Source organism: Delphinus delphis, chromosome 2 (genome assembly GCF_949987515.2).
Source record: "Delphinus delphis chromosome 2, mDelDel1.2, whole genome shotgun sequence".
Lineage (NCBI taxonomy): Eukaryota > Metazoa > Chordata > Mammalia > Artiodactyla > Delphinidae > Delphinus > Delphinus delphis.
Genome location: NC_082684.1, coordinates 76,840,648 through 76,962,543, shown reverse-complemented (window position 1 = coordinate 76,962,543; position 121,896 = coordinate 76,840,648). Strand labels below are relative to the sequence as shown.

Sequence of the window (121,896 nt, the reverse complement as noted above, 5' to 3'; positions counted from 1 at the left end):
CAGTGACTATAATTGAACTCATCCAGGCACTGGGAGACACTGAAATTGTTTAACGATAAGAACTCAGAAAATATTTAACGTAAAACCTAAACTGATTTTCCCTTCAACTCCCTTGGGGACATATTTACTGTTACCTAGAACCTGTTGTTCACTCATAGCAATTATATCTCCAAGATAAGAAAGATCACACCCTTCAGGTGGACCTGGTAAACAGAGCTGAGTCTACTGAGCAAGGTATGCTTTACTTTCTCCAGCCCCACTCCTCCATCCTCAGCTGGGGTGCCTTTGTAGAATTTTTAGAGCATGGAAGACAGACATCTAGGGCTTCCTCCTTCCTTGGCCCATGCTTTCAGGGGAACGATTGAACCCAGTGACTTCCAGGATGATGCTGTACCATGGTTCTCTGTAGCGTTTCTGGGTAGTAGTATGAATCATAAGTTTCAAATTACCTTAACCTGGACTTCTAGTCACAAGGTTCATGTAGAGCAGGTAGTCTAGAAGGTATATTTAGAGCCCTGCATGAGGCATGGGATAAAAGACAGAAGCATGACCTACGATTAAAACTTATCAGCTGATGGCATTCCTTATGTCTTTATCCTCAGGCTGAGAGAGAATATGAGGCATTGGTAGAAATAAGATAAAGTCCTTCAGGTGATTTCTCCACATAAAATCTGGAATCAGGGCAAAGTAAGAATGAAACTGAGTACCCCTCAACTCCCTAAATCCAGAAAACTCTAGACCAGAGTGCAGTGATATGTCTCTGAGAGAACCCTACCAACCCAGGATAAAATCCTGTAATAGCTCTGGCTTATCATACACAAGTCCTTGACTTCTTAGACACCGAAGACCCTTAACCCTTCCTTAACCCTTAGAAAGAAAGGGCCTCAGGGAACTTCCTCTCCCATAAAACAGACTTATAGGAAAATAAGAGGGTCACAGTTTACTTAAGAGGGTCACAGTCCACAGCAAGTCCATGTGTAGGCATTGTTCCACCTTTCAACTCATTTTATCTTTATGAACTTCAATTTGAGAGAGACCCCCTTTTGTGATCTCCTCCAAGAATGCAAATTACTCTACTGACTAATGCTTCCAAGTCAAGTGGCTGCCGCTTGCCCTGTCAGAGGCTGTGAAAGCCAGAAGACATGTTCTGCTCTCAGAGCCCTGGCTTCTCACCTCTCACCTGGGCAGCTGGCTCTGAGTAGATGGGGCTGCTTCTGTGACAGGAACCTAGCGTTGTCCTGGTTCTATCCCAGTTCTTTCCAAATACCCTGAACCAGGGCCCAAGTGACTCATTCTTCCTTCTCTTCCTCTTCCTTGAACAAGTGAGAGGTCTTCAGATTTCTGTTCAAACTAAGTGCTGGTCAACATCACTTTCATTCCTCCTCCTGGTAGGAGTCATACCTTACGGTCCTGGGGCCAGAAAATGACACAAGAATTCTAAAGCATAATTTCAAAGAATACTAAAGATCTGGTTCACTTTCTTGCAGTTCTGGTAAGGATTAATGTTAAATCAGAAAAGAAACATAAGAACATTCATATTCTTCCCTTTTGGTCCAAATCCACATTAAGAACACAGGCAGGACTGCATGTGAGATTTTCCCACCTTTTATTTATATAATTGTATCAAGAACGTAGCCACTGGTGTCTTCAGGCTTTGCATCTCTGGCACAAGCGGTCTCTCTGCCCTGAGCAGTGATCTTCATTCCCAGGACAGAAAGTATACATTGCCCTGTGTGTCTCCCACTGCGAGCTGCAGGGCAGAGTTAGGACCCAGCCAAGGTTCCAGGCAGCTCACTGCCCCTTCACATCGGAACAGGCCCAGCTACAATGGGAACAAAAACGGGAGATGTGGGCTACAAGCCTAGGGCCTCCTTACTTATTTGTCTCACACCAATGACTTTTGTTTAGAAACAGGTTAGTTGCACATTACCGCAAGAAGGACAGAAGAACACAGTCTTGATCTTTTGCCCTTTCTTACCCCAAGTTTGCTCTATGACATCCCTTTAGCCCTCCTTACACACACACACACACACACACACACACACACACACTTACGAGCTGCATACTGGGTCTCTCCCACAGTTTAACATCTCTGTCCTTTGAAGCTGTCACCAGCAACTCAGGCAGCACGTGGAGGGCTGTGACAGAGCCCGTGTGAATCTTAGGGAGGGAGGGGAAGAGGTGTGGTGAGTTCTCAGTGGACCCTCCTCAGACAAGGAAGCAGAGAAGTCTGCTGGGTCAGACCTAGAGCCTCCTCCCCAACGTCTGTGACCTTTCCCTCAAACTCACCTTTCTACGTTGCCGTGTCTTTAGCTGTGGGACTGCTGGACAGGTATACGTGTCAGCACATACACACGTGTCTGTCTCTGGAGTTCGGGTTTCAGGCATTTCTACTTTTTCCTGCCAGATATTATCTGTGGTCCATTCTCCTTCAACGTTGCATCTAGCTAGGTTCCACAGCGTCCCATCAGAGCTGGCACACAAAAATGAGGACTCTGCCATTTCAAGGGCAGAGTTTGAGCCAGGTCTTAGACTTTGAAGGATGCACCATCCTCCCCTAGGCCACCTCTGGATTCCTTGGGCCCTCCCATCACCACTCACCAGATTCAGGTTTGGCCTGAGTTACCGATATGAGGGTCTTATTAGGATTCTCTAAGCTCAGATCAAATTCTGGGCACTCTGCAAACTCTCCTAATTCCTTTTGGCTCTGTGAAAGGATAGATCATTTTGATTAGCCTACTTGTATCACTTACTGCTGCCCAGACAAAGCAACTCTTTTCTGCTCTGGGCTGGTCAAGATTTTTCAAAATCGTATCCTAGATACAGGAAAGTACTGATACACAAATCTTAAATGGACACCTTGATAAAATTTTACACGTGTATACATCCATGTAATCCCTGCCCAGATCAAGATGTAGAACATTTCCATCACCCTGGAAAGTCGCCTTCACGCCCCTTCCCAGTCAATACCAGAGTATCACCACCCCCAGAGCTAACAATATTCCGACTTCTGTCACTATAAATTAGTTTTGCTTGTTCTTGAACTTCATTTAGGTGAAATCATGTAATATGTAGTTTTTTGTGTCTGGCTTCTTTCGCCCAACATAATATCTATGATATATATCTGTACTGTTCCAGACACTGCTAATACTCACAGTGTTTCTTCATATCAGATATGAAGAAAATGCAGATGAAAACAACTAGGTTTATAGTTTCCCACGATTCTTTTAAACACTAGAATCCTTTCTAGTATCAATGAAATCTTATAGGGAAACCCAATATAAAATGCTCTTAAGTAGAGCTATAGTTGAAGGAAGAGAAGGGGATTTGGAACCAACTGCTTTTCCCTTCCTTCCTCTTATCCTCCATCATGGCCCCAAAGCTTTAAAACATTGGTCCTGGACAAATGTTTGTTTTAACACACACCCAGACAGAACTTACTGAGAAAGAAAGAACTCTGAGGTTCATTGACTGCAGGACAAACACACCATAGTCCTGGTGGGTGGACAACATTATAGGATCTTCTGAATAGCTTCTCCTGGTTGATAAGAAAGAAAGAGGCTAAGCCCAGGAACACCTCTCCGTAAGACCCCAATGTTTGTTCTAGTTAGACCCAAACTCAGGGTAGCCACTAACCCACTTTTCCTCTTCTCTCCAGCCCAAGAGAAAACATTTTGGATCTTACCAGATTACAGAGGGCTCATCGCCTGGCTTCATGTGCAGTAATTGCAAATCTGCTTTGGCCAAGATGAGGGAGTGACCGTCAGGGACCAGACTTACACCTGTCAGGAACCCTAAGTCCTCCTGCAGAACTCGGTTCAGGTGAAGACTATAGCGCAAAAAAGGATACATGGACAGAGAAAGATTCTACTCTAGTCCACCTCTCTCAGCTCCCCATGAATTCCTCAGGAGTAAAGTATAAAACAAAATATATCACCATCCCTACAAATTGTGTTCCTCTTTCTGTTTTTGTTATATTAATTAGTATTCATCATACCATCATCACCTTATCTGCTCAAACCAGGAATCTCTAACATTCCTGTCCTTTCCTTCCCTCCTGACCTCCAATTGATTGATAAGCACTGTGGACTCTACTGGCAACACATGCCTAAGTCTTTATCTCTCCTTTTCATCCCCACTGCCCAGGTCAGGGCTCACGTGCTGTCTTCCCTGGACTAGAGCATCAGCTGTAAATGTGGTCGCCCTACGTTTAGTATCTATCTACTACTAACCATCCTCCGTGTGGCCACTAGAGTTCTCTTTCTAAAATTCAGATAATTATTCTGCTCAAAATTCTTAGCACTGTGCCCTCTACAGCCTGGCCCCAGTTCATTTTTTCAACGCAATTCCCCACCACCATTCGCACCGAGATCCCAAAGACTGAGCTATACTCAGAACACACCACGCACTCTCATGCCTCCATGCCTTTTGTTAATGCTACCTCCTCTTCCTAAAACACCATTCCCTTCCCTTACTGCTTCAGAAAACTCCTACTCATCCTCTAAGCCCAATCTCAAATAGCAACTCTTTTGTAAACAGTAAATGTCTTAAATTCTGCAGCCCCAGGAATTTTACATATATGTATATAAAATATATATATATAAAAATATATATATATCTTTATTATAGCAGTAATCACTCTGCATATTGTTGGCAGTTTACTTATCTGCACATCCCTGTACTGTGAGCTCCCTTAGTTAAAAATTAATTTCAATCTGGTTCACACTGCCTGGACCAGAGCTTAGCATAAAGTAGGCACTTGATAATTATTACTTAAATTGACATGATGAGCAGAAAACAATTTCCCAGTGACTTTTTCCTGCTTACTAACATCCTATTGACCTAGTTCAGAAGTAGAAGGGAGTGATTTGAGCAAAATCCCAGATGTAACTGTATTCATTAACCCAGCCGCCTCACTTCACCTGAAATTTCTGGGTGCTGAACCCTTCTGCAGTTCCACTTGCCACTCACTGACTTTTTCATCAGCACTGACAACAATCAAGGTGTGTGCTGAGTACCAGATCAGAGCACTGATGCGGCCTGGAGCCTAGTGAATACAAGTTTATTTCAGTATTTCTGAGGAACCAGGATTAAGCTTCTTCCCCATCCCAGGCGTCTACGCAACCTCTAACCCCGGCACATACCATCAGATACATAGCCAGGGCAGAATTCACATAAACAGAGAACTGAAGTTGACCCCATTCACCTGTGCTGTGGCCACAGCCTTTGCTTCCTGCCACAAGGTGAGTTCCCCAGCTTGATTCCCAGACACTGCTATAGAACCGTCTGGGGCCCAGGCCACAGCAGTGACGGCTGCATGACTCCTGGGTATATATGTGTCATCTGGAGAAGAAAGGAAGTGATTCATTAGGAGCTGGACCACTGTTGGGATACAAGAGGAGATAGCAGGCTACCCTTGACCTTCTTGGTCCGACAAACACACCCCCCTTTCACACCCTGAGTCTCTCCACACCTCACCTGCTTCTTCAGGTACCTGCCAGAGCTGTATGGAACCATCCTCTGAGGCAGTCAGCAGGAGGCCTGAGGTTTCTGAAACAGCAGCTGCACTGACTGGGCCACTGTGTCCCAGGAGGCTGTGTGTTTGAAACACCTAGGAGGAAAGGATGGAGCTGGTACAGTGGGGAGGTGACACGCAGGATGCTGTACCATCATACCCTCTCCACTGCCCCCACCCAAGGCCTTTCAGGGAACTCACCAAGAGTGGATTCCACAACCGTGTGGCCCCATCCAATCCCACAGTTACCACCAGAAGCTCTGACCCCAGCTGGCCAGCTGATAAGATAGAGAAACTGAGTCAGGAGAAGGGGAGAAGGGAACAGGCGGCGGGGACGGGAAGGTGGCTGACATTTCATTACCTGCACTGGGCTCCAGGGCAGCTGCACAGTGGCTGATGGGTCCTGGGTGAGCAGGGATGCTGGTCATCTCCACACCCTGATGGTCCCACACTTTCAAGGTCCCATCTCGGCCCACAGATACCACGTGCCCCTCCTGCCCCAGAGCACAGGATAAGAGAAGAGTCACACTGAGCGGGACGTGGGAATTACGACTCCCGCCACAGAGGTGTGGGCTCAGCATTAAGGGCCTAGAAGATGTCAAAGAATGAGGACACCCTGGATAGTGGGGCTGGGAGGCTCAGGACTTCCATCATGCCACGAGGTCATGATACTGAGATACTGTATTTTCATGCTCTCCCTCCCCTCACACCAACCCTCAGCCTCAATACCCTAATCCTGCTCTAATTCAGGCCCAAGCATCTCACTTTTTTTTAATTTTTTTTTTTTTATGCGGTACGCGGGCCTCTCACTGCTGCGGCCTCTCCCATTGCGGAGCGCAGGCTCCGGACGTGCAGGCTCAGCGGCCATGGCTCACAGGCCCAGCCGCTCCGCGGCATGTGGGATCTTCCCAGACCGGGGCACGAACCCCTGTCCCCTGCACCGGCAGGCGGACTCTCAACCACTGCGCCACCAGGGGAGCCCAAGCATCTCACTCTTTATACTCCTTTTGCCTTTGGGATTAGATACGCAATGCATCCAGTCTCCCAAAGCCCCCTTAACCTTCCCAGGGACCCCCAGTGAGCTCTCCACTGCCTTCTCACCACGGCCAGCACGGCGCTCACGGCACTCTGGTGACCCAGGAACTGACCAAGCTGCTGTCTCGACTCTGGGTCCCACAGCCCTACAGAGCCATCACTGGAGCAGGAGACCTGCAGAGTCAGAGGGCAGAGGAGTGGAATAATCAGCATCCCGCCAGCATTTCTCTATACTTATAACGTAGGGTGGAGGGCTGTAAGCCTTGTGATTAACAGCAAGGGCTGTCCTGGGTTCAAATCCTAGTTCCACCATTCATTGCTTGGTGACCTGGGGCCAGTTCATCTCTCTGGGCTTCTCATCTGTTCAACTAGGATCATGACAGTGTACCTACTGATATGGGGCTGAAGCATCTACGTAAAGGACTTAGCAGGATGCCTGGTACATAGTGAGCATTGAATAAATAGTAGCTATTGTCCTTGTTATTAACATAATGTCAGTCAACAACAACTTTCTCTCACCCGGACAAAGGTGAGAAGTCTGCAATGCCCAGGAGAGATCTGGCTGCCTAGAAGTCAGGGGTAGGACAGACAATGACAAGTCTATTCAATTGCTACTCATTTCTTTTTGAGAACAACAGGGACTGCGTTGGAAAACTAGGCTTTACCAACGCTGAGTGCATAATTTGAGACCCATTTTTCACTTAGGACCAAAGAAATCATAGCACTACCTTTACCTGCAGACACAGGGCATCCTAAGCCCTTGGGGAGACAGTTCTGTGTTCTTGTTAAGAGCACGGGCTTTCTTATCATAAAGTTTACTGGCTCAGCTTCTTCACTTACATGACCCTGGAAATGGTCTTTAATCTAGCTGAGCTCGATATCCTTGTCTATGAAATAGAGAGAATAGTAGTATCTTCTTCACAGGGTGTTGTAAAGACGAAATGAGGCCATATATGCCAAGGGCTTAGTCCAATGTCTGGCACATACTAAGTGCTCAATAAATGTGAGCTATTATATTGGGTGTTAGAAAATCACATACTGTATTATAAATGGGTATTAGGAACAGGATGAGGTGGGATGTGTTGTCCTCCCCCAGGAACCCTGCTGAGCTTTGTGCCACCCCCCACCCCTTCACTCACCAGGAGGTTGTCTTTGGTCCAGGCACAGCCAGTGACCCAGTCTCGGTGACAGGCAGAGAAGGAGCAAATCAGAACAGGGGCTTTGGGTGTCCTCACATCCCAGCAGAGCAGACTCTGGACAGGCCCCAAGAGAGGAAGCCATCAGGACCATAGGACACCAGGGCCATCTCAGGCAAAAGGTTTCAAGGAAAGAGGGAATATCAAAGGAGGACGGGTGGACAGATCCCGTACAGGCCATTGAGCAAAGCAAAAAGCTGGAGGAAGCAGTGGGAAGTGAGCTGCTCAAGAATCCAGGACCAGAGGGGCTGGGGGCCCACGGGGAGGAGGGCCCTGCAGCTCACCCGATCCCTGCCCCCGGTGGCCAGGCTGCATCCATCGGTGCTGAAGCTACAGCAGCTTACGGGGCCCTCGTGTCCCCGGAGCTCAGTGCCACAGGGAAAGTCTTCTGTCTTTTGTGGCAGTGCCAGCAACTGCCTTGGCCACAGACGCACTGTGAAGTCCTCTGCATTAGAAATGGGGAGAGAGGAAGATTTTCTGAAAGAGGAAGTGACACAGGCCTGGGAGGCCAAAGACAAAGGCAATCATGGGGGCTGAAGGTGATGTCTGAGGGCACAGCTCCAAGGGAGGGACGCCGTGAGTCCCACCCAGGCCCTGGACGAGGATCATTCACCACGTGAGGCACAGGGCAGGAATGCCAGGCACTCCCAGCTCCGGCTCTGCGGCCGTCCCCTTCTAACTCCCGACTGCACCTCCACACCCTCCTCTCCTAGAGTGCACAGTGTCACTTTGAACAAGCCTCTTACCTAGACAGGACTAAGGCCATTTTCACCTTAACGTCTCTCTTCTCCTAAGGGAGACCCATCCCTTTTACACAGCAAAATCTCCCACTAGGCAGAAACTCAAAGGGTGACACTTTGCAAGTTGTAAAAAAAAAAAGTTATATAGGTGTGTGTATTTTCACGCACACATATACACACAAATCGAAGAAAGGTGTTAGCACATTTGAAAGGAACAGTGATTCACGACCCTGCCCATGCCCTCTGCCCAGCCGTACCTGAGGCAGCAGCCACGAGTTCCTGGGACGTGGCCAGTGCCAGCACAGGCTTCCGGTGTCTGGACAAGAGCCAGAGGGACTGAAGGGAGCCTCCCTGGAGCATCCAGCCCTGCAGGGCCCCATCTTCAGCACCACTCACCAACACCTTAGGGCTGAGCCAGGCCAGTGCAGACACGGCCACATCTAGCGCTTGACACTGAGCCCCCTGGGAACCTAGAGAATGAGGGACAACAACCGAGTAAGACGCTCAGAAAGAGGGCCAGAGTTGGGGGAGAGGGCCCTTTCCAGGCTCGGACACTCCAACCCTTCTCCCTCCGGTACCTGAAGAGATGGTGTAGATCCGAATGCCATCTGCTCGGTACCCAACAGCCACCTGATCGCCATCTGGGCTGAGGGCCACGGAGAGGGCAGAAGAGAGAGAGGGGCAACCTAGGCGCCCACGGGGGCGACCCAGAGACCCGGACCACACCTGAACCTGAGGGCCAAGAAAGGGGCTTAAAGATAACCTACCCCCCCCATTAAAGTCCTCCTTCCAGAGACTCGTCCCCGAGAGCTACTGTGCACACACCGCACCCCCTCCCCGTAGCACAAGCTCCTCCAGACTCCTCGGCAAAGGCGCCACCCTCCCCCAAATAGTCCCACACCTTTGCAACCCCTCCTCATAGCCCACCGCCAGCCCTCTGTAACCTGACCTTGCCATCCTCTCCAGCCGTCAGTAACTGGCACCCAGCACGCAGGAAAAGGGCGGCAGTAACAAAGCCATGGTGCGCAGGAAAGGCAGCCAGCCGTGTCCCCTCCTGCCAGACCCAGAGCTCCACCATCCCGTCCAGCCGGCCCACAGCTACAGCCCGCCCAGACGCACTGAAGGCCAAGGCGCGGACAGAGGCTCCTGGGGCCCCCAGTTCCTGCATGGAGAGGTAGAAACTGGAACGTCAGGGCCCTGCTCTCAACCCAAACTAAGAGTGACCCAGGATGCAGGTGTCCGCCATTTCCCGCTCTCCACTCCCACCCTCCCGTGCTTCCTTCCCCAGGGCCACCCAGCTCCTCTCACCTTGGTGACTTGGAGCCCATCCACCTGGAAGAAGCTGAAACTGCCAGCCCAGCTGCCAATGGCTATCACCTGCCCCTCTGGGTGGAAAGCGATGCAGTTGAGGGGCTTGGGACAGGCGTGCTGGGAGGCCAGCTGCCCGCGGACCGTGTCCCACAGCTGGACGAGAGAGAAGGGGAGGAGGACTCAGGGTGCTGGACACAGATGCCTGAGCCGCTCAGTTCCAGAGCTCCAGGGGCCACCTTGTCCAGTCCCCTGCCCTCAGCAGGCCAAGCAGCTGGAGCCTCTGCCGCACTGAGGAGAACGATCTCACAGGGCTGACCCCGAGTTCAGGGCCGCTTGCACCACCACAGCCCCCTGGTCCTTACCTTCAAGCCTCCCCCCAGGCACACGGTGGCCAGAAGCCGGCCGTCTGGGCTCAGGCAGCAGCCGGTGATCCGGTACTGGTGAGCCTTGATCTGGAGCACCCTACCCCAGGGAGACAAGGTCAGGGGGCCCCCCTGGCCACAGACTCCCTCCTCGTCCCCCTCCCCCTGGGCTTCCAACAAACAGGGATGGCCCTCACGCTGAGACGTGAGGGGCCCCTTACCGACAGCCGTGCTGCAGGTCCCAGAGCTCCAGGAGCCCGTCAAAGCCAGTAAGAAAGAGGGCGTTGTCGGAGAGGAACGAACAAGAGGAGACCCCACCACAGCCGCTCACCACAGACCTCTCCTCCTGTGACAGTGAGCGGGGAAGCGCACTCAGGACACGCCCCTGACCAGTCCATGTCCAGCCACTCCAAGCCCCAACCAGGAAGGAGGCAATGGCTAGAAGGGCTGGAACCCTTAGCTCTCTACACTCCCTGCTACGTCTCAAACTCTGGCCCTCTGGTCCCACAGCAGGAGCCCCTGTGAAAAGTGCAAAGCTTTGGGCCCTACTCCAGACCTAGGCCAAGCTCGAACAGCTTCAAGTGGGACCTCCCGATCCAAGTGAGGTCACATCGTCCCCCTCACTTCGAACCCCGTACGTAACCCCGAGTCGCAGAAGGTTTGGTGCTTCTGAGGCGGGAATGACATCACACACACGCCTATGGGGGGCGGGGGGTACTGACATGGGTGGAAGAGGAGACGGCGGCTGTGGCTGCAGAGCCCGCCTCTCCCGCCTACTGTACTACCGCCCTCTCTCACACGCACTCTGCTGCCATTATTCTCAGCAACTTACAGGGAACATGCCCCCAGCGTCTTTGCCCGGGTTCCTCACTCAACCCGGAACGCCTCCCCGTCTCCACCCTACGTCCTCCAGTAACTGCACAACTCACTTAGCTCTTACCTATGCCACATGGCTATGTTTTGGTTCCTTTTTTACCTTGTATGCCTTGTTTTTCAAAAAACTGACCACCTGGTGGGCAAAGACAATGTCCTAAGCCCTGTGTTCCTTGCAGTGCTTAGTATAGTGCTGAATCAAACAGGGTGATAACTGGTGGGTTTGGCTTGCCTCAGGCTTCGGGGCAGGACGTGAGGCTCTTCTGAAGGTAAATCCCACCCCGCCTTGCGTGTCGTACCTGCCAGGTTCTCAGGTCCAACAGGTAAACCGTCCCACTGGCAGTGCCCACAGCTGCTCTTTGCCCATTGGGGGAGAAGGCCGCAGCTGTGGGGGGTGAGGAAACTGCCAGGGACAGGCTGGAGCTAGAGGAAGAACAGCAAGAAAGGGAGGAGATGAGGAATGAGGGGAAGGAAGAGGATGGGAATTCGTTTCTGCATTTCTGGGCCTGAACCCCCCTCTCCACGGTGACTGCGGTCTGTTCTTTACTCTCCAGTTTCAGAGAGGGCTGCAGCTTGCTCTCTGGCGGGTTTGCCAGCATCTGGGGTCAAGGGTTTTACCTTTGCTCGCCCCTCAGGGTCTGGGGTTTATTAAGCCAACGTAGCATGCGCTGGAGGTAACATCGCTGGGAGAGCTGGGGGGCCTGGCGGCAAAGGGGCGAGCACAGAGGCTGGTTGGCCGCCTGCTGGTGCAGGAGCAGTGGGTACTGGCTGAGGACTGAAGCCTGCTGCCTCAGGAAGGTGTGAAATACAGCAACATCAGCCTCAAGAAGCTTCTGTTCCTTGTCAGGGACTGAGGAAGCTATAGAAGAGATGTGGGGTGTCACTGGGGAGCCAGCCTGGACCCCCATTAACCCCAGCACCAAGTCAATCATATGATGTGTCTAAAATGCTAAGTCTCAAAGTGTGGCCCTCTGGTCCCACATCAGGAACATCTGTTAAAAGTACGAAGCTTTGGGTCCCACTCCAGACCTAGGAAACCAGAATCTGGGGACGCAGGGATCAGCAGTTTCAACAAGTTTCCCAAGTAATTGTATGCCCACTAAATAAAGTGTGAGAGCCTCTGGTTTAAGAGACCTAAGCAAAAGGTCTCCCAAGAATCACATGCTTACCCTCTTGCCTTTTCACCTTGGAACAGAAATTCAACTGTTCTTTCCATTACACCTCCCTCCGAGCAGGCCGCCCCCCATGAACACACCCAGGAGCCACTGCTTGGAGAAGACTCCACCCAGTAACTCATCTCACCATAGAGGGCATGGGCCTCCAGGAGCTGAGACATCAGACCCAGTTCCAGGTGTGCAGCCACCACGTGGAGACTGGTAAGGAACTTTGCAAGAAAGCCACGGTTCCCGCTCTGGAGCTGGGAAAGTCAGACTGGATTCATTAGGGATGTGATGAGGCTGGTGAGGAGGGACCGTCTAGTCTTGGACCCTGTCTGTGCAGCTAAGACCTAGACTTAGGAGCTGGGACAAAGGACCTGAAGGACGAGGGCAGGAAAACTGACAGGAGAAAGGTACACGGAGTTTGGGAAGGGGGTGGGGGTGATAACGGCAGTGGAGATGACGGTGGTGGTCATGGGGGAGAGGGGTCTCAGAAGAGCCAAAGAAGTTCCTTGGGAGAGGGTGCCTGTAGGATCCGGGGACTAACCAGGTGATAAGGCAGGTCTCCCAGAGCTTCAGGAGGGCAACTTCGGAAGGCACCTGAGGCATCAGGGTCACACGTCTTCCAGAGCTGAGCTGCAGGTGTGGGTCACAGGAACAGACACTGAGACGGGCTCGGCCCTGAAGCATCTCCAAAGATCACATCCCTCAGGCTACAGCAAGAGCCATCCACCCCCTGGGGTAGCAGGTGAGGGGGCCAGCCGATGTGGAGTACCAGGTCCCACAGTCAGCGCCCCGGGGGTTCACTGGGCTGCGGTCACCTGCGATGAGGATGTGTGCCGTCTTCTCCAGCTCTGGCCTCTTCCCATAGCAACATTTAGCGGCTGTTCTCAGGGGCCCATCACGGAGGCAAAGCCGGGCACCAGGGCGCTCCAGCGGTCCCTCCCCTAGCAAACTGATCCCGTGTGAGGGCGAGAAGGCAGGACAAGAGGGAGGAGGCCTGTACGTGAGCATCTGGCACAGCTGTGGGTTCCCATTCCCACCTCAAACAGTGGTAACTTGAGTGACAGCCATTCAGGGTCTGGGAGACAAGTGTCAGGGGCTATACGGAGGGAAGGGTAGGATGAAGGGAGGATCACATGGGGCCCTGGCTCAAAGACAGGGAGGTACAGAAGTCAGTGGGAGCTCAGCTGAGGGCACCTATACCTGCGCAGACTCTGGACGAGGTAGGCAAACGAACCCATGGGGTAGGGGTCCCCGCTGTTACCAGCAGCCACTGCTTCTTCCCAGGTCTTGGTCCCCCCGGGAAGTATCCGCCAGGCACTCAACACTCCATGCAACTGGTCCACGGTCAGACCTAAAAAACCAAGCTCTCTGAGGCCCTAAACCACGCAATGTACCCATCCCCATGACACCTAGTCCCTCCCTGCACCGCCTGCTGAGGCCCCAACTGAACTAAAGGTCATGCAACCCCCGAGCCCACTCCAAGTACTGACCGCTGCGGGTGACCTCAAGCGTGGCCAAGGCTTGGGGAAAGACATCAGGGCCATGCTCTTGTTCCAAGGTGCCCAGGATGTGCTGCAGCAGCAGAGGGACGGTAGCGGGCAGGGTCCGGAGTCTCTCAGACACCTGGGAGGGGACAGGGAGGGGCCTCAGTCAGTGAGGGGAGGGGGAGAAGCAGCTTTGGTTGTGGGTAGGGGAGGGGACATCAGAAAAAAAAATGCGAAGGGATGACAAGGAAAGAGCAACGCTGGTGGGAGAGAAGCAGGGCTTGGGGGTGTGGATGCGGAATGGGTGATCACAAGATGGCAAAGGATGAGGGTGGGAGAAAGAGGCTGAATGGAGACTGGGAAGTGGGATTAGGACTTCGAAGATGAAGAGTGAGCGTTCACGTCCTCCACTGACCTGCTCAAAGAGCGTGAAGAGCCTCAGGTGATCAGTGACCAAGCGCAGGTAGAACGGCAGGGCTGACCCCCGCTTCACCAGCAGCAGCTGCATCTGAAGACTCAGAGACTCAGCACAGGACCAGCGAGCCTGGCCACAGCCAGCCCTCCACCCCCTGCCCTCCGTCCTGGCACCAAGCCCAGTGCAGGGCAGCTTCTCCTCTCAGAGGCCCCACCATGGCATCACCTCAGGACACAGCCATCCCTGCCCCGCACTGCTCTAGCCAGCCAGCCCCGCTTTCAGAAACCCCCCCGCGGTTCAGCCTACCCCATTCGACAGCCACAGCTTTCTCCTCCCCTCGCCCGGACAGGCCCTGGAGAGGCCATTCACCAGGAGAAAAGGAATGGGTGACATTATAAGGAATCGCAGTTATCTTATTGACAACTTCCCTCGGCTGAGAAAATGAAGGAGCTGGTCTGTGTGGGGCGGCTGCTAGCTTCAGCATCCAGGGTTCTCCCAGCTCCCAGATTCACCCCACACACCCACCCGCCCTGGCCTACACCCAACCTGGTTGTTGAAAGGTGACTCTTCCAGCCGCTTCCCGTACAGAGCCAGCTCCTCTCGCACCAGCCGGGCCCGGGCAGATGGCTCCAGAGGCCCCAGGGCCACCACATGGGCACCTTGGCTCTGCTCGAGTGTCTCCCCCAGGCCGGAATCACTGGACACACCCAGCACCAGGTGCACCCACTGTGGGATTCGGGCAACAGGGTAAAAACGTTGAAGGAAGAGGAGGAGAACGCTGTTGGAGAGGTCCCTCTCCCTGCTGCATCCCACCCCACCTCCTTCTCACACTTACCCGGGGAAGGGTCTTAGGGATCCAGTCCGAGATCAGCCGTCCGCGCTTGTCCACCAACCTGTCAGCCCCATCGATGATCAGCACCAGAGGCTGGCCAGTTTTCAGGGACTGAGCAGACTTGGGGAGCAGCCTCTGCTGCAGCTCCCACACCAGGCCCCTGTGTATGCAGGAGGAAGACCAAGGTCGGCAGGGGTGGTGTCACGTGCTATCAACAAGGCTGGGCTGAGTGGGGGAGAAACACACCGGTATGTGCTGGGGAGGGCACTTGGCTCTTGCAGTTGGCTATGCAGATAGGCACAGAGGCGTCTGAGCAAGGTGAGGACGAGACCCTGGTCAGGGCGGGCCCCTGAAAAGTGGAAGAAGACTAAGGGGGCCACCGTGGCCCCATCAGGAGCTTGCAGGGCTGACACAAGGGATGCCTGCATGGGAAGAGACCAGAAAACATGGTCACATTTCACATGCACAAGCTTCCTGTTTCCCACCTCCTTAGCCCTCCTGAGCTCACGCAGCCCTCCCTCCTGTCCAGGCCTCTGAGACTCTGTACCAGGAAGGTGGTCATGCCCTGTCCCGACTGCCCGGTCACCAGGCTCAGCCTCCCCCGGTGGCGCCTCAGCTTCTGCACTGTGTCCTGAAGAAGGCGCGGTCGTGCAGGGCTCGGTGGGTTCTTCAGCTGCTGAAAGGCGGCCTGGACCAAATCATCATCCTGGATGGGCACTGGCTGTTCCGGCTGGGCCGCAGGCTGAGAACACATGGGGCAGTGACTACCTATGTTTCCATGCTCCTCAGGACCCCAGGCCTAAAACTCACTGTGCCCCCCCACCAAGTTACCTCCCACCCAGGACTACCCGGCCCAGCCTAGCCCCTCTCCACTCCCCTGGCCACCAGAGCTCCTGCTGACCTGTAGGTAAAGCTTCTGGATCATATTCCACACGTCCTGCAGAACCAGCTGCCCAAACGTCTCCAGCTCCCCAACATAGGGCCGGCCAGCTGCTACATCACCCCACTTACAGTGGTATCTGCAGGAAAAGCGAGCACAAGCAGGGTCACAGCGGGCCGGGGCCCCCTCACCACCTCGCTCCGTGCAGGTGTTCCCTACCTCTCCCAGCTCACCTGCGACAGGTGATCCCTTCCTGTCTGCTCAGGTAGCTCTTCAGTTCTGAGAGCCGATGGGCAGCCTCTTCCGACTCAGAAATAAAGTCAGACTTCCAGGCATCTGGCACAGAGCTGACCACCAAAGACACCCCAAGAGCGGGGCTGGATTCAGACCTCAGCCTCTCTCCGTCCCCGACCACCAGACCTGGCTGTGGTTCCCTGAAACCCCTCAGGGGGAGATCTCCTGCAAGGCTGCTTTGGTGCTGCAAGGCAAGCCCTCTGGTCCCTGTTTCTCCATTCTAGGTCCCCCTCTTGTGCTCTGAATGTTACGGACAGAAGACCCGTCCACTGAGCCTGTCTGGCCTTCTTTGGAGACTGAGGCCCGGAGGCAACAGAAGGTACCTGAGGAAGCTAGAATCCCGGAAGTAGATGAGAGGCTGGGCAGAGGGCTGCAGGCGGAGGCCCCGATTCAGGAACTGCATCACCTCCATCTCCGTCACAGAGCGACCTGAAGGGTACTGCTGGGCCTGCAGGGAGAGGCCAGAGAGCAGGCAGGTTCAGTCCTGGTCACACGATCCCCTCCTCTGAGACCTGCCAAGACCCCAGGGCCCCTTCATCTCAGTAACGTTCCTCTCTCCCTCCAGATACAAGCCAGTAAAATACAGCTAATAGCTAACGTTGATGGAACGCCTTTCACACGTGGAGCATTTTTAAAGTAGATTTCTAATTGTTAGAATAACCCTGCACTGTAGACATCACTGTTTCTCTTTAATATATGAAGAAGTTGAGGCTAGATTAAGATAAACCATTTTCCATAACGCTGCACAACGACAGAAGGGAGATCAGAACCCAGCTCTGTCTGACGGCAAAGCCTAATCAGCCCTACCACTTACCTCTCGCACCCCATGGCCAACCCAGAGGTATTTCCCAAAGGAATTCCCTCATCTAGGACTTGATCACTCACAGAACCTTCTACCTGTGTTTCACTTCAGGTCTCAAGGATCTGCCTGTGCAGAGTCCCAGGGTTCTAGACATACTGAGGCTTCTCGCATCCCTGCCCCAACCTTGTCTGCCTTACCCAGAGGAAGTGAGGATGGTCAGGGAGGCTGTAGTTGGGGGGAACATAGCCATAGCGGGAGCCCAGGATGCCCACAAACAGCTGCGAGTTCTCCACCTCCCCTAGGCACACTTCCAGCTGCCTGAAGGATGGTTATAGGGGCATCGTGTCAGGGAGACGGGGCTCTGGCTCACAACCGATAGCATCCAAAGAGCACCCCGTACCCTTGGCACTCAGCCACCCTGCAGCCCCAGCCCTGCCCAGGTCAGCTCCCCGACTCAAGCCCCTCATCGCCGATCCAGCCCCTCTTCTCTGTGGCCCCCATACCTGTTCCGACGGGTCTCCTCCTCGGTGACGCCCCAGCGCAAGTCGATGGCATGAAGGCTGATGCAGTGGGGGGCCGCTCGGGCCTGCAGTGCTGGCAGCACGGACCTCAGCAGCAGGTCCCGCTCCCCATGCATGTCCCGGAAAGTGGAGGAAATGAAAAGCCGGACGCTGCGCCATCTGCAGGAAAGCCAGGGATCAGCCCACGGCCCAGCTCCACACGCGGGGCTGTGACCTCCCGTCAGCACTGACAAGTCAGATACAGAAGACTGCAGGGTGGGAGTCCAGCAGGCCTCCAGAGAATAACCTGCTTGTAACCTCAACTGCAGAGCCTAGAAATTAAACCCCACCTGGGGACTGCCAGTGCAAGGGGCACAGGTTCAGAGAACTAAGATCCCACGTGGCACGCGGCACGGCCAAAAATAAATAAATAAATAAACCCACTTGCCATTTCTCGGGCACTCCTCCTGTGTCAGCAATAATTATTACGCACCTACACTCTGCCCGTGAAATGCTCATGACAGCACTGTGAGGTAAGCACAAGCATTACCTCCATTCTACTGATCAAGGAACTACAGCTTAAGACATCAAGCAACTAGCCCAAGTTTCAAGCTACTATGTGGCAAAGCCAGGATGGAAAAGCCAGAGCCTGCGCCCCTAAGCCCTCTGCCTGAGCCCTGGTGCCTGCCACGTGCCTCGCATCCTAACCCCTTTCCCTAGTAGAGAAATAGGCATGCTTACCATCTGTGTTAGAGACACCCCTACCTGGGAAAGAGGAAGCATTCCTCAGCGAATAGAACAAGCAGCATCTCTACAGTCAGAATTTCAGTCTCCTGACTTTCTCTAGGTTTCGACTGAAGCCCCTCCCAATTCACAAAGGCATAAAACACAGACTGACCCACGCTGGAAAATAGGAGCCAAGGGGCTTGGAGTATTCTCTTCCAGTGGCCGGAGAGACTGGACCTCTGTCTTCCCTGGGGGCGGTGGAATCTTGAATATTTTGTCCATTTGGCCTACATGTTCTAGAAGGCGGGAGGCCCCACGCTCTGCAATGAACCTGTCATAAAGAGTGACAAAATAAATGAGAGCGAAATAGCAGAGTAAGAATCAGGAAGATCTTCCAAGGGGGCAGGGGACAAAGATATGGCAAGATTAGGTTCACCCAGTTAACTGGAGCTCCTTAAGAAGACCATAAACAGTAAATGTAGACTTGAAATAAGCGAGGCAGCAGAACCACAGGAATGAAAGAACAAAGAAGAAACCCAGTTAGAGCCTCTTCTGCTGTGTGCGTGGTTATCATAGGCTTTCTGTTGGGCCACGGGCAACTGGGCTGAATGAAGGTGTAAAGATTCAGGTTATTCCAGTCTGGGCTTGATCAGCTCGGTACCAGCCATGAAAGCTCCCTGGAGAGGGAGGGAATTGTATGAGGCTTCCTAACAGGAGTAGGGGGCAATGGGTGGCATCCAAAGGAAAAGGCAGGGGAAAAAAACAAATAAATGGGAATCCTAGTAGCGGAGAGAAAAACAAAGTTAAAAGATTTCTGGATCTGGCATAAATAAATAAAGTTAACATGGAATTTCCTCTGAAACGGAATGGAGCAGAGGCCACAGAGAATGAATAGAAGTGATGTGACCAACTCTTGAGTTGTTCCCTTAAAAGCAAACGGCACAATCTCCCATGTCCCCTTTTCTCCTTTCCTACTAGATGTAATACAAAACTAATGGCTGGAGCTGGAGCAGCCATCATGAACTATGAGGTGGAAGCAGAGTATTTGAGGATGGTAGAGCAACAGATAGAAGATGCCCAGGTCCCTGTAATACTGTGTTGTTGCCATGCTTAGACAGCTGTAAAAGAGGAATAAATTTTTATCTTGCTTTTAAAAAGGAAGTGAGGACTTCCCTGGTGGTGCAGTGGTTAAGAATCTGCCTGCCAATGCAGGGGACATGGGTTCGATCCCTGGTCCAGGAATTCGTGATCCCATATGCTGCGGAGCAACTAAGCCCCTGTGCCACAACTACTGAAGCCCGTGCGCCTAGAGCCCATGCTCCACAACAAGAGAAGCCACCGCAATGAGAAGCCCGCACGCTGCAACGAAGAGTAGCCCCCGCTCAATGCAACTAAAGAAAGCCCACATGCAGCAATGAAGACCCAATGCAGCCAAAAATAAAATAAATAAATTTATTTTTAAAAAAGGAAGTGAACAGAGCAGAGGCCACAGATAATCTCTAAAAGTGTTCTAACAAAGTCCCCAACCTCTCCAGTGTCCATCCTGTACTCACTTCAGTATCCCGTCAGTGCAGCCTGAGAGTGTCACGTCATTGGGATTCAAATCTGTGTATCTGGTAAAGGAAGAGTAGTCACTACCAGTCAGAAACAGTGCCAAGAACACAGAGTCACTGCCCCTAACATCCTAGGATGGACACCCTACCTGTGCACTTTTAATAAGGTTCTGTGCTAGGCTGGGACTGGGGTGGACCATCACGAAGGGGTATGGAGCCAGCCTGAAGACTTCAGAGAAGGTTCTAGCACTTCAAGTGCAATAGAGGTAAGAGACAGAAATGGGGAGGGGTCTGGTGAGTGCGAGTGTCCCACGCTTTAGTAGAGGTAGACGGGAAATATGGATCTCTATCTGCTGGCACTGGGCAAGGAATGTGAGCGCCCTTACAGGTAACCTGTCCTTCTTAGGAGAACACCAACAAAGAGGCACTTGGGATTCACGTGTTGCCAGAAAAGCTGTTTGGCTGCATTTATCAGTTTCTCATTTGTAGTCTGGCCAAAGACGATGACCCTGTCCACCTGTAAGATGAAAAGGGAGGGGCTAAGATGAGGAACAGAGGGATAGTAGAGGTACCAAAGAGCTCAGGACATCAAGAGGTCTCTGAGGACTGGGGAATTAGGAAAACTCTGAGGTGGGGTGAAAACAGCCTTTTCTGAGAGCACCCAGGGTGGGAAAGCCCACTCCACCCTGACTTGAGGGGCATCAAAGTAGAGTTTGGGGTTGGCAAGACATGGAAGCAACCTAAGTGTCCATCAACAGATAAATGGATAAGGAAAATGTGGTATATGGGATTCCCTGGCGGTCCAGTGGTTAGAATACCGTGCTCTCACTGCTGAGGGCCCGGGTTCAATCCCTGGTTGGGAAACTAAGATCCCACAAGCCACATGGTACAGCCAAAAAAAAAAAAAAAAAAAGAGGAAATATGGTGTGTGTATGTGTGTATATATATATGTATATATATACACAAACACATATATATAATTGTGGTGTATGTATATTTATTTAGTGTGTATATACATACATACACACACACACACACACACACACACACACACACACACTCTGGAATACTACTCAGCCATAAAAAAGAACAAAATTTTTCCATTTGCAGCAACATGGGTGGACTTGGAGGGCATTATGCTGAGTGAAATAAGTCAGACAGAGAAAGACAAATACTGTATGATATCAGTTATATGTGAAATCAGAAAAATACAACAAACTAGTGAATAAAACAAAACAGAAGCAGAGTCACAGATACAGAGAACAAACTAGAGGTTACAAGTGGCGGGGGATAATACGGGGTGGGGGGGGTGGAAGGTACAAAGTACTGGGTATAAGATAGCTCAAGGATGTATTGTACAACAGGTGGAATATAATCAATATTTTGTAATAAGTGTACATACAAAGTAGCCTTTAAAAGTTATATTAAAAATTTTTTAATTTTTAATAAAAATAATAAAATTTTAACATAAAGTGGAGTTTGCGGGGGGGGGCAGTGTGTAGCTGGTCATTCAGGCTGACAAGAGCTGACTGTCAAACTTTTAGGAATTCTGTGAGCCAGATGTTAAACATGGACCGTCATTAAATATTAAATTGTATAAGCTTATAATTGAATAAATTATATTAAAAACAAAGGTAATAAATACTAAAAAATCATTACTTCCTAATTATTTTACTACATTTCACTATTATCTACTCTTGACCTTATTTACATTTACTTTATCTCTATTGTGGAAATACTATACAAACTGTGCTGAGCACCTCTGAGTACCTCTTCCCCACTCTGTGTTCACTGACAGCACGTTGGTAGCTTGAAATCAGCCGTGGAAGGAGTAATTACATCATGGAAATTAGAAAATGCTATTAACCAAGACTTATTTTTCCAGATTGCTGGTTGTTAAATATTTACCAGCATGTCACTGACTAGGGGGTTGCAGCCAGCAGGGTATTGTGCATAGCGTGCAAGGAAGCTTTGAGAAATGAGATACATCAGTGTGGAAGAAAATGTTGGGGAGGGGAGGGTTTCTCAGGGACTGGGCAGTACTCACAGGGACCCTTTGGGTAGCCAGGGACAGCAAGTGCTTCCCAAAAGTAGGCAGGGACGATTCACACTTTTCATCCGACTCCTGAAGGAAAGAGACTCGTGTCATGTGGTTGCATGGGAGATGATCATTAAACAACAAATACTATAGTCTGCTCAAGAAATCTTCAGAACTGAGGGACTTCCCTGGTGGCGCAGTGGATTAAGATTCTATGCTCCCCATGCAGGGGGCCTGGGTTCCATCCCTGGTCAGGGAACTAGATCTCATGTGCATGCTGCAACTAAGAGTTCACATGCCACAACTAAGGAGCCTGCATGCCACAACTAAGGAGCTGGTGAGCTGCAACTAAGGAGCCCAGGAGCCACAACTAAGGAGCCTGCCTGCCGCAACTAAGACCTGGTGCAACCAAATAAATAAATAAATATTTTTTGAAAAAAAGAAAGAAAGAATCTTCTAAACTGAGTATAACCGAGCCTTTCCTAGTCAGGCTGTTCCCAGGCCTCTGTCTATTCACATATATTTGCATGGTGGGTGTCTGACCTGGACTTGAGCTTGGAGTTTGGTGGCAGTCTTCAGGATACCTTCCTCTGCCTTAATCACAGCAGTCTTCACAGTGCCACTTCCACACAGCAAGAGATCCACCTGCTCTGTCCGTGTCATCATCATTGCAATCAACAGCAGCACATAGTTCAGAGGGGGCTGATTGGACAAGCATCAGGGTAAAATAAGACTCCCCTATTTTAGAATCCACCTTTGCCCACCCAGCTCTAGAGGCCAAACGTCTCCACTGGTTGGGGAAAAGTGGACAAAATCCCCTATTAAGATGGGGCAGCTTCAGCAGTCCCCAGGAAGAGTTGACCAGGTAGGAGGTGGAGAAGGGCCAGGATCCCTGCCCAAATTCAACACTGGGATGTAAGGAGGTGAAAGTGACATATATTTTGGTGACAGAAATTTAGAGAGTATTAAGGACCAGCCAAATGTGAAAGGTTAGTGCTACGATCCACGAACATGCTTGAGACCACATTCTAGGAATTATCCCTAGGAACCAAGGTCTGATACTGGGAAGCAAATGCATGTCATTTATTTTAGTTCTGAGTGTTTGCCTGGGAGAACCAGGTCTGGGAACAGGATGCCTCTCAGGATCTCCAGCATCCTACCAACATCACCCCATCTTTTTATTCTTTTACCCCTTGTGGGTTGCTCTTGGGAAGGATCCTGTCTGCATCAGCATCTGTCAGATAGACCAAGAGGGTGCGGCCTGGCAGCGGGGGCAGGCTGTGTTTGACGGAGAGGTTCACAGCTGTCTCCAGGGCCTGTCGATACTGAGCCAGCATTGCACGGTCATATTTCCACTGTCTGCAGGCAGGAAAGAAACAGACAGGGGCTTCACTGTTTGCCACTTTGAGGCGGATGGGAAGATGAGAACTTGCCACTCAAGTGTAAAGTCTTCACCCCCTCCACAGCCCATCTCCAATGTCAGTAGAGAAAACAGGGACAGAGCTTCCCTTGGCCCCCATTCTACAAGACTATCCTGATCCATTCTCATGGCAGGAGACAAGTCATCTGTAGACCCATTCTCTGAAATCGCTTGCCATGCTGACCACATCAGTCCATACTTACTTCATGAGGCAAGATTTAACTGCTACATATTTTTACATTGTAATTTAAAGAACACATGCTAACTTCTTACTCTAAAAAAATGGCAATTAAAGGAGAAAGAATTGAACATTCATCCCACCTTCCCAAGACAATCTCTGTTTCAAAGTAACTAAATAGCTTTAGTTCATGAGGGAAGTTCTTTTTAGAGTTCTAGCTAATAAATATGGAAATGATAGAAAACCCCCATTCTGCAACTGCTAATGAAACAACTGATTTGGGCATAGACTATCAAATGGATAAACCATTAACTTTACAGTGGAGAAATCAGGCTACCATAACCTAAAAGCACTGATCAATCATCAACACTACGAGTGGGACCAGTAGGCTTCTGGTGCCTCCTGATGCTGTGTCCTACCAGGAGACAAAAATTCTGGTGGTCTTACTCATTGTGTACAAAGGATCACCTACGAAATATTCACGTAAGAAAAAAAGTTAAATCTGAATGTATTCAAGCTTTTAGAGTTAATGCCCAGGGTACATGAAATAGAGAAACAAGTGAGATGACACTGGAGAAGTAGACAAATCTAGAATATGGGATCTTCTGTGGGGCCCCCGAACCTGATTTCCACAGCAAGTCAATGGCGTGAAAACAATTAAAAGATTTTAAGAGATTTAAGTAAATCTGGGACTTCCCTGGTGGCACAGTAGTTAAGAATCCGTCTGCCAATGCAGGGGACACAGGTTCGAGCCCTGGTCCGGGAAGATCCCACATGCCACGGAGCAACTAAACCCGTAAGCCACAACTACTGAGCCTACGCTCTGGAGCCCACGAGCCACAACTACTGAAGCCCGCGTGCCTAGAGCCCATGCTCCACAACAAGAGAAGCCACTGCAATGAGAAGCCCGCGCACTGCAACGAAGAGTAGCCCCCGCTTGCCGCAACTAGAGAAAGCCTGTGCGTGGCAACAAAGACCCAATGCAGCCAAAAATAAAATTAATTAATTAATTAATTAAAAAGAGATTTAAGTAAATCTTAATAACTACATGTAATGTGTGTGTGCGTTGTTTGGATCCTGATTTGAATAAACCTGTGAAATGATACTTTTGAGACAACTGGGAAATTTGAATATAGACTAGGTAATAAATGATAATACCAAGGAATTATTTTCAGTTCTGTTAGCTATATTAATGACATTCTGATTATATAAGAAAACGTCTGTTTTAAGAGACACGTGAAATATGGAGGGGTGAAATAAGATGTATCATATTATTTGGCATTTGTTTTTTTTAAAACATCTTCAAAGGGGCACTTCCCTGGTGGCGCAGTGGTTGGGAGTCTGCCTGCCAGTGCAGGGGACATGGGTTCGAGCCCTGGTCCGGGAAGATCCCACATGCCGCGGAGCAATTAAGCCCATGTGCCACAGTGTACCACAACTACTGAGCGTATGCTCTACAGCCCGCGTGCCACAGCTGCTGAAGCCCGTGTGCCTAGGGCCCGTGCTCTGCAGCAGGAGAGGCCACCGCAATGAGAAGCCCGCACACCGCAACAGAGTAGCCCCCACTCGCTGCAACTAGAGAAAGCCCGTGCGCAGCAACAAAGACACAATGCAGCCAAAAATAAATTAATTAATTAATTTTAAAAAAATCTTCATAAAAAAAAGAAAAGAAGGGAAGAGAGGGATCAGGAAAGGAAGGCTGACAAAATCTAGATTTTCACTGAAAGTGGCTAACAGTTTCATGGGAGTCCATTGTATTATTCTCATTACTCTTGTACACGTTTAAATTTTTTCAGTTTTTTTAATCTAGAGAATCCAGCAGTCTCTACCAGTGCTATCCAGTAGAAATAAATTACAATTAATGAAATGAAATTAAATTGAAATTACACATGTAATGTAAGGTTTTCTAGCAGCCACATTTAAAAAAGTAAAAAGAAACAGGACACATTAATATTACATTTAATTTAGCCTTATATACGTATAGTTTTTCACCTCAACACGTAATTAATACAAAAATTACAAATGAGATATTTTACATCCTTTTTCACACTGCCCCGAAATCTAGCACATCTCAGTTCCCATTAGCCACACTTCAAGAGCTCAACAGCCACCTGTGGCTAGTGGCTACCAAACTGGCCAGCAAAGACATCCTGTTTGGACTGCATCCTCAGCTTAATTCTTTAACGGCCCCATGTTCTGCCACTGATTCACTGATTCAGGTGAGTCCTGGCCACTGAGTCCTACTAGAAGGTTAGATGAGCCCTGCATTTGTCTTGAATGAAAACGAATAAAGATACTGTGGATGCATCTAAAAGGACAGAGTGCTAGGACTTCACCAAGCTTACAGAACAGGTTTTATGCCTGACTTTGAGTCTGCTTGATGATAACTATCTTTACATGAGTCAAAAGGAAAAGGAAAGTGAATAGGTCAGAAAATACACAGAGGAGAGAAACAAAAAGAAAAACAAACAGATATCACAGAGAAGAAAAAGAAAGAAAATGTGAACCAGAGCATAAGCAGAGAGGCACTATCATGTACTAATAGGAAGGGAAATGCTACACAGGCTGAAGGAGTCCACAGAAACCAATAAGGCAATCACAGATAAGAGTGGAGGCCCAAACACAGATTTTGTTTCATGATCTCTCTACAGGACAATGTTAAAGACAAGGTTTGCTGTGCGAGAGAAGACTGGAAACAGGCAAGTCTCAGCCGTTGGGATGACTGACAAGCATGTCATTGCAGAATAAAAGCTGGGGTTTCCAGATGACTCCCAAGCCCTTTCAGGTTGCCTCTTGTTGCCCACCCTTTGCTCCCAGATAGCACACACTCACACACACACCTGGCCTTGTGTATTTTCAGCTTCTTCCGCTTGAGCTGCTCATATATCACGGGGATCATCATTGCTGCCCGAAGTTCCCGACGACTTGGTTTGCAAAACTGCCAGGAATAGGCACACTTCTTGCCATATCTTGTGTTTTTAATTATTATCCGCTTTATCAGTTTTGTGTTGGAAGGAAGTGGCAACTCTGGGTGGCGACAGGTAAGTATCTGAGTCAGGCAGCTTCTATTCCCTCATCTTGTCTTCCCATCATTGCCTGTCCTGAGTCCTGATCCTTTGGGCTGGCCAGTGTCTGACCTCTGCCCACCCCATACCCTGAGACTGGAAGGCAAGAGGCTGAAAATACCAGTGCTGCTGTCTCATCTATTCTCAGGCATGAGAGACAAACAGGAGTTGGAAGAAGAGAGATAATACCTTTCTTTTCGAGTTGAGCCTCAAAGTCATTGATGGAATCATGAGCATTAAGGAATCTGAATGGAAACTGCCGACTGTTGATCACTGACTTCTGCAAAGCAAGAGAGGGGTCATGAGCAGAGGACCAGGAAGCATGGGGAGCATCAGAGGCTCCAGGGACCCGGAAGATGAGATAACCACTCTATTACATCTGTGGGAAGGTGAGGAAGACCAAAATGGATATTAGATAAAGGTGGAGAAGAATAAAGAAAGATGTCACGTGAGAATACGAGGAAAGGAGAGGAAGTAACAGAAGGTTCCCTGTTTCTTTTATATCAGACTCCCTCTGAAGTTAGTTAAATCACAGAAATGATCTCAGAAAATAAAAAGGAAAGTTATTATCCTCTATACTCTAAGGGATGATGAACCCCCAAACCTGTCTCCCTCAACCTATCTGAAGCCCCATATCTGTTTACAGCCCATATGGAAATAGCTTGGTGGCTATGACCTTCCCCAGCCACTAGGAGAAGGCTGGCTCCCTGCCCTTCACACGTACAGCATGCTGGAGTCTCTGGAGCACAAGGTTGTGGTGGCGGGTGCTGATTCCAACCCGCAGCAGGTTGCGCAGATTCCGAAGCATGGCCATGAAGGGAAGCTTCCCACTGTCTATGGAAGGTAGGACATAGGGTGAGAAAAGCAAACAAAGGATGAGTGAGAGAGGTCAGAGACCAGAGCCATGCAGAATGTTCAGGTTGGAGCAAATGAGGTACGAACATATGATCTATCCTACCCAAAATGTTTTAAAGGTCTGGAAAGATAACAACTGGGTTGCCTGAGCTTGGAGCAAAGCCTAATCAACACTGTTTATGGGATTAGCTATTTCAATAAACAACTGAGGGTATCACTTTGCCTGCTGGCTCCAGCCCTGAGATTGGGCTCAACGGGCAAAATACATTCTCTAATCCACAGTAATGATTTCCAAAGTTTTTAGATGGCTAAAGAGAAATTTCCTAGTGTAATCTTATAAATTATATACATGTAGTACAATCATTAGTTAATATTTCAAGGCAGGATATACATTTAAAGTAAAGGTTCACCATTAACTGTGAGTGTAAATTGATATTTCAAATAGTCTTCTTGATAATTCTTAAGTTTTTTGGTCAATGTCTTGTATGAGCTGATTAAATAGTCATCATTTTTTACTTAAAGATAGGTGAGGGCTTCCCTGGTGAAACAGTGGTTAAGAATCCACCTGTCAACGCAGGGGACACGGGTTTGAGCCCTGGTCCGGGAAGATCCCACATGCCGCGGAGCAACTAAGCCCGTGCGCCTAATTCTGAGCCTGTGCTCTAGAGCCTACGAGCCACAACTACTGAAGCCCATGCGCCTAGAGCCCATGCTCCGCAACAAGAGAAGCCACCGCAATGAGAAGCTGCACATCGCAACGAAGGGTAGCCCCCGCTCACTGCAACTAGAGAAAGCCCACATGCAGCAACGAAGCCCCAATGCAGCCAAAAATAAATATAAGTAAAATAAATAAATAAAATAAATTAAAAAAATTTTTAAATAAATTAAAAAAATAAAGATAGGTGAAAAAGGGACTTCCCTGGCGGTTCAGTGGTTAAGACTCTGCACTTCCACTGCTGGGGGCACGGGTTCAATCCCTGGTCAGGGAACTAACATCCCGCATGCCACACAGTATGGCCAAAAAAGTTTTTTTAATTAAAAGAAAAATAAAATAAAGATAGGTGAGAAAGATTTGCCCTGAAGCAGAATTTCACTTCTGTCACTTTCTTATTGTTCACTTGTCCCTGTGATATTAGTATTACCTTCAAGTCATAGTTTCTTTTTTTTTTTTAATTATTTATTTATTTCTGGCTGCCTCGGGTCTTCATTGCTGCATGTGGGCTTTCTCTAGTTGCAGCGAGCAGGCGGGGGCTGCTCTTCGTTGCGGTGCACAGGCTTCTCATTGCAGTGGCTTCTCTTGTTGCAGAGCAGGGGTTCTAGGCATTGGACTTCTGTAGTTGTGGCACGCAGGCTCAGTAGTTGTGGCTCACGGGCTCTAGAGCGCAGGCTCAGTAGTTGTGGCGCACAGGCTTAGCTGCTCTGCGGCATGTGGGATCTTCCCAGACTAGGGACCGTACCTGTGTCCCCTGCATTGGCAGGCAGATTCTTATCCACTGCGCACCAGGGAAGTCCCAAGTCATAGTTTCTTAATAATCTTTTTAAGGCTTATGTCAATTTTAGAGGGTTAGTTTGGTTAATACTGAATAATAATTCTAAAGCCATTTACAATTCAAAGATAAGCTGCAACAAGTCTCATTATGCAGAAACCAAAAAAGAGTGAGGGGGCCCCATCAATGCCCTTGTGTTGTGGAACGCCTCCTCTTCCTCAAGAAGCCTCAACTATCATACATGACACATAACCATGTAACATGAACTAAGTGACTACAGGGGTTCAATCTGTATAGTAAACATTGGAAACATTCTTTCTTTTAGATAAAGGTCAACATAAATAGGAGGTGTGATATTTTTCCTGGCTAACACCCAGAGATGCGTTCAGACTACATTACAGACCAGGCCTGTTAGTCCCCACCCACATCCCAGGCACTAGCCCCACCATCAGCAGCTTTCATTGGGAAAGTGGCGGTACCTTTTTTAAGGTGATGTAAGTCTCATTTGAATTATAGCTAGAAAGTTTTAAGCCTGCTGGAAGTCCTGGGGTTCTCCAATCATAATACTTCTGATTTACAGACTGTGTAGAACAATTATGTTGTATACTCAATGTAAATGATGTGTGACAACTCATGAACTATTGCATCCTCTGTCAACTCATTAGTTTTGCTCAAATGTTGCTACGTATGAAAGATTTTCTAGATCACTTTGATAAGAAATTAAGTTCAATATCATATTTATTGATATGATACTAGAGGAATAAATGAATATTCATCCTACAGATTGAGAAATTCACTGATTTCATTCCAAATAATTCATTAATGAGTTGTTAATGAGCCTCTGGTTTCCAAAGAGGGATCTGTACATCTAATTATATTTTATCTTATATTTTATAGTTATATTTATTTTATTAATTTTCATATCTATATTTATATAATTATATGTTATATAGTTCCTAAAGTACATAATTGATTAGTACATGTATAAAAAATTTTTAATATATATATACATATATTCTGGTGTATCCCAAAAATTGTTTCTGCAATAAATGATCCAGTGGTCTGGAGACCACTGGTTTAGATTATGGGCATTGGTCTCAACCAAGATAAATAGCAGTTTTAATTTTCAGAGGCAGAGGGAGGAAAGGGGAGATGATGCATACTAGAACTACCAACACATGCTGACTGCCATCCAGGCTCCTTTATCCTACTCTACCCAAAGTTGTATCAACATTGCAGAATAAGTTGTCAAGCGTGTGTGTGTGTGTGTGTGTGTGTGTGTGTGTGTGTGTGTGTGTGTGTGTGTGTGTGTGTGTGTGTGTCTGTGTGTGTCTGTGTGTGTGTCTGTGTGTGTGTGTGTCTGTGTTTTAATTCCCAGGTGATTCTGATACATACAGCACTAGTGACAACCCCAAAGTGGGAGGAACGATAAGCAGTTAAGCTTTTTGGGCTGCCCTGAGTACCACCTATAAATGGCAGCTTACAGAGCAATAAAAGCCAACTTGGGCTTCTGAAGCTCCCAAATATGAAGTCCACAAAACTCAAGCAGTCAAAAGGGCTACAATCAGGTATTTTTCAACAGAAAGAGGTTGACTTCAAAGATGAAAGAGGACATAAAAGAAAAAATGGAACAGGAAGATCCTTCTATAGTTAAAAATAAACTAGCAAAAAAAACAGAAAGAGAAGACTGAAAGTAACTTAGTCTTCCCCATTTGAATTCTTTTTATCAGTGTGGGCAAATTAGCTAAAACATCCATGTCCTAAAAAATGGGTTTTGGGGGCTTCCCTGGTGACGCAGTGGTTGAGAGTCCGCCTGCCGATGCAGGGGACACGGGTTCGTGCCCCGGTCCGAGAAGATCCCACATGCCGTGGAGCGGCTGGGCCCGTGGGCCATGGCCGCTGAGCCTGCGCATCTGGAGCCTGTGCTCCGCAACGGGAGAGGCCACAACAGTGAGAGGCCCGCGTACCGAAAAAAAAAAAAAAAGGGTTTTGGTGGAGATTCCAGTATGCCACGTACTAGTCCTACCATGTTTGGATGAGTTACACAGATATTGACACAAGTGAAATCAGATAGAAGGTACTGCTTTTGTCATGTGTTGATAAAGGCTTGTGTATCACCTAACCACATCTGGAATTATGACCTACCTATGATGCCAGTGCTATTCAAAGCAGGTGCCACCGTTCACTTTGGTGTGGTCAATGGCAGACCTGATAAATGCAATCATTTTCAGTGATGGAACTGCCAAGTAAGAGAATAACTGCACCATGCCATGGAAAGTTTCTAGTCAGGGTCCAAAACATAGAGGCATGAATGAGGAAGAGAGGAAAGAGGTGTGACGGTCAAGGTTACTTTACCGATGAGTTCCTCCCAGACGGAAGCTTTGTTCCCCCACAAGCTCAGCTCTCGCTCCCAGGTCTCTGGCTTAGCAAGCTTCATCCGCTTCCCGGCTCTGCTAGAATCCCAGGGCCCCGGCAGGCGACTTCGAGAAAAGGCCTGTAGGTTGGAGGGGTATCTGGAACAGAGGAGGAAAAACTTAGGATTTCAAAGCCAGCTGAAAATAACTGAGAAAAGGAATGGTGAGTCAGTCAAAGCTAGTGAGTCACATTTAAGGCCAGGTCTGCCCAAACTAATGTTGCTGGGGTCCAACTACAGGGATTGGGGCCATGGGTGTTGAAGAATCAGGCCATTACCCGGATGGAGCGTGTGCTCAGGGTACATCTTCTCACCTGCAGCCCAGGAGGGCCTGGACAAGCTGTGCAGGCTCATGGATGTGCAGTCTCTGTACCAACTTCTTCAGGGTGAAACTTGGCTCATTCTTTTTCTCTGACACTGCACTGCAGGTTGCCTCAAACTGTGGAAATATCCACAAGTCCCACAGGGGTCATTCAATCTATGACCATGGTCACTTTCTTCAGAAAACAAAAACCAAGACTATCCTATAACTATGGTAATTTCTTTCTCCAAGGTCGATTTGGGCAAAGAATAGGAATAGAGGGTAAAACTCTCCAACAGCAAGAGCTTCTATGATGAACATAACAGAGTAGGTCTATGGGGTCACCGTGTTTCATTTACACAAGGTTGAACTATCAATGGTTAACATGGGATGACTGGGTGGTGACAAGCAAGATGGGGCTTGAATAAACAGAAAACACCTTGTTCTTAGAGGGAGGAAGAGGGAAAAGCAGCTCTTATTTAAATCACTGAGACCTGGGGGCTTCCCTGGTGACACAGTGGTTAAGAATCCACCTGCCAATGCAGGGTACACGGGTTCGAGCCCTGGTCCGGGAAGATCCCACATGCCGCAGAGCAACGATGCCCGTGCGCCACAACTACTGAGCCTGTGCTCTAGAGCCCGTGAGCCACAACTACTGAGCCCGCTCACTGCAACTACTGAAGCCCACATGCCTAGAGCCTGTGCTCCGCAACAAGAGAAGCCACTGCAATGAGAAGCCCGCGTACCGCAACAAAGAGTAGCCCCCGCTCTCTGCAACTAGAGAAAGGCCGCACGCAGCACCGAAGACCCAATGCAGACAAAAATAAAAAAATAAATTTTAAAATAAATAAATAAATAAATCGCTGAGGCCTGGAGCGTGTAAATGGAGGCATCAGCACAATGTAGGCTGTGAGGAGTTAAAAAATGAAAGAAGCTGGCTTTCAGAATCTTCTGTTAGAAGAGCTAAGTTTGGGTTGTATTAATAGGATGAAGAGAAAAGACCAATGGACCAACTGAGGATGTATTTTCTTGTAATACTAATATATTTTCCTAAAAGTCTATTTTAATGATGATGATGATGAAATCATCACTTACTCAGTGCCAGGTATTGTTAGAAATACTTTAAATACAGTAACTGATTTAATCCTCACAAAAACCCAATGGAGAAGGTACTGCTATTATCCCCATTTTATATGTGAGTAAAATGAGGCAAGAGGGAGTAAGCCATTCAGCCTAGGTTCACAGAGCCAGCAACCGGTGGGGGGGCAGGTGGGGAGATTCAAACCCAGATGGTCTGAATCCAGCTTCTACACTCTTAACGGCGAAGACCAGTGTCTTGTTATTAAAGTAAAAGAAAAAAGCTTTTTTTTGTTTGGCTTGTTTTTAAAACTTCCTGTGGAAGGTGGATATTTCATAATGTTTTGAACTCACTTATCCAGCTGGATGTGCCATCTGTCAGTAAAGAACGACACCAAGGAGAGCAAAATGGAAATAAAAGGAGCCTTTCCTGGGGCTCTCACAACCCCATAATCACAGCTGAGAATTATCCAGGCAGGACGTTGGCATGTGCCTACCATACCCACTAGTAGTATTTCTGGACCAAATGGAATTCCATTTCTAAACATTAGTTGAGAAAAGACCGTACGTGTATGTTTAGAACCCCAGAACAAGGCACTCACCATCCTCTGTTCATCTCGAAGAGGCCGAATGAACTTTGGCAAGTATTTCTGTGTCTCAGAAAATGTATGCTCCTTCTGTAGGGACAGGACAAGCCATTTCAAAAGGGGAAGTGGAGGCTGTCCCTAGAGAGACCCATTCCAATAGCCCTGAAGGCCCATCTCTACCCCAAAGGAAACTGGCTGGGAAAAAGGCAGGCCCTGCCCTCTCTGCCCTCTGAGCTCTACCCAGCTCCTCTGCATTTCTCTGACTCCTTCTGTCCTGGTGGTAGAAACATGTCAGCTGTTTAAGGAGGTCAGCGTGTTCCCTCATCCCTCTCACTTTCCGGGGGAAAAGGGCCTAGGCTGTGAATGACCAGGGTAGAGGCAGGGACTGACTGGAGGGCGGGGTGGCCGGCGGGGGCGCCTCTTGGCCCGGTGCTTCCGAGGGTTATACTTAGCCAGCTGGTACTCATCAAACTGGGCAAATTTGTCTGTCATCGCAGCACGCAGGCAGGCAGGCAGGGGCACCAGCCTGTCCTCCTCTTCTCCAGCCAGGAGCTGTCAGAGAGACGAGAAACCCTCAGGAGCGAGACCCTCCAAAACAAAATGAGAGCACTTCATGGGGTTAAGTGACAGCACAGGATAGGAAGTCCCCAGCCCCAGCTCTACAATGACAATTTCTGTGGTCCTGGACCTGAGGGCAGACTTCTCAGATTCTTATTCTCTTCACTGGAAACACGAGGTCCGGAATAACACCAAGTTTCCTCAAACTCAGTCCAGCCCTTCTCAATCATATTCTCCCTGTTGGGCAACCCAGCCTGGTACCAGGAGAAGCTGTCCTGTCTGGGCACCGGGGTTGAGGACAGCTGAGGGCAGGCCAAAGTGTCTGAGAATTTTCTCCACAGATGCAGTGAGCAAAGGAGAGGGAACCAAGTGAGGGTCAAAAGTCAGGGAACTGAATGCCATACCTGGTAGAACCTGGCTACCTGGATCCAGTCAGAAGGCAGCTGGACAATGGCACAGAAATATCGTCGCAGGTAGGGGCGGCAGACTGGTAAGAAGGCAGCAATGGCCAAGACTTTGTTGGCCACATCCCGGACATTCAGCTGCCGCCTGGCGTACAGAGATGTCTAGGGCACAGGGTAGGGAGCGCTGGCCTCTCACCCACTTCTGCACAGCACCATGCCCTAATTTGCTTATCTAATCTGCCTGCATAAAACCTTTCCTGAGCCCTCCACATTGTCTGTAAATATAAAATCCAAGCCTCTTGGCTTGGCATTCTATATCTTCCATGATCTAGCCCTTATTCACCAGTCTTCTCCTAAGTCTACTTATCCCAATTTAAGGGCCTTTAACCTTGTCCTTTTCCCGCTTTGGAAGACCTCCCACCATCCATGTCTATCAAAAACTTACCCACGGTTCAAATTGCTGATTTATCCTGCCATCTTCCCAAGCTTCATAGGAAACATTTTCCCTCTCTTTTCTGCTTCTGAAACATTCACTATCTGCTACTCCATTTGCATTTATATAATATTTGGGATCGTTTTTGCTTCGCTAATAATACCATTAATAATACCATTCCCTAAGAGCCGGGTCCAAGTTTCGTTTTATCTGTTGGTATAACCCTCAAGGCCTAGCATTGTGTACTTAGCCTGTGTACCTACTAAATGAACAAACCCTAGGATACTTTCTCAATCCTATCTTCCCCCACTCCTCAGAGAACCCTAGGGACTGGGCCTCAGGCCCACCCAGAGATCCTACTACCTTCCTAAGTAAAGTTCCTTCAGCCCCTAGTATAAAGCCTCTCACCATCCCCCTGACACACCATAACCAAATTCCCTTCCTCCTAACTTCCCACTCCCATCCCCTCTTTCACGTCACAATACCTTGAGTATAAATTCAGGCTCCAAGGGGGCAAGTTCACTACAGACTTGGAGGAGGAACGCCTGGGTAGAGGAAGCTGCATCATTTGTGTTTACGTCTGACACCAGAGTAGAACAGAGGAAGCTCATTAGAACCATCTGGGAATTGGGAAAGAGAGGGAAGAAAGGAGAAAAGACGTAATAAGGACCAACTTAAGCATCCACTCAGGCCAACTTCCAAAGACAGAGAGAATGAACCCAGATTCAGGAAGATGTCTGTCCGGCTGAGAGGTCAGAAAAGGGGATCAGGAAGTAAGAAACCAGAGTTCCCTCCCCTTCTCTCTGTGGAGGGGATCAGCCTTTGGTGCCCGCTCTACCCAACTTCCCCAGGCCCCCCCACTCCACCATCAACCTCTCCCCAGCTCTGGAACTTTTACCTTCTTTTCCTGAAGGGCCTGGTCAGCAGGCTCAGGACAGGGCTCAGAGTCCCCAGTAGTGAGCGTCAGGGTCAGCTCCTCCACTTTCTCCGCCTCTCCCAAGCTTAGACTATAAAAAGGCATTTGAGCCTCTGCCCATTCCTTGTCTTCTGGCTTCTTCTCTCCAGAAGAAGACCATCGACCCTGGGGATAGTGACAGCTATGAATCCCAGCACTCACCCACAGCCCCTCATACAAGACAGAGATCTGAAAGCAGCACCCAGGGCTAGGAAGAGTCCACATCTACCTTCTAGCACCTAAACTCTTCTCCCCTCACCCCCCAGCATGGATCTGTCCAGTCTGACAAGAGTGATCTCTCAGTATCACACACACGCCCTTTCCCAGATCAACATTCTGAGCCTTTGCTCAGATGCTTCATGATCTTCCGGCTTCTTTCATCTCCTTACGGACGTCACAGCCTAGGAGCCTGGGGCCCTTCACAACACACCTCCCAAGAGGCTATTAAGGTATTTTTAGAGTCAGAAGAAGAAGGACCAAGTCCCAGATCAATCGCCCAGCAATCGTGAGCTTACCCTCTGAGCCTCAGCTTCCTCATTCCCTGCCACCTACCTGATGGGGCTGTTACAAGATTAGATGGGGTCATGTATGTATGACTCTTTGCAAATTGCAAAGCCCTAAATAAATGTAAGATGGCAGTAGCTGTAATCCTGACAATGACCCTATGACGTGGATTTTCATTGATCTCATCTTAAAGGTGAGGAAATTAAAGCTTCAAAAGGTTAAGAGTCTTTGAGTAGTATAGTCATTTTCACAGTATTGATTCTTCCAATCCAAGAACATGGCATGTCTCTCCATCTGTTGGTGCTGTCTTTGATTTCTTTCATCAGTATCCTATAGTTTTCTGAGTACAGGTCTTTTGTCTCCTTAGGTAGGTTTATTCCTAGGTATTTAATTCTTTTTGTTGCAATGGTAAACGAGATTATTTCCCTAATTTCTCCTACTGATCTTTCGTTGTTAGTGTATAGGAATGCAAGAGATTTCTGTGTATTAATTTTGTATCCTGTGACTTTACCAAATTCACTGATAAGCTCTAGTAGTTTTCTGGTGGCCTCTTTAGGATTTTCTATGTAGATATAGTATCATGTCATCTGCCAACAGTGACAGTTTTACTTCTTCTTTTCCAATCTGGATTCCTTTTATTTCTTTTTCTTCTCTGACTGCCACGGCTAGGACTTCCAAAACTATGTTGAATAATAGTGGTGAGAGTGGACCACTCTGGAGAAGATGTGGAGAAAAGGGAACCCTCCTACACTGTTGGTGGGAATGTAAATTGATACAGCCACTATGGAAAACAGGAAACTAAAAAATATTAATAGAACTACCATATGACCCAGCAATCCCACTCCTGGGCATATACCCAGAGAAAACCATAATTCAAAAAGATACATGCACCCTAATGTTCATTGCAGCACTATTTACAATAGCCAGGACATGGAAGCAACCAAAATGTCCATCAACAGAGGAATGGATAAAGAAGATGTGGTAAATACACACAATAGAATATTACTCAGGCATAAAAAGGAACAAAATAGTGCCATTTGCAGAGACATGGATAGACCTAGAGACTGTCATACAGAGGGAAGTAAGTCAGAAAGAGAAAACCAAATATCGTGTGGTGTCGCTAATGTCTAGAAGGATGGTAGGCAGTCTAGGAAGGATGGTACAGATGAACTTATTTGCAAGCCAGAGGTAGAGACGCAGATGTGGAGAACAGAGTTGTGGATGCCAGAGAGGGGGAAGGGGAGGTGGGATGAACTGGGAGATTGGGATTGACATATATACACTACGATGTATAAAATAGATGACTAATGAGAACCTACTGTACAGCACAGGGAACTCTACTCAATATTCTGTGGTGACCTAAATGGGAAGGAAATCTAAAAAAGAGGGAATGTGTATATACGTGTAACTGGTTCACTCTGTTGTACAGCAGAAACTAACACAACATCGTGGAGCAACTATTCTCCAATAAAAATTAATTTAGAAAAAAAAAAAGGTTAAGAGTCTTGCCCAAGGTCGAGTGGCTTATAATTGGCGAAAATGGTAGAGGGCTCAGATTTGCCTTTCCCTCAGTCCAAATCTCAAGTCTACATAGAAGGAATGTGTGTTTGTCTACCGATCCTGACCTGTATACTAAACGTGCTTATATAGATGTGTACAAGTGGACGTGTGTCTGCACATGCACACACAGAGAAGTGGTACTGTAGTTGTTTCTCATGCCTTGTAAGATCTCAAAAGCACCTGATTGACTCTGCTACTGCAATAGTATATCGGCTCTCCTCCCGAGAAGAGGCTTTCCAAGGACAAAACCTACTTATGCTCTATTGTCCAGAATCTCTGCACTAGATAAGCAGTAAGAGTGATGACGGGGCTTCCCTGGTGGCGCAGTGGTTGAGAGTCCGCCTGCCGATGCAGGGGACACGGGTTCGTGCCCCGGTCCAGGAAGATCCCACATGCCGCGCAGCGGCTGGGCCCGTGAGCCACGGCCACTGGGCCTGCACGTCCGGGGCCTGTGCTCCGCAAAGGGAGAGGCCACAACAGTGAGAGGCCCACGTACTGGAAAAAAAAAAAAAAAAAAGAGTGATGACGCTCATGAAGACAGCCCTCGGGTAAAAGATGCCTCAGGAAGAGGCTCTGAGGAAAGAAGGTACACAGACACAGAGCAGCACACAGGGACACTGTGGCACTGAAAGCTAGTGACTAGACATTCTAACAGACATGGCTGCAGTGAAGACAACTGATGGAGCTATTACCAAAGCTGCTTCCTGAGCTCTCTCTGTGGCAGAGATGGTTTTCAAGACCCTGGGGCAGGTCAGAAGGCCTAGACCCTCAGAGAAGCACTGAGCCCTTGAGGCTGGAGGCTCAGAGAGCAGGTGGTTGCTGGCACTCAGGCTGCACAGGTCAGATTGCACCACGTGAGGTATCTGGAGATTCTGGGTTAAGGGGCTGGTGGACACAGTGCTCTTCAGAGTGGGGAGTGTGGCCAGGCACCGGTTCTCCAAGGAGAGGATGTCTGAGTGGGCAGACACATGCCCATGTGGTTTCTCCAAGGTCTTCAGGTCAGGAAGTGTGGCCAGGCACCGGTTCTCCAAGGAGAGGATGTCTGAGTGGGCAGACACACACCCCTGTGGTTTCTCCAAGGTCTTCAGGTCAGGAAGTGTGGCCAGGCACTGGTTCTCCAAGGAGAGGATGTCTGAGTGGGTAGACACACGCCCCTGTGGTTTCTCCAAGGTCTTCAGGTCAGGAAGTGTGGCCAGGCACCGGTTCTCCAAGGAGAGGATGTCTGAGTGGGTAGACACATGCCCATGTGGTTTCTCCAAGGTCTTCAGGTCAGGAAGTGTGGCCAGGCACCGGTTCTCCAAGGAGAGGATGTCCAGGTGAGTAGACACACGCCCATGGAGTTTCGCCATGGCTGGAGCCCAACCAGTATATGCCTAGAAGGAGAGAAAGACAGGTAATGAGCAGCTGGCTGTATTGGGAGTGCACGCGTACTGGGACTAAATCTTTCCCATAGTCCTCCTGGTAATCCCAGTGACCTGAAGGCAGAAAACAACCAATATTTGTTTTTCCAGGACTGGGTTCATTCCAAGGATGTATACAGGGAGTATTCTAAGGGAAAGGAGTAGGGAAAAGGTGAGGTAGAAGCTTAAGAGTAAGGAAGTTTAAAAAACAAAAAAAAAGGGACTTCATTGGTGGTCCAGTGGGTAAGAGTCCGTGCTCCCAGTGCAGGGGGCCTGGGTTCCATCCCTGGTTGGGGAACTAGATCCTGCATTCATGCCACAACTAAGAGTCTGCATGCTGCAACTAAAAGATCCTGCATGCCTCAACTAAAAGATCCTGCATGGGGCTTCCCTGGCGGCGCAGTGTTTGAAAGTCTGCCTGCCGATGCAGGGGACACGGGTTCGTGCCCCGGTCCGGGAAGATCCCACATGCCACGGAGCAGCTAGGCCCGTGAGCCATGGCCGCTGAGCCTGCGCATCTGGAGCCTGTGCTCCGCAACGGGAGAGGCCACAACAGTGAGAGGCTCGCGTACCGCAAAAAAAAAAAAAAGATGCTGCATGCCGCGATGAAGACCCGGCCCAGACATAAATAAATAAATAAATAAATAAATAAATAAATAAAAAGTAAGAGCTGGAGAGGAAAGGAACATGTCTCCACATGAAGGGGTAAAGGAGACCCCCCAGGGCTATCAGTATGATCCCAACTTAGCACAGGAGCCATACTCATAATCTGGACTCTGGATTCTTAGCTCCAGAGAAACAAACATTTTGATCAAGTTGTCTATACTCACCACCTCAACTTCCTTGCCTCCCACTCACTCTTAACCAACTAAATGGGATTCTTTTTCCACTATCCCTCCAAGGCTGTCCTCTCAGGTAACTAATGGAATTCTTCTTACTATAAGAATAGACATATCTTGGAGCTTATCTTACTTCATCTCTCAAGTGGAATATGACCCTGTGATCACTGTCTCACTGAAACTCTCTCCCTTTGACTTGCACGGTGCTGTCCCAGTTTTCCTCTTACAACCCTGATCACACCTTCTTGGGGGGGGGGGTTCTTTCTCTGCTCTTCCTTGAATGTTGATGCTGCTTAGAGTTCTTTTCTAACCCTTCTATATACTTTCCCAGGGTGGTCTCACCTACTCTGTTCCTCCACATAACACTGCTATGCTGGCAACTCACATATTTATTCCTTGACCTGGATCTCATCTGAGCTTCATACTCATTTATCCATTCCCCTGTTGGACATCTCCACTTGGATGACTCAAAGGTACCCGAAACTCCATAGATCCCAAATGTATCATCTTTCTACCTCTCCTCCAAATCCATTCCTCCTCATTGCCCCCTATGCTTACAAGGGTTTGGTATAAAATAGGTTTGAGTTTGAATCCTGATGGGACCTTGGGCTAGTTCCTTAAACTCTCTGTGCCACAGTTTCATCACAAAACTGAAATAAATGCCTACCTCATAGAGTTGTATAGGAATAAATAAGAAAAAATATATCAAGCACTTAGAGTTAGTAAGTGTGCAATAAGTGGAAACTATTATTATTTATTATTGTTATCATCCAATAAATTACCAAATCCTATTGATTCTACTCCCTCAATGTCTCCCAGATCTATCCAATTCTCTGTTCTGCCTGCCACCGTCATCGCTGAAACCCTCCAATCCACGTGGCACACAGTATGTAGATCTGCCTAAAGGAGCTCCCAATACATAGCCCAGCCACCATTTACAACACCTTGTTTATTTCATCATAATAAAAATTTATCTTGTCAGCCCATTTGCCTACTTGTTCCTGGTTTCTCCTTAATAAAATAAAACTCCCTGAGGGTCAGGGCTCCTGTGTCTTATTCACCTCTGCATGCCCAGCAACACACACATAACCTGGCTTCTGATCTCCCAGCCTCACCTCTTACTGCTACTCCCATCTAACGTTAAGCTTGAACCATACAAACTGTTTTCAGCTTATGAATTGCCAAGGTATCTCTTGACTCTGGACTTTGCATAGGCAGAGGCCTAGAACATTCTTCCTTCTACCAAGACCACCCCCCTTCCCCAGCCCCTCCTTTACTAGGCCAAATTCTACTTCCCTCTCACTCTGAAGGCCTCAGTTTAATAGTCAATTCCTCCAAGGAGCCTCAGGTGACACCCAGCCCCCAGTCTGGTACAGGTGGTCCTCCTATGTTCCCACACTGTACTTCCTCTGGCATAGAACACATCCTCTATATTGTAATTGCCTGGTCATTTGTCTTTCATCCCCCCAGACTATAAATTCCTGAGCACAGAGACTCTTTAGCCTTGTTCACCGTTGTTGCAACAATGTCTAGTCAGTAGGATTCATAAGCTTTTGAGAATCTGGTGAAATCCATGGAGCTTTTTCACAGAAAAAACATGAGTATATACTACTTTGCATTCAATTTTCAGGGAGTCCACCCACGGACCTCCTAGAATCTCCATTAACTACAAATTAAGAACCTCTGCCTCAGAGGATGCTTGAATTTATATCATTAGTAATGTGCATACTCTCTTATTTGGACAAATGCTTATCTCCTATTTACATTTATGTATTTTAGGAATAAGTATGTTGTTAAGTCAATTGCTTAATCCTTAATATGCAAGAGCTTATGGACAGGAATGTAGAATACTTCCAAGAAGACTTGAATGGACTGACAATCCAGAACCAGAAAGGACAATGGATATCTCACTGGACATAAGTGCAGGCAAATTGCATCAAGAATGATGGCCTATATAGGCTTGTACATTTCCCTCATGTCTTTGCACTATGTAAGCCCCCAGCGAAAGGACTGGGGAATCTCAGAATCGACTCAAGATTTTCAAAAGAAGTCATCTCATAACAAAAATTAAGTTAACAGGGCTTCCCTGTTGGTGGAGAGGTTAAGGATCCGCCTGCCAATGCAGGGGACACGGGGTTCGAGCCCTGGTCTGGGAAGATCCCACGTGCCACGGAGCAACTAAGCCCGTGTGCCACAACTACTGAGCCTGCGCTCTAGAGCCCACGAGCCACAACTACTGAAGCCCGTGTGCCTAGAGCCCGTGCTCCGCAACAAGAGAAGCCACTGTCAAGGAGAAGCCCGCACACCACAACGAAGAGTAGCCCCCGCTCGCCGCAACTAGAGAAAGCCCGCACGCAGCAACGAAGACCCAACGCATCCAAAAATAAATAAATTTTAAAAAAAGAAAAAAAATTAAGTTAACAGAAAAACAGTTACATGTTTTTCACACCCTGGTGTTTGTGAAGGGAGATTCAGCTAACCTACAAATGAAAAGTAAAAGTCTCTATAAATTAAAAGTAAAAATATCCATCTCTAATTCCATTCTCCAGGGATAACCACTGTTAAGTTTTATATGAAGAGTTTCAGACACTTTCTCTGCATATACAAATATATGTATAGGTCTGTACCTTCCCTTCCCCCATATCCACCACCACCCCCCTTTTTGCTTTGTTTTGTTTTACACAAAGAGGATCATACTTTAGAGACTATTCTGCACTTAGTGTGCCTTGGAGACCTTGCCGTGTTAACACATTAATAGCCACCACACTTTTAAGTTGGCTGTGTGACAGCCTACCCAGCTTAAGCACAGCCCGGGTTTCCGTTCCAAGGAGAACACAGAGCAAGGAAGAGCGACCCATTCTCACTTGGTCTCTTCCACCTTCTTCCTGTGGCCATCTATCCCCGGGCCCTCCCTTTCCCTCATCCTTCCCACTCCCCCTTTCACACACCACACCCGCTCCCGGAGCTGCCGGAGGAGCAGCGCCGAGGCACCCCTCCCGGCGCCCGCCCAGAGGAGTCTCGGGAGGTCACTACCTGGCCGCGCTAGGCCCTTCCCACCGGCCCCGGCGGCCGAAACCACGCCTAGACCCGGGGCCAGGGCCAGCTGCTGCCGGCGCTCGACCGTCCTCGGAGCCACCCGGGCCTGGAGCAGCTGGCTGTCACGCGGGGCCGCTCAGTCCTCGGCAGCAGGAAAAGGACCGGGCTCTCGGTTCCGCGGGTGGGTAGAGTGGAAGCCTGAGGTGGGGCCGGGCGGGCAGCGGGGAGGAGACGGCGCGCCGTCGCAGACGCGGGGCGGGGCGGTCGCGGCCCGCGGGGAGGAGAGAGGCGCGGCTGGCGATGCAACTGCAGCGAGGGCGTTGCACCCTTTTCTGGGGCCAGAGGTTAGTCCCACTCCCTCTCGCCGCCTTTCCCCCCTCAACCCCTTCCTCGTCCTCTTTTCTCCTGTCCCTCAGGTTTCCTCTTCTACCAAATTCCGCTCTTTTGCTAAATTTCCTCTCTTTTGTAATATCTTCCAACACCATTTCTTGAAAAAGATTTTGTCATGTTCGCTGCCAATCTGGACACCTTTTGTCCTGGTATCAAATAGTATAGTGGGACTCTTAATTCATGCGAAAGTTACTTGGTGAAAATGGAAATAAAAGGAGACGGAAAGTCTAAAGCAATGGCCTGTAACCGGGTGTAGATATCAAATAATTAAGGCAGAGTGAACTAAGCAGCTTATGTCCATCTGGGATAGGTCCCTGGACAAAGAATTTTTTGGAGCCATCCTGAATGGCTAATGCAGAACTGTTTTCAGAAAGTGGGACCAGGCTCAGGAAAGGGACAAGTGACCTTTAGGATGGTAATGCTGGTGCTGTTTCATAAAGAGCAGGGCCAAACAGATATTAGCAGGAGAAACATGCTTACCTCATGTAAGATAGATTATCTGTCTTCTGGAAATATCCCTTTCCTAAGGGTAGCGGGTACCCTTGCATTCTCAGGTAACAACTGAAGCTTCAGCTCAGAATCAGGGGCATCCTTTATTCTCAATTTGTTGAGCCAGATCCCACCTAACTTCCTAAGATGCCTCTCTTACCACCTACCCCATTAGTCCCTACACTCTTTTTAAAAGAAATATTTTTCTGTCGCCTTTATGATCCTGAACTACAACTTATAAATAATGTATTTTAGCATCACACTGGTGGTACAGGAAGAGTAGCAACTGGTGACCATTGCTTCCTGGTTGACTAGGAGAATCTATAGTTTCCTTTCTGGTTAGCTGCAAGAGCAAAGAAATTCAAAGCCAGCACATTGGAACCATTGGAAATCTTTTTTAAAAATCCCCAAACCCAGGCCACACCCTAGACTGATTAAATCACAATCTTCAGAGGAGGACCCGGGCATTAGAAGTTTTTGAAACTCCCCAGATAATACTAATGTGCAGACAAGTTTGGGAATCTCTGCCCTAGGGTCTTGCTAATCAAGGTATGGGCTGTGGACCAGCAACATCAGCATCACCTTGTTAGAAATGCAGACTCTCAGGCCCCACCTCAGACCTACTGAATCAGAATCTGTAATTTTACAAGATTCCCAGATTATTCCCACTTACATTAAACTTTGAGAAGCACTGATCTAGACAGGTGGAGTGGGGTCTGGAGTCTGCATTTTTAAGCCCTAGGGGCCAGGCCCTGCAATGTGTATTTTACAAGCTCTCCAGGCAATTTTCATACATGCTAAAGGTTAAGAACCCCTGATTAAAACTAGGGTTTTTGCTCACCCCCCCTTGAAAATTTCTGATTTGGTAGGTTTAGGATAGGACCTGCGAATCTGCATTTCTAGGAAACTCTTGGGTATTGGGGATTCTGACCTCTGTTCCAGGAACCACATTTTGAAAATCACCAGTCTAGAATGATTCTCTAGGCAGAGAGACAGTAACTGACTGATCTCTAAAGGATATTTCAGTTGGATTTTGAGACAGCCAGATGAACTGTCTCTGCCTTGCAACAGAGGAAATCTCTCAATTCACAAGATGTTTACAAAGTCCAAACTCAGCTTTTCTTTTCAGTGGACAGTGCTAAATGCACCCTGTATTATTTGTTCCTTTGAGTCCTGCTTTTCTAAACTAGCCACTCCCTTGAGTTGAAGCAATCTTTCTTCAGCTTACTGTCATTCTGCCAACTGAACAACTACCAGAGCTGAGGAGGAACTCCATTCCCCACTGGGTTAACTCTCATAGAGCTTATTTGCAAGTTCTTAGAGGATGACTCACTTTCTCCTCCATAGGTAACCTACACCCATAATTGTTGATCAGTGGTATTAAGCTGCAATATCCAACTGATGAGTGCAGTGTCCAGACTTACTACTTTTTGGGGTGAAGTTGTGCCATCTCCTCAGCCCTTAGAAGCCCCTTTATTAAGGGCCCTACCACCTATTAAAATTGCTCACTTTTAGACATACAGATGGCCAACAAGCACATGAAAGGATGCTCAACATCGCTAGTTATTAGAGAAACGCAAGTCAAAACTACAGTGAGGTACCACCTCACACGATGGTCAGAATGGCCATCGTCAAAAAGTCTACAAATAATAAATGCTGGAGAGGGTGTGGAGAAAAGGGAACCCTCCTACACTGTTGGTGAGAGTGTAAGTTGGTGCAGCCACTAGGGAGAACAGCATGGAGGTTCCTTAAAAAACTAAAAATAGAGCTACCATATGATCCAGCAATCTCACTCCTGGACATACATACAGAAAAGATGAAAACTCTAATTCGACAAGATACATGCACACCTATATTCATAGCAGCACTGTTCACAATAGCCAAGACATGGAAACAACCTAAATGTCCACCCACAGATGAGTGAATAAAGAAGATGTGATATATATGTATAATGGAATACTACTCAGCCATAAAAAAAGAATGAAATATTGCCATTTGCAGCAATATTCATGGACCTAGAGATGATTAAACTAAGTGAAGTAAGCCAGAGACAAGTAATATCTGATATTGCTTATATGTGGAATCTAAAAAAAAAATACAAATCAACTTATTTATGAAACAGACTCACAGACTTCGAAAACAACCTTATGCTTACCAAAGGGGAAAGGGGTGGGGGGATAAATTAAGAGTATGAGATTAACAGGTCCACACCACTATATATAAAATAGATAAACAACAAGGATTTACTGTATAGCACAGGGAAATATATTCAGTATCTTGTAACAGTCTATAATAGAAAAGAATCTGAAGTTGTACACCTGAAATTGTACATCAATTGTAGTTAAATTTTTAAAAATTGCTCACCTCTTCTAGTCAGTTTTATCGCACACTTCTTATCCTCCCCCGTTTTGAGTCAATAAATATCTGTTAAGCACCTATGAAGTGCAAGACAGTATGTAAAGTGTATAAAACATGCCTTCTTCTCAAGGCTTCACAGTCTTGTGAAGGAGACAGACACATGCAGGAGACACAAGAATACAAGGCAAATTATGAGAAATGCTCTATTCTATAAGGAACAAACTCAGGATTCTGTGAAGGGGGGACCGTGAGAAACTTCCTGGAGGGAGTAGACTTTGAACTGGGAAGGGTAGATCTCTGATAAGAAGCTAAGAGGGCAGTGAGTGCCTGGGGATTATAAAGACCCTTGGCTTCACCAGATTTTTCTTTTCCCTTTTGTGAATATTTACCTTTAGAGTCACAGCTTGTGCTTCTATTCAGTCTATCCACTGCCAGCTTCAAAGAATCACCCAAGCAGTGATTTATGGACAAGCACCTATTTGGTTGCACTTGGCATCCCAGAGGAGCTTCAGATTCTTTTCCATTATAGATTGTTAAAAGATATTAATACCCTTTAACTGCTCCCACTTGTCGAGTCTAAGTATGAGTTTTGTGAATAAAGCCTACCACTCCATGGAGGTGAATCTGCCTTGGAGATGTGGCATAATAAAGACAGCAGGCTTGGAAGTCCTTCTACCTGTGTTTAAATACATGCTCAACATTTATAAACTGTGTGACCTTTGGTGAGTAAATTCACTCCTCTAAGCTTCAGTTTTCCTATCTGTAAAATGGGGATAATAATAGCATCCACTTTTTATGGGTTGTTTGGCATTTAAATGAGACAATGCATGTAAAGCAGTTAACACACTGCCTGGCACTTAGCAGGCACTTAAACAATGTTAGCTATATTCTAAAACAAGCAGTTCTTACTCCCTTGTGAGAGAGTTGGCTTTAATCAGTGACAGTTTGCTTGAAAAGTGTGCAATGCATTGAGGCTCAGATTACCTGTCTGGTAATGAGTCAAGCTGGTATACAACTAGAAGACCTCTAGCTCCCTAAATGCCTTAGCCTCAGCTGGAGTCCACATGAATCCATATCCCTATCTCAGGAGCAGTGTTAGTCTGGAGTAGCTGGGGACAAACCTGTAACCCTCTGTATGGCACTCATGGTCTCAGGGGTGCTACAGCACACTGGCCACCCTGTTTGGTGTCACCTAGCTTGCTAATCTAAAAGGGTATAGCCTGGAAACTTAATTTCAGAGTACCAGGGTACACTTTTTGAAATGTGTGTAGAGATCCTTAGGACTATCCCAAGCTCTGGAGCTCATGACTGTAATAACACTATGATGTTGATAGCACAGGTATTATCTCTATTTTATGGATTAAGATACTGGTAGTCAGACGTTGAGAATGGACTTGAGGACACAGAGGGGGAAGGGGAGCCTGGGACATAGTGAGAGAGTAGCATTGACATATATACACTACCAAATGTAAAATAGATAGCTAGTGGGAAGCTGCTGCATAGCGCAGGGAGATCAGCTCAGTGCTTTGTGACCACCTAGAGGGGTGGGATAGGGAGGGTGGGAGGGAGGCTCAAGAGGGAGGGGATATGGTGATATACGTATGCATATAGCTGATTCACTTTGTTGTACAGCAGAAACTAACACAACATTGTAAAGCAATTATACTCCAATAAAGATGTATATATATTAAAAAAAGACACTGGTATTCAAAGTGATTAAAGGACTTACCCATGATTACCAAAACAGCAATTGATTTGGGGCTTGAATCCAAGACACTGATTCTAATTCACTCTAATTCACACTCTCAAGCTATACTTTTTTCACAATTCTAAATCAGAAATACAGGTTATTGTATCTTGAATCGTCAGCCATAATAATAATACCGTAAACCTCTATCTCTAAGAGAAAAAACGACTATAATCTCACCACTAATGACATATACATGTATTCATGCATGTATTTATGCATAGGCATGTATATATATGTAATGTATGTATATTTTTGTAGTTGTATTAGCAGAAGTTGTGATAAATTCACACTTTTCCACCTATGATCCCTTGATCCCAAGAGTTAGCTAGGATTTGGAATGTAGTCTGTGGCCCTGACAGAGTAATTATGTCATAATTACTGTCCTGCCTGTAGACCTAACCTGTGATGCTTGTCTCAGCGAGTCTCTTGGTCCTGATGTTGTAAGTATGTCACCTGGAGACTGCTCTCATTGAAAAGCCTTCCTGTTCATTATGCAGACTATGCCACCTGCCTTGGCTTCCTACACTGTGTAGAGAAGGGTTTGAATTGCACTATCCAAAATCTCTTCATTCCGTGGTTCTATTAAACAATCTTTCTATCCAGCTTTTCACTCTTTTGGTTAGACATTGTTGCTTCTACCTCCTGGACTGTCCGTCTGGATAAAGAATAGCACTTAGTTTTGCAGCTAGTAGGATTTCTATGTGATTTTTACCCCCCCCCCCTTTTTTTTTTTCATTTTCATTTTTTAAGCTTTTCTGTTGTCGATTTTCCAGATGTCCAGGGCATTATATATATATATATATATATATATATATATATATATATATATATACACACACACACACACACACACATATATATAGTATATTTGACAGGGAAAATATCTGGAGAAGAGACCAGTAAGGTTTCTATTTAAGTAGTTCAAAATTACATGGTGAGGGCTTCCCTCGTGGCGCAGTGGTTGAGAGTCCGCCTGCCGATGCAGGGGACACGGGTTTGTGCCCGAGTCCGGGAAGATCCCACATGCCACGGAGCGGCTGGGCCCGTGAGCCATGGCCGCTGAGCCTGCGCGTCCGGAGCCTGTGCTCTGCAACGGGAGAGGCCACAACAGTGAGAGACCCGCGTACCACAAAAAAAAAAAAAAATTACATGATGAGTTGAGTGAAGAAAAAGATAAGAGGAGAGTAAGCTCAAGATGATTACAAAGTTTTGTGTCTAGGAAAAAGGAAAAATGATAGTGCCAACAAAGCATGATGAGTCTGAACCGATGACAGTGGTAAATCCAAGTAGAGGTGAGGGCTGCTAAAAAAAAACATAATAATAATACAACTAGAACCCAGTTGAGTCATTAAGGCTTGGGATAGAGGAGAGGTGAGCTTTCTGAAGAGGATCATGAAGCAAAGTAAGAGAAGCACATGGGCAACCCAGAATTAGGCATAGGAGACTCATATAGTCCAACACACTTACTGGTATTGAACCTACACCCCAGCTCTCTCCAGTTCCTGAGTTGACCTGGAAACGATGAGCACAGGTGTGTAAATTCCACCTTCACCCACAAAGGAAGAGTTGAAGGAAGAGTGGAGGCAGGTAGTAGGGGAGTACCTACAACACCTTGCTTCATTATCTGATTTACCAAAGATAAGAATCCTGCCTCTCTAGGAACTCACCAGACTGTAGCCTAATCCCTGGATTGCCATGATTGCCTGCTCCGTAGGAGTGATTTCTGTCCCAATTCCTGATCCTTACTCTATTTCCTTTCTGGGGTCGAAATACTACCCTGAATCTCAGTGCACTTGCCCAGGGCCCCAGCTCATTGCCTTGCCTGTATCAGGCCCCTCTCACTGAAGAGTGGTCCAAGAGCAAGACCAGTGTCCTGCTTCACATCAGAAACCTCCTCCTCTCTTCTCATTCTAACCACAATTTCACAAATGGACTTCCCTCGTGGTCCAGTGGTTAAGACTCTGTGCTTCCCCTGCAGGGGGCACGGGTTTCGCATGCCGTGGGGTGCAGCCAAAAACAAAAAACAAACAAAAAAACCTAAGTAATGAAAGCTAGAGCCTTTTGCAGCTAGCTCCCCCATCTACACAGTTCGGGCCCTTTGGCTGTCAGCTCTGCCTGGGATGGCACCAGCCCCTCTTGGACACTATGATTTGACTTTCTGCCACCTCTTTGGATTGGAGAAGTAAGAAGAGTAGGAGAGTGTGCTATCTCTGGAGCCAGGGAAGGAGAAATGTTTAGGCCAATTTTCAAGCCAGCCAATTCCTGCAGAAAGATGAAGAAAAATGAGAATGGCCTTAGATTGTTTGATTTGGTGAGAAGTAGGTCATGGTGACAATGAAGGAGGATGGTTTCAGTAGTGTGGTGGAGACAGAAGCCAAATTACAAGGGATATTGAATGTTTCTTACAATAGAGAAACTCAGACAAGAATGATTCAGTCATGGTGAAACCTTTATTTAAGCCTGTCTTTGCATACAAATCACAGAGCGTGTTCACAGAAGTTCACCCTAAAGACTCAATCCTCGTAGTTTCTCAGTGTTTCCAATTTCCTTCTTCCCTGTCTTCTTCAATCTTTCTTCTCTGTTCTCTTATATAGCCTACTTACCCCTCCTCATTTTCAACTACGTTCCTAAACAGAGATATAGAAGGAAACCTTAATAAAATAATGAAATCTCAAAACAATAAACAAAAACATGTCAAGTCTCTCCTGGCCGGGATGAAGAAAGATGCGAGGGAGGCTCCCTCATCTCACCCTTAGCAGCATGAGAATCTAAATTAGCAAGGGTAAGAGAAAATTGACCTGTACAAAGAAGTGGCCCTTCTTTGCCTTAAGTTCAGGGGTCAGAAGTGGAAATACCAGACAGGAAAGACGTAGGGGAGTTGTGGAGGAAGAGAACATACAATTAGGTGAAAGCCACTGTCTTCAGGAAGGCTCCAGGGAAGAGAGTAGGTTGGCACAGCAGCAGAATTCTCTGAAGAATCCCTGGAATACTGACTTCCGCTTTGCTATGGAGACACAGGGCACCACATGCCCCATTTGCTTCTTTCCTCTGACTGGAATGCCTCCCTCCTTCTCTGAAGGTGAGTTTCCAGGAAGCCTTCAAGATCCAGTTCAATCTACACCCATCTGATGATGCCTTCCTAACAGAAGGCTTCCCTGGACAGAGTTCCCTCCTCCATCCTCTGGGCTCTCATACCTTCAACTACGAGGCATGTGAGGTATGCGGCTCTCGGGAGAGGTATGAGGCAAGTGTCCATACCTCTAAGTCCACTGTCAAACTTGTATTTGCTTACAAGTCTGTGTGCTGGTCGGGAGCTCCCTGACCTTGGGATCCTTAGTGCCCCACATCGTACCCGGCACACAGTAGATAATTAATAACTGTGAGGGAGAAAGGAGAAAAGATAGAAGAGAGCAAAAAAAAGGGAAGGAAAAGCAGGGTGGAGGAAGAGAGAGAGGAAACATCTGACTCAACTTTCCCTGGCCAAGAAAAAGGGAAATGGATTAAAAAAACTCTGGAAGAAAGGGACAGAGGAAGGAACCACTTTTCTGGGCCTCCTCTGCCTTTTACTCTTCTCTCTGCCACTTCCTCTCACAACTTAGGACCTCACACCACACTGTACTGTTTTCTCTCCTGATCCCTCGATTCACCCCAAAGGGAAGGAAAGAAGCCAGCCAAGCTCCTGACTTCTCCCACCCCATGCCCTCAAATCCTGTTTCATCCCTTTGCCGCCATGGGCGCCTCCCTCCTTCCCGTCTTCATCTTCCCCGCCTGCAGCACTCCCACCTCGTCGCCCTGGCATCTCGGGCCCCTGTGCTGTGCCGGGTCCAGACAGGAGCATCCTCCTCAGATTGAAAACCAAGAGACTCTTAGGGGCAGCCTGTGCTGTATGGCTGAGGAAACGCTAGACTGGGTCTACAAGTTTACCCGAGAAAGAACCTTTTCAGGAGGGTTTGGGTGTCCCAGGGATTGGAGAGTAAAGAGAAGCAGCAATCGCAGTCCTTCCCCCACACTCCTCAGCTCTTTCACGGATGGCCTCTCCACGTTTTTCTCCTTCGTCCATTGATCAGAATATCATTTTCCCAACTGACCTCTCATGGCCCCTACACCTTGGCCATTGACGCTTCTTGACTGTCTGCCCAGCCAGATGCACTTTCCCCACCAAGAATCTAAACCTTGTACAGTTGCCCCTGGGTCTCCTCTCCTTACCTAGGTATTCAGCTGCCTCTCCTTCCCCAACGCTCTTTCCCTAGGAATTCCAGAACCACCTTTTCCTCAATGCAGATCATACATACAAAAGCTGTGTGAGTTGTAAAGCACTGTGCTAGAATGAAACATGAGCATGAATAAGGCCTTCTCTTTATCCCTGCCCCCATCATTTCTATCCTCTCAAAATGTTTCTTATCCCTTCCTCACGCCATCCACCGCCACTCCCCCTTCACCCGGCAGGTTTAGTTTGGTGTCGTGTGGGAACCAAAGCTATTTGCTGCACGGTGGGCAGTGTCAGGATGCAGGCAGGCATCTCAGCCCGAGGCCTCGGCAGAGTTCCCAGGCACAGCCATCGGCCCAGGCCAGGACAGAAGGCGTGGATAAGGTGGGAGGGGGCATAAGTACGGTGGCTGTAGCCCCCCAGCACCAGTAGCTCCTCCTGCAGCACAGCGCCTGCAGCCCCGACGTGGGGCGAGGGCAGGGGGGTCAGGTGAGTCCAGCTATCGGTCCTTGGTTCATAGGCCTCGAAGCTCAGCAGGTCCCCAGTCTCACCTAGCCCACCCGCTACATACAGCCGCCCACCCAGAGCAGCCATGACGTGGCCAGCCCGAGGTACCCCCATAGGGCTCAGAAGTGTCCCCGGCTTCTCAAGTTTGGGGTCATAGTGCAGCAACGAGGCCAGGTACTGGCCAGTCCCACTGCAGCCGCCGCTCACGTACAGCTGGCCCTCCAAAACAGCAGCTGCGTGGGCAAAGCGTGGTGCTGGAAGAGCAGGTGCCGGCCTGTGGGAGAACAGGGCACGGGATCAGGCAACAGTCATCTTCCGTTCTCCTCTTCCAAGACTCCTAGCCTCTCCCTGATGCCTGAAACACCCCCTTCCCTGCTCACCTCCAGATATTGAGCTTGGGGCTATAAGTCTCCACAGAGCTGAGGGCAACACCACTGTCTCGTCCACCCAGGGCATAAAGCAGTCCATCCAGCACCACCAGGGGGAAAAAGCTCCGAGCCTGGCACAAAGGTGCCATCTCCTCCCAGTCCTCTTGCCTGGGGTCCCACCTGGACACAGTGGGACAAGAGATGGGAAGAGTGACCCTGGGAGTCTGCGGTTGGCTGGGCTGCCAACCTCCCGCAGCTGCCCACCTTGGGACCGGCCGCTCTCAGGGGGCCATACCTGAGAGTCGAAGCCAGGGTGTTAGAGTGGCCGTAGAAATCCTGTCCGCCACACACGTAGAGCTCACTTCCTGCTAGGCTCGCAGCCCCGTGCCGAAAGCGCCCGGGGGCAGGCAGGGCAGGCAGCCGTCCCCACTCCACAGTTCGAACCAGTCCTACGCCGCAGCGAAAGGCCCGGGCCCACCACACTCCTCGGGACGGCTGTCTCGTGGCCATGTCTGATCTGAGCCCGTCCCCGCCAATCACTACTAGTGCCTGGTCAGGCTCCCTCCGCCTCTCTTGTCCTGGAACCTCAGCCTCCACCATCAGCTGACGCAGTAGGTCCGGGCTCAAGGGTGGAGGCAGCCTGGCCGCTCTTACCCTCCGCAGCTCCCTGGTGGACATACGGCCAAAGCGGACGCATCGAAGCAGGGCCTTGGCCTCTGACTCCTGGGTGTCCGGGTTGGCAGCTAGCCAATGCAGTGCAGCCACAAAGGCCTCGAACTCCTCCTGCAAGTGTAGCTCATCGCTGTCCAGGAGCTCAGCCAGGCAGGCGACCGGTAAAGATGGGAAAGTGGAGCACAAAGCCACAGCAGGCAGGTGGGTGAGGAGGTAGTGACGGGCTTTGCTCCAGAGCCTCTCCAGCCCAGGGGCTTCAGCCATGGGGATCAGGGCCAGGCAACGGGCAGGGTTGAGGCCTTGTGCCAAGGCTCTCTGGCACAGAGCCAGGCAGGAAGAGCTCTGGTACCGCAGAGCAGCCTGGGTGGCTCTCAGCAGTCCTGGCCACCTTGCCCGCACAACCCCAGAGTAGGCAAAGGAGACAAGGAGCCGCAGGTCCTGGGCAGAGATGGTATGCAGAGACACCTCTGTGCCCTGGGATTCCCTCATCCCGCTCAGGAGCATGGCCCCAAAGAACTCACTGCCACAGGCGAGGGCTGCTCGGTGCACTGCAAGAGGGAGAAGCAGAGGGGGACCCAGAGTGTTGCAAACTGCAAGGCACTCCCCTGTCTTCACAGCCCCAACTTTGGGCCAACCACCCAAGACCACAGGCCAAACTGCGGTATATGCACCAGAACCACGTGGGGTGCTTGTTACAGTGAAGGTTTCATGGACCCACCTCCAGAGATTCTGATTCAGTAGCTCTAGACGGAGACCCTAGGAATTTGTGTTTTCACATATTCAAGCACCCTGCATGATTCTCATGTTAGTGGCCTGAAGACACTTTGAAAAACATTGCTTTAGTCTTCCTGATGCAGGCCAATTAGAGAAAGGGTCTTGAGCAATCAAGTGAAGATGCTACAGAGAACATTTGCTAAGAGGGGGTACAAGATAAACTGCAAAGACCGGTGTGCAACTTATATAGGTCTTTCTATATTGTGCACAGAATAAAGTTCTTTACAATTATAAGAGCCACTGACATCAGCCATTCTGCTAGTCAGATTTTACTCAGAAAGTGGTACCACACTCAGGAATGGTTGTGAGCCACACTCATCTAACTGCCATCTCCTCTTACCCAAGATTTAGTGCTTGTAAACGGGAAGCCTTCAAAATCACCTGCTTCAATTGCTCCTTTTAAGATATGGAAACTGAGTCCTAGTGAAAGGCAGTGATTCATTTTCTATCTCCATGCAGGGGCTGTCTGGGCAGATCACTGTAACTGATGTCAGGCTGCAGTGAGCATACTTGTGTATCAGTTCCCTGCTTATCTGCATGGCCCTTGTGACTCTGAAAATATCCTATTCAAAAATGCTATTAAATAACTAGACCTGGGCTTCCCTGGTGGCGCAGTGGTTGAGAGTCCGCCTGCTAATGCAGGGGACACGGGTTTGTGCCCTGGTCCGGGAGGATCCTGCATGCCGCGGAGCGGCTGGGCCCGTGGGCCATGGCCGCTGGGCCTGCGCGTCCGGAGCCTGTGCTCCGCAGCGAGAGAGGCCACAGCGGTGAGGGGCCCGCGTACCACAAAAAAAATAAAATAAAATAACTAGACCTTATATGCTCCCTAATGTAACTCAATTTGAGGCAGTTGGCATCAAGTATGGAGTATCCTTACCAAAATATTTAACCGAAATCTAATCAAACCTTCAGATCTAAATTGAAGTTTATAGGAAATTGAGAGGCTGAAAGAATGAGTTAAACAAAACCATGAGGGAAAATGCTTACAAATCTAGAACATGGAGCACTCTATAGGACAACTAATCTTGTTTCTTCAATAAGTCATAAAAAAGGGAGAGAGGACTGTACGAGAGTAAAGGAAGCTTAAGAGACATATATCTGAGTTCAGTGCAAACTTTGATTGGCTCCTGGGTTGAACAGAGCAGCTCTAAAAGACACATTTTTGGACAAGTGGGAAAATTTCAATGTGGACTATGCGATATTAAGAAATCATTGTTAATTTTGTTAGATATGATAAATTGTGGTTACATGAGAAAATGTCCTCTTTTAGAGAGACACATACCCAAGTATTTGTGAGTGAAATGTCTGAGATTTACTTTAAACTTCAGCAAAAAATAAATAAAGAAATGAAACAAATATAGTAAAATGTTAATTGTTAAGCCTGGGTGATGGGTGTTTGAGTGTTCATCTTAATATTCTCTTTTCTTTGCTATGTTTGAAATGCTTCATAACAGAAAAGAGAGGAGGACTTCCCTGGTGGCACAGTAGTTAATAATCCACCTGCCAATGCAGGAGACATGGGTTCGATCCCTGGTCCAGGAAGATCCCATATGCCACGGAGCAACTAAGCCCATTCACCACAACTACTGAGCCCGCATGCCACAACTACTGAAGCCCGTGCACCTAGAGCCCGTGCTCCACAACACGAGAAGCCACCGCAATGAGAAGCCCCCGCACCGCAACAAAGAGTAGCCCCACCCGCTGCAACTAGAGAAAGCCTGCGCACAGCAACGAAGACCCAACACAGCCAAACATAAATTAATTGATTAATTATTTTAAAAAAAAGAGGGGAAATGCTTCTAGAAGTCCTCTCAGGCAGGTCACACAGACCCAAGCTCCCAGTGAGGCTGATGAACCTCAGGCTGCTTTGATCAGTTGCAGCATGTTCACTTCTCTCAAAGGGCAGGTGATATCGGCGTGGCTTTCCACTGTCTTTTTGAGCAGTAGGTAGTAGCTTGGTGCTTCCCAAGCAGTAAACATTAGTGACAGCTTCCATATTGCCTGAGAAAATCTGCATTCCGTAAAGCAGGTAAGCCATCTCATCTTCCATACCATCAATCAGACCATAGCTCAGAGCCACTGACAAAGGATTCACAACCACTTGTATTTTGTGCCCCTTCTCACTCATCATTATTCCTTAGAATTTTAAGTGACAGGTTTCCACCACTAAGTTGGAATGTTTCTTAAAGGAAGTGAAAGCAGTGATATTGAATACAAGGATGTTTAAATTCCAAACCCTCGTGAGAATTTTATAACTATGAAATTTTAAATTCCCCCTGCATCTAGTGCTATTGGAAATGATAACAAACACTTTAGAAGTCTGTTATGGACTGAGTGTTTGTGTTCCCCGCCCCCACCAAATTCATATGTTGAAGCCCTGATCTCCAACGTGATAGTATCTGTAGGTGGGGCCTTTGGGAGGTAATTATGTATGAGAGTAGAAACCCTCATGAATGGGATTAGTGCCCTTATAAGAGGAGACATGAGAGAAATGATCTCCCTCTCTCTTTGCTGTGTGAAGATACAGTGAGAAGGTGGTCATCTACAAACCAGAAAGAGGGCCCTAACCAGAACCTGACCTTGCTGACACCCTGATGCAGCCTCCAGAGCCATGAGAAATAAATTTCTATTGTTAAACCACCCAGTCTGTGGTATTTTTGTTATAGCAGCCCAAGCTGACTAAGATAGGATCCTTTTCCTTTGGGGAGTCCCAGAAGCACTTTGGGTGCCAGTCATTCCTCCAATGAGCAGTAGCTATGTGACTTTGGACTTGTCTTAAAGACTGATTTCCTTATCAATAAAGTGTAAGAGCTGAACTAGATAATATCTAAACAAATCCCTTTTAATGTTAAACTTTTATGTGTCTGCACTCTGACTCCATTTGCCAGGTGCTATGTGTCTTTGACTTGACTGCATAGGAGGCAATGCATGGCCTAGTGACAGCAGACTGGGTTAGTGGAGGTGGGCCTGTATCCTGGTTTTCACCTGTTAACATCTCTGAATTTAATATTCTTTATCTGCACCCAGGGATAATGATATCTAACTCACTAGTTTTCAGTGAGATGAAAAGAGATGGCATGTGTAAAAGAAATTCCTGGTACCCAGTACCTCACTAAATGTTAGTAGAATCTGAATAAATCTCAACTTATTCAACCCTCTTCAGCTTTCCTGGTGATGAGCAGAGTTAACTTCAAAGTGCCATGAACTGGTAGCCTTAAGATTCTGGCCAAACAGTACCAGACCTTGCTCACTAGCTGTAGGGTCCACGACTGCCATGGTGTCAAGCTCACTTAGGGGAAAGGACACACTGAATTTTTCCACTGTGTTCCTCTGGCTTTTCCTGTGTCCTAAATAGAAGATGCCAAGAAGGGCCTTTGGTTAATCTTTGTTTGAGTCAATCACCTCCTGCTTGTTCTACTGGCATGGACTATATACCCTTAGCTCCAGCCAGCTGACTGTAAATTTCTTGTTTCTGGGCACAGGGAAAGCCACAGCATAAATCTGTCAGTGCTCTTAAGAAAACAACTCAACTGCGCATGCTCCATTCTCAGTGGGTCAGGAGAGGTGCCAAAGGTCACCCTGGGGAAATTCTGACCGCAGCAGGGATCAAAACCACTATGGTAGGGACCGAACCACCCGCTGCTTGCACACACCATTTCAGGTGGCATATGCGCCTGCATTAATGTAATGTCCCACAGACCCTCACCCCGCAGCCGGCAGCCGTCTGCCTCCAGCTCCAGGTCACACCCGATGCCTTCTTGGTACAGGAGCTCCATGGTGCGCAGGTTCTCTCTCAGTTCCTCTGCCTGGCTGGGCTGCTTTTCATCTTCCCGGGTGCTTCCAGCCCCCTCGCGTCCCCACTGGGCCGCAGCTTTCACCCGGGGTGCGCCCAGGGCTTCAGCCGCGACCAGCACATCCTCCCGTGGGGCGGGTCCCAGCACCCCCTCATAGGCAAAGGTCAGCACGGCCTCCCAGGCCCCGGGGGTTACATCCAGGCTGAGGGGGCACTGCAGACCTCTGCTGCCCAGCAACCTGCCTCTGAAGAGGCTGCTGACTGCAGCCAAGATCACCCGATGCACCCCGTATACTCGCCCCCCGACTGACACGTCTTCATCCAGCAACAACCTCTGCTCTCGCAGCCGCTGTGCCTCCGCGAAAAACTGGCTGGGATGCGCCTCGCTGTGCAGCTCCTCGGGCTCCTCTGCGTCTTCTCCGTCCTCATCCTCTTCCTCCTCTTCTTCTTTCTCTAGGGACAAGGCTGGAGAGGGAAGGCTCCCCGGGGCCATGGGCCTGGGGCCAGGCTCTTCCAGAGGAAAGGGAGGCAAACCAGGATCCTGGTCTGGGGACGGAGGCCAGGAGGGGGTTCTCCTGGTGGGCAAAGGGAGGCCAAGGCCATCCTTCTGGACTGGAAGAGAGACTTGTTCAGGGTCTGAGGGACGATGTGCCGAGTCCGAGACGCTCATGGCCCAAGCTCACTGGATTGCTGCAGGTAAGCAGAGGAAGGAGAAGAGAGGGTAAGAGCTGGGCCCACAGAGGCCAGAGGAAGCCCTGCCTCCAGTCCGGCGACATGTCAGTCCCTCTTCCTACTTCAACCCCCTCCCCCCATCCCAGGGCTCGAGCGTGTAGGCCACACCACGCGACTCTGCGGTTCCCCAGGTGCAGCAAAGCACGCAAGATCTATGTGTAAACATCCAGTACCCGGAACTGTACCCTGCCCGTCTTGCCCCCATGCCAGTAGTTACCCTCCTAAGACACCAGCGTTCTGCTTGCCCTCTCACTTGAGCCTGCTCTACTCCTGACAGTGTGGCAGAGGGAATGCGCCCCCGGGGCCCCGTCCCTGACCGAACCCAGCTAATTATAGGCAGTGCTGGCAGGCTGGGGGCTGGTCTCCAGGTGCCCAAACTCTGACACCCAATCCCCTGGGCCTGACCTGAGATGACCTCCTCTCCCCTTCCACTTGTAGGTCATGCCCTGGTGCTGAGCGAGGCAAATTCAGAAGCCAAGTAGGATGTGGGGATCTGGTGGAGTGAGCCAGGCCAGAAAGGCTTCCTTCACTGGACTGGGCTGGAGGGGGTGCGTGAAGAAAGTCTGGACTCTGCACACCTGCAGGAAAGTGGGGAGAAAGAGTGAAGCGTGTGTTTGGGGTCAGTCCTGGCCTTTGTTGATTTTTCTGTGCATGATAAAGCTGGGACCCTGGAGCGAACAATCCTGACGTGAAACTCAAATATAACCCATCCATCTGGTCCAACAAGGGCAGAGGAGTGTGGGAGTTGAAGGGGCATGGGTCAGGGCTACCGACCACGGGTGACCCACCCGTAGCGAGGGGTTTCCTCCCTGTGCCAACGTGGAGTTGGTGGTGAGAGAGCCAAACCCAACCCTCGGGCTGCACTCCTCCAAATGGGTAAACAGAGAGGCAGCCCATGGTTGTCCTGGCTTGTGAAATGGGCAATAGTGACCAGCCTCTGTGTGGATCCTCTTATGGCCTCCCCTTTGCAAGACAAGGTGGCCAACACCTTGGGCCCCCACCAGGAAGAGGAGGAACCGCTATCTGGCAGAGACAAACCCCAGGTCAGCCTCTGCCCTCCCTCTGCCAACAAGGACAAGGACACTGGACCCTGATCTGCGTTCTCTGCCAACCCCATGGTCCTGGGACAGCTCCACCACAGCCATGTGTCTCTGGAGGCTCTGCTCGGCTCCACCATGGCAGGACCCATACCCCACAGCGAATCCCCGAAGGTTGGATGAAACCTGCTCTTCTGTGCAATCGTCCACCCTCCATTAAATGCGTTATGGCTGACCTCCCCCCATAGCACCTCCAGGTCTGTTGGCCGTCCTTCTTGTTGCTGACCTGCTGATTGGGGCAGGGTCTTGGCATCTCAGCCAGGGGACAGTATTACTTCCACCTCTGCTTAGGAGCCCCATGTGGAGCCATACTCCCCAAAAATGATGTGGAGAATTCGGGGGCCAGGCCTGGCAAGGCCCCATTGGCTTTATCTGGGTCATGGGAGTCATGGTAACGGATTGGTGCTTAGGGTTCCCAAAGGTTCGGGATGGAAGCAGGGAAAGAGAACTTCGCTCCAGAGGACAGTCTCAAGGGTCCCTCTGAGGGTGAGAGGAAAGGGCTGAGGGTGACCGTGACTCCTCCCTCCCTGATGATCAGGGGCATCATCCTCTACCTGCAGCTGCCTTGGATCACTGCTCAGGCTGGCATAGGTGTGGGCTCAGCACTCTGCTAGACAGTAGGAAGGGATTTGGGACTCGGCCTCAGTGAATTAAAGGAGCCCCATTCCCATCCCACTCCAGGGCTCAGATCGCTCGTTACCTTGCTCTCGGCTTCAGTCACTACTATCAACAGCCTGTCTATCTCAGCCATCTCCACCAATGGCAAAGTCAAGGCTGGTGAGTCTGTTGTGACTCCATGACCTCTTAGGGCCCCCGGTCCTGTTGGGAGTTGGTGAGACCGATTGACTCTTCTTTCCTCTCCTCTCAGGTGGTACCTACTTCCTTGTCTTGCACAGCCTGGGTCTGGAGCTTGGCAGTTCCACTGGAACCATATTTGCTTTCTCCTAGGCAGTAGCTGTGGCTGTGCATACAGTGGGCTTCACACAGACCCTTTTGGACCTGTTCCGGGTGATGCCCATTCCCTTCCTTCATGCATCCTTTTCTCAAGTCAGCTGACCACCCAGCTTGCATTTTCGTGGCTCCAGCCTGGGCAAGTCATTTTAAGAATCAGATGTACCAATTAAAAATCTCTGTGACTGGGCTTCCCTGGTGGTGCAGTGGTTGAGAGTCTGCCTGCCGATGCAGGGGACACGGGTTCGTGCCCCGGTCCGGGAAGATCCCACATGCCGCGGAGCGGCTGGGCCCGTGAGCCATGGCCGCTGAGCCTGCGCGTCCGGAGCCTATGCTCCGCAATGGGAGAGGCCACAACAGTGAGAGGCCCACGTACCGCAAAAAAAAAAAAAAATCTCTGTGACCCCCTACCTCTGTGTTCTGCCCTTCCAGGAGCATGGGGTGCAGCTACCAAACATGGATCTTGAAAATGAGTTTCGGGTGGTGGGCCTGGTGACCGTGACTATCCTTGTAGGCGTTGGCACTGGCAGGCGTGGAGTGGGAGTCCAAGGCAGGCGAGGGGGAATTGAGCTGGGGGTGAAAAGACTAAGGGGATGGCAGTGAGAGCTGGACAGATCAGGAAGGGGCGGAATGTGGGGAGATGTGGGATTGTGTGCGTGGGTAGTTGACAAAGCAGATTTCCAGGGACCCAGACCTGAAGCTAGCCGGTTCTGCTGGGAGAGACTCCACATGCCAGTTTTTGAAGGGGAAAGTAAGGAGGACTCCTTCTGAGGATCTGTTGGGATGAGCACTAGACATGACTACCAGATGAGAAATGCCCTGCTTCTTGCTCCCAGTATTTACAACGTTGATATTCACCCCTCTGGCATGGGAAGGGATGCTTTGTAGTTTGAGGCAAGAAGGAAAAGGACACCCATTTAGCCACATTCCTTTATGGGAGGAGGTTGGTAGGAAACAGAACGAGAGGACTGGAGAGAAGAGTGAAGATGAGACAAGGAAAGTGAGGAGGAGAACTACCTCCCTTCCACTCACCTCTCTGTCTCTGTCCCTTCTTCCCTCCCTCTTTCTCCTTCTCTCTGTGGAGGGGGGTGGCGTCACCCAAGGTATTACAGGCCCAGATTATCTTCTTCTTCCTGATCTTCCTTTCTCTTACCAACTACCTGCTGGGGACTTCCTCCCCACAAACCCCAGCCAACAAGCCACTGGCTTCTTTGGGTACCAAGGTGAGACAGTGGGAAACTGACTGAGAAATCTGTCCTCCTCAGAAAAGAACCCTCAACTTCTGATTCTGTATGTCAATCACAAGTTGGCCATCAGACCACTCAGAGCCCTGTTAAGTCCCTGGGCCAAAAATCCCTTATGCTTCCCAGCCTAACCTAAGTCACTGACACTAAACTGGGTAGAGGGGTAATAATTTGGGCTGAACAGAGGAAGGCAGGACGTGCTCCTCAAAACCTCATCTTTTCTCTCTGTTCCTTTCTGTAGAAAGCATTTTCTTCCATAATATTGTCCCGCAGTGGTAGGCACGGTCCAGAGGGCAGTTTCCTTGGTATGTTTTCCATCTTCTTCTCCTCAGCCACTGGGGTACTCACCAGGACCAGTATCTCTAGGGACCTCAAGGTGACACGGATGTCCAGGCTTGGAGCACTCTATCACCCCTCTTCCCTCTCCACTGATGGTTCAACTTCTGTTCCCAGGACCCTGCTGCAGCTGTCCCCCAAAGGAACCATCCTTGCCATCACGTGGACCATACTTTCCTACCTGGGCATCTCTGCCACAGTTGGTAAGGCCCTCCACTCCTGCCTTCAGTGCAGAATGACCTGGAACCCTGGTTTCCGCTTCTCTGAGGGGCTAGGTGATGAAATGAGCCAGAGGCATTCATCAATTACATTAAAAGTAGCTTATATGCAGGTAGGCCCCCATCCCCTCCTTCACCAGTTCTCTCCATCCCTCGTTTCATTAATGAATTGTATAGTGCCCTTTGATTATCAGATTTGGTTGTCCCCCCCAACCCCACGCACACACACTTCCATTACCCGCTTTGGCACTGGTGGTACCTAGACAGTCCTACTGCTTTGGGTTGGGGTTCTCTTCCCATGAAGGAGTGTTTGTGTCCTAAATCTCATTTCCAGGCTCCTGTATGATTTGAGATGTTTTAGGACATAGGACCGACCTGGGTGTGCAGAGTGGGAGCTGCCTAGGGTCAGAGTGCCAGTATGGCTAGTACTTCGGCAGATGTTGAGAGCCAGGGTCTTGCCTCTATGGGCTCTCTGATTACTACCAGGTGAGTGAACCAGAGGGGAAGGTTAGAGAGATAAAGCCCACTGCCCGGCATAGAGTAGATGCTCAAAAAACAGTAATGACTTAAGTGGATTCATGTAGGAGGAGCCGAAATCTGATGGAAGAGGAGTTTCTGTGGCAGGGATGGTGCTGGCTGTGGGGAGACAGTGGCTAATGTCTACCTACATCTGAACAGGTTTATGGTTACCAGTTTGAAAGAAATGCCAGCTGGGCAGCAAAACAGAAAAACTAAAGAGTGAAGAAGCCCTATTATCCCTAAATCCCCAAGGACAGAAATTTCAGAGGATGACATACTTTCTGTTCCCTTCTGTATCTGGGGTTTCCTTTCTCTGTAGCCAAAAGGCTTTTGAAGACTTGGTGGTCTTACAGCAGGTGCAGAAGCCACCACCAAAGGAGAACTTGGCATCTACCTCTCTCAACACTCCTGCTCCCTCAGGCTACATCCCTGAGCAGGACCTGAAGACAAACCAAAAGCAGGTAGTTATACAGGAACAGGGCTGTTAAAGTGGGCGCAGTCGTCCCAGAGTACAAACTGACAATGGCGTTCACCTCGTCCCTGCTCACTTTTCCTAACCATGCAGTCAGAGTGGCACATGTGCCTTCATAAAGTCGTATGGCAATATTCATGCCTTCATGAAGTCCTACGGCTGCCCTCACAGTCATGAATCTGGGAAGATTTCAAACTGCAGGGGCAGAGAGCTCAGGGGTAGGACTAGTCCAATGGCTAGAGAAGCTGAGGAACAGGTTCCATTTCGTACATAACAGGAGCCTACCTGTGATCCCTCAGTCAGCCTGCCCTGGGGCCCTATACATGACCTGGCTGGAGATGCTGTCTAGGGGCCTGACATCCCCCATTGCCTTCATTTGTTGAAATCAGCAGCACACACTCACCCTATACTGTCAGTGAGACTCAGGAGGAAAGACAGCTAGGAAGAGGAGTCCATAATTTAGGACTCAAGGAGCCAAGATTTTAATCTCCCGGCTCCACAAACTTTTTTGAGTCCACCCTTGGGTAGCCCAAAGCTTTGGACACACAAGGATTTTACAACAGCCCAAGGCTTCCTAGGGAGAGAACTCCCCGACTACGCAATACGAACTGCGGCTGCAGTGCCAAAGAAGGTCCTTCCTCCACAATCCATTCCACCCCATAACATTAATAAAAACTTACAAATAAATACCTGAGGCTGTGTAATAACATACTTGAAAACTCCCGAAGCCTAGAAAAACAGATTATTCCTGTTCTCAAATATATTCAACAAGAATTTATCTTCTATCTTCCATCTCGAAGTTTCTACTTTAAACCTCCACGCCTTAATGCATTTCAACCCATTTATGTGTCTATCCTTTGTAAATGAAAAAAAGTATTTATCATCACTTTCTACTTAGTAAGTAATCAGAAACTTCCTCTTTTCCCAAGCTCATGTAATCCTAATTTTTAAAATCTTTTAGCTCAAGTCTTACCTTATAGTCCTTTGATTATTTCTTTGGTTTAGTTCCTCATCAGCTTATATATTCATTCAGCAAATACTAACTGAATGTCCACTATGTGCCAGACCTTTTCTAAGTACTGGGAGATGATATGCCAATGAATAAAACAAGCTACACCTCCCCTCAGGGAGTTTATATTTCAACAAGAAGAGATAAACAATGAACATAATAAAAACAACTATTAGATTACAAGGTGCTAAGTGCTACGAAGAGAAATAAAACAGGGGAGTAGGCTAGAAAGCGCTAGAGGAGTACAATTTTAAGTAGAGTTGTCAGGAAGCCCTCACGAAAAAAAGTTGAGCAGACTTAAAGACTATACCTCCAGAAAGAGCTTCCCAGGCAGAGGGAGCAACAAGTCTAAAGATCTTGAGGGGCAGCACACCTTCAGCGTTTAAGGAAGAACAAAAGGCCAATGTTGCTGGAGCAGAGTGAACAAGGAGATAAGTAGCAGGAAGTGAGGTCAAAGCATTACTTGAGGAAGGGTGGGGCAGGTTATGGAGGCTTTTACAGGCCTTTAAGGGGCTCTGGGTTTTATTCTGAGGTAGGAAAACACAGAGGGTTTTGAGAAGAGTGACATAATCTGGCTTCCGTGTTAACACTATTCCCTCTGGCTGCTGTGTTGAGAATTGACTGTAAGGGGGAAATGGTGGAAGCAGGTAGACCAGCTACGGCAATAATTTTGGACAGCAGTCCCCACCATTTTGGCATCAGGGACCAGTTTCATGGAAGACAATTTTTCCAGGCTGTAATGCAAGCGATGGTTCAGGTGGTAACGCGAGCGATGGGGGCAGGGGGTGGGGGTGGGGGTGTGTGTGGGGGTGGAGCAGCAGATGAAGCTTCGCTCCCTCACTCGCCCACCCCGCCCTCCCGCCACTGCTCACCTCCTGCTGTGCAGCCCGGTTCCTAAGGTTCCTAATAGGCCGCTGACAGACCGGTACCAGTCCATGGCCCAGGGGTTGGGGACCCCTGATCTTGGAGGCAGAAAATTCTGGCTTGGGCTAGGGTGGCAGCAGAGAAGTGACCAATTGGATTCTGGATGTATTCTGAAGGTAAAGTCAACGTGATTTGATGAATTGGAGGAGATGAAAAAGAGGGGCCAAAGATAATACCAAGACACTTTAACATGAACAACTAGAAGGATGGAGTTGTCATTACTTGAAATAGGAAAGACTGCAGCAGTAAGCTGGGGAGAAAGTAAGTTCAGTTTCGTATATGTTAAATTTGAGATGCCTATTAAGCATCCGAGTCGAGATGCCAAGAGCAGCTAGGTATTCAGAAGTCCTGATTGGAGCTAAAAATATGGGAAGTCATCCACACTGAAATGGCTCTAATGTGTAACACTGGCTGAAATCACTCCAGGTATGTATGTAAACAGAAAAGCAGTCCAGACTGAACTCTAGAGCACTACGGAGATGAGGAGAAACCAGCAGACTAAGAAAGAGTACTTGGTAAACTAGGAGGCAAACCAGAGAACATGTCCTAAGGCCAAGTAAAGACAATGTTTCAAAGAGGGGGTGTCAAATGCTGCTGATAGCCTGTGCAAGATCAAGCAGAAGATGCCATTAGATTTAGGTTTGTGCAAGTCCTTGGTGACCACGATGAGAACAGTCGTGCTGCAGTGGACTGAATAGGGAATTGGTGGAAAGTGGAAAAGACTCTTTTAAGATGTTCTGCTATAAAACAGAGCAGAATAAACAAACTACAAGGATATACTGTACAGCACAAGAAATACAGTGAATATTTTATAACTTTAAGTGGAGTATAACCTATAAGAATACTTACTAAATCACTATGCTGTACATCTGAAACTAATATTGTAAGGCAACATAATTCAACTTAAAAACTTAGTAATAAAATGTTTTTAAAAAATTGACCAGGAAAATTGGAAGCAACTGGAAGGGGAAATGGGGTCAAGAGAGGTTTATGTCTTTGTAAGGTAAGAAAAATGACAGCATATTTGTGTGCCAACAGGATATTCCAGGAGAGAAAGGGGAATACTGACGCTACAGAAAAGGAGGGAGAACTGTTGAAAGATGTCCTTGAAAGCCAAATGATGGGACTGGCTGGACAGGAGCCTGGACAGTTTGTTTAGAGCAGCATCTCTCAACCCTGACGCCAATGACATTTAAGCCCAGACGGTTCTGTTGTGGAGGGCTGTTCTGTGCATTGTAGGCTATTTTGCAGCATCTCTGGCCTCTACCCAGCAGCACCACCTCCTTTTGGTTGTGATCAACCAAATGTCCTCTGGGAGCAAACTCAGTCCCAGTTGAGAATCCCTGGTATACAATAACAAGAGAGAAAGCAGAGCTTACAGGTATAAATGCTGGAAGGTATGTAGGTATAGTGGTAGGAGCTTGTGAACCTTTTCTGATTGTTTCTATTTTCTACCAAAGTAACACTGAGAATGAGGGATGTTGGAGATTTAAGAGATCAGAAGCAAGGGCAAGTGGAGAATTCCCTGGCGGAGTGGTTAGGACTCCAATCCCGCAAGCCATGCAGCATGGCCAAAAAAAAGGAAGGGCAAGTAAAAGGACCAGGGGATATTGCTAGTAGCATAAAGGACTCACTCAAGTTTTACGGTAATGAATTTAAAGACAAGTCAACCTGTTTCTTCCCAGCCCTTTCAGCTGCATGGATCTAGGAGTAAAGTTGGTGAAGAGTTGAGTGTGACAAAAGCCAGAGAAGCAAGGGAGGTAAGCCCTTAACAAAGGGCTCATGACTGGAATTTAGTGGGAGGAGGGAAGTGAAGGCATGTGGAATAAACTGGAAAGACAGGAAGTAATGGTGGGAGGGTGGGATGTTTGAGATTGAGATATGGAGTAGTGGTAGGTCTAGAATATGACCAAGGGAATGAGTAGCTGAAGTGGGGGTGGAGGACAAGATCACTGGAGGAGCAAAGAACTGAGACCAGAGTGTTAGAAAGATTATCTACATGGATATTTAAATCACCAAGATTTATGACAGGTACTGACTTGTGTTTCAAAGCTGAGGTATGTTAGAGATGAGAGAGAATAGTCTTAAAAATAGTATGAGGAAGGGACTCGCCTGGCGGTCCAGTGGTTAAGACTCCATGCTCCCAGTGCAGGGGACCGGGGTTCGATCCCTCGTCAGGGAACTAGATCCCACATGCCGCAACTAAGAGTTCGCATGCCACAACTAAAGATCCTGCATGCCGCAACGAAGACCCAGCACAGCCAAACAAATAAATATTAAAAAATATACAGTATAAGAAAAAATGCTGACACCTGTACTGCCTCCAGGCCCAGTGGTACAATGGGTGTGAGAGAAACCACCACCACTACTAAAAGAAGCAGAGTCCTCAGGAGAAATCAGGGCTCAGAGCAGGACTATAAAAAGGGAACATACAGAGAAAAGGTTGAGCATATGTGGGATTTTTGCTAATGACTGGCTGTTAATTTCAGAGATGTGTATACCTGGGGCCCGCCCCCTCAAGCTGCCAATGGAAATGTCTGTAGGCCTAAGGGTTTGGAAGAGGGATGGTTTTACTTTTGAGTTATAAATTAGCATGAAATTACACCTGGCTTCAGGCTATTTTCAGGGAAATTCTGAGTACCTATACTTCAAAGAATTTAAATGAGATGATAAATGTAAAGCAATTAGCATAAGATCTGATGCTAAAATAGTATCAATGATAATAGCATTACTAAGAAGAGATTAGAATATCTAAGAGATTCCCCTCAATTTTAGCTCCAGAGCAGCAGCTCCCAAGGCAACCTGCATAGTCTGCCAGGGTGCCGCTCTGACCCCTTGCCTTCTTACCCATCACCCCATCAACAAGAATTTATCCAGTGCCAACTGTGTATCCTTCCTGAACACAAGTTGATTATCAACATATAAAAACAAAAATGTTTTTAATGCTGAGTCATCTTGAGGTTCAAATGATAGGAGAGGGGCATCCACAGCCTTGCCAGGATTCTCATGTCAGGATAAAGATTAAGGCCCAGGGTCCCTTGGTCTCCACGTAGGGCGCTATCTACTCCGATTCTGTTAACCTTGTCAGTCCCTCCAGGTCACTTCTACTTCATCTGTCCGATACCTGTAAAAAAAAAATAGGAAAAACTTGGTGGACAGTTACCCCTTAGCACCTTCCATTCTTCTCTGCCCTCACGATTCTGGATCCTCTTCCCTGCTGAACATTTTTGCCTACCTCCCATTTAATCCTGTTTACCTCCTCCAAGGGGCTGCTCACCTCTGTGTGACCCCAGATTCACTGAGAGGAGTCCTGTGTCCAGCCCGAAACATCTCCCAGCCAGCTTGGGCTATCATGGCTCCATTGTCAATGCAGAATCTGGGAAGGAAAAGAGGTATGAAATTCATGATCTAAGCATGGAAAATCATAGTAATTGGAGGGGAAAAAAAAAGAAATAAAGAAAGGGAATGGGCCTTTACCTCTCATCTGTGGCAAAAAGCCGGGCTCCACGCTCCTGGCACATTGTCTCCATCATTTCCTGTAACCTCATATTACCTACAAAGAGGTAGGGGTACAGTTAGCTTACCTTTAGCCATTTCTCCACAGTCTGGCTGTACACCTCATGTGCACTGACTTAGGAAAACGAAGTAGGGATTCCAGGGGCAAGGAGTGGGAAGCATTGGACAAGAAATAAAACGAGTAATTTCCCCAAACCCTTAGAGATTTAGAGTATCAGGAGGAGGATACACATGCCCCAAAATAGGAAAGAGAAGCACAGTCCAGTGATACATACACCCCACACCTCCCACGATGAGGGCCTCCTGGGAGCCACAATGTGCCATGGCTCGCTCTGTGATCTCTACCAGCATTGCAAACACAGTTTCCTGTGGAAGGCAAACAAGGTGAAAACATCAAAGACAATCCCAGCTTAGTTCTGTCTATTGTATAAAAGCTCCTCCAGCTTCAAGTTTCTGTCCCAGCTTTTCACTCCATTACCTGCAGGGAGAAACACAGATCCTCAGGAGTACACTCGCCCGTGGCCAGCATCCGCTGGGTTACATCCTATAGTTAAAGGGGAAAACATACAAAACAATGAACTGTGGTTTGGGGATGACATATGAGCAAAAAATTAGTGCACTTGGAGTATCACCATGTTTCACCACAATTCAATTTACCAGTACATCCTATACGACAACCTTGCCCTTCACTGGCACTGAGCTATAAAACCAGCAGAAGTCTTTCAAGATTCAATAATTATGGGAAAAAAATTTTTAATAAAAGAAAAGAAAGAAAGAAAATACTGTGATTATCTTAAAAAAAAAGACTCAGTAATTATGAATGTCTACCCTGGCACCCTCCATTCCCTACCCCAGTTAATTTTTCTCTAGAGCACTTGTCCCCATCTGACCCTTTTTATTTTATTATTTCTCCTCTTTTTTTTTTGTTTCTTTTTCTGTCTCCCACCCCCACTGCATGAAATGCAAGCTCCAAGTAGGCAGGGATTTTTGTTTTGCTCCATCTTGTATCGCAATTGCCTTGAACAGCACCTGGTACACAAAAGATGTTCAATAAATATTTGCTAAATGAATTTATTCAGCATCTAACATGGGCCAGTACTATGCTATATGTAGAAAATACACTGGTGAGCAAAACACACGTGCTTCATTAAAAGGCATGAGAAGTGCCCATCTCCTCACCTCTCCCACACTCACCTCAATGAAAGACAAGATCCCTGAGAATGAGACGTCCATCCCCTTTACAGTGTATGGCAGCTCAACTAGCTTCTTGCCTCTATGTGGGAGTGAGTATATGAGGCACTTAAGCCTGTAGTCAGCTGGCTGCTCACCCTCCAAAGCCCTCCCAAACCTCATTAACACATATACAGGGAAATCCCTGGCGCCCCACCAGTCAGCCTCCTTCCACCTTATTCCCCTTACCGCTTTGCCATCTGTTCAATGTTGTAGCCTGGACTTGGGTCATTGGAAATCTAGCAGAATGAAAAAGAGGATGAAGTCAGGTATCCAGGAAGCATAAGAAGCTAATTTACTACTTTCCTCCTCCTTTTCCATGGCTCTCCCCAAATACATTCACATCTTATGTTCTCTGTAGCCTCAATGGCTTACCTTCAGCACTCGAGCAAAACGATCCAGACAATTACCCACAGCAATATCGATGGTTTCCCCAAAGATGCGGTAACGATGTTCTGAATACGCAATCACCTAAGGGTGATGAGGATGTCCATGAAACCTCAAGTCTGTAAAGAGGAGCATTTGGCTTTGGGGAAGAACACAGCAGAGGATCAACATGGTCACTAGAGCTTCCAAAAAGCAATAAGCAATGGGAAAAACTACTTTCCCAAACCCTCAATGGGTACTTTTTAATAGCGCTTATCTGAGAAGTCTATATATACCCCAAGGATTCCCAGAGGAGATTCCTAGTCTACAGATTCCTAGTCTACAGAAGGTAGTCTAGGTCAGGGGAGAAGCAAATTATCACTTTGGATGCATTTTTCTTGCTTGGAGCTTCCTAATATTCCTTTAAAAGCAGTCTAGACAGTGTGTACTAGGGAAGGCTTTCCTTCTTGGAAGCAGGAAACCAGAGTTCTTCTAGGTTATCCTACGAGGGTGGTGGTATTTGGAAACCACCAAGGTAGAGTTAAAAGAAACTCAAAAATCCCAGGGAATTCCCTAGCGGTCCAGTGGTTAGGACTCTGCTCTTTCACTGCTGAAGGTGCTCGTTCAACCCCTGGTTGGGGAACTAAGATCCACAAGTCACGCAGTGCAGCAAACACAACAAAAAAAACCCCAAACTCAAAAACCCCATTCTGGGTCAGACTAATGGCCCATCCAACTGAGCACTGGCAACCAACTTATGTCCGTTCTTCATACGTGACCAGCTTCTAGCACAGAGAGTATTTATCACCCACTGACACATATGCTCCACACTGCTGACAGTGAGTACCTCCTAAGGACCATAAGTCCCTTTCCCTTTCTGGTGCTGCTAGGGATTTTCTTCCATTCGGATGTAGCTCTTACTCTACTGTCAAAAGCTGGCAACAAAAGAGGAAAGAAAAAATTCTGCCTTTCTACTTCTGTCATCTACACTTCCCTACCCAATCATCTTCTGTTTTTCACACCTAAGCAGGCTTCAAAAGGGAGGAGGAGGGCTTCCCTGGTGGCGCAGTGGTTGAGAGTCCGCCTTCCAATGCAGGGGACACGGGTTCGTGCCCCGGTCCGGGAAGATCCCACATGCCGCGGAGCAGCTGGGCCCATGAGCCATGGTTGCCGAGCCTGCGCGTCCGGAGCCTGTGCTCCACAACGGGAGAGGCCCCAACAGTGAGAGGCCCGCGTACCGCAAAAATTAAAAAAAAAAAAAAAAAAAAGGGAGGAGGAAAAGAACAGAAAATTCCATCGCTGCTCATCTCTATAAACTCTTGTAAGCTTCCACTGATACTTTCCACACCTCAAGTCCGTGACCTTGTATGATATCCTTCAGGCCTCAACCAGTTACTTGCTCTCTACCCATTAAAGTTGCCACATCATTTTCACGGGAATGTGTGCTTCATCTTTTTTTTTTTTTTTTTTGCGGTACGCGGGCCTCTCACTGTTGTGGCCTCTCCCGTTGCGGAGCACAGGCCCCGGACGCGCAGGCTCAAGCGGCCATGGTTCACGGGCCCAGCCGCTCCGCGGCATGTGGGATCTTCCCAGACCGGGGCACGAACCCGTGTCCCCCGCATCAGCAGGCGGACTTTCAACCACTGCGCCACCAGGGAAGCCCCTGTGCTTCATCTTTAATAACTATTTCACAAGATGAAGTTTTAAAACATAACCTTTCATAAGCTGGAGACAATGACCATTCCTGACAATAATCCCATCAGGTGTTATGTGGGAAAGGAAGGCTGGAGTTCTCTAATCCCAACCTAAAAAGATCTTATAAGGTATCCCAAACAACTCTGGCTTCACCTGTAAGTTTAAAATACCTTCTGCCATTCATAAAATGTTTTCTAAATTATTTATATTTTCATACTCTTAGAGTAAAAACTTCTATATATTTATCACCAGTAACTAAAACAAAACATGCAATTGTTGTAAAGATACAAATGGGATAGTGCCCCTTAGTTTTAACTGCTAAGATTCATAGGAAAAATAAGCTTCAAAATAATGAAAATGAAAATCCTTTCATTATTTTGAATACTTCAATCCTTACCATTCTTTCCTTCTCTAAATTGGAAATTCCTTATCTCTACAGCCATATATATAAAGGTCATCTAATGTTCTATCATACTGCCCAAACATACGATATCACAAACTCTGTTGTGGGTTTTCTAGTATATCATATTTTAGTTTCAGATGAGCCCAGCTTTGCTCTTGCAGTTCCCACCACTCAGGTGGAACATGAAAGTTGTTGGTACAGTGCCTTAGAAATTAAGAAGGAATGGTGGAGGTTTTCTGCCGTAGTCCTGAGTGGTTTCCGTCAAAATGGACAAGTTCATGAAACCTGGGAAGGTGGTGCTGCTCCTGGTGGGTCATGATGAAGAACACTGATGATGGTATCTCGCTATCCCTGCAAAGTGATGGCTATCACTGGCAAGAAGAAAATCGCCAGGAGGTCAGAGATCAAGTCTTTTGTGAAAGTTTATAACTATAATCACCTCATGCCCACAAGGTACTCTGTGGATATCCCCTTGGAAAAAACTGTTGTCAGCAAGCATGTCTTCAGAGACCCTGCTCTTAAACACACGGCCCAACAAGAGGCCAAGGTCAAGTCTGAAGAGAGACCAGCAAGAACAAATGGTTCTTCCAGAAGCTGTGGTTTTAGACCTGTTTTGTTTCAGTCATTAAAAATAATGAAAAATTTCTGAGGGGAAACAAAAAGAAGGAACGGTGAAGTACTGTTAAATACCTGTGTATTTCCTCCACTGACATATAGCACAGTTGGGCTGGTGGCTCCAGTGATGAGGCGGCCCATCTCAATGTGGGCTATGCAGTGGTTAACGCCCAGCAATGGCTTATTCCACAACTGAGCCATAGTACGGGCTACGACAGCCACAGAAACCAGTGGGGCACCCATGCCAGGACCTACGGGCACAGAAATGGGAGTGAGAATCCTATAGAGACTGGGAAAAACAGAGCCGGGGGAAGCAGGGGATGTGAAGGTTGGGTGGTGTTAGTGGTGGTAGCAGAGGTGAGCTGCAGGCTGTTTTGACCTAGCCAGGCTCCAGGTATATTCTTCCACTGTCACCCACTCTCCCAGCCATACCTTTGGTGTATGCAATGCAATCAATATCCTTGGAGGTTAATCCAGCCTCTGTTAGTGCCTCCTGCAGCAGGTCCAGGATAACAGCTCGGTGGTGCCTGGCAGTAGCACCTGGAAGGAATCCTAAGAGATGGACACAAGTCAGAGATCACAGAGTTTTTCTATAGAAAGGGAGGTAGAAGTCAAAACAGACGTTTTAGTGGGGTAGGAAGAGTCCTTTTCCCTTTTCTCAAGCATCCTGTCTTCTATGTTTTCAGATATAGTCTTTCCAGCCTGTTCAGCTAGGCTAAACAGCTCTCAGAAATGCCCTTCTTCATACCCAACTCCTACTCAGGACTCAATTCAAGTGATACCTATCTCATACTTTTTGGTGATCTTCTGTGACCCTACAAATCGTGTGCATGAATTTAACACATCATTGAATTTAACATACTACATGTAACATATAACAATTATAGCATTATAATTATCCGTACTTTTCCCAGTTTAACCATGAGCATCTCAAAGCACTGGCTATTTTATTTATCTTCACATTCTTGGTGCCCAAATGCCAAGAGTGAGTGCTAAACATATATATACATTCCTAATGAGTAACCTGTCACAACATCGCCTGCTCACAGAGGCTTTTCAGGTATATGCAAGTCAGTTGCCTTCTCCTACATAAGCAGATGTTTGCGGGGAGCGTAGACAAGTTACAATATAATTTACAAATAACGTTTACTAAAAGTGATAATGTGTCTGGTTCTTTAATTCTCAAGACCCAATGATGCAGGTATTACCGTTCTCATTTCAAGAATACAGAAGTCCAAAAACAACTACTGAATATTGCAAAGCCAGCCAGTTCTGTCTACACCTAGGCTAGGAGTCTTTACACTCTTTCTCATTCTAGTGTATTTTGACTGCATCTACTATTTATCACACTGTAATGTGAAGTTCTGTCTACATGTCCAGCTCCATAACAAGCTTATACATCTATTTTTGTAGCCAACAGCCAGCTGACGATTAGCACGTAAAAGATGCTGAACGAGCTCAGAAGATCCAGGTTCAAGTGCCTGTGACTCTTCTATCCATCAGCCTTGTGATAACACTGTCACATAATCTCAGAGACTCAGATCAAAAACTATGAGGCGACAATGCGCTCCACACCTTTCTTCACTAATGTTTAGGAAGACTGCAGGTGATGCTGTGCGGAGAAGTGCGCCGCAAACTGTAAGTTCCCTACTCCCGTACCTGTGCCTGGAGGCGTGACGTAAGTCCGCCGCGGGTTCGCCAGCACCACGCCATCCCGTACTACTCCCACGCCAATCTTGTTGGCGCTGCCTTCAAAACCCAAAACCGCCGGCATGGCTCCTAGCTACCACTGGGGCCGTGAAGCCCGCACCAGTCCGCGCTGGGACACAGACTCTGGGTCGCTGAAGAAAACGAGTCGGTGACTGCTAAGGAGCAGCACGCACCAGAACAGATACCAAAGAATTCCCGCTGGTAGCGCGCCGGCGCCAGCTCCAACCCCTGTCGTCACGGCGACCCATCAAGGCCCCTTCGAGGACCTGTTCTCTTAACTGCCAGGAACACTGAGTCGGCATCTGCTCCTTAAATTCCTATCCGTTCCTCTGCCTCTCTCCCATGGTCCAGCCCAGCCTTCTCCACTGATTTTGCTCTCTTAGACAGCTCTGGGATCTCCGGTCAAGGTGGCAGAAGGAGTCGTGATTCTGGCATAGCGATGAACAGCCCAAGAATGGAGGATTGGGGCCTTCAGTGCCCCGGAGTCACGGAGAAGGCTGGGAAGGCTGAGCTTTCGGTCACGTGGTACAAACAGACCAATCACCCGCATTCCTCCGCCACTGGCGGCGCATCTCAGATCACGTGACCACGCCAGTTACCCACGTGGGGGCACATCGTGCTCCATTCTTTGTGCTGGGTTAAGGAGGAGCCAGGCTGCGACCCAAGCAGGTCAGCTACAGGGTTGTTGTTGTTTTGCCCATCGTAGGGACTTCTCTGGACTTTTGATCGGCAAGCCTAAGTCGGGATTCTTAATTAAGTCCGTCGATTGGCTGGAGGGCCGATCTCGTGAGGAGGGTAGGAGGCACTATGAAATGATCTAGTTTTGAGAATGAGGGGCTGAAAGGCCGATGGTGCACTGAGGCGGGAAAAGAATTCAGAGATAATACGGTTTGAAAGGCGGGACTTGGTGCGGGGGCGCCCGAGGGGGGAGTCTTCCCCAGGCCTAGCTGGTTTCACTACTTCTTTGCGTCTGTAGGCAACGCGATAAATATACTGCTTCGGTGGGCGACGTGGAACTGGTGCAGAAGGGTGTTTGTTACAGTGATGCCGAAACGTGGGAAAAAGGGAGCGGTGGCAGAAGACGGGGAAGAGCCCAAGATTGGTAAGAGAATGAAATAGGCCCATCTCCCTAGAGGCTGCGATGGGGATGTCTATAATTCCTTTGATGAACGAGAGGTACGGACCGACTGTATACTCATTTTTGCAGTTTGTGAAGAAGTCGCGGCAACTGCAGGCTCTCGGTGGATCTATAGTTAACTGCGGATCAAAGTTGGTTATCGCCAACTTACATCATTGTGTATTACTTATTTTATAGAGCCAGAGGCCAAGAAGAGCAAGGCAGGAGCGAAAAAAAATGAAAAAGAGGCAGCAGGAGAGGGGACAGTCATGTATGAGGACCCCCCAGATCAGAAAACCTCACCCGGTGGCAAATCAGCCACACTGAAGATCTGCTCCTGGAATGTGGATGGGCTTCGAGCCTGGATTAAGAAGAAAGGTTTAGATGTGAGTGGAATTAAGGGGAGGGGGGTACTGATCTTGGGGGTTAATCACCTTTTCCCATTTTAGTTCCTAGCACTGTCGTTTTCTTGTGGCAGAGATACAAAGTTTTCACCAAATCATACCACTTGTATTTCTTTTCTCTTTATAAATTTATTTTTGGCTGCGTTGGGTCTTAGTTGCTAAGCGGGGGCTTTCTCTAATTGTGGCAAGCGGGGGCTACTCTTGGTTGTGGTTAGCGGGGGCTTCTCATTGCGGTGGCTTTTCTTGTTGCGGAGGGGGGGCTCTAGAGCGCAGGCCCAGTAGTTGTGGCGCACGGGCTTAGTTGCTCCGCAGCATGTGGGATTTTTCCGACCGGGGCTCGAACCCGTGTTCCCTGCATTGGCAGCCGGATTCTTAACCACTGTGCCACCAGGGAAGCCCCCCACTTGTATTTCTTAGATGCCATTCCACCAGTTCCACTGCCATTGTTTTATTTAATGTCCTCATCTTTTTCCTAGCATGTCAGAAAAACCTCGTTACTGGACTTGTTCCATTTTGTTTCCTGCATATCCAACATTTAAATAACTACTTAAAAAATCTTAGCTGGCTATCCATTGCCTATAGGGAAAAAACCAATCTTCTCAGTGTTGCATGGAACACTCTTTCTTGTCTCCCTGCCACTTATGTAATTTATAACTTCAAATACTGTGTTGCTAGACTTATACTCCTTCTGCAGAGACTGTCCTATTTATTTATTTATGGCTGCATTGGGTCTTGTTGCTGCACGCGGGCTTTCTCTAGTTGGGGTGAGCAGGGGCTACTCTTTGTTGTGGTGCACGGGGTTTTCATTGCTGTGGCTTCTCTTGTTGCAGAGCACGGGCTCTAGGCCCACAGGCTCAGTAGTTGTGGCACACGGGCTTAGTAGCTCCGCGGCATGTGGGATCTTCCCGGACCAGGGATGAACCCATGTCCCCTGCATTGGCAGGTGGATTCTTAACTAACCACTGTGCCATCAGGGAAGTCCCTCACCTGTGTATCTCTAGTACTTAGCACATAGATTCTTCAGTAAATGTCTGCTGAATTGATAATACTTTTTCTACCTTTCATTTCGCTCACAGTGGGTAAAGGAGGAAGCCCCAGATATCCTGTGCCTCCAAGAGACCAAATGTTCTGAGAACAAACTACCAGCTGAACTTCAAGCACTCTCTGGACTATCCCATCAGTACTGGTCAGCTCCTTCAGACAAGGAAGGGTACAGTGGTGTGGGCCTACTCTCCCGCCAGTGCCCACTCAAAGTCTCCTATGGCATTGGTGAGACCCTGTTGATTCCTAAAGCCCAGCTCTTCCAAACCAGTTGCTGATATCCCACTCCAGCCCCAATTCTTGATCCCTTTATTCTTTGCTCTCCCTTTCTTAAACTTCTTTTTGCTAATTGTTTCATTGTTTCTGTAGGTGAAGAGGAACATGATCAGGAAGGCAGAGTGATTGTGGCTGAATATGATGCATTTGTGCTGGTGACAGCCTATGTACCTAATGCAGGCCGAGGTCTGGTGCGCCTGGAGTACCGGCAGCGCTGGGATGAAGCCTTTCGCAAATTCCTGAAGGGTTTGGCTTCCCGCAAGCCCCTTGTGCTATGTGGGGACCTCAATGTGGCTCATGAAGAAATTGATCTTCGCAACCCAAAGGGAAACAAAAAGAATGCTGGCTTCACCCCAGAAGAGCGTCATGGCTTTGGGGAATTGCTGCAGGCTGTGCCACTGACTGACAGTTTCCGGCACCTCTACCCCAACACGGCCTATGCCTATACCTTTTGGACATACATGATGAACGCGCGATCCAAAAACGTTGGTTGGCGCCTTGATTATTTCTTATTGTCTCACTCTCTGTTGCCTGCTTTGTGTGACAGCAAGATCCGTTCCAAGGCTCTGGGCAGTGACCACTGTCCCATCACCCTATATCTAGCACTGTGACACCTCCCCCAAATCAATTTGAGCCTGGGAAATAAGCCCACTAAACTAGCTTTAAACTTCTTACTCCCAAGCTTTAAAAACTGCTCTCTAGAGAAATCTGCACTGTTATTTCCCTTCTAAACTATGAATCCTTTAACCAGGCTTCTAGAAACAGAATTAAGTTCTCCATGATTTATGTGTGTGTGTGTCGGGGGGCGGGATACTTTTTTTTTTACATTAAACAAAACTACTGATGACTTCCTTTGAACTGTCCATGTGAAAATAAAGAGTCATAGTTTCAGCCTTGCTGTCTTTGTATTCTACCCCTTTGTGGGGCTAAAAATTCCCCTCATCCTTTCATACACACAGATTTAACAACTGGAAGAGTAGAGTCATGACCTTATTTATTTACAAGCACAGGATGAGTCCCTAACTTCCCCCATGACAGAGCAACCCTACCCAACCCAGTTAAATACTGCAACTGGGGGTAAGGTTGAAAAGGAGGAATTATAGGAAATACAGGACTAGGGGACCATACCCCACATTAAATAGTTATATGTACATCAGTTCCTGTGGTTCTGTACAGAGCAGCGGCTGACCCCACCCCCAGAGGACGTGGAATGGGGGAGAGGAGACTGAGGGTGCTGAGACCAGAGCCAGCCCCTGATGAAGTGCAATAGCAGCAGCAAGGTCCTAATGGTGCACAAGAGGGAGGGAGACCCCCAGGGCTACCCACCCCCACCCTGCCCTGGAATGTGTAAGGGACAGGAATGGCTCTCAGGGAGCGTATAGGAAGGACAAGGCTAGAACCGTCTTTTAGGACCCAGGTTTAGGGGAAACTTTCCGCCTACTTCACCCTAAACACAGCAACCACTGGAGGAAAGCAGATGGCCAGCAGTGGTTTACTTATTCCTCCAAACCTAGGTGAGGGCCTGGTTCCTTCCTACCTCTCTGCAGGGAAAAGGAAGGCAGCTGCTTGGCTCCCCTTATAGAAGCCCAGGGAGCCTTTTACCATCACTCCCTTTATAGTGTCACTGTCCCCACCTGGACGGGGCCAGGCAGTCTGTGGGTCATCGTGGGGCTCAGGAGAAGTTCTGGACAGGGTGGCTGACCTTCATACAGGCCCAATAGAGGGCCCGGCCCAAACACAGCACAGCCAACAGGATGACAAATGCCCAGGCTGCATAGATGCCTCCGTATCGTTGTGCATGCTTCCACGTGCCAAACTGATGAAGAAGAAAAAGGAAGATGAGGTTACTGTTGATCTCTCACCACTTTGTAGGAGCCCTAGTAACAGTAACATGGAACTCAAGCTTCAGTCTCTGTCCCCTATCCACATGCAGCCGCCTTCAGGGACCTTTTAAAAGGCCCAGCTGTCTAGCTCCCTCCACTAGGCAGGAACATAAACAATCCCAGACATCTGTCAGTTTTTCTTCATGTCTGACAACCAAACCAGGTTTCCTAATAGCAACTCAATCTAAACCACTGCTCTATTTTTCTATCTTCTGCATAAAGAAGATAGCTGTTTTCTACTCTGATAGTAACAGTGAAGACCGTTTATCAGTCTCCTTCAACTTCAGTTCATCTACACGTTAAAACAAGACAAACAAAAACAGTTTCTTTCACTTCTTTTTAGGATAGCCATTTCCCCAATCTTAGCCTACAGAGACGAGGCTGCAGAATGAAAGGGGTTGGATCAAGGTTACTCACAGCAAGGCCAGTGGCAGTGACTGCCAAGAGTAAGCCAAGCAAGAAGCAGCAGATACATCTCTTTCGTGGATATCTGCGCCCAATAGATGACCTGTGGGGAGGCAAACAAAAATGGATACTTACAATGGCCCTGTAGCTTTTACTCTATTCACTACCCAGCTCAACGATGCCGCTCTCTAATCACTCACACTTTCCTGCAGTGAGGGCAACGGGCCAAGGTTCGGTCTGTGAACTCTGTCCACTACGGAGAAAGGAAAAGAGAAACCAATAAATAGTAGAAGCAGCATCATCTTCAATGAGAGCCCTGGGGCAGTGGAGGCTGGGAAATGGGTCCTCATAAAACAGACCTTTTCAGGATTCATTATCATAACTCAGAAATATATTCATGACTACTTCTCCGCTGCCCACCCCCCGTCCCCCAGGGCTTCCCAATACCTCTCCTCACCAGAAAAGTATTCTTGCAATGTCCACAGATGACCCTGACACCCACAGGTTGTGGTTCTGGACTCAAAGGTCCCGGATGCACAGGCCCCAGGTTGATGATTCTTTTGCTGTACAGAAGAAAAAGGCTATGTTTTTAAAGTTTTCAATCCTAAGGATCCCTACATTATTCCTCCTTTACATCCCCCACTCCCTGGCTCTCTAAGTCCCTCTACTTCTCTGTACATTTAAGATACTCTGCCCCCCCCCCCAGCCCTACCGCAGAGAATCCTTGAGGAAGAGCATCGCTTAAACTTCAGGCCTCTAATTTCCCTTTTACCTCAGGATAATTCACCCAGTCTCTGACACTCTGCATCTTCCTAAAGGACACCACTTTTCTCCCAATCTTTTTATTGAGAGATGAGAAAGATGGCTATAACATTCTAGAGGCACAACAGTCCTTAGCTTTTTCTCCTTCTAAATAAACACCAGTCTCTCTCACCTTTACATTCTCGATAAACATTCACCCTTTTTCGGCTTTCCGATTTTCCCCACTAATGCCCTTCCCCAAATTATCCCTCTCACCAGTATGGCCGAGGGCAGGCGATCCGCTGGGAAGTCACTTTGCAGATAAGGAGACAGTTGCAGGGGCATCGAACATATTTTTTCCCTGGGGGTGCATTCTTGATTGGCTAGAGAATAATGGGGACATCGGTAAGCAAACCTCTAATCCCAATTCCTTCCAATTCCTCCAAAAACCTTCTGAGGAGAGATCAGAGAGATAAAATCTTAGACGGGACAGAGAAATGAAAGGCATATAACATGAGATTTGCAAATGAAAACTAAGCTTAAGTATCCAAGATAGGTATGAAGGTGAGGGATGGTAAATATTAGCTTTGGTGAGTGGCTTCTGGGGAAATGGCTGTGTGAGACTCCTGGAACTGAAACCTGGGTTTCATCAAGAGCAGCTGGCTAACGCCTGAAGGTCCGGGTCTAGAATCAAGGGATCAGAAAGAGGATCTAGGAAACAGGACCCATTTCACAGATTTGTATAACTCACAGTGGCTTCATTGCAGACGCCACATTTGACTACATGCTGATGCATCTTGCCTTCCACGTTGATGAGAGACTGGCAGACTCTGCAGGTGATCATGGGAGCACTCCCACTGTCCGGGCTGGTCAGGGGTGAATAGGGGGGTGGGTCCTCCCCAGGCAACACGGCTGGGTGTCCCTCGGGGAACGGGGGAAATGCTGGAGAGGAAGGTAAAAAGAAGGGCTGGCATCAGTTGCTGACACCCCCACTGAAGCTACACGGAGTAGGGCAACTCTTGCTGGTCCTCAAGCCTTCTGACAAGCTCAGCGGGATCTTATGATCAGTGCTTCGATCAGATTCCTCAGAACCCCCTTCCGCTCCGAAGCTCCGGTCGCGATTGCGGAGGGAAGGAAGCCGCCCCCGGTCACAGGTGCAACAGCTCCGCACCTGGCGCTTGGGCCCCGCCCCCGCCCCCGGTCCCGCCCCCTGCTCCTCTCAGAGTACCCCCGGGAACACCTCGGACCCGCCCCGTCTTACCCTGGGGCGGGGCATGTTTACCGGCTCCGTACGGTGGTGCGGAGGGGGTCAGGCCTCCCCCGGGCCCAGCCCCACTCCCGCCCGGCCCCACTAATCCGTTGCCGCCGGCGCCACCGTCGATGGGCTCGGAGAGCAGCGGGGATCGCTCTCCATCTGCCGCCATGGCCTCCACCGCCGCCTCCCGCTTTGGCCAAGGATCCGGCTCTTCGCCGCCGCCGTCGCCGCAGCCACCGCCGCCGCTACCGGGTCCCAAGGGCGCCTGCGCGCCGCGCGGCCAGCTCGCCCGCAACCAGTGGCCTGCCCCGCCCCGTTTCGCCCACAGCACTTGATAGGCTATCCCCGCCCCCGTCGTGCTATTATTCGCGGAGACAAACCAATTTCTGGTCCTGTGAAGGCAGCTCCTATTTTCCATTGGGGAGAGTGGCGCCATCGTCAACTGTCACATGACTTTCAGGACGCCGCTGGGCCTGCAAAAACTGCACGTGACGAGAAGTTCTTCGAGCTATTGGAAGCGTGGCCCATCGCGCTACCTCCAGACCAGGAGGTGGGGCAGGGCTGCTTCAGCTCACTGGTGTTTCAGGCAGCCGCCGGTCCTCTGTCAGACGCCCAGAGCGGGCGCATAGTCATTGCTCCTCATTAGTCCAAAAACATCACTAAAAGATTTTTCTACTCTTTGAGGTTATAATTGGCCTCTCATTGGCTGGAGGCTTCCCTTCCCTGGTCCTGCGATCCTTGGGGCGCAACTTTATTGGCCCGAACTTAGAGCCAGAACCTGGGGGCGTGGCTCAATGAGCTGCAGTGAAAGCTTCAGGGAGTTTGGGCTGTTCTAAGCACCGGGAGTAGGAACGGTAGGCAATAGTTAGCCACTCTACTCAAAGGAATACCTGTAAAAAGTGAGGGTGAAGATGTGCCAGAAGGAAATGTATTAAAACGTTAAGATTTTCACCCCAGGCTTTCTCACTGAAGTCACTTCTGGAACAGGACACAAGACCGGCTTCTCCAGGAAGCTGCCTTGCAGATCCCACTCTCCCAGGGATTAAATTTCATAATTTAATCCCTGGTTAAATTATGAAAGCATCTTTGTATGAGTCTGTCTCTATCGCTGCAAGAATGTCTCATCATTTTACTCAATTTTGTGACCCCCAATTATAAACATATATGTACGATAAGAGTTTTTTGACTGAGTTACCAATCAAGTTCAAAGAGATTTTAGTCACCTTATATGGCATAACAGTCTTTAGACTTGTCTCTGCTTTGCCCCCAGCCAGGAGACTGCTAATGGAGGTTTTTCTGACAAGTATTGGAAAAGATCTTAAGCAGCTCAAACATTTAAACATACAGCCAGGACTTCCCAGGTGGCGTAGTGGTTAAGAATCCGCCTGCCAATGCAGGGGACGTGGGTTCAATCCCTGGTCCGGGAAGATTCCCACCTGCCGCGGAGCAGCTAAGCCCGTGTGCCACAACTACCGAGCCCACGTGCCACAACTATTGAAGCCTGTGCGCCTAGAGCCCGTGCTTCGTAACAAGAGAAGCCACCGCAGCGGGAAGCCCGCACACCACAACAAAGAGTAGCCTCTGCTCACCGCGACTAGAGAAAGACTCCGCGCAACAACGAAGACCCAAGGGAGCCAAAAATAAAATAAATAAAAAAATTTTTAATTAAAAAACAAAACAAAACAAAACATGAACATACTCCAAGCTACAAAAATCCCCAATATCCTCCTCCCCCAGCTAATATGAATAACTGCTACTTCATTTTTTTTTTTTCGTTTGGTACGCGGGCCTCTCACTGTTGTGGCCTCTCCCGTTGCGGAGCACAGGCTCCGGACGCGCAGGTTCAGCGGCCATGGCTCACGGGCCTGGCTGCTCCGCAGCATGTGAGATTTTCCCGGACCGGGGCATGAACCCGTGTCCCCTGCATCGGCAGGCAGACTCTCAACCACTGCACCACCAGGGAAGCCCTGACTGCTACTTTTTTACGTATTAGAGCTTGGCCTCTTATCTGGTCTTCTCTCCTTCTAGACAAAATGTATTAGATACCCAATCATAGAATTACTCTACTTCCTGACAGCATTCAATCCAGAGCAAAATCCCATTTCCTTAAACCCTTTCAAAATCTCTTAACACAAGCCCATTTCTATAATAAGTTCTTTCTAGCACCCTGTTAACTGACAACACTTCAGTTTTTCATGGCTTGTGCTTTCCCCTCACTGTACCAAGTAATAACCAAATTAAAAAAAAAAAAAAGTCCAGAAAAGTCGAGGTCTTCTGACTTATGGTTCTTTTTTTTTTTGGCCGCATTGTGCAGCATGTGGGATCTTAGTTCCCCAACCAGGGATTGAACCTGTGCTCCCTGCATTGGGAGCGTGGACTCTTAACCACTGGACCACCAGGAAAGTCCCTGACTTATGATTTAATGCTTTTGCACTCACATCATCTACTAGGCATATAGAAAAGGCAGAAGTGCAGAGGTGGCAGAATGCATGGTATCTGAGATGGAGGCCTTTTGATGCTTAATACCTGGCACATAGAAGTTGCTTGATAAATGACTATTAAACTAGTTAATTAATTACCTTAAGCCCTATCTTGAGGGAACTTTGTGTACTGAGCAATACTGTCAGCTGTAGTCCCAAGCAGGGTGGATATTCAGCTGGGACACTCCAGTGTGGCTGGTATCAGTTTATGGCTGGCATTTGTTCTGATTGGTTGGCTCCTGTACTATACAGGTAAATAACTTCAATGTTACCCCTGGTACCAGGTATCTTACTTATGGGATGGGGGCTTCTCACATAGACTGAGAAAAATCAGGCTATGGAGGTATATTTGTTTGCTAGGACTGTCATAATAAAATATCACAGACTGGGTGGCTTAAACAATAGAAATTTATTTTCTCACAGTTCTGGAGCCTTGAAGCGCAAGATCAAGGTGTCAGCAGGCCTCTGCCTTTGGTTTGCAGATAGCCACCTTCTCCACTGTGTCCTCACAGGGCCTTTTCCCTCTGAGCACACATCCCTGCTGTCTCTTCCTCTTCTTTTTTTTTTTTTTTTTGTGGTATGCGGGCCTCTCACTGTTGTGGCCTCTCCTGTTGCAGAGCACAGGCTCCGGACGCGCAGAGTTAGCAGCCATGGCTCACAGGCCCAGCCGCTCCACGGCATGTGGGATCTTCCCCGGACTGGGGCACGAACCCGTGTCCCCTGCATCGGCAGGCAGACTCTCAACCACTGCGCCACCAGGGAAGCCCTCTTCCTCTTCTTATAAGGAATTAGGGCCCCTTGTGACCTCATTTAACCTAATTATCTCTTTAAAGACCCTATCTCCAAACATAGTCACTTTGGGGTTAAGGGATTAGGGCTTCAACATATGAGTTTTAAGATAGTCCCTAAGAGTCCATAACAGGAGGATATAAAGAAAGACACTGCAAAGATTTGGAAGGTTTTTTTCTTCAGGCTTCCAACCAAGTGGTAACTATTACACGGTGTAGATGGCAGAGAATGGGGCTGGAGGCAACTGCTGCACTTCTGCCACCCAGGGTCCCAATTTGATTTCTCTTTCCACTTACCCTATTTCTTCTTTACCCTTTCCTGAGGTGGTAGTTTGCCACCTGTGTGAAACCAACACAGTCCCTTACTCCATTTCCAGGGCAAAGAATGTTTTTGGTAATGTGCAGAGTGAATTAACCAAGATGAGGTGTAGTATGGGCAGTTGGATGGAGTGGGGTAGGGTGTGGTCTAGTTTTAAGGGGTTATTTCTCTTTATCACTCTACACCTTTGTTGCCTTCTGTTTTATGTCCTTTCCATGCCCCAGTGCTTTGCCCCTTCCTTTAGGGTGTAGTCAGCTTCTCTATCTGGGGATTGATCTGTTAGGTCAGTCTTTTTATCTTCACTCTGTTCCTGCACTGAATGAGGCACAAATAGGGATCTCACACAGAGAAGAGAAATGAAAGTGATCCTTTTACGGGGAGGTGGGGGGAGTGGGGGGGCGGGAGGAACTAAACTAAAATAACATTTTAGTTTCAGGAACTGGAGAAAATGGAAGGTCAAAGATTCTTGGTGATGGTGGGGTAGGTATTTAAATAGGAGAACAACTATCTTGTGGTCTAGAGAGAATGAGAAATTTCAGTTGAGAGGGCAGGAATAAAATAGGTTTCCTGCCTAAAAAGTCCTAAGAGGCTGAGCCTCCTTCTATAAAAGTTGCCATTGGGAGTCACTATCTCGAGATATCGTCCCACTCCATAAGCCAATACTTAGTGACTTAGAAACTACCACTTCCATTCTTCAGTTTCCTTGATATTGAGCATGGAAGATGGGTGTGTTACTGCATGTGTGCCTGGACATGGAAGTACCTCAGAACTTCAAAGAGGGGTGAGAAGAAGATAGAAAAAGGATAATAAGGCAGTAATGAGCTATAATCACCCTAAAGTTGATAATTGTTTGGTTCCTGACTACAGGAACCCTACAAGTACAGAACAAAACATAGTTCCAGCTTTGTAAAATGTGGAGACTGGGGAGCAGTGACTAGAAAAGGTAAGAATAGTATTGTGCACTATTCTTTCTGTAATGATTGAAATGTTTCTGTGCTTTGCAATGTGGTAGCCACTAGCCACATGTAGCTTTTGAGCAGTTTAAATGTGGTTAGTATAACTAAGAACTGAATTTTTACTTTTTATTTTATCTTTTAATTTTATTAAATTGAAATAGCCATATTTGGCTAGTGGCTTCTGTTTTAAACAATGCAGGATTAGAGTTGCTGTTGATGGGCTGGGTGTACCTCTAGTTTTTGTTCTGATCCAATTCATGGTTAGGTGGGTCTAGAGAAATCAAAAAGAAAAAGAGACAAAGGGGAAAAATAATAATAGTCAATATTTACTGTGTACTTACTATAATTCCAGGCACCTATGTAAACATTTAACTGGCATTTTATATAATCCTTGCAACAAGAGTAAGTACTATTATTATCACCATTTTACAGATGAGAAAACTGAGGCATAATGAGATTTTTTTTTTTTACTTGCTTTGGATCACAAGCTGGTAGGTAAGGGGTGGAGATGGAATTCATTCACAGGTAGTTTGATTAGAGTCCACTCATTTACACTACACAGATTCAGGAATGATGTGGCAAGGAGTGCCTGGGGCCATAGTTCCCAAACTCTGTGCCAAGGGGCAAATTCACAGGAGTACTGTGGGATATTTAAATTTTTTTAAGGGAAACACAGCAATATTTGACATCTCTTGTATACTATGAGAACTGCTAGCTCAAGGTAGTTCACAATTTGAACATTAGATTGTGCTACATCGGGACTTCCCTGGTGGCGCAGGGGACACGGGTTGGAGCCCTGCTCTGGGAAGACCCCACGTGCTGCGGAGCAGCAAAGCCTGTGCGCCACAACTACTGAGCCCACGTGCCACAACCACTGAAGCCCAAGCACCTAGAGCCCATGCCCCGCAACGAGAGAAGCCACCGCAATGAGAAGCCCACGCACCTCAAGGAAGAGTAGCCCCAGCTCACCGCAACTAGAGAAAGCCCACGCGCAGCAACAAAGACCCAATGCAGCCAAAAATAAATAAATAAATTTATAAAAAATAAAAAAAGACTTGCTACATTCCTTTGATGACAAAATATCTTTGCAAAGTTGGCTTTTAGGAGGTCGTCTGATAAAAAAGTAAGTACTGTGTGGAAATCAGCCCGGAACAGGAAATGTGGGTAGTAGTGCTGGACTGCAAGGTTTGAGAAGTTGGGCAGTGCCCAACAGGCACACACATTCCATTAGTAACTATTTGTGCTTATTTAAGAAAAAAACAAAAAATATTTTTTCTTTCAACTTGTCTGTATTATTTTTTTCAAATGGTTACTAAGCTGTTAGGCACCAGCTACCTAAAAAGCAAAACTCTTAGGTATTTCTTTTGACCTAGGGGTGCTGTGAAAAATTTTCTGAGTTCCTAAGTGTGCTATAAATTAAGAAACTGGGAACCTCTGGACTGGGGTATTGCAAAGAGATCAAAATGGACTGTGGACGCTTGGCTTGAGATGGCCTAAAGAGAAATAATAGACATTTAATAGACATTTCATATATATTATGATCATTAAGTATTTTACACACACACACACACACACACACACACACACACACACACACACACATATACAGACACACACAGAACGCCTAAATCTGTACCCTTTAAAGGTAAAAATCCTGTGAGGAAAGCAATGAGAGATGCAAACAAACCAAGGTTAGAGGTAGGATGGGACCCAAGGGCTTGATGCAGTCTGGAACCTGGGCCCTTCTGTTGGACAGACCACTAAGATGTGTCCTGAGGAGGCCTGCTAGGCCTCATAGGGTAACTCATAGGGCCATTGGTGAATCCGAGATTAAAAAGATTGGGGGTCCAAATGATTGTTCAGAAGCTTGGTTGCTGACCTTGAATTCAGAATAAAATATATTGTGTGGTTCTGAAGGTTATGTGACCCCGGCCAAGATGCAGTCTGGTAACCTGTCCTTGCCTGTCATATAGCAGTACATTTCTTTGGTGCCCAGAATGTTTATATATTCTGTATGTTCCTCCCTACATGACATAGGAGAAACACTACAGAAGATTGAGCCTTGTCCCTCAGTTTTCCTTTTGTAGATATATTGAAGATCATCTACACTTACTTTAGACAGAGTCCATTAAAATTAATTAAGGGAATTCCCTGGTGGTCCAGTGGTTAGGACTTAGTGGTTTCACTGACGAGGGTCAGGGAACTAGGATCCCACAAGCCTCCCCGCAAGGCCAAAAAAAAAAAAAAAATTAATTGATTAAGTTTGTGCTTTCTTAGATGTAATTATGTTCTACTCTTGTTTTTTGTGTAAACTTGATTGGATTTGAGGTGTTTAAAAAGGAACTTTCAGGGCTTCCCTGGTGGCGCAGTGGTTGGGAGTCCGCCTACCGATGTAGGGGATGCCGGTTCGTGCCCCGGTTCGGGAGGATCCCACCCGCCGCGGAGCGGCTGGGCCCGTGAGCCATGGCTGCTGAGCCTGCGCGTCTGGAGCCTGTGCTCTGCAACGGGAGAGGCCACAGCAGTGAGAGGCCTGCGTACCGCAAAAAAAAAACACAAAACTTTCAGCAATCAAATATTGATACATATTACCCTTGGGCTGATTTTTACTTATGACTGAACTTACCCATCATTCAAAATCATGCTTTCAGTGTCTCAATTGTACAGAGTCACATTTCCAAGGTGAAACCTTACCTTTAGATCACCCTATTGTTACCTTTGCTAAAATTACTGGATGAATAAGGATAATAATAATAATCCAATAATGACAGTAGAATAAACCGTTCATTTGGCACTGTGCTCAGTTCTTTATATATGTTATTTTTGTGTTTACATATATTGTCATTACTCTTGTGTTCCTAACACTAGAACAGTTCTGGTACATAGTTGATTCTCAGTAAGTATTTGTTACATGAATGAGATAGAAACGGGGCTGGGAAACAGTGGTTTGGGTCATGGTGTTGGCTAACACAGCAAGCAGGAAAGGTTAGAGCTCAGGAGGGTGGAAATAGGTGGAGGATTCCAATAGCTAAGCAAGGACAATTTGTGATTTGTTGTGAATTTGGTTAAAATTATAAAAGTGGAGGCAGAAAATAGCTAAATTCTTACAAAGACATTATGCTGCGTAGTTCTGTTACAGGAATTTTCATTTTGGGGAAGAATCCTTCTGTAATTATCTGAATTCCTTGGATTGAGTATCGTGTAAATCAAGGGTCTGTCTGCATTTCCCCATCCTATCCCCACCCTATCCCCATCCTTTGTCTGTGTCAAGGATCCAGGAATTGTGTGTGTGTGTTTTCCAATAAAACTTTATTATAGGTTACAATTCTTTGTAAATACTACTGTTTCTTATTTATATAACAATTTTTTTAGATATCCATAATAATGAGTAAAGAATGTATGGAAGTAAGTATTCTGTGAATAACTTATAATTTGGGGAATACTGGGGAAATTCCTATTTCTCATTCCCAAATCCCAAAGCTTAATATCTATAGGGAATTTGGAAACACCTGGAGAAGGGGATTTGCTGCATCCTCCTGCGAGGATCCTGGGATACTTACCCGCAGAAATTTGTCTTCTCCTCATATGGGCCTGGATTTAGACCCCTTATATGTTCTCCCATATCCTGTAACCTCCAGAGCAGCATTATTGCTAGAGTCGACACTTTTTCCTTTGCCCAGGAAGCAACTCAGACACAGGCTCACTTAATTTTATTCTGGATTTGCACCACGTAAGGTTTAAATCTTTCTCTGTTCAAATATCTGATTTGCTGTAGACACAACCAGGAATGGGGTTTCAGGTAGATGGTTCGGGGGCTCTCCTCCCAACTCCTACCCTCTTCCCTCATAGGCTTCCGTGCCGGAAACTCCGGACCTGCAGTTAGAAATGGGTGCAGCGGCGAAATGCTGGATGCTCCTACCCCTCCCCCGCAGTGGGTAGGGTGAGGATCGAGAAAGGTACTGCAGCTGGGAAGACCTCAGATTAGGTTGACACCCTAGCCTCCGGCGATTGAGTCGGGGCGTGTCACCATGGAGACGGGGCCGGTCGCGTACTCGCCTGCCATTGGCTGGGACTCCTGAGCTGGGGATATAAGCCAGCGCGTTGCAAACAATGCGCTGTGTGGATCGTACCCGGTGACTGGCGGTAGCTTAGCTCAGTGGAGTAGGTCTGAGCGGAGAAGGGCAAACTGATCGAGAGGGCGTCGGCGGGACCATGGACAACGGGTGAGGCGGGTACCAGGCCCAGGGAACCCCGTAGGCCCCTGGGGAGGGGAAATGGCTGTCATCGAGAACTGGAAACCCAGCACTCTGGGCCCCGAGGGGGCCAGGAGAGGGAACGAGCGCCCCGGGGATGCAGAGAGGCCTGGCTCGGAGCCCAGTATCAGGGGCAAGGCGGCAGAGCAGTGGGGCGGCCAGCGCTGGCAGGGGCGCGCGCGGGAATCGAGCAGGGGTGGCGCCACCAGAGCAGGAAGGGGACAGGTTAGTAGACCGTAGACGACTCGCCAAAGAAGCCGGTGTGTGTGCGTGCACGCACGCGTTGCGATGTGAGTGTAGAGGGAGCGTACTCCCCCACCCACATACAGAGAAGGTCTTTTCAACCCACGTGCTCGTCACAGATTCCCATTCTAGAGTCTAGGTAAAGCCGCGAGGTACTTTTGGCGCCCATATCTGGAGTTCCTCCTTCAGAGGAGAGATTGCTCACGTCCCTCGACAACGCCTCTCTTTCCTCCAAGGTGGAGTTTCAATTAAGTTGGGGATTCGTCTCCAAGGAGAGAAGGAAATTCTTATTCACTGAACTGAGCAACAGATCCTGCCTCCTCCCCCCACTTCACCTTTGAAAACGCTTATTTCGGCTTTGGTCCTTGAAGTCCCAGCCCAAGTCTCCAGCAGTAGGGATCAAAGTGGCTTTTGGGTGCCCAGGGATTCAGGGCATTCTTGGGAGACTGCTGGCCAATGAGGAAGTCCTGTAAGCTGTGGCTAGATGTGCTGGGTGGCCAGGGCTTCACACATATTTCATTTCCTTGGCGCCTCTTGGGGATGCTATTTGATTCACTTTTACCATCTCACCGCTTCTCTCTTCATCATTCTATGACCCCGGTTCTATTGCCCCGACCCGGTCCCTTACCCATCTACTTCCCTGAGGGTAGCCCGGTGTATTGTAAAGACAGCACTTTTGAAGAAAGAGGTTTCCTCTGGAGGCTTGGTTAGTTGTGTTCAGCTCTGTCACACCTCAGTCGTCGTTTCCTCCCCTGCCCCGTCCCTTCTCCTTGTTTTTTCCAGCTAGGTATGAGAGAATTGGACTGGAATTGTGAGAAAAATTCCCAGTTGATTCTTGGGGATGTCTGGGTTCTGCATAAGCGTATGCCTTTAGGTCTCTGAAGGGCAAAGGACCTTGGACCTTGATGAAGAGAAGGAAAGATGGGAGAAGGCAGGGAGGAAACACGGGCAGGGGGGGAAAGTTATAAAAGAGGTTCAGGTGCTGTGGACCTGAACCATGATTTATGGAGTCAAAGGTCTTTGGAGCTTGTTAGTAAATTTTAAATTCATTTTCAAACTGAGCCTGTTAGATAAGTGAGGCCGATTACATTCCCTTGCTTTACATTAGAGGAAAGAATTTGAAGCACAAGTTACCTGCCTAATAAAGACAAAATTGGGACTAGAATCCCTGTTGAGTTCTGCTTCCTCAAGACCAGAATTCTGAAACCTGGTTTTTGAATCAGAATTACCTGAGGCACTTTTGTAGGAAATAGCGATTCTGGGGTCTCTCCCCATTCTGTAGGGGTGGGCTCCAGAGTCTAGTTTTCACAAGCAGCTGCTGAGAAACTTATGCAGTCAGTTCTGCTCCAGCTGTTGACAACCAAAGTTGTGGCCTGGGTTTGCTTTTTTGTGCAGTAGCTTGTCTAGCTCCTTGGCCCACTTCTCTGTCCCCTGTCACCTTAGTACCTCAGTCAGCCTTTCTACGCTGAAGGTCATTAGTTTATGATACCCTTGGCATGGAAGTGAAACTCACCTTGGTTTTCCTTTTTTTCCTAGATTCAAGTATGAAGATTATCAGAACACTGCAAAATGGCTTTTGTCTCACACCAAACACCGACCTCAAGTGGCGGTGATCTGTGGTTCTGGGTTAGGAGGTCTGAGTGACAGATTAACTCAGGCCCAGATCTTTGACTACAGTGAAATACCGAACTTTCCCAAAAGTACAGGTGCTGGCAAGGGGGAGGAGGGATAGGACTGAGGGATATTGATGGGATTCTGATGGGAGGGCAATGCTTCTACACCTTGGCTATCCTCTATAGCATTTGACTAGAGACAACTGTTGTAACAGAGGGAAAAGCCCACCAAGAATCAGAATGACTTTAGAAGGAAATTCCCCCAGTAGAAATGTTTTAGTAGGGCATGTTTATGTTACTGTATGATGACATATTTCCTGTGCTTTAATGACTCAGCTCCCTAAAGCTCTACAACACTTCCCCTGCACACTCTTTCCCCATACACACTATGGTCACCATATCCTCATACACCTCTCTCATTTCTTTCAGTCTGTAGCCTAAGTGGAAAGAGCAGTGCCTGTAAGCTCCCAGACAAAGTCAGGCCTTCCCTGTCCCATGTGTTCCTGCCATTCCCAATCTCCCCAGCTCTAACTCCAGTCCTAGGGTAAGGCACACACTGGTGCACAGCAACAAATGAACACACAGACTGCCACGTTCTTGCAGACAAATACCCAGGTGATACATGAATACACAGGATTTGATTCACACTGACCCTTTGGAAGGGGAAAGGGCCCCCTATGCACAGTGGAGTTCTGAGGATAGTGTACCCAGCATCCTAATAGCAGCCAAAAGCTCTAAGGCTGGGCTTCCGTGGTGGTCCAGTGGCTAAGACTCCACACTTCCACTGCAACGGCATGGGTTCAGTCCCTGGTCGGGGACGTTCCGCATGCTGTGGATGAGGCTTAGAGAAGGGCCAGGTGAAATAGGACCAAGTAAAGGACAAGAGTAGTTTATTTGGTTTACTTATTAATTTCTCAGATAACTAACTTCTGTTGGTTTATTTATTAATTTTTCAGATTCTACTTTCCTTCCTCTTTCCCTGGAGAGTTAAGAGTTTTAACAGATATTTTTCATGCCCTTTGGAGCAAGACTGGGAGACCAGAGCAGGGAGGTGGGGATGGGGTTGGAGAAGGAAATATTAAAAAGTGAGAGAAGGGAGTACAAAGTTTTCTAAGAGAGATAGTAGTGACTCTGGCTCCACCTGCCACTCCTACCTGCAGTGAGAAGGGCACTGCACTAACTAAGTGGATTAATTTTTTAAAACTTTATCAATTTACTTTTTATACTTTATTTGGGTTTCCCTAACTGTGTCACCTCTGCTCTACTACTGGCAATTTTTTTTAAAATAAATTTATTTTACTTATTTATTTATTGGCTGTGTCAGGTCTTTGTTGCTGCGTGTGGGCTTCGCGGCAGTGTGCCGGCTTCTCATTGCAGTGGCTTCTCTTGTTGCGGAGCACGGGCTCTAGGCGCACGGGCTTCAGTAGTTGTGGCGCGTGGGCTCAGTAGTTGTGGCTCGCGGGCTCTAGAGCGCAGACTCAGTAGTTGTGGCTGTCGGGCTCTAGAGTGCAGGCTCAGTAGCTGTGGCTCATGGGCTTAGCTGCTCCGTGGCATGTGGGATCTTCCCGGACCAGGGCTTGAACCCATGTCCCCTGCATTGGCAGGCGGATTCTTAACCACTGCGCCACCAGGGAAGCCCTGTAATTTTTTTATAAGCTCCTCAATCTCTGAGTATCCCTCAACTCTGCCTCTTTGTTTTGGTCCCTCTCCCAGACCATCCATTCTCTAAGGGATAGGTCAGCCATGTCCATTAAAGGAGAAATGTTAGATGAGAGAAATGGTAATAATGGTTACTGTGTCTGTGTGGAGAGTTATCTTTGCACTCCCATGCCCCTGCATGCCCCATTCAGGGTACGTATTCCCACAGGATTGTTTTGTGGGTAACAAAGGAGACTTGTATGGGTCCAACCTCAGCCCCTTTCCTTGTTCCTAGCCTCCTTAGGAAGCTAGACTATACCATGAGCTCCCTCTCAGGAGGGAGGAAGCATATAGTTTAGTTAGGGTAGTAAGGATACAGATTTTGAGAGTTTTGGAAATTTTGGAAAAGAGGTCTATAATTACGACACTCACTGCATTCATTATTACTCGCTTATTCTATTTTTTATTCTTTTATTCTCTTACAGTATGGCTTTCTCATTCTTTTGAAATTTCTTTAAAAAGAAACTGATGTGTGTTCACATTGAACATCCTCACCCCCATAGCTCTAATCTCAGGATGTACTTATATCTAAGTTCATGATTAGTTTCTATCTCCCCCACCAGACTTAAACTTTCTGAGAGTGGAGATGATAATGTTTTCTTTTGATTAAGTATACCCTCACCTGTTGAGCACAGTGAGTTGGTTCAGAGTAGGTACTCAGTGGATATGTGTTGTATGAAAGCATCTGTCCATGCATTTCCCTTTCTTTTTTGTGTACAGTGCCAGGTCATGCTGGCCGACTGGTGTTTGGGATCTTGAATGGCAGAGGCTGTGTGATGATGCAGGGCAGGTTCCACATGTATGAAGGCTACCCGCTCTGGAAGGTAAATCAGGGACACAAACCTGATTGGGTCTGGACGAAGCGGGAGAGAGCTCTCCTATTTTATTACCTAACTACCCAGGCAAAGTAGATTTTTGGTCCCCTTCTTTCTCGTCTTTTATGCTGTATCATGCTGTATCTCGTCTTTTATGCTGTATCATGCTGTATCATCTGCATGGGTGGATTGGTGACATTTTAAAGAACACTCTCTGATCTTTTATCTTTTGCTTCTAAGGTGACATTCCCAGTGAGGGTTTTCCATCTTCTGGGTGTGGACACTCTAGTGGTCACCAATGCAGCTGGAGGGCTCAACCCCGAGTTTGAGGTTGGAGATATCATGCTGATCCGCGATCACATCAATCTACCTGGTTTCTGCGGTGAGAACCCTCTCAGAGGGCCCAATGATGAAAGGTAGCTATCCTGCTCCTTTTTGTATAGATGGGTGGGCTCTAAGGACTTGTCTGGGAGTTGGGAGAGAGCTTATTCTATTCCATTAATCTGAGATAATCCAACCTGTGCCCTAGGTTTGGAGTTCGTTTCCCTGCCATGTCTGATGCCTACGACCGGGATATGAGGCAGAAGGCTCACAGTACCTGGAAACAAATGGGAGAGCAGAGAGAGTTACGGGAAGGAACCTATGTGATGGTGGCAGGCCCCAGCTTTGAGACTGTGGCAGAGTGTCGTCTGCTGCAGAAGCTGGGAGCAGATGCTGTTGGTGAGGAGGGGAACTTGGCTGGAGGCTTGAAGAGGGAGGGTTCTGGCAAAATAAGATGGAAAAGAGAAAAAGATTATAGACCTAGATGATAAACTGAAAGAGGGCCTGACTTAAGGGAAGATTGAATTAAACTGACTTGAAAGGTGGTGGAAGGTTTGCATCGTAGCATCAACTCACCACCCACCACCAAGGGCTCTAACCACTGCAATGCTAATGAGCGGTCCATAATTTGATGACTGTTTCTGATTATTTTAACAAATATCATTATAGCCACCTTCTGTACCCTTTGGCTGGAAGATAGAATTGCATCATTAGAACTGACTTTAGAATGACCACAAACAGATAGAAATTTCTATTTATAAGAGATGTGCAAGGCCCTCTGAGGCCCGACTCTTTTAGGCAGTACAGAACAGCCTAAGCTTGACACGAATTTAGCTGTTTCTTTGGATGTTTTCTTGATGCTAAATTGTCAACGAGGTGATTAATGGAGGTGAGGCTAAAGGGTGAGGAAAAGAGTCATTTGCGGATCCTGACAGTTGGTTTCCCTCTTTCTCCACATCAGGCATGAGCACAGTACCGGAAGTTATAGTTGCAAGGCACTGTGGACTTCGAGTCTTTGGCTTCTCCCTCATCACTAACAAGGTCATCTTGGATTATGAAAGCCAGGAGAAGGCCAATCACAAGGAAGTACTAGAGGCCGGGAAGCAAGTTACGCAGAAATTGGAGCAATTTGTCTCCATTCTTATGGCTAGCATTCCACTGCCTGACAATGCCAGTTAACCAGCCCTGGAGTGGTCTGGCATCTCCCTTCTGGGATCCAAGGAGCTGCTACCTACTTTGGCCTCTTGCTGGAGTCACGTGCCTCTGCCCTTAGGTAGTGGCAGAAAGGAGTGTCACCTGCCCTGCTTCTCCCACCAGACCTTTCTGATACAGAGTGCTCTTCTGCTCAGCTGTCATCACAAAATGATTTCCACCCCTATTCCTCTTCAAGAGCCCAAGCCCTACCACACATCCAGGGATTTGACTTGGGGCTGTCGAACTCAGCCTAGTAGCTACTGCTAGCTTTTTGAGATGATCCTCTTACATTCCTGGGGGCTCAGCTCTGCTCCTCAAAGCACTGGAGACCACACAAGGAACAGCCTCTTCCTTTTGGAGTTTTATACTTCATATTTTGAGAATAAAGAGAAAGATGAAATAATTTCTTTATTTTTGTGTAATTTGGGATAAGGGTGGGGCACAGGCCAAGACTGGCATGAAACCAATCATGAGACCACATGTCTTGTGGTTTGACTCTCTGCCTCTCAGACAGCTAAGAATTGAGGTAGATGGTATGTGAATGCAGGAAAGGATGGAGGAAAGGCAAAGAGGTGAAAGACAGTGTTAGAAGATAAGGAAGGACTGTACATGATGGCCACTTCCCTCAGATCAGTCTTGCCTCTGTCCTTTTGCTTTCTGGTTGTTTCTCTCTCTGTCAGCTCTCATGAATCTCTGAATTCGTTCACTGATCTCAGCTTATGTTCCACAGTTGCCACATCCTTGGTAAGCCCTAATTGTATTTCTTGTTGGTTTCCTTCGGTTCCCCCCCACCGCCGCCGCTAACCTCTGCCATAGTTCGTGACACCCATACATTCTGTCACTCCATTCTGACAGTGCAGTGGCAAATACCCCTTTCTCTGCTGCCGGCAGCTCCACTGCTGATTAGCGTCCTGCCAGCCCCTGTGAAGTTGACTCATACTCTGGCCTCTTCTCTTGGAGCACTTCCTTGCCTCCTATTGCTTTCTTCCTGGGTGTTAGTTTTCCTTTTCACCATTCTTGGTCAGAACCTCCCTGTGACAGGAGCCTAGGCATTACCTTTTGTTGGCCCATTGCACTGCTGGCGCTTATCAACTTGCATTCAGCTGGCTGGCACGTTTGAAAATCATACTATCCCCACCCACTCAGGCCTGTTTGCCTTTCGACAGCGGGTAGAGCTGGATGACTCTACAACAGTGGTAACATTTCAGTTAGTAGTATAACATGGAAGAGGTGGGATTCCCTGGTGACGCAGTGGTTGAGAATCCGCCTGCCGATGTAGGAGACGCTGGTTCGTGCCCTAGTCCGGGAAGATCCCACATGCCGCGGAGCGGCTGGGCCCGTGAGCCATGCCTGCTGAGCCTGCGCGTCCGGAGCCTGTGCTCCGCAACAGGAGAGGCCACAACAGTGAGAGGCCCGCGTACCACATAAAAAAACCCCGAAACATGCAAGAGGCATTTTGGCAGGAAAGCTTTCGAAAACTTTCAAATCATCCTTTGTTTGCTACCTGACCTACCTAGCTGAGCCCAGCACAAAGAAAAGGTATCCTGAAGTGGCCCTGTAACTACTCTTCTTTTCATCCGTTCTTTGTACCTTCATCCACCTCTAAAACCCTATCTGGCAATCTGCTAGCGTCTGTCATTTGTCTCTGAGAGAGCTGGTGTAGAGGGAAGGACTGTGCATCCTTCAGATACATACACATCACAGTAACTTGTTCATCTGATGAGATGCTTATAGACATTTTTTAAATTTATTTTTTTAATTGAAATATAGTTGATGTACAATATTCTATGTTATAGATGTACAATAGTGATTCACAGTTACATTTCTTTTTAATCAAGTTATTGAATATTTCTGTATAACACTCTTAGCCTAATAAAATGTTAAATTGAGAATATAAAAATGGTCTTTCCCTCTCAAGGGCCCTACAGTCTTAACAGATACACATTTGTAAAGCTATTAATTGTTCATATAAGGCAGTATAAAATAGGTACAAGTCACATGTTATGCGAGTCCAAAGGATGAACTGATTATAAGTATGCACTGGACTTTGAGATTGGTTATTGAGAGAAAGGTTGTTTAACTTTGAGCTTAGTCTTCAAGGATGAAAGGGAGGAAGGATTTCACATCAGGGTGAGCCGAAGCGCTCACAATGTTTGTGGGTCATTGTCACAACAGGTGTGACTAGAACAGAAGACATGGAGACATAGCAGATGGGTACTTGGGGGTTAGAGGAGGGCTGCATTTGGTGCTTGGCTTTCTTACCCTGGATCTGCTTCTTGGTGAGATGGATCAGGAATCAGAATGGTGTCATCTGAAAAATACGTCCCAGAGAGACTTGAGTGGAATATTTAAGGGCATTTCTACCTTTTTAGATTTAGAAGATATCTTGTATTTCATAATAGAATACTAGATTAATGAAGAAGATTATGCATTTGATGTCCTAATTCAAGAGTCTAATTCCTTAGATCTAAGCACAAAAATTAGAACTCACCTACTTTATACAAGTATATATTACTATATTCATGTTAGGGCATTAAATATACCCCCATGGTGACAGAAAACAAAATTATATATTCTTTATAGTACAAAGTAAGCTATGACAAGGAAAGTAGCTACAGGCAAGTAATAGTCATTTTTTAAAAAATATTTATTTGTCTGCTCCGAGTCTTAGTTGCGGCACACGGGATATTTAGTTGCGATGTGCGGGATCTCTAGTTACGGCATGCAGGATCTAGTTCCCTGACCAGGTAGCGAACCGGGCCCCCTGCGTTGGGAGCATGGAGTCTTAACCACTGGACCACGAAGGAAGTCCCTAGTCATTTAATTATAGATAATAATTATTAATTCTAAACTCACTAGAATTCTAGTTTCAAGGTGGGTATGGGCTGGGGAGGAAAAACATGACCACACAGTGTCTTCAATATTTTTAGAAAACAGCTTTACTGAGATATAATTCACATAAAATAAAATTCACCCATTTAAAGTGTGTAATTCAAAGATTTTTAGTATGTTCACAGATAAGTACAATCAATCGTCATCAGAGTCAATTTTAGAACACTTCCATCACCTCCAAAGGAAACCTGTACCTTTTAGCTGTCACTGTACACTCCACCCCCACTCCCACCCTCCCTGGCCCCAAACAACCACTAATCTACTTTCTGCTCTGTAGAGTGAACTATTTGGGCTTTCATATGAATAGAATCATATATGGAATGATGTGGACTTTGTGACTGGCTTCTTTCACTTAGCATAATGTTTTCAAGGTTCATCTAAGTTGTAACGTGTATCAGTACTTCCTTCCTTTTTATAACCAACTAATATTCCCTTGTATGGCTACACCACATTTGGTTTATCAAGTATTTTCAGTTTCAAAATGCCAACAAACCCAGCCCAAAATGAATGTATCAATTGAGGTGTGCAAAAGAATAAAAACACAAAGTCAGGGAGATAGGTCTTGGGGTGGGGGGGGCGCCTACAGAAGGGTAGTTCTCGAAAAAAAACTCTCCAGAGGGGCCTACAGAATGCCGAAAAAATGGGTTCAGTTTCTTGAGCCTCATCATATGTGTCAAAACACACTTACCCCATCAAGTCATGTTCTCTTCCCTGACCCTATCATGGTCATTTTACCTACATCAGTAATGTTACTAGGACTTCCCTGGTGGCACAGTGGTTAAGAATCTGCCTGCTAATGCAGGGGACACAGGTTCAAGCCCTGGTCCAAGAAGATCTCACATGCTGCAGAGCAACTAAGTCCATGTGCCACAACTACTGAGTTTGTGCGCCAGAGCCCCCGAGCCACAACTACTGAGCTCACGTGCCACAGTTACTGAAGCCTATGCACCTAGAGCCCGTGCTCTGCAGCAAGAAAAGCCACCACAATGAGAAGCCTGCGCACCGCAACGAAAAGTAGCCTCCGCTCGCCACAACTAGAGAAAACCCGCGCACAGCAACAAAGACCCAACACAGCCAAAAATAAATAAGTAAATTTATTAAAAAAAAAATAATGTTACTGGGCTTTCCTGGTGGCGCAGTGGTTGAGAGTTCGCCTGCCGATGCAGGGGACACTGGTTCGTGCCCCGGTCCGGGAAGATTCCACATGCCGAGGAGCAGCTGCGCCCGTGAGCCATGGCCGCTGAGCCTGCGCGTCCGGAGCCTGTGCTCCGCAACGGGAGAGGCCACAACTGTGAGAGGCCCGCGTACCGAAAAAAAAACAAAAAACAAAAAAGAAAAACCAAAAAAACAAATGTTACTAATCATGTATTTTGTATAGAACATTGTCTTAAAAACCATAATATAAATTGGTAATAAGACAAAGTGCTTTCAGTCTAGACAGGGGACAGGATATATGCATAAAAAAGGAAAAACAAGGTTGAATTAGTGGTACCCTCTATGCCTATTTTAGTCTTTTTGTGTGTTATATTGTCATTGTTTAGAAAAATTGTTTTTGAAAGAGGAATACAATAATGTGTGAAAAGTAGTACATGCTAAGTGCCAATGATAACGTGCTACAGAGGATGGGGAATGGGTAAAGGATTGGTAGGACTCAAGTTAGGCTTTATAGGAAAGAGAGGTGAGGAGGATATAGCTGAAAGCACTACATGCAGGCCAATTCAGGAATGTCTAATATAACAGACTGGAAAGGTTAAAATGAAGAAATCATGAATGCGAGCAGTTGGAGATAAGGTGGAGAGGGGCTAGATTGTTTAGAGCTCTGATCTCAGGCTAAGGAGTGCTAACCTTATTCTCTAGGCAAGTGGCCAGCTTTTTAACTAAGGACTGATGGGAAAAATCACACTGTAGTATTTTGATGGACTAACACCTAACCAGAAGCGGGGAGGCTTCCGACTTCTCCGGTGGCGCAGTGGTTAAGAATCCACCTGCCAATGCAGGGAACACGGGTTCGAGCCCTGGTCCGGGAAGATCCCAGATTCCGCGGAGCGGCTGGGCCCGTGAGCCATGGCCGCTGAGCTTGCGTGTCCAGAGCCTGTGCCCCGCAACGGGAGAGGCCCGCATACCACAGAAAAACAAAACAAAACAAAACAAAACAAAAAAACATAAAGACAAGAGCGTAAGCAATTTAGAAATAAAAATATACACTTAAGTCAAATTAGTTTTCTCTTTTTTTTGGATTAAAATTTGAATAGGTGATAGAATCACATAGTTAAAAAATTATGCCACAAAAAATGTATACAGTGAAAATGTTCATCTCAGTCCTCTCCTCCATCTGCCCTTCCTTCCCCACCCCACTAGGAATCACTTTTATTAGCTTCTTGTGCATTCTTCCAGGATTTATAAAAATATAAACAAATAAAAATACATATTTTTATTTTTTCTCCTATTATTATACACAGAAGTTAGCATGTTATACTTCTTGTTCTACACCTTGCTATTTTATTTTACCTTAATGTATCTTGGAGATCTTTTCACATCTGTTAATTATTGTGCTTACTTGATGAATTAGGTCCATGCTGTCAAGAATACATGTCTGTCACTCAAATTTTTTAGAACCAAAGGAAGAGTATGCTTGGGTTTTTTTTGTTTTTTGTTTGTTTGTTTTTAGCTATTTCCCAGTCTGAGTTGATTACTATTACAAATAGATTCAAAGAGTTGCTGCTCCTTTAAAAGAAGAAGGTGAAGAAGAATGGAACTGTTCCTTCCGTGCTGTGCCTTGCATCTAAATTTGATCTGGCTTAGATTTGCATTGCTCTTTCTTGTAAATAGGCCTGTTTTTCATAATTACATTTTGTTTCTAAGGGATGCCATTTGAATAAACACTGGCTACCTGCCTTGTTTTTCTGTTATTGTAAATTTGGATTTTAATAAAAATGGAAAATTTCCTGTCTTTAATCTTTTTGCCAGACTTTTAGCTTTAGTCTAAATTAGATTTGAAATTGTTTGGTATTAATCTGCCTTTGTTCTCTTGTTTTGGGGTCAGAGAACTCCTCCACTCCTCCATCGGGTTTTCATTTTCACTTCCATTCTGAGTTTGTTCATTTAGGAGGCTTACTTTAGCTCATTTGCAAATCACTTTTTTTCTTGTCCTCTTTCCCTTCTCTCTTTTATTCATTTTTTAAAATACCATTTTGCTTGTCAGCCAGCTATTTGATATTGGCCTTTGTCTTTGCTTTTCCTATTTTATTTTGAGCTGTTTCTACTTGAGCTTTGGCTATAATTTTATAATAAAAGATTGGTAGGAATATAGTACGACTTTATATGTAGCCTGAGGTGTTCTAGTTCTATCCAGTGTTCGTTTTACCCATCAAAGACTGTCCAGGTCAATTCCAGTTCACAGTATTAATCTCCACTGTTCCCTCCAAATAATACTGTAGAGCTACTACCATTGTTAATATCCTACCCATTCCATCAAATGAAGTATGAAAATAATTTAATTACCATCAAGGAATGTAGTTGATATTTGGCACAGTGGTTGTTGTTTTTTTTAATAAATTTATTTTTTATTTATTTATGTTTGGCTGTGTTGGATCTTCGTTGCTACGTGCAGGCTTTCTCTAGTTGCGGCAAGTGGGGGCTACTCTTCATTGCTGTGCGCGGGCTTCTCATTGCAGTGGCTTCTCTTGCTGTGGATCATGGGCTCTAGGCTCGCAGGCTTCAGTAGTTGCAGCACGTGGACTCAATAGTTGTGGCTCATGGGGTTAGTTGCTCCACTGCATGTGGGATCTTCCTGGACCAGGGCTCGAACCCGTGTCCCCTGCACTGGCAGTTGGATTTTTAACCACTGCGCCACCAGGGAAGCCCACAGTGGTTGTTTCTGATATACTTGTTTTGGAGGTGGGAAGGTTCTCACTCTGGAGTTTCACTGATAGACCTGCAAGATCATGAATCTGGAGGGACAGAAGGAAGGCATTAGGTTTCCTTGGATGCTTGCTCCCCTAAATTACCCTCCTCCTTCACAAACAGATAGGAACCAACACTGTTTAAAAAAACAAATATGGAATTATGGTAAGGGTAATTTTGGATATGTTCTGCCATTCTGCCGTTCTTTATGGCATCCAGCTTCTAAAATATTTCCTACCTACTGACTCGTTACTTCAGGATAGCTCTACGGTTGGTCTAAAGGCTTGTTAGCAGGACTCCCAAAGATCTAGAAAACTGATCCTTGGTAAGGTTACACAATACTGGATTCAGGAATGTTCTCAGACCAGAATATACTAGCCTGGAGAGTCTGAGAGAGGTGCCTTAGAGAACCAAACTGTACCCTGCAATAGGATTGTACATTGTATAAACCAGAAACTTGAGGTGCTTCTACCCAAGGAGGGGCTCTGGGCATATCCACACTTGCTTAGGAGTACAAGTGGACTAGACTGAGAAATACTGTTATATTTCCATAGTCTAATATGACTCTCACTTACTTAAAGTTTTCAGTAATAATACACCTTCTGGTGAAGGTGCTGGAGTCAAGATGTTTGTGCTTTTTTTTTTAAATTTTTATTGGAATATAGTTGATTTACAATGTTGTGTTAGTTTCAGGTGTCTAGCAAAGTGAATCAGTTATACATATACATATATCCACTGTTTTTTAGATTCTTTTCCCATACAGCCCATTACAGAGTATTGAGTAGAGTTCCCTGTGCTATATAGTAGGTACTTATTATCTATTTTATATATAGTAGTGTGTATATGTCAATCCCAGTCTCCCAATTTATCTCTCCCCACCCCCTTTCCCCCCTGGTAAGCATAAGTTTGTTTTCTAAGATGTCTGTACTTCTGTCTGAATTGAAACATTTATTCATCTCTCTGACTGAGCTGACTTTATTTTGTGCCCTTTGGATAAATAACCCTGTTTGATTATTCAAGTGACGTTTGTGTCAGGTCTTGTCATCAGCCTTTACCCAGTATTGACATTTTTCAACGAAGGTCACTCATAACTATAACATTTACTTGACAACACTGTATTGCATTGACATTTGTTCATTTTTTCCGCAATTATTTTGAACTATGTCCTTTTGATAATCAGATGTATTAAGGTTTATATAGAAATGCCAAGGGGTGTGTGTGTGTGTGTGTGTGTGTGTGTGTACATACATATGCATATACACATACATACATATGTATGCTAACCCCCCAAATTATCAACTTATAAACTGTTGTCTGTCCATGAAAACTTGAGTGCACCTCTCCAGGCTGCTGCGCAGAGAGAAAGATAAACGCGAAGAGGGTATGTTTATCCATTTACTAACAAATGTTCTAGAGACTGGGGAAACAGAGAAGAACAAGACAATGTTCTTGCCTTCAAGGAGTTTATATTTAACTCAGGAGTCAGACGACAAATAAATACAAATGTAAAAAAAAATCTAAGGTAACAATAAGTGTTAAGAAAAAATAATCAAAGTAAGGGGATGGAAAGTAATAGAGGAAGGAAAGGCAAGTTAAAACTACAGTGAGATACCATTTCACACTCACTATTATGTCTATAATAGATAAGACAGGCATTAACAAGTGTTGGCAGGATACAGAGAAACAAGAACCCTCATACATCACTGCTGGGAATGTAAAATGGTGTAGCCAGTTTGGATAAACACTTTGACAGTTTCTCAAAAAATTAAAACCACTATGTGACCCAGCAATTCCACTTCTAGGTATCTACTCAAGAGAAATAAAAACACAACCACACAAAGACTTAACACATAAATGTTTACAGCAACATTTACTAATAATGGAAACTGGAAACAACTGGTGAATGGATAGATAAAACGTATGGCCATACCATGGAATACTTTTCAACAATAAAAAGGAACAAACTGCAGACACATGCTGCATCATGCATGAGCTTCAAAAACATGCTGAGTAAGACAATTCAGATACAAAAGAGCATGTATCCTATGATTCTGTTTATATGAAATATCCAGAAAAGACAAACTTATAGAGACAGAAAGTAGATTAATGGTTTCCTGGGGCTCAGAGTAGAAAAGGAGATTAATGTAAATGGGCATAACGGATCTTATTCAGGGGGTAAAAATGTTCCAAACCTGATTTATGGTTGTGGTCACACGACTGAGTAAAGTTACTAAAAATCATCGAATTGTACGCTTGAAATGGGTGAATTTTATGACATGCAAAATATACCTCATTAAGGCTATTAAACAAAAGAGGGAATTCCCTGCTCTCACTGCCAAGGGCTCAGGTTCAATCCCTGGTCGGGAACTAAGATCCTGCAAGCTGCACAGCGTGGCCAAGGGGAAAGAAAAAAGGGAGAGAGAGAGAGAAAGTAATAAAGAAGCAAGAGATTTCTCGAATAGGTTAGAGCTGGAAAGGCCTCCCTGAGGAGCTGGCATTTGAATAGACACCTGAGTAGAGGAGGGAGTGAGCAATGGAATGACTAGGGAAGAGTGTTCAAGCAGCTAGCATGAAGGTTCTGAGGGAACTTAGCAATTTAGCAGCAGCAAGAAGGCCAATATTATTAGAGTAGAGTGAACAATGGAAATAATGGTGGGAGACAAAGTTGGAGATGTGGGCAGGTGTTGTAGGTCATGGTAAGAAGTTTGGATTTTATTTTGAGCATGAAAGGATTTTTAAAACTGATTTACCCTAAACAACACAACCACAACAAACAACTCAACTGCCTATTTTGTAGAAAATCCATGGTATGGGGCAAAAATTGAAGTAGGGTGATCAGATAAGAGACCACTGTGGTAGACCAGGTTAAAAGTTGGTTTGCATCAGTGATGGTGAAGGAGGTGGTAAGATGAAGTCAGAATTTGGAGATATTTTGAAGATAGAGTAGACAAGAAATTCTGATAGATTGGAAAAAAGTATGAGAAGAAAAGAAGAATCAAGAATTGTTCCTAAATTTTTGCCCCAATAGGTGAGGTGAATGGAGCTGCCATTTACTGAGATGAGACGCTTAGGGAGGAGCAGTTTGCTTTTATAGCTGATAAGTTTTAAAAGTCTAGACCTCCAGGTGGACACGTGGGGTATGCAGTTGGATAAATGAGTCTGCAATCAAAGAGAGGAGATTTAAGCTAGGTACATAAATTTGGAAGTCATTAGCATATAGATGGCATTAAAGCAAATGATCTAAATGATATTATCTAGGGGACAGAAATCAGGATGTGGGGAATGATTCAGCAAAGGAATTTGAGAATGACCCATTAGTGAGGTAGGAGGAAAATCAGAAAATAGGATGTCTTGGAGGACAAGTGAAGAGAGCAGTCAAGGTCACTCACTGCTTACCTTGACATGTGGTCTTGAAACCGTGCACCTCAGACTGGGACTTGAACCCACGCAGCCGGGACTCGAACCCAGCCAAAACCCAGTCTTCCAACTGAGATCACACACCTGGTTTTAGGACTTTATGAAGCTCAGGTTCTTGATATCTCATGGCAGAAAGAATTCAGTGAGAGACAAAGTGATAGGTAAGAAGTGGATTTATTTAGAGAAAAACATACTCCACAGACAGCGTGTGGGCCACCCCAGAAGGTAAGAAAGGCACCAGGGTATGTGATTGTCAGTTTTTATAGGGGTGGGTAATTTCATAGGCTAATGAGTGGGAGGAGTATTCCAGGTATTTTGGGAAGGGGTGGGGATTTCCAGGAATTGGGCCACCGCCCACTTTTTGATCCTTATGGTCGGCCTTGGAACTGTCATGGCACCTGTGGGTGTGTCATTTAGCTTGTTGATGTGTTACAATGAGCGTATACTGAGGCTCAAGGTCTAGTGGAAGCCAATTTGTCCGCCATCTTGGACTCATTTGGTTCTAATCCATTTATATCCTGTCCTCGGGCTATGTCATTCTTTCAAATGTCGTGCCCTGCCCCCTTCCCTCCCGTTTCAGTCTTAGTGGAGCAACAAGAACGACACTGATACCAAGCAGGACCCTGTGGGGCTCCTGGGCACAAAAGCCTTTCTGTGACCCTACTTCTTTTTTGTTGTTTGTTGGCCACACCTCGTGGCATGAGGGATCTTAGTTCCCGGACCGGGGATCAAACCTGTGTCCCCTAAAGTGGAAGCACGGAGTCCTAACCACCGGACCGCCATGGAATTCCCCTCTGCCCCCACTTCTTGGTTACAGCAAATAGGCTTCTTTCAGACTCCATGACCTTCTCTGAGTTCCAATGGGCAGGTTCAAACAGATGCTAATTAGGGAAGGGAAGGGATGCAGAGACAAGGGAGGAAGAGGCAAGAAACAATAGCGCAACCTTGGGGCAGAGTCCTGGTTCCAACCCTCAAGGGACATGCATAACAATATCTTTGAGCTGTTTTGCAGATACTGAAACCCCCACCTGGTAGGAGAAGTTAACTGTATGCTGTCCACCAGCGTGTAGACTGGTTGGAACCCGAAGGTTGATGATGCTGACTCCCACTTACCTCACCACCAACCAATCAGAAGAATGTCCACTAGCTGATCACGCCCTCTTTGAACCATTACTATAAAACTCCTCACTACCCCCTCCAGGTTGCCTCAAAACACAATTGTGAGGGCATTAACCCTCTGTGGTCCCCTTTGCCTTGCAAAGCAATAAAGCTATTCTTTTCTACTGCATCCAAAACTTTGTCTCCGAGATTTAATTCGGTGTCGGGGTACAGAGGCCGGATTCAGCTTCAACACCTTGATTAGACTGGACACCAGAAAGAATGAGAGATGAGGAAGTAGAGACAGCATGTACAAATAACACATTTGAGAAATTTTGCTACATAGGGGAGTAGTGGTTGGAGGAAAGATGTGAGGTCTAAGAAAGAGGCTTAAAAAATTTTTTTTTAATTTTTTAATGATGGGAGACACCTTGAAACAGAGAGGCCCCAAATGGGACTTGGATATGATATGAGGGAGGAGACAAGATGGTTTGTACTATTGACTGGGAGTTAAATGGGACCTTTAATTGATTATCCATGCAGTACCCGATGACTTGTTTATCGTATAGTTACAACTGCGCAGTGCGTTAGGGACTCTTGATAGTGAAAAGAAATGAGTCCACACTGATGCTTGGACTTTGACTTGATAGCTGTCCATAAGAGGGCAGCAGAGAAAGAGCCCTGCAAGGTTGTCCCTGCAGGGTAATATTACATACTTTTCAAAGATATTAGAGGGAACTGAGCCCTTCCTTCCCAGAAACTCAATGCTAAAATTCAGCTTGGAGAACCCAAAGCCTCCAGACTTTGGGACATTCTCAGATAGTGTGGCCAGGCTTTGAGATCTGGAGGTAAGGAAGCAGGTAAGGAAGCAATTGTAAAGTTGATTGAATGTGGAGGAATGGCCAGTATGGAGGGAAGTTGCAGCTATTTTGTGGAAACATCCTTAAAAAGAATGAGGCTAGACCATTTTTAGTATAAATAAACTGATTCTGGGGGAGTATTCACTGCCACAGTCATTCCAAAGGACCCATTGATGCTGAATCTCAAAGTGTGTGGCCAAAGTTTACAAAAAAAAAAAAGCCAAAAAAAGTCAAGTAGAGAAGGATTTAATCTGTAAGGGGAAGCGGGTGGGGAGAGAGGAAGACACTCCTGCTGTGATTGGATCTTTAATGTGAATAACCACAGCATGTAACATGTACAAAGTGCTTTACAATCTACAAAAGATTTTACATTCTTTGTCCTTTTTAGTTTTGATATTTATGGAGACTATTGAGTATCATTAATATTATTCTCATTTTCGTTTTTCAGATGAAAAAAGAGAGGCTTAGAGAAAGGTCACCTGACTTTTCCACCATCACACAGCAAAGGAATGACTAAGCTAAGACTCATATTCACAACTTTTGTCTCCAAATCTTTGAATCTACAGAGAGTGATGTGGGTGGGTACTGTGTGGAAACACATCACATGTTTGGGCTGAAAATGAAGGTCCAATGGAGTTATGCTTGGTGGCAAATTGGAGATGAAATGGAGAAGTGAGGAACTGTCTTCTATCGTTTTAAAGGATTGTTGATGTAAAAGAAGAATCAAATTTATTTTGTGCAATTTTGTCAGTTAAGATTAGACCGGAGGAGAGGTTCCACTCAATTTGTGAAGAGTTCCACAAAAAAGAAATAGTTAAGTTCTTCAAGTGTGGAAACAGGGGCTAGATGAATATTTGGCAAAGCCATAGAGAGGAATCTTTGACCTTACAACCTCTAAAATTCTATGCAAATCAAGTACCTTGAAACATTAGGACTTGTTTGGAAAAGCCTGAATAACAATGATACACTTCTCCAACACTAAAAATCAAGTAGCTTGAAACATCAAGACTTGTTTGCAAAAGCCTGAATAGCAAAGGTACACTTCCCCAACACTTAAGTTATATGGAAGGAAGATTAGATGTTACACTGTACATTCATGTTGCAATAATTATATGCTTATGCACGTCCACTTCTTGAAGAAGGTAAGAGGTGAGGAGTTGGGAGGCTAGATTAGGAAGAGTTGGGAGCTGTGACTGATTCCAGACCAAATTGGAAGCAATTCACCGCTTCATCAGACAGGAAACTCAGCAGTTGAGAAATCTTTAGCAGCACACCTGGAGGAATTCACCAGGGGACTGAGGCAGTAACTCTGAAAGGATAGGTGGTGGAAGGGTTACACAGGAACTTTGAGGAAGGAGTGATTTATGGGCGGAAGCCTTGCCAGAAGTGCAGTCAGTGGTGAAGAAAGCCATTTGTTCCGGGAGAGCAGTTTAGAAGGAGTATGTTTTGTGTGGGCTGTAGTTCATGAGGAAAGTGTTTGTGGGGAATGGAGATATGGGGCTAGTGATATGCATGAAAGCACTTGTTGAGAAATGTGGTTTGTAGGGGGCTTGCATTGCTGGGGCCATGAGGCTGGCGGGTGTTTTGGGCAGAAAGAGGCCACAGGGGCAAAAAAAAAGAGTCCCCACTGTGGCCTTTAAAAAATATATGCATATACATATTTAAAAGTTGAAATAAAAATATTATATGATTACAAAAAAATACAGTTCAGTAGAACAACTGGACTATATAAAGAAAAAAAAAAAAGAACCCCTATATCACCTCAGCCAAGATAAGCACTGTTAGCAGTTTGGTGCACTTCCTGTGGATTTTTAATTTTTTTGGAAAAAAATTTTTAAAGTATAGTTGATTTACAATATTGTGTTACTTTCAGGTATACAGTAAAGTGATTTGATTATACGTATACATATGTATATATCTATACCTTTTTTAAAAAAATTCTTTTCCATTATAGTTTATTACAAGATATTGAATATAGATCCCCGTGCTATATAGTAAATCCATGTTGTTAATTTTGGAAATTTTTAATGTCCATTTTCTCCCCAACTGTATACTTTGAAAATCTTCAAGCCTATAGAAAAGTGGAAAGAATAGTGCAATGAACACTAGTATACCTTCTACCTGTCGACTAAAAAAATATATTCACAACCTACAAGTTGAGAGTTATGTTTTATTTGGTGGGAATTTTTAGGACTTCAAGCCCAGAAGGCAGCATCTCAAGTAACCCTGAGAGAACTGCTCCAAGGAGGCGAGGGTGGGGAGCCAGGATATATAGGAGTTTTGCAACAAAGGGCGGGTAGTCTGAACGTCAAAAGATTATTGTTAATTAAAAAAAAACCAGATATGTCAAGTTAAGGAATGTAGCGCTTTTCTGTGTATGGGAAGATGCAAGAGTCTGGGCTCACTAACGTCATTTCTTTGATATGCACCTCAGCTATCTGGGGCCAGTATCCTGTGTTTTCATGTCCTGAGTTTCCTCGGGGCTAACCGGGACTGCTGGTGGCTGCTAGATGGCAGGTATTCTTTCCCCTCCTGAGTTCCCTCAGGGCTCACCAGCTCACCAACTGCTGTGACTGTAATCGCTGATGACTGTGACATCCTTCGTTTACTGATATGGCAGGCAATATTTCATTTATCACACTTAATTCATCAATTGTTAACTTTTAGCCACATATACACTTCCTTTTTTTTCTGAGCCATTTGAAAGTAAATTGTTGCAGACATCATGTCAGTTCATTTAAAAAGAAATTATTCATTTATTTAGGTTGCGCTGGGTCTTAGTTGCGGAGTGCGGGATCTTTAGTTGTGGCATGCATGTGGGATCTAGCTCCCCAACCAGGGATCGAACCCAGGCCCCCTTGGTCTGTAACCTGTCATTTAGGAGCATCATGCCCATAGGACTGGCTTACCCATCTGCTGATCTTACCAGAGTATATGAGGAGCTTCCTGGGGAAAAAAGCCTATGTTTCTTGAACTGATAGTTGCCCTGATGATCGTCATTACCTGACCAGAGCACAAGACACAGTTTCATGAAGAGAAAGCAAACACCTTTAGCCTGAAATTTTAGCTGAGTTGCTCTCCCATGGGATAATTCTTTGTGCAGGGAAAATATCTGATTTGCAAATTGAAGGGCACCTGTGATTACTTTGTTGGCTCAGGCTTTTTTGTTTATTTGTTTGTTTTTGGATAGAGTTGTTGGTTGTCCTTTCAAGAATGTTCCTAGGTATAAGAAGGTAAACATGGAGGTCTGTGAGATAATTTTAACATTTCAGAAAGTTTTTTATTTTTATTTTTTGCCTGTGTTGGGTCTTCGTTGTGGTGCGCGGGCTTCTCATTGCGGTGGCTTCTCTTGTTGCGGAGCACAGGCTCTAGGTATTCGGGCTTCAGTAGCTGAGGCACGGGGGCTCAGTAGTTGTGGCTCGTGGGCTCTAGAGCGCAGGCTTAGTAGTTGTGGTGCATGGGCTTAGTTGCTCCACGGCATGTGGGATCTTCCCGGACCAGGACTCGAACCCATGTCCCCTTCATTGGCAGGCAGATTCTTAACCACTGCACCATCAGGGAAGCCCCATTTCAGAAATCTTAATGAAGACCACAAATTTACTCTAAATAAGACTGCAACATGCTAACTAAAACTAAGTTTATCTGAATGACAGCAATCCATTATGGCAACTCTGGTTATCCCATTCTTATCAAAGATTTTGGCAAGGTTTTTTTATTTTTTATTAATACAAATGGAAAAATTACATTGTGGTGATTCATAAGTATAACAGCAGACTTTTCTTTTTTTTTTCTTTTTTTTTTTTTAGCAGACTTTTCTTAAAACTTGAAATTTTTAGTGCCATCTGAGAATTAAATCTGGTTAGATCAGCAGTTGGTAAATAGTAGCCACTGTGGACAAAAAACATAACTTGCCATTCCAGTAAACAAGAAACGTTGTCCACCACCAAGCCGTTAGTCAGTGCTGCTGCCCTGACAGTACGTCCTGACTGTACACCCTGTGGGAATTCAAGATGGAAAAAAACAGGATACTGGCCCTAGACAGTTAAGATGCATATCTAAGGAACTATTTCAGTGAGCCCCAGACTCTTGAATTTTCCCATACACAGAAAAGAACTAAAATCATTAACTTGAGATGTCTGTTTTTTGCGATTAGCAGTAAGCTTTTGATGTCCAACTACATTTTTTTTTTCAGCAAACACTCCTATATATCCTGGCTCCTCCCTTACTTCTTTTATTTTTTTAAATTTATTTATTTAATTTATTCATTTTTGGCTGCGTTGGGTCTTCGTTGCTGCACGCAGGCTTTCTCTAGTTGCAGTGAGCGGGGGCTACTCTTCGTTGTGGTGTGCAGGCTTCTCACTGCAGTGGCTTCTTTTGTTGTGGATCACGGGCTCTAGGCATGCAGGCTTCAGTAGTTGTGGCACATAGGCTCAGTAGTTGTGGCTTACAGGCTCAGTAGGTGTGGTGCACGGGCTTAGTTGCTCCACGACATGTGGGATCTTCCCGGACCAGGGCTCGAACCTGTGTTCCCTGCATTGGCAGGTGGATTCCCAACCACTGCACCACCACAGAAGCCCCCTCCCTTACGTCTTGGGAACAGTTCCTCAGAGCTATCTGAGAGGCTGTCTCCTGGGCTATAGTCCTCAGTAGGGTCACTGAATAAAACATAACATGCAAATTTTAGGTTGTGTGTTTTTCTTCAGTTGACACCATTTGTAAAATCAAACCACTGAAATTCCAAATTTATTAGTGGAGTGGGGGTGGCCACTAAGAACCCACAGATTCCAGTTTGGGGACCAAAATGTAGGCTTAAGGAAGTACAGCGATTTTAGCATTCTCACAGCTAAAATACAATCAATCAAAGTGTATCTTGCCTTTTTTCTCTTACCTAAATTTGATTTGTGTTGACATTTATTGTAGATAGTTTTACAACCTGCCTTTAATCCTACCTTGGAATAGGTGGAGTATAAAAGAATACAAACCAACAAGCATGCTAATGCATGTTAAGGAGGAGCTTGGGAAGCTTGGAGATTAGAAAGGGAAATTCTAAATTTCGGGAATTGACTCCTTGTAAGCCACCACTTCTCAGGGGCAAGACGCTGGCTCAGTCCTTAATTCTGAGTCAGAAATGTTTCCCCACCCTCGTCCTGGCGTGAATAAACCTCAACGCTACTCACCTCTCCTGCTCACCAAGCAAATATCACTTCATGGTTTTCTCTCCCACTTAAGTCAGGGGGAAAATATTGGGGCAGGTTTATTTTTCACTGTCCAAATTTTTCAATGTAGCTCTTGCTTATGGTTTTATTTTGGGATAGGTTGGTGTGAGTCAATCCAGACAAAATCAAACGTGGACCTGTGAGTTGAGGACGGACCCAGTGTGGCTTGGGTCATTGTGCTGACTCCACCACTTGAAGCCGTGCCTGTGTGGCCATCTGGCTTTGCTGGATGCTTTTGTTATCTCACCTCAGTCTAAGCAAGAGAATCATTGTAGCTTAACAAATGTAGGTTATCAGGAACCAAGGGGTCTGGGAATAATAAAATTGTCTTTGGTAATTAAAAGATTAGAAGTCACCAGGTTTTTTTGTTTGTTTTTGGTTTTGGCTGTACCACACAGCTTGCAGGATCTTAGTTCCCCAACCAGGGATTGAACCCCTGCCCCTGGCAGTGGAAGCACAGAGTCTTAACCACTGGACCCTTAACCACTGGACCACCAGGGAAGTCCTAGAAGCCATTAGTTTAACTGGTATATCTTCTTTTGACTTCAGAGGTTTTTTGCCACTTGAATTAAATGTGGTTCCACTAAAACTTGTTTGACGACTGCCTCAAGTTGAAATACCACACAGTGACAATTATTTGAAGTTTGGTCCTTTCCCTGTGAATTTTACTGTTTCGGTGTTTTGTTCTAAAAGAGTTGTGTTACAATGACCTTTCAGCCACTTTACAAATGGTCATCTTCCACTCCAAGAGACACACACACTCACACACTCACACATTTCTTTACTAGTGTTCTTTCTTTCTCACTCTTAGTGTCTAGTACCGTTATGCACCTCAGGAATTGCCAAGAATCCCTCACTGACCTGACAATCTATCTCCATACTTCTTCCTTGTTCATACTAGAACTTCCAAGAACATAGACTTTTAGTCAGACCGATCTGAGTTCAAATGCTGCCCTTGTCATTTACTAGCTCTATGATCCTGGCTATTTTACTAAGGTTCCTAATGTTTTGTTTTCACATTTGTAAAATGGGAATATAGTATTAGTTACCTCACAGTATTAGGTGAGATACTGTAAATAAAGTGCTTAAGACAATTCCCTGGCACTTAATCAGCACTTTATAAAGGCTAGCTATTATTTCTTTTCATCCCCTAGTGGCAAGGCGTCCCATTATAGGAAATCACACTAAGTTGATATTGACTTTATTTTTTTTAATTTTTAAATTAATTTTGATTGGAGTATAGTTGATTTACAATGTTGTGTTAGCTAAGTTGATATTGACTTTAAACCCAATTAAATGTGTCAAACTTTTGGGGGGATCATTTCATTTAAAAAAAGAAAGGGCAGGGAAAGATGAATGTCATTCGGTGATTTTTATCCTGTTTTCACAAATAAGGCTGGCTCTGTGTGCAGCCATGGAGATCTTGAGATGATCTGAAGGAAAGTTTGTAGTTTAATGCAAGTGAGCAACATCTGTTCTTTCTCTTTTTTTTTCTTTTTAAATTTATTTATTTTATTTATTTATTATTTTTGGCTGCATTGGGTCTTGGTTGCCGTGCGCAGGCTCTAGAGAGCAGGCTCAGCAGTTGTTGCGCACAGGCCCAGTTGCTCCACAGCATGTGGGATCCTCCCGGACCACGGCTCAAACCCGTGTCCCCTGCATTGGCAGGCGGATTCTCAACCACTGCGCCACCAGGGAAGCCCTCTGTTCTTTCTCTTGCTTTCTTTCTTCCAGGACTCCACTTGCTCCAGATTCCCTGCAGTGTCAGTGCTGTGGTAGAAAATGACAAATAGAGGGCACAGTGCTTCCCACCTTCGTCTGTCCTGTCTCTCCCGTGGTCTCTAGCAGTGATTCCACTGGTTCAGTTCTTACCCCTTCCCTGCCCTACCCTCAGACCTTAGAGCATTCCATTCCTATTCTACTCACGGAGATATCTTGTCACTGCCCAGTCTCAGATCTGACTTGGCTCAGCCAGAGGCTCATGTGTAGGGTGAGGCTTGCCAGCACTCAGGGCTAACACAAAGCCTCTTGAGCACTTCCTCCTAAAGCTCGCTTTTCCCTGGAACCTCTGATGTTTTGCATATCTTCTTCCTGAACCGTCAGCTAGGGAAAGCAGAAGTAAGTCAGGGAGTAGTTTGAATTACTACGTGCAAAAATCCCCAAACAAAGCAGAAAAACTACCTGAGCTCACTCATCCCTCACTTCCTTCCACACAGAGCTCTCAGACTTCCTTTTTGTACTTTCCTTCCCCTTCAAGGTGATTTTTAAAAACTTTTTATTATGAATAATATTCAGACATGCCCTGAAGTAGAAAGAAGACTATGATTAGTTTCCAAGTGCCTACCACATGCAACTCCAACAATAATCAAAGTTTTGCCTATCTTGTTTCATTTCTCCTTCTTATTTTATTATTTTTATCTGTGCTCATTTATTCCTAGAGTATTTTTAAGCTAATTATGAGTTTATTTTATTTTATTTTTTTTTGCTGCCCTGCGCAGCACGTGGGATCTTTGTTGCCTCAGCACGGATCAAATCCGCGCTCCGTGCATTAGAAGTGCAGCGTCTTAACCACTGGACAGCCAGGAAGTCCTGATGAGTTTATTTCTAATGACTCTCCTTCTCCCTGAGTTAAAGCTGGGGTTTGGGTGGAGGGAACCAAGTGTGGTGGGTTCGACTCCTCACCCTGCCTTCCTAGCTCTCCTCACTGCCTCACAGTCGGAATCAGGTGCGAATACAGTTTCATAAACTGATATTGATTTTTCTAATAAATAATGTTAGTTACCTTCTTTATGCCAGACACTGGGCTAGGCACTGAGAATAGAAGAGCGATAGGATAAGAAACTCTCAGTTCGGCGAGAAAGAAAAAAAGCAAAGGGGCAAGGCTCTTTGTTTGGCCCGATTATTCATGCAGGTGCAGCAAGAGTGTTAATTTACCATATAGGCTCCTTAAATCTTCTTTGTAAATCTAGAGCCATATTCATTGATAAGGCCACAAAAGTAACTTCTTTCTGGAAGTTTCCTTAAGGAATCTCAGATTGGACTGTTGAAAGCCTCTATCATTTGCTATCTTGAGTTTGGAGAAACCAAGCTCAAGAAACTCTTTCCACCAGATTTCACCTATAGTACATATAAATTTGGGTGAATCTCTTTTTTCTCAAGGTTCTTACAATTTCTTAAAGTTCCTGGCCTGCCAGGAAGTGATCTTCCTTATCTCCTGCAAACCTGCAATCCAGTAAGCCAGGTCCTGAGATGTTTTCCTGAGAAGACTTTGTAAGTATTGATTCATCATATTAGATTTAAAAAGCATCATTCTCAGAAATGATATCTGGGCAAGGCCTTGGTTGCATAACTGATTTTTCCATTATATGTTAGTAAAAGGAGGGCAGGTTCTTACTGAACCTATGCAAATAGCTATATTGCCATGAAAAGTACAGAGATTTGGTAAAGTTATGGGTCAAATGTGTGGGTCAGTGAGAATCAAATATCATCTTTAAATGTTTATTTCATTTAAAAAAGCAGAGTCTAGGGACTTCCCTGGAAGTCCAGTGGTTAAGACTCCATGCTTCCATCACAGCAGGGCATGGGTTCCATCCCTGGTGCGGGAAGTGAGATCATCCTTGGTCCGGGAAGTGAGACCCCATATGCTGTGTGGTGTAGCTAAAAAAAAAAAAAAAAAAAAAAAAAAAAAGAACAAAACAGAGTCTAGTAATTTGTTATGGATTACAGAGAGTTTAAGAAGAAAGAAAAAAGCCATATTGATATATTCAGAATAGAACATTAAAACAGCAGTAGCATTAAGGCAGAACATTAAAACAATATTCCTAACAAATAACCACAAATGTTCCTTATTAGTTCATTCAGTCTTATGCAACTAATTCTTGTTCTGCTGGATTTTGAGTCAGCAGTCTCAGAAGCTGTCTGCTTTTGACTAAAAAGAGTTTTAGAAATCCTGACTCAGTCCACTGGTTTGGTATGAAAGATGTCTAGGTTATGTCAATTCAAAAGCCAGTACAGCTGTCCCTTGGTATCCGCAGGGGATTTGTTCCAGAACCCCTGGGCATATCAAAATCCAGGGATGCTCAAGTCCCTTGTATGTGTAGAATGGCGCAGTACAATTGGCCTTCTGTATTCTCGGGCTCCACGCTCGAGGATATGGAGGGTACACTGTACTTAAGAGAGTTTATGCTTTAAAGTGTCAATGGCTTGAAGTATCTGGTCCAGTTCTTTTTATTATTTATTTTTTTTTTTTGCGGTACGTGGGCCTCTCACTGTTGTGGCCTCTCCCGTTGCGGAGCACAGGCTCCGGATGCGCAGGCTCAGCGGCCATGGCTCACGGGCCCAGTCGCTCCGCGGCATGTGGGATCCTCCCGGACCGGGGCACGAACCCGCGTCCCCTGCATCGGCAGGCGAACTCTCAACCACTGCGCCTCCAGGGAAGGCCGATGGTCTCTTTTTTTAATTGAAGATACAAATTCTGGTCTGTAGTTTACAGGGGAGGCTTCAGGCAAGCATTAGAGTAAAACAAAAACTATCTGAAGGTAACAGGGCCTTAAAATGCCTGTGATTACTTTGTAGCTGATAATTTTCATAATAAGAATAGTATAACTTCAGGGAAATTTGTTTGCTTCTTTGACATGCAAAACCAGTTAATAAAGTCATATCAAAAATTTTTCTAGACAAAATGTCTCTAAAGATAGTTGTTAAGCCTATTTCAAAGAAGTCAGTGAATGTTGTGTTGACTGATAAAAACGGATGAATATAATTTTTATAGAGAATACAACCCAGAATGTCAGTGAGCTGCATATTTCCTAGCAAAGGTATAGGCTGTGGGAAGACAGAGAACTTGGATAGAGGAGTCGAAGGTTGGATGTGATTTGGGGGAGTTCCTTCTTTAGACTTTGTTGGTTCTGAAAGTTCCTGTTGCATCAGAGTAAGGTGGCTGTGGTCACTTTCATTGATCATATGTCCTTAACAAAACTCCTCCAATGTCACAGAGCTGCCCAAATCACTCATTTAGAAAGAACAAGACATAACACCCCCATAGGGTCATCTACCAGTTAGACCCAGGGCTATGCAGGACCTGAAAAGGTAAAAACCTGAATCAGGAGAACTGCAGTGATTAGAGAGGGGATGAAAGGATTATGAGAGGGAAAGATCTGGCAGGGGTTAGTAGGGCTGGGTTCTACAGATTGTGAGCCAGTCTGGGTATTACATTTTACAGATGTGATTTGTTATGATTCTCAATAATAACTGAAAACACCCATCTTATATATATGCAAGATTGTTTTGGGCATTGTTCTCTAGATCCATAAGGAAATGACTTTAACTGGAACAAACTATCAGGGACAAGGTGGATAGTGTAAGAGAAGGAATAATCCGTGGGAGTAGGTAGATCAGGATTCCATTCTTGTCCTGCCACCCATTAGCTTTGTGGCCTCAGTTTGATTTTAAAAAAGGAGAAATAATCCTAGTCCTTCTTACTTTGTGTAGAAGTTGTAAGGGTCATATGAGGTCATTTCTGAGAAAGTGCACCAAAATGCAAAGCCATCTATTTAGGTCCCTAGAAAACCTAAACACCACCTTTGCGTGGATTGGAAGAAAAGCCCCTTGCTCTGGGGGAAATCAGCTCTGTGCCAGTTTGTACAATTTTCTGAGCAGAGCACGAATTAGGTTTTACTCTCTACTTGTCTCCTTGGCTGGGGGAGCAGAGCATAACCTTTAGAATGGTTTCTGTAAGAACTACACTACATAATATCATAAGGAAGCATTCACTAGCAGGATATTTGCCGAATACCCTTAATAGATTAGACCTTATTGTGTTCAGTGGGTCACGGTAAACTGATGCTAAGTTCTGTACACAACTGAGCACTCTGGGATCTAACAATGGTCAGTGTTTAGATATCAGGTCATCTCAAATAATGTGTCCAGCTTTGAAAAAAATGACCGCCCTCCTCCCCGGACTTTTGTGTTATCTGGAGGGCATGTGAGTGATAAAAACCCTGGGAAAAAAGCTTATTTGGGACCCAAGCAGAGTTGGATTCCTTATTAGTAAGACATTGTTCAGCATTCTGACCCTTCTTTTGTTTCTATGTCTCCTATCCTAAGAAACTCCTCGCAGCTGGAGAGCTTCCAGCCCAAGGCTGACCTGGATTCTTATATCCAGTCAACTGTAACAAGCAGTTACACTTGCTACTGCAGAATGAGGGAAAAGTTCTCCCGTCCACAGTGTAACAAGACCACTGACCATTACTAATTCTTTTAAACCAGTGGTTCTCAACCGTGTGACTAGATTCAATCTTTTATAGCAAACATGTTTTATGTCCCTTTTACTATCCTGCAGGGTAAGTCATAGATAAAATAACACATTTATACTCGTAAACCCAGGCAATGCATCTTCAGAGTCTAAGCACTCAGAATCATTGTTTTAACAATTCTTTCCTTGCTCTCCTGCCTTATCAGGTTTTCTTCTCTATTTGGTCTTTATTATCAATAAACAAGCTGTTATTATTCCCATCTTAAAAAAAAAAAGAAAAAGTAAAACACCAACCTTCCCTTGACACTCAGTCTTCTCCAGTCTTGTGACTTTATATACCTAGTCCTATGCTGATGTCTCCTAAATTTATATCTGCAGCTCAGACTCCTTTGAACTTGACTCCTGTATTCACTATGTTCAACTGCCATTTGACACCTTGAAGTGTAATTTTAATAGACATGTTGAACTTAGCATCAACACAGGGTTGGGTGGTATGGGAGGAGACTGCAAGTATGTACACCAAAATGTAAATGACAGTCTTGATGAGGATCTTGTGTGTGTGTTTCTCTTTGTTATTATGTAAAACTTTTAAAAAATTTTTTTTGTGGTATGCAGGCCTCTCGCTGTTGTGGCCTCTCCCGTTGCGGAGCACAGGCTCCAGACACGCAGGCTCAGTGGCCATGGCTCACGGGCCCAGCCGCTCCGCGGCTTGTGGGACCTTCCCGGACCGGGGCACGAACCCATGTCCCCTGCATCAGCAGGTGGACTCTCAACCACTGGGCCACCAGGGAAGCCCTACATCTTACCTATATATAGTGTCATATCAAAACCAAGAAATTGACATTAGCATAATGTGTGTGTGAGTGTGTGTGTGTGTGTGTGGTTCTGTGTCATTTTATTTCATGTATAGATTCATGTAACCACCACTGCAATCAAGATCCAGAACTATCTCAACACTATAAAGGTCTGCCTTGTAGTACAACTTTATAGTCACATCTGTATTCCTATCCTACCATCCTAACCCCTGGCAAACATTACTATGTTCTCCGTGTTATATAAATGGAATTATACAATAATGACCATTTAATATTATGAATTTTCCACTCAGAATAATGCCCTTGAGCTCTACGCAGGTTGTCAGGTGTATAGATATTCCATGGGATACAAGCACCACAGTTTGTTCAGTCCTTCACCTCTTGAAAGATAATTGAGCTATTTCTAGTTTTTGGCTAATCTGAACAAAACTGCTGTGAACATTCATGTACAGGTTTTGTGTGGACATATGTTTTTGTTTCTCTGGGATAAGTGCCCAGGAGTGCAAT

General features: G+C 46.6%; 6 protein-coding genes and 1 long non-coding RNA gene across 12 annotated transcripts; 3 read left to right on the top strand and 4 right to left on the bottom strand.

The window, feature by feature from the left end:
* Nucleotides 1-1,602: 1,602 nt before the first annotated feature.
* On the bottom strand, nt 1,603-42,989 carry TEP1 (telomerase associated protein 1). 2 transcript variants are annotated; one of them, XM_060004927.1, is made up of 56 exons: nt 42,789-42,989; nt 38,209-38,889; nt 35,396-35,578; nt 34,983-35,117; nt 34,065-34,226; nt 33,493-33,654; nt 33,118-33,192; nt 31,452-31,576; nt 31,080-31,237; nt 27,107-27,216; nt 26,572-26,662; nt 26,158-26,344; nt 22,910-23,078; nt 22,263-22,421; nt 21,729-21,806; nt 20,068-20,198; nt 19,682-19,741; nt 18,301-18,459; nt 17,406-17,582; nt 17,100-17,220; nt 16,424-16,548; nt 16,040-16,153; nt 15,828-15,945; nt 15,474-15,668; nt 15,173-15,348; nt 14,930-15,086; nt 14,641-14,820; nt 14,095-14,187; nt 13,686-13,818; nt 13,396-13,546; nt 13,011-13,144; nt 12,737-12,825; nt 12,335-12,449; nt 11,651-11,891; nt 11,332-11,455; nt 11,136-11,168; nt 10,381-10,505; nt 10,160-10,259; nt 9,795-9,950; nt 9,436-9,648; nt 9,065-9,218; nt 8,744-8,956; nt 8,031-8,191; nt 7,690-7,803; nt 6,617-6,724; nt 5,877-6,009; nt 5,717-5,793; nt 5,479-5,611; nt 5,207-5,343; nt 4,923-5,047; nt 3,686-3,829; nt 3,442-3,538; nt 2,602-2,707; nt 2,290-2,495; nt 2,056-2,160; nt 1,603-1,822 (listed from the first exon to the last, which is right to left on the bottom strand). In XM_060004927.1, the coding sequence occupies exons 2-56, from the start codon at nt 38,863-38,865 to the stop codon at nt 1,700-1,702; spliced, it is 8,007 nt and encodes a 2,668-aa protein (XP_059860910.1). In that variant the 5' UTR covers nt 38,866-38,889; nt 42,789-42,989; the 3' UTR covers nt 1,603-1,699. The 2 variants fall into 2 exon arrangements, with proteins under 2 accessions (XP_059860910.1, XP_059860911.1); XM_060004928.1 differs by lacking the exon at nt 11,136-11,168.
* A 1-nt stretch (nt 42,990) lies between these two features.
* Nucleotides 42,991-58,601, top strand: LOC132420468 (uncharacterized). Its single transcript, XR_009518374.1, has 3 exons — nt 42,991-43,135; nt 54,766-54,806; nt 58,557-58,601. It is a non-coding gene; the product is annotated as an uncharacterized lncRNA (long non-coding RNA).
* KLHL33 (kelch like family member 33) lies at nt 52,214-62,807 on the bottom strand. The gene is made up of 6 exons (XM_060004929.1): nt 62,641-62,807; nt 59,237-59,409; nt 58,013-58,789; nt 53,156-54,080; nt 52,873-53,040; nt 52,214-52,766 (listed from the first exon to the last, which is right to left on the bottom strand). The coding sequence occupies exons 3-6, from the start codon at nt 58,767-58,769 to the stop codon at nt 52,214-52,216; spliced, it is 2,403 nt and encodes an 800-aa protein (XP_059860912.1). The 5' UTR covers nt 58,770-58,789; nt 59,237-59,409; nt 62,641-62,807.
* Nucleotides 62,808-68,486: 5,679 nt separating this feature from the next.
* Nucleotides 68,487-75,565, bottom strand: OSGEP (O-sialoglycoprotein endopeptidase). Its single transcript, XM_060003534.1, has 11 exons — nt 75,086-75,565; nt 73,859-73,978; nt 73,502-73,677; nt 70,723-70,818; nt 70,537-70,586; nt 70,312-70,390; nt 69,596-69,661; nt 69,393-69,483; nt 69,079-69,154; nt 68,879-68,977; nt 68,487-68,725 (listed from the first exon to the last, which is right to left on the bottom strand). Exons 1-11 carry the CDS (start codon nt 75,198-75,200, stop codon nt 68,686-68,688), a joined length of 1,008 nt encoding a protein of 335 aa, XP_059859517.1. The 5' UTR covers nt 75,201-75,565; the 3' UTR covers nt 68,487-68,685.
* Nucleotides 75,566-75,723: 158 nt separating this feature from the next.
* Nucleotides 75,724-78,860, top strand: APEX1 (apurinic/apyrimidinic endodeoxyribonuclease 1). 2 transcript variants are annotated; one of them, XM_060003532.1, is made up of 5 exons: nt 75,724-75,805; nt 76,113-76,238; nt 76,452-76,639; nt 77,734-77,926; nt 78,068-78,860. In XM_060003532.1, the coding sequence occupies exons 2-5, from the start codon at nt 76,181-76,183 to the stop codon at nt 78,583-78,585; spliced, it is 957 nt and encodes a 318-aa protein (XP_059859515.1). In that variant the 5' UTR covers nt 75,724-75,805; nt 76,113-76,180; the 3' UTR covers nt 78,586-78,860. The 2 variants fall into 2 exon arrangements, with proteins under 2 accessions (XP_059859515.1, XP_059859516.1); XM_060003533.1 differs by lacking the exon at nt 75,724-75,805 and adding an exon at nt 75,815-75,931.
* A 97-nt stretch (nt 78,861-78,957) lies between these two features.
* On the bottom strand, nt 78,958-82,676 carry PIP4P1 (phosphatidylinositol-4,5-bisphosphate 4-phosphatase 1). 3 transcript variants are annotated; one of them, XM_060003529.1, is made up of 7 exons: nt 82,286-82,676; nt 81,755-81,945; nt 81,280-81,386; nt 80,720-80,825; nt 80,463-80,515; nt 80,275-80,365; nt 78,958-79,790 (listed from the first exon to the last, which is right to left on the bottom strand). In XM_060003529.1, the coding sequence occupies exons 1-7, from the start codon at nt 82,674-82,676 to the stop codon at nt 79,647-79,649; spliced, it is 1,083 nt and encodes a 360-aa protein (XP_059859512.1). In that variant the 3' UTR covers nt 78,958-79,646. The 3 variants fall into 3 exon arrangements, with proteins under 3 accessions (XP_059859512.1, XP_059859514.1, XP_059859513.1); XM_060003531.1 differs by having other exon boundaries at nt 82,265-82,537; XM_060003530.1 differs by having other exon boundaries at nt 81,805-81,945; nt 82,265-82,537.
* Nucleotides 82,677-90,920: 8,244 nt separating this feature from the next.
* On the top strand, nt 90,921-97,675 carry PNP (purine nucleoside phosphorylase). 2 transcript variants are annotated; one of them, XM_060003528.1, is made up of 6 exons: nt 90,921-91,021; nt 92,831-92,994; nt 95,326-95,429; nt 95,661-95,836; nt 95,950-96,140; nt 96,703-97,675. In XM_060003528.1, exons 1-6 carry the CDS (start codon nt 91,011-91,013, stop codon nt 96,918-96,920), a joined length of 864 nt encoding a protein of 287 aa, XP_059859511.1. In that variant the 5' UTR covers nt 90,921-91,010; the 3' UTR covers nt 96,921-97,675. The 2 variants fall into 2 exon arrangements, with proteins under 2 accessions (XP_059859511.1, XP_059859510.1); XM_060003527.1 differs by having other exon boundaries at nt 92,831-93,000; nt 96,703-97,592.
* The last annotated feature ends 24,221 nt before the right edge of the window (nt 97,676-121,896 follow it).

Excerpts from the sequence above, each read along its gene's own strand:
- KLHL33 (XM_060004929.1), bottom strand. The coding sequence starts at position 58,769 with ATGAGCGTCTCGGACTCGGCACATCGTCCCTCAGACCCTGAACAAGTC. Across the intron at positions 53,041-53,155 it reads ACCCTGGCTTCGACTCTCAG|GTGGGACCCCAGGCAAGAGG; the intron begins GTATGGCCCCCT and ends CACTGTGTCCAG. Across the intron at positions 52,767-52,872 it reads CCCAAGCTCAATATCTGGAG|GCCGGCACCTGCTCTTCCAG; the intron begins GTGAGCAGGGAA and ends GTTCTCCCACAG.
- PNP (XM_060003527.1), top strand. Across the intron at positions 93,001-95,325 it reads GAACTTTCCCAAAAGTACAG|TGCCAGGTCATGCTGGCCGA; the intron begins GTGCTGGCAAGG and ends TTTTGTGTACAG. Across the intron at positions 95,837-95,949 it reads AGAGGGCCCAATGATGAAAG|GTTTGGAGTTCGTTTCCCTG; the intron begins GTAGCTATCCTG and ends CCTGTGCCCTAG.
- PIP4P1 (XM_060003529.1), bottom strand. The coding sequence starts at position 82,676 with ATGGAAAATAGGAGCTGCCTTCACAGGACCAGAAATTGGTTTGTCTCC. Across the intron at positions 81,946-82,285 it reads CGCACCACCGTACGGAGCCG|CATTTCCCCCGTTCCCCGAG; the intron begins GTAAACATGCCC and ends CTTCCTCTCCAG. Across the intron at positions 81,387-81,754 it reads GCGTCTGCAATGAAGCCACT|CCAATCAAGAATGCACCCCC; the intron begins GTGAGTTATACA and ends ATTATTCTCTAG.
- APEX1 (XM_060003532.1), top strand. The coding sequence starts at position 76,181 with ATGCCGAAACGTGGGAAAAAGGGAGCGGTGGCAGAAGACGGGGAAGAG. Across the intron at positions 76,640-77,733 it reads TTAAGAAGAAAGGTTTAGAT|TGGGTAAAGGAGGAAGCCCC; the intron begins GTGAGTGGAATT and ends TTTCGCTCACAG. Across the intron at positions 77,927-78,067 it reads CAAAGTCTCCTATGGCATTG|GTGAAGAGGAACATGATCAG; the intron begins GTGAGACCCTGT and ends TTGTTTCTGTAG.
- OSGEP (XM_060003534.1), bottom strand. The coding sequence starts at position 75,200 with ATGCCGGCGGTTTTGGGTTTTGAAGGCAGCGCCAACAAGATTGGCGTG. Across the intron at positions 73,979-75,085 it reads CGTCACGCCTCCAGGCACAG|GATTCCTTCCAGGTGCTACT; the intron begins GTACGGGAGTAG and ends TCCATCTCTTAG. Across the intron at positions 69,155-69,392 it reads CATCGTGGGAGGTGTGGGGT|GTAATATGAGGTTACAGGAA; the intron begins GTATGTATCACT and ends ACCTCTTTGTAG.
- TEP1 (XM_060004927.1), bottom strand. The coding sequence starts at position 38,865 with ATGGCGAAACTCCATGGGCGTGTGTCTACTCACCTGGACATCCTCTCC. Across the intron at positions 15,087-15,172 it reads GCCCTCCCCAGCACATACCG|GGGCCTGGTGTGGGAGCTGC; the intron begins GTGTGTTTCTCC and ends CTGCATACACAG. Across the intron at positions 5,344-5,478 it reads GCAGGTACCTGAAGAAGCAG|ATGACACATATATACCCAGG; the intron begins GTGAGGTGTGGA and ends TTTCTTCTCCAG.